Source organism: Phalacrocorax carbo, chromosome 17 (assembly GCF_963921805.1).
Source record: "Phalacrocorax carbo chromosome 17, bPhaCar2.1, whole genome shotgun sequence".
Taxonomy (NCBI): Eukaryota; Metazoa; Chordata; class Aves; order Suliformes; family Phalacrocoracidae; genus Phalacrocorax; species Phalacrocorax carbo.
Window position 1 is genome coordinate 13,393,524 of NC_087529.1, and position 117,117 is coordinate 13,510,640.

At 56.7% G+C, this 117,117-nt stretch overlaps 5 protein-coding genes across 15 annotated transcripts; 3 read left to right on the top strand and 2 right to left on the bottom strand.

Annotated features, from left to right (window-relative positions):
• Window positions 1-7,870: 7,870 nt before the first annotated feature.
• Window positions 7,871-62,097, top strand: HIP1 (huntingtin interacting protein 1). 8 transcript variants are annotated; one of them, XM_064468329.1, is made up of 31 exons: window positions 7,871-8,069; window positions 42,443-42,506; window positions 43,154-43,296; window positions 43,775-43,831; window positions 44,324-44,404; window positions 46,636-46,712; window positions 46,980-47,041; window positions 48,150-48,290; window positions 48,815-48,872; window positions 52,232-52,307; window positions 52,705-52,836; window positions 53,471-53,568; window positions 53,772-53,844; window positions 54,264-54,447; window positions 54,543-54,631; window positions 54,722-54,838; window positions 54,926-55,027; window positions 55,785-55,979; window positions 56,128-56,278; window positions 56,397-56,519; window positions 56,639-56,746; window positions 56,897-57,033; window positions 57,134-57,244; window positions 57,357-57,415; window positions 57,549-57,642; window positions 58,026-58,126; window positions 58,238-58,343; window positions 58,554-58,677; window positions 58,896-58,957; window positions 59,551-59,662; window positions 60,002-62,097. In XM_064468329.1, the coding sequence occupies exons 1-31, from the start codon at window positions 7,953-7,955 to the stop codon at window positions 60,010-60,012; spliced, it is 3,165 nt and encodes a 1,054-aa protein (XP_064324399.1). In that variant the 5' UTR covers window positions 7,871-7,952; the 3' UTR covers window positions 60,013-62,097. The 8 variants fall into 8 exon arrangements, with proteins under 8 accessions (XP_064324399.1, XP_064324402.1, XP_064324403.1 ...); XM_064468332.1 differs by having other exon boundaries at window positions 7,874-8,069; window positions 56,131-56,278; window positions 56,433-56,519; XM_064468333.1 differs by lacking the exon at window positions 7,871-8,069 and adding an exon at window positions 34,099-34,273.
• A 1,429-nt stretch (window positions 62,098-63,526) lies between these two features.
• On the top strand, window positions 63,527-76,978 carry LOC104047101 (putative nuclear envelope pore membrane protein POM 121B). 2 transcript variants are annotated; one of them, XM_064468029.1, is made up of 13 exons: window positions 63,527-63,870; window positions 63,973-64,188; window positions 64,556-64,720; window positions 66,613-66,693; window positions 66,993-67,164; window positions 68,217-68,308; window positions 69,169-69,239; window positions 69,979-70,103; window positions 70,504-70,606; window positions 70,917-71,093; window positions 71,421-73,154; window positions 73,881-74,009; window positions 74,238-76,978. In XM_064468029.1, the coding sequence occupies exons 1-13, from the start codon at window positions 63,593-63,595 to the stop codon at window positions 74,330-74,332; spliced, it is 3,438 nt and encodes a 1,145-aa protein (XP_064324099.1). In that variant the 5' UTR covers window positions 63,527-63,592; the 3' UTR covers window positions 74,333-76,978. The 2 variants fall into 2 exon arrangements, with proteins under 2 accessions (XP_064324099.1, XP_064324101.1); XM_064468031.1 differs by having other exon boundaries at window positions 69,982-70,103.
• Window positions 76,979-77,575: 597 nt separating this feature from the next.
• Window positions 77,576-81,050, bottom strand: NSUN5 (NOP2/Sun RNA methyltransferase 5). Of its 2 annotated transcripts, none has more exons than XM_064468033.1 (10): window positions 80,904-81,050; window positions 80,535-80,645; window positions 80,284-80,458; window positions 80,096-80,204; window positions 79,685-79,823; window positions 79,138-79,253; window positions 78,539-78,717; window positions 78,251-78,455; window positions 78,024-78,176; window positions 77,576-77,803 (listed from the first exon to the last, which is right to left on the bottom strand). In XM_064468033.1, the coding sequence occupies exons 1-10, from the start codon at window positions 80,994-80,996 to the stop codon at window positions 77,698-77,700; spliced, it is 1,386 nt and encodes a 461-aa protein (XP_064324103.1). In that variant the 5' UTR covers window positions 80,997-81,050; the 3' UTR covers window positions 77,576-77,697. The 2 variants fall into 2 exon arrangements, with proteins under 2 accessions (XP_064324103.1, XP_064324102.1); XM_064468032.1 differs by having other exon boundaries at window positions 80,535-80,657; window positions 80,904-81,049.
• Window positions 81,051-81,431: 381 nt separating this feature from the next.
• Window positions 81,432-87,289, bottom strand: TRIM50 (tripartite motif containing 50). Its single transcript, XM_009513187.2, has 7 exons — window positions 87,043-87,289; window positions 85,521-85,947; window positions 84,518-84,613; window positions 83,458-83,688; window positions 83,101-83,123; window positions 82,694-82,818; window positions 81,432-82,384 (listed from the first exon to the last, which is right to left on the bottom strand). Exons 2-7 carry the CDS (start codon window positions 85,923-85,925, stop codon window positions 81,777-81,779), a joined length of 1,488 nt encoding a protein of 495 aa, XP_009511482.2. The 5' UTR covers window positions 85,926-85,947; window positions 87,043-87,289; the 3' UTR covers window positions 81,432-81,776.
• Window positions 87,290-88,173: 884 nt separating this feature from the next.
• Window positions 88,174-108,517, top strand: FKBP6 (FKBP prolyl isomerase family member 6 (inactive)). 2 transcript variants are annotated; one of them, XM_064467899.1, is made up of 8 exons: window positions 88,174-88,420; window positions 89,718-89,807; window positions 90,267-90,469; window positions 91,787-91,906; window positions 92,933-93,127; window positions 93,454-93,563; window positions 96,556-96,646; window positions 108,080-108,517. In XM_064467899.1, exons 1-7 carry the CDS (start codon window positions 88,201-88,203, stop codon window positions 96,632-96,634), a joined length of 1,017 nt encoding a protein of 338 aa, XP_064323969.1. In that variant the 5' UTR covers window positions 88,174-88,200; the 3' UTR covers window positions 96,635-96,646; window positions 108,080-108,517. The 2 variants fall into 2 exon arrangements, with proteins under 2 accessions (XP_064323969.1, XP_064323970.1); XM_064467900.1 differs by lacking the exon at window positions 91,787-91,906.
• The last annotated feature ends 8,600 nt before the right edge of the window (window positions 108,518-117,117 follow it).

A 117,117-nucleotide genomic window follows, 5' to 3' on the forward strand; every position in this document is an offset into this window, starting at 1 on the left:
CACTGCACAGAGTGGGGCTAGGAAGGTGTCAGCCTCTGCTGGTCCATCCCTTGAGTGGTCAGGACCTAATTGTCTTGCCTGAAGTACCTAGATTAACCTAGCAGGGAGCCTAGGGAGAGTGGCTGTCCTGGGGAGCTGCCAGGAAGGGGCCAGGCAGGCAGCAGCACACCTGGCACAAGATGTTAGCACCAGCAGCAGCAGGACCAGCCTGGAAGGAAGGTGTGTGCTGAGCCGTGATCCCAAATCCACAGCACTGTTGCACTCCCTCTGCCTCTCTGTTCCAGCTCTTCCTGCAATGTGTGTCCATCTGAGCTCCCAGGACATCTGCAGCAGAGACATAGCAGCTCCCCTCCATCCCCGTGCCCAGTTCAGCCGTGCTGCATCTGCAGCTTAGCCATAAGCAACTCCCCTCGCCCTGTACCCATGCTTCCCCCACCTCCCGGAGCTCTAGGCACCCTTTTTCCCCAGTTGCTGCTCAGGGATGCTGGGGAAAGTGTAGGTGAAGCTGGGCTCCTGAGCAGGGAGCAGGGTGTATGGGCAGGAGCTGCCTGGACTGGGCAGGCTCCCTTGCATACCCCTGTCCCCATGGGGCTGGCCATGCATGACTGATGGACATGCTGCCTGAGATAAGAGATGTGACAGCCTAATGCACCCAGGACAACAGACCAAGGCTGACACCCCTGCCTGAGGCAACAGGCGGCACATTGAGGCTGGGGGTGCTAGAAACAGGCTTGGAGTGGCAGACTGGGAAACCACATGGAGAGACAAGACTGAGATCAGATTGAGATGAGACGAGATGATCGTGATGCACTGATGACCTACTAACTGAGGTGCTACCAAGGTCTCCCATTCTGGGAGCCCTGCTTCTGCCATTTCCACTGGTGCTTTCACACCGAGCATTTGTACACATTCCCTGTTCTGACCAATCTTAACATTCCTGTTACACATCTCCACACAGGGACTAAATAAAACTGAGAGAAGGAGAACAGGCTGGGGAATGAGCTGGAGACAGCCTCGCTGATGCAGCTTACACCAACACAGCGCAGCTTGGAACTGCTTTTAGCTGAATGTTCTGGATGTTCTTGCAATATTCAAATACGGGTTTGATGGAAATGTCAAGATTCATTCTGAAAAATCAATATTTTCTATCAGGACTAAAAATGTGCCTAGACATTGTCAGTGAATTCACTCCCCTTTCATATATACCGGGCTGTGTTTCCTGCTTCCACTCATACCAAAAGGAATTCTTGGAGGTTTTAACACCTCTGTTATTCCCCCTATTCACTGTTTTCCTCAACTCTATTCCTTCCTTGAAGGAAGATTTCATATTTCAGTCTTGGCTGCTCCTTCCTGCCAAGACAAATAATGCAAATCTCTAAATATTTTGATTTCTAAAACCTCCTCCATATCATACATCCTAAACAGTAGCTATTTATGGAGTCTGTGAAACCTCTGCCTTATGGTGTGTTTCAGCTTTCAATAGAAACCACACGTGGTATCTTTGGATCCATCACCAGAACAGATTTGGGAAGCAGGAGGAAGTCTTTTCTTAGCCCTGAAGGCAGCCTGCTCCACCACACTGACTCTTAGGTTGGAGTCAAGTCTGGGTGATCACATTATCACAGTGCCCCTGGCAGCTGCCAGATCCCTAATGTGGGAAACTCTGGTTTTACCTGGGAGCAAATCAGCTGGAAAGAGAATGACTGGGGGAAGTCAGTGATCACAGGGTGGTGCTGCTCCAAGAAAGACAAGCAAGATCTCAGATGAGAAGAGGCATTTTCCAGAGGGATCAAGACCTTTCAGCATGGGAATTGAAATTTGAAGTCTGCAAAATTATGAGTGGCTGAGAGAGAGGACAAATAGTGATTACTCACTGTCTCTCCCAGAGCAAGAACCATGGACCATCAAATGAAGCTGGCAAGAGCCAGGTTCAAAATGAACAGAACGAAGCAGCTCTTCATATGAGGAGCTCCTTGCCAAGGGACATGGTGATCACAAGGAAATTTCCATGTGTCCAAGTCTGGGCTTGGATTTCAAAGCTCAAGCAGCTTTGTAAAATGGCAATGGTTGCAGGCTGGGAGTGCACCTGAGGGAGGCAGCACAAATATTTGCCTTTCTCTTCAAGGGGTCTGCTGTGGCCACATCTGGAGATATTAAGGCTGGGCTAGATGGAGCCCTATTCCACATCCTCTGGGACTGTTCCTATTTGATTCCCCAGGACAGTTGGTCCTACAGAACTGTAAGGTCTATAGAGTAGCTTGTGAAACTGCTTTGAAATTCCTGGACTGAAATTTATATATCTGGATATGCCTCCAGATGAATATTTTTGGTAAATGTCAGCAGAAAGACACCAACAGTTTCTAAGCACACAGCAAGGCAGAAATATATTGCTGCAGCTTGTGCAATTTTCCAAGACAAATTTAGGGCACCTAGAAAAGCCTCACTTTTGGACCAAGAGCCTGAAGAGCGGGAGGTGGCCGGCTGCCATCTCAGGATGTGGGCCTCACAGAAATTTGATAGTACTCCCAAGGGCAGATGCAGGCTGCCTTTGCCAAATTACCCCCACGCATATATATACCTTTGTTTCCCTGAAGATGCCTTCAGCGCCGAGCACCAGCCTGCCTGGAGCTGAGCAGAGTTTGCCCAGCAGCGTTAGCACTGCATGTCTGTTTTAGCTGGGGCAGCTGAGGTTCAGAGAAACTAAGAGAAAAACATTTGGGTGTTAGCTTTGAGACTCCCAGGACCTGAAATTTCTGAGCTCTTGGCATTATGTGGTACTTTGTACTTGCAAAGTCTGCCTCCTGTTGTCTTCAGCTGGAGGTACACGTAACATCTGCAAGTCAGACCAGAGGATTTCAGGAATCTAGAAAACAAAGACAATGCTCTACAAGAGCACTGGTGAACGTTGGGTTGTGCTGATACCATAAAGGGAAGACAAGGACAGACTGGCTCTCCAGATCTACAGCCCATGCCTTCCTGCAGCCCCTGCCTCATTCGCTACCCACTCTTCTGCAGCAAGCACAGGGGTCCTACACACAGCCCTGCACACCCCAAGGCATACAGAGACAACCTCTGCTCAGTGATCACGTCCTGGCAGCCACAGGCTGTCGCGTAACACAGATGCAAGGCAAGTTTGCCATGTGCTATCTTGGGAGAGACCAGCCTTTCCCACCACCTGCTCCTGGCACAAGCAGCTAGCACGAGCTGGTCACCGCCAGGGTTGTGTGCTGGGCACGGCGCAGTGTTCCAGCTGGAGGTGCTGCCCATGCAGTGGGGAAGCTCTCCAGCAGATGCCAAACACTTCCCACCTCCAGGCCCTGCGCCAGAGCAAGTTTCACACGTAGGCAGCCACCCCTGCAGAACAGCAGCCCAAGGTTGGGTTCGGGTCCTCTCCTGTAGATCCAGCTGCAAACCATGCTCAGCTTTGCTTTTGAATTCTTGGACAAGTGGGGGCGGTTGCTGAGGCTTTAGCGCAGAGAACACAGCTGGTGATGTTTTGGGGTTACGTCCCTCCTTGCAAAAGCTGGACAAGCAGGAGGCTTTGCCCAGGACAGAGGTGAGGGCCCCATGGACCCTCACGCTCCTTAGCTAAGCAGTCCTCTCAAGATGCCCTCCCTGTCCCCTTTAAAGCAGCTGCTCTGCCTTGGCTGCTCTCCTGGGTGGGAGCTGGCCCTCCCGCACCAGGACTGTCCCTTCCCTTCGCCACCCAACGCCCTACATAGCAGCCTAGGGGTTCTTTGACAGCCTAAGCAGACAAGGACTCAGCAGCAGCATCTGGTTTGCCCAAAGCATTCGAAAAATGGGATCAAAAGATGAAAATACACACACACACAGATGCTCCTCCTGGTGCACCGCACTGTCCCAAGTGCTCTTTGCTCTCCCAGGGACGCTGCTGCTGGGTCTGGGCCACAACACTGCAGCCGAGACCCTGCCCTCTCCCTGCATCAGGTGGCCACTTTGGCTCATAAGAGGTTTTTGTCACAGGGGCTGATCAAATAGTCCTGTCACCAGGGCAGGGTTGTATTTGTGGTTACAGGATTGCATTTGTGGAAGGCTTGTCACAGCCACTGCCCTCCCACTCTGTGGATTTCTTTCCAGTTGTGCTCACCGGGGATGCCTCGCCTGCTTGGGTGTACGCAGAAGATTGTGCCGTGGGATGTCTAAAGGGGCGACTGAAGGGTGTCCATCTGGGAGTTCACCTTTGGCAGAGAAAAGAGAGCAGGATCTTCGCACAGAGCCCTGTGCCCAGCTGCTCCAGCACAGCCAGCTGGATAACAGAGGAACAACTGTAGTGCCCCTATTTTCATGCTGAAACAAGGCGGGTCTGTGCTCTCCCTGAGCCTGGGCCAGGCCATGGGAGGGTGAGGAGTGTTGCAGCAGCACCCTGGGACTCTCCCGGCTCTGGCTGGGGAGGGGGGTTTGAAAGGCAGCCTCTAGCTCCCAGCCCCTGGGAAAAGAGCATCCCTCAGCCCAGTCAGGGCCCACGACCCCTGCTGTCCCTTCTAGCCCCTCTCCTGCCACTTCTTCCCCCTTGTTCGCAGGTCATTTGGGTTGACACCGAGCTGAGAAGCAATGTCCTGGCAGAGAGGAAGCAGTCCCCTTTAGGGCTGTTATGGGTGGGAGCCTCAAAGCATGTGAGTAGCAAGGGGAGGCTGCCCTGTGGAGCCCTGCAATGGGGGGAAGGACAAGCTCTGGCCCCCCCGTCCAGCCTGAGCCAGCACTTGATGGGTGTTACAGGCTGGTGAGCACTAGGCTGCCCAAAGGGAAGAAGAGAGGGGACACACCATCTTCTCCGTGTCCCAGCAGGCACCAGACCCATGGTCTCCATCCTACAGAATAACTCAGGTGCAGACAACCCAGGTAGCTACCGAAAGCAAGGAAGGTGACTATGGTCCACAGCCCAAGCCATCTACCAAGGTCTCCTGTCCCAGAAACGTGAAAGCAGCTTCACTGGCGTGGGTGGCACTGGGGAAGCCAGTTTCTGTCCCTGCACAGGCCAGACACCCCCATGACAGGCTGACCCATCACCCTTTGCCTCCAGGCTGCGGTCCAGCCTCTTGGACAGGAGCGAGAGGAGCACAGTGCAACCAAGCAGATGAAACCCAGCCACAGCTTCAGAAAAGGACCTGCTGGCTGAGAGGAGTGGTGCCTAGCCCACCTTTCCTCTGCCTTGCACATGAGCCCTTCTCCATCATCTCCCCACGGAACCTGAGGCAGAGGCACAGACCCTACACAGGAACAGCCCTGTGCCTTCCTGAGCATCTCTCAACCTGCCTAAAAGCAAGGCACCCTCTCCCACCAGAGCGGAGCCTCTCAAATCCCTGCAGAGCAGCCCAGCCTGAGCAAGAGCCCCAAAGCACAATCCAGCAGTGCTACTGGGTGGATTGGGCCAGCCCGGTGCGGTCTGACTGGCTGCCCATGGGCTGGATCCTGACTCCATCCAGTTACAGCCCCTGTCTTGGAGGAGGCAGGAGCAGCTGGTAGAAACAGCCCGTTCTGGCCCGCATCCAGCTGCCTTCCTCTGCTCCTGCCCTGGCAGGAGTCTCCCAGCTGGCCATCCCAGGTCCCAAAGTGGGCACTCAGCCCTGGCCATGGAAGGAGATGTGACTATGTGACTCTGCTCTTCAGTAAGATGGAGCAAATAACACAAGCCTTGTGGTCCCTCACCATGGGGCTGAGGTCCAGCCCTCCCAGATCCAGGCCTGCATGCTGGAGAGGTCATGCAGGAGTAGATGCTTTCAGCCAGGCAGAGGGGTGGGCAAGGTAGGCAGATCACAAGGACCTTGCTATCGTTTGTCAAATGCCCTCCTCTATTCTTTCTTCATCTCTATTCAGCAATTACTTCATTTCTTCAATTATTAATCACCTTGCTGCAATAGTGGCTGAATTAAACCCATTAAACCTCCTCTGGGACCAGCCCCAAGGAAGGAGGCAGGGTTCCAGAAAGTACATTAGAGAGAAGGCAGACAGGGAGTCGAGACAAGCCGGTGTGGGAGGACATGGCCTTGCTGCACAGTGTAGGCAATTTCCCATCAGCTGTGAATCTGATACCCAAAGCAGAGATTGGAGAGATCTATCACACAAGCAGCCTCTTCCCATGTCCCACTAGGCAGCTGCAGGAAGGTGCTTGCGTGGCAATTGTTTCAGCTGAGAAATAAGCCACAAAAGTGAGTTATGCAGGGAGAATTGCTTGCACAAGAGCTCCTGACAACCCACATCCTAAACAGTTGTTCCCAGATTGCCCCATCACCCTTGGCAGCGGCAGACAGGACAGTTTTGTGCAGCTACTCCCCACCTGAAGCAAAGACACTGATTTGTGTGACCTGCTTCTAAGGATTCAGGAACCCAGCTGGCATGACCCCAGCACAGCGCCCTTTGCCATTGTCGGGGATTAACTGGGGAGCTGCCTTAGACAGCTTCAGTCTCTTTGCAAAAAATGCTGATTTGTCGTAGTTTGCAGAAATGTTCCAGTTCTGGCAAAGGTCCCAGTGGGAAATTCACCTCCAGAGTGGGATGGGATTCCTGGTCAAAACCACAGGAGCCAGCCATAGTCCAGCAATCTGCCAGCCTGAGAACGGGCCCTAACACAAGTCTCTGAAGAGGGACCGGAGACATGAGCCCAGATCAGGTTGTGCAGCATGCTATAAACCTGCCAGCTATTCAGGGGAAGTTAAAACCTTCTCCTGCTTCTCTTCCGTTGTTTTTCAGACACCTGTAACCATTTCCCCCGCCTCTGCCAATGGTACCAGAGAAATGACCTGTTCTTGCTCTGCTCTGCCAGTGGCGCCCGCAGCTGCCTCCTGCCCACGCGCACACCCCTCCAGAGCTCCCCACACGCAGCTCGGCTGGCTCAGAGGCGAAGGCCTGCACAACCTCCACTCACCCTCTCCGCACTGGCACCCCGGGAGTGCCTTCCCCCGACCCCCCGGCCCCAAGCGGCGCTGAATCCATCCCGTACGCTGTGCGAAGCCGGGCCAACGCTGCTCGGTGGGATGCGGGGGTTCGGCTGGGCCCAGCCGCCACACAGGGCCCAAGGGCTGACCCAAGCCTGTGGCAGAGAGGAGGGGATGGGGGCCGCATGCCGGGGCTCCCCGTAACCCCCGGTGTAACACGCCGTCGCGCTCCCCCGTGGCCCGCGACGGGCCAAGCTGCGGGGCAGAGCAGGGGCCGCATCCTGCCGTGGGGCCGGGCTCAGGCCGCCGGCCCCGGGCAGGGCCTCGGCGCAGCGGGAGCCGCGCAGGCGGCACACCCGGGATGGCGGGACCCCTCAGGCCGGCTCCGGCCGCAGCTCAGAGCCCTTCGGGACCAGGTCCCCGCGCTCCGGGGAGCCCGCTCAGCCCCGGGGCCGGGCCGGGCACGGCGCAGCCCCTCCGGGAGCCCATCCCGGAGCTCGAACCGCGGCCCCGGCCCACAGCGGCGCCCCCCCTCCCCGCCAGGGGGCGCCAAGCCGCGCACGGGCGAGGCACGGGGAGGAGCAGCGGAGTGTGAGCGGCAGGCGCAGAGGCCAATCATCATAGGGCAATGGCAGGGAGGCGTGACCATAGGGCTGAAGTGGGCGGTGCTAAGAGGGCGGGTCCTAAAGACGGGACAGAGGGCGGAACTCTCTCGGAGGGGCGGGAGCTGGCACTGAGTGGCGTCCGACAGGACCAGTGATCTTGGCGGCCGTTACGTGCGCTGGCCGCCTGAGCCGGCTCGGGGCCGGCCTTCGCGGGGGCTCCTCCCGAGTGGCAGCGGGGGGCGGCGAATTAGAGCGAAGGGGCGGGGCGGCGGGTGGAGACACCGGGGTGGAGAAGGGGACGGAGGGGCGTGCCCATGCGTGAGTGGCGGGTGTGCGGACCAATGGCGCCGAGCCCGGCCAGCGGCGGCGCCGAGCGGAGCGGCGGGGAGCGGAGGGCGCGGCGCGGCGCGGCCGGGGCGGCGGCGGCGGCGGCGGCGGCAGACGCGGCGGGGCCATGGACCGAGTGAGCAGCTCTATGAAGCAGGTGTCCAACCCGCTGCCGAAGGTGCTGAGCCGGCGGGCGGGCGGTGGCGGCCTGGAGGCGGAGCGGGAGAGCTTCGAGCGTGCCCAGGTACGGGGCGGGGCCGCGGGGCGGGGCCGCAGGGCGGGTGATGCCGACAGGGGAGGGGGTGCGGCCCGAGAGGGCGGGGCCGGCCCGGGGAGGGCGGGGCCGCCAGGTAGCTGGCGTTGGTTCGATCGGATGGGGCTGGCCCGCGTGGGCGGGGCTATTACACGTGGGCAGGGCTTACTCGAGTGGGCGGGGTCAGACAGGTGAGCCGCGGGTGAGCGGGGCAGCCCGGGTGGGCGGGGCTAGCTCGAGCTGGCCAGTAGGTTGGTGTTGGCACAACTGGGCGGAGCTTGACTGGGTGTGCGGGAGCTGACTGGGAGGGCGGGGCTGGCCTGAGTGGGCGGGGCCGGCCCAGGTGAGTGGGGTTGGCTGTAGTGGGCGGAGCTGCTGCAGGTAGGTGGAGATTGCTTGAGTGGGCGGGGCTGGCCCGGGTGGGCAGAGCCAGCCAGCCCCACCTAGGGGGGCAGAGGGTTGCCATGGCCGGCAGGGGATGGGGATGGGGCTGGGGTCCCCTTGGCTCCCCCCGGGGCCAGCCAGGCCACCGGGCCGTGGCTGAGCCCTGCCCTCCTGGGCAGCGAGGGAGCAGTGGGGGGCAGGGGCACCTGGGCCCAGTCCTGGCTGCTCCACCTGGGCCCCTCCCGCCAGCCGCTGCCTGAGCTGGGGCTGCTGGCGGGGGCTGGGGATCACCCCCGGCCTTGGCTGTGGGGCCAGGGGCAAACCCGGCTCCGGCAAGGGGGTGCTTACTGCCCGGCTTGGGTTGCTGGTGGGGTCCGGCCTGCCAGCGCAGCTGGAGCCAGGCGTCGGGCCCGGGCCGGCCGCCCTCTCCGCCCCGGGCTCCATCTTGTGTCCCCTCTGCAGAGGCGCCCCCGGGACGCAACAGCCTCTGTCTCCCGGGCGGCCGCGGGGGAGGCGGCGCGGCTGCGTGGTGAGCTGGGTCACTCACCCCGTCGGGTGTTACCCCCCAGAGACCTCCTGAGCCGCTCAGGGACGCCTGGCGCGGGCAGGGCACGCAACAGGGACAGCCCCTGCGGGCGGCTCCTGGGAAGAGGCACCGATGTGTTGAAAAGCGGCCGTGGGCTTTTCAAGCAGCACCCAGAGTGTCTGGATGGGGCCTTTCTGCCCTTCACCTGTGTTTTAAGTGACAGCCTGATGTCCTGTGCAGAAGGTGGTGGCAGAGCTGGGGGGCAGCAGGTGTGCTTTGGGGTAAAAAGCTGGCTATTTGGGGAAAGGGCAGCTTGGAAGCAGCTGGGGAGGTGCCTGGACAAGCCACAGGGAGGGCGAAGAGGGGTGGATGGCGGCAGGAGGAGCTGGGGACAGCTCGCCCCTGCCTTGCATCCAGGGATGGAAAGTAAAGGCAAAGCGGTGCCGTCCTGACCTGCTGTGGGAGAGGAGGGGAAACTGAGGCAGGAGGAGGGGCAGAGGTGGTGGCCGGCGGGATCGGCCGCTCTGGGAGTGATGCAGGCAGGGAGCAGGGCCTGGATGAGACCAGAGAGGGAGCGGCACGTGGTGAGGGCTCAGCAATGAAAATACAACGATCAGCTCTGAGAGGATTTTTTTGCAGAAAGAGAAACCTCAGGATTTAAGGTTGCATGTGAGATTATGCACAGGGAGTCTTCTTACCTTCCTTGCTCAAGTTACCTCAAAAATCCATTATTTATAGCACCAGAGGTGGAACTGGGACTGGCCTGTGTGTGCAATTGCCTGCCTGGTCCTGTGTGTCAGCAAATGACCCCGTGGGATCCCCAAAGCTCCCACGTGCTCCCCAAGAGCCGCTGCTCTCCCGGGACAGGCAGACGCGGAGGGGGCGGTGGGCTCGGCTGGAGGAGCGGCACACGCAGCACCCAGCACCGCGAGCCCTAGCGTCGCCTGCCGCGTCCGCGGTACCTGAATTCAATCTTCCTTGGGTGATTTGCTGGCAAATGACACAGCATGTGTTTTTAGAAGCTCAGTCCCTGCCTGGGTTTTCGTTCTGTGTGTTCAGCTCTGTGCAATTTCCTTTCTTACTCCTTTCCCTCCTCCCTTTTTTTTTTTCACATAATTCTCTCTTTCTCTCCAGTTTAGGGAACTTGCCAAGCACCTCTCAGATCTTCCACGCATTGGTCATCCATGGGTTTTGTTGAACTTCTTCTTTCTGAGTTTTTTAACAGAAACTTTGTGGTTTGAGGGTTTTTGGGTTTGGTTTTTTTTTTGAAAGTGACTTTTCTTAAGAAAAGTTTAATATGTTAAATGGCCTTTTAACACGAAGATTTCACCAGTGTTTCTGCATGCACAGGCTTGTTCCCTCCTTGCCTCCAGACCTGCCTGTCTTATGACAGCAGCACACTCACCAGAAAGACTGTTTTTGGCTAAAAGAGCCTGAACAGGCAAAAAGCGTGTCAAAATGGGCCTTTGGTGAGCCTGAATAACACCTGCTTGGGTTTGGCACCACCCGATTGATGTGGTTTGAGACTGTGCATTGGAAAAACCTTCTGAAGCTCTGGTGGTCATGGCACGCTGTGGTGGTGGTGGGACATTGTGATGATGGGAAGGTCGGGTGGTGGGACACTCCGTTGGTGGTGGTGGGACATTCTGGTAGTGGGACACTCGCACGATGGTGGGAAATGCTGGTGGTGTGATGCTTTTGTGGTGGTCATCACATCGCACAACAGCTCTGCCCTGACAACGTCTGTCTGTTGGCTCGGGGACAAATGGGAATAAATTTCTCAGTGGCTTCTTTTCTTCTCCCATGGTTGGTCAACTGTCTCGGCTTACCTGGTGATGCAAATGTGAGAAACCGGAGGACATGCCAAAACATGGTGTCCCTGCTGTTGTGCTGCTGCGTGTCCTGGCTGCCCGCTGGGCGAGAGCTGCTCAGTGAGAACCACGGAGATTGGGCTGTCTGGTTTGGGCGCATGGCCAAGGGCTTCCCTTTTCTTTTGCCATCAGTGCTGGTATTTTCATGGGAAGTTGAGCAACAGGGACACCAAATCCTGCACTTCTGCTGCCTGCAAATGCACAGCCATACAGGGTGCATCACTGCCATGGAGGGGATGAGTGTTGCAGTGACTGTCTCCCTTTTGCTGGTGTTTCACTTGCTGTGATTCATCACTGCGGATTGCCTCATCCTTGGTAGAACAAATCTTTGGACAGAGCAAAGGTCACCAAGGGAGGAGGAAAACCATCAATTCTGCCACACATTGAGATAAATGTTTGTATTTCACATAATATCTGAGTCTGACATTTGCATGTCCTGCAGGTTCTCCTGTTGTATTGAGGAGCATGTCCTGGTGTCAGAGCTCTGCAGGGAAGGTCTAAAGACCTCCTCATTTAGGTTGGTGCACTGGGATCTTCCCTCCTCGGGTCTCCCTTCCCTTCTCCTGAACGCATTTGTCCGTAGCAGACATACTTGTGCCATGATGGTACCGAAGACCGAATTTCATTCTGTGCTGACTTGCTTGGCTGGTTTGGCAAAGGTCCAATGTTCAGAGGTTGGATGAACCAAGGTCTTGAGGGTGAAAATGGAGTCAGAAGGACACAGGACTTCTGTTGGGCACAGAGGATGCAGACCAGGGTGAAATGCCAGGCTGTGCTGTTTCTTCACTTGTGTTTTGGACTGACGTGGGGAATTTTCCTTCATTCACAGAATCACAGAATGGTGGGGGTTGGAAAGGACCTCCAGAGATCTTGTCCAACCCCCCTGCTTGAGCAGGCACCCCCAGCGCAGGGGGCACAGGAACGTGTCCAGGCAGGTTTTGAATATTTCAAGAGAAGGAGACTCCACAGCCTCTCTGGGCAGCCTGTGCCCCTGCTCTGGCACCTGCACACTAAGTTTTTTCTCACATTTAGCTGGAACTTCCCATGTTCCAACTTGTGCCCGTGGCCCCTTGGCCTGGCGTTGGGCACCGCTGAAAAGAGCCCGGCCCCATCCTCCTGACACCCACCCTTCAGATATTTATAGGTGTTGATGAAATCCCCCCTCAGCCTTCTCTTCTCCAGGCTGAACAAACCCAGGCCTCTCAGCCTTTCCTCACAAGGGAGATGCTCCAGCCCCTGATCCCCTTGGCAGCTCTGCGCTGGCCTTGCTCCAGCAGCTCCCTGCCCTTCTTGAACTGGGGGGCCCAGAACTGGACACAGCCCCCCAGATGTGGCCTCACTGGGGCAGAGCAGAGGGGGAGGAGAACCCCCCTCGCCCTGCTGCCCACGCTCCTTTCCATGCCCCCCAGGGCACCGCTGGCCCCCTTGGCCCCAAGGGCCCGGTGCTGGCTCAGGGTCACCTCGCTGCCCCCCAGCACCCCCAGGGCCTTCTCAGCAGAGCCGCTCCCCAGCAGGTCCCCCCCAGCCTGTGCTGGTGCGGGGGGCTGTTCCTCCCCAGGGGCAGGACCCTGCACTGGCTCCTGTTGAATTCCCTGAGCTGGGCCCAGCTCTCCAGCCTGGCCAGGGCTCGCTGGATGCCAGCACAGCCTCTGGTGCATCAGCCGCCCCTCCCAGTTTGGTGTCATCAGCAAACGTGCTGAGGGGATGCTCTGTCCCATCATCCAGGTCATTGATGAATACGTTGGGCAGGACTGGCCCCAGCACAGACCCCTGGGGGACACCACTAGTGACAGGCCTCCAGCCAGGCTCTGCCCCACTGATCGCGCCCCTGAGTTCTGTTGCTGAGCCAGTTCTGTGTCCTCTCATCCAGCCCACAGTTCCTTAGCTTGCCTGTGAGGGTGCTATGGGAGACAGTGTCAAAAGCCTGGCTGAAATCGAGACAGACAACATCCACTGTGGGGATTCGTTCCCAGCGGGGACATGGCCAGCGAGGGCAGGCGCCACTTGGCATCAGTGCAGGCAGAATTGCAGGCTCACAGAGATGGTGCATGGCATCCCCAGGCACCAGCTGCCCCCTGGAAAGCTGATGGTGTCTCGTTCCTGACCTGGTGTGATTCTGCTCAGCTGTTCCTGCACCAGCCCCTTCCCTCTTTCGGGAAACCAACCACTGGAGAGGAGCAAATGTGCTCAGAAAGCAGACGAGGGAGGTGTCCTTGGAGTCCCAGCAGGACGTGCACCGAGCACCAGGTTTTGTTCCTGCCCCTGTTGCTTCTGGGTGGCAGGAAAGCAGCATATTGTGATTGCATGTCATCTCCTGGCCTGCAAAGATGACAACATCATTCTCCCGTATTTCCCCAGTCCTGAGCGTGGCTCCAATGCCCCACCCGTGCTTCATTGTGAGCCATCATGCCCCGAACCACTGCAGGCTGCCCAGTCTGGAGGCTGTGCTGGGTCCCACTGATGAGGACAGCCATGCAGCACTCGTAGAGACAGGGACTGGGGATGTGGTGGGGGAGAGAAGTTTTGTGCTTGTCCCCCAGAGCTCCCATCTGCTGGGGCTTTGTGCCACGAGACGCGCTGGTGCCTTGTACCAAGGTTACGTGCCCATCAGGGTCCCTGTGCACTTGTCCACTGGGGACAATCCCAAGGATGATCTGTCCTCATAGTGATGAGTGTTATGTGAAGACACTTCTTGTTTAAAATTCCTCCAGAAAATCTAAAAATTTGCACTTTATCTTCTTTGACTGCAGGGTTTTTTTCTGAGAAAATCACAAATAGCAAAGAGAAACATGGACCGCTTGGGTTGCCCATGGCTACCACCTTTGCATGTTTGCATGCTGGGTCCTTAGGGCTGTGTTTTTGCTGCTGGACTAGCAATAAAAGCAATTTATGGCTCAGAAATTACCTCAGAAAGACATATTTGCAGCAGAAGGCGATTGCTGTTCTGTCTGCATTGCTGCTCCTATCATAAGAAGTCCCCGACGTGGTGCAGAGGGGTGTCAAACCCTGCATCTCGGGGCTTCCCAGTGGGGAGATGCAGCTTGCTGAATGCAGTTGATGTCACATCTCCTCAGAAAGGTTTTTAAGGTCCCGAGCATCTGTGAGCCATCTCACCATTTTGCAGGGGCTGGAAAGCTGTTTTCTTTTCTGCTCTGCTGCTGGAAGAGCCCTCTCAAAAACCAGGCATGTAGAGACCGTGCAGAAGGAGAAAATGTATAAGGCACAAAATGATGTCAAATGAAATGGGATTTTTTTTCCCTCCCCTAGTGTGGTTAGTAAATCATTTTGATGTGGGAACCAAAATTTTTCACACCCAAATGCAGGTTGAAGGCAGCTTTGTGCCCATCCTGGTCCCTGCAATGGGCTGTGCCACCTTTGGGCACTGTTGCAGCCTGACCACTGCTATTAATGCAAATAATCCCTTTCCCATCATTTACATAATTGGGACTATGGCACCCTATCTCCCATCCACAGCAGCCCTGTTGGTTTCAGATGAGACCCAGCTCAGTACGACTCACTGTTGTGGAGGAAATACCATTTTACTACTGAAAAAAACAATTTTTGTGGTTCGGATGCTGCAGCCGCTGGCAGCTTTGCCAAGAACTTCAGTTCTTACACAGGAAATGAGGCTCCTTTCAAAGCACCAGAGAGGGGCTATATATATAGCCTCTCTGAAAAGATATTTAAAGAAACATATTGACACTAGCAAGAATAGGAAAAAATAGCTCCTGGCTGCGGGGAGCGAGGGCTGAAGGCAACTGAGCCTATCCTGGGGGAGTAGGTGATACAAGGGATTAATTCATGGCTCTTTCATCTCCAGGAAAAGGAGATCTTGTGCTTTGTGCTGTGTGAACCCCTATGCTTTTGGTCTCCTGTCTTTTAATCGGAATTAGAGGTGCTTGGGATTGAATACAGCTTCAGCAGCGAAGAAATGAGTCATCTTGTCTCTTTTCAGCGAGTCCCTCTTAGGAGCTTGTTTCCATCCTCGGGGAAAGAAAATAGTTTGTCTCTTACCAGATTAGGGGCTGCTTTTTTCTTTAGTGCAATCTGGGATGGAGGGGTTTGGGGTTTTTTAAATAAATGCAGGAATAACTTACTTTTTTAATCTGATGATGGACTCCAGAAGCAGCTGAGCCTTAGGAGGATAAATAGGTTTGGCGCTGAAAGTGAGGGACGTCTGCCACCAAGTCCAGGGGGCTGCTTTAGACAGGGACGTGGTGTTTTTGGACCACCAAGAGACATGGGGGGACTTTTCTGCAAATCATGCTGGAGGCTGAGCGGGAAGGCAGGGTTGCCGAGGGTTGGGGGACATTGCTGCCCTAGGAGCTGTTTGCCCTTGCTCAGCACGTGCTGCCCTGATGGCTACAGGAGGCTCTTTAAAATCCCATCTTTAAAATACAGATCAGCATGAATGATGTGAGCCAGGGTGGTTGTAATTCAGTGGCTCTGCAGTTAGGAGAGGGCTCCCCGCCAAGCGCTTTCTGCATTAATGAGCACAGGGGGTCTTGCCCTCTGAACTTCAGCCTGTTTAACTCCATCCTCCTGCAGAGCTGGGGAGAAGCAGCCAGCCAGGTGGATTATTTTTACCAAATTCCCTGTCAGAGGACTCTGGACTGGGTGAGGTGTCCTCCCCCGGCACTGGCAGTGACCCCTGAGCTCAGGGAGAATGGTGAGGAAGGGCAGGTGGGAAGCAGGTGACTGTCATGTGGAGGGGATGGCTCATCCCCGCTTTGCTCTGCCAGGGGAAAAAACCTCTGGAGGGATCAAAGTGAAGGGGCTGAAGCTGCAGGAGGGACAATTTTGGTTGAAGGATGGGGAGAAGGTGCCTATTGCAGCTCCCAGCGCATCATCCCATGGGACCAGGCTGAGCGTTGCCTGTTCCAGCACAGTCCGTCACGCAGGCACTGAGGCATGAGCCCCAGCACCCAAATGTGCCCGTGCTCATCCCATCGCCCACCTTCGGCTGTGTAACTCATTCCCTTTTCTGGCTGGTGGGCTAAAATGACTGCCCTGACCTTTGCACAGATCCTGAGCTCAACAGATGCCCGGGTCCTCAGACACATGTATTTCTGAGCTGGAAGACTTGACTTATTGGTAACTCAAAACAAGCAAGAACAGGGGCAGTGTTCTTAGAGCCGGAATTTGCCACATTTTTGCAGGCTGGTTCTTGCACAAACCTAATGCTGTAATGTTAAAAAAGTTCTTTTTTATTAAAAAAAGTACTTTTAAATAAGAATATTGGTAATTCTGTTTAAAAAGCATACTCAGCACACAGCAAGCAGTGATGGTGAGGACTGCCCCAGGGTCACCCTGCTGCAGGCAGGAGAGAAGGCTTCGCGGGCAGCCCTGTGGCTCGGCCCTGTGGGCTGAGTGTTGGCATGGGGTGCAGAGAATCGACTTAAAACCCCTCCATCCTAAAGGGATTCGGTCCCTCTCCGCTTTCCCCTGAGGCTGACCCATGCTGTGGCAGTGGGGACGCAAGGCCAGCGTCCCAAGGGGGGTCACACAGCAGCACAAGGGCTGGAGGAAGGGCTGGATCCTGGCCCTAATCTCTGCCACCAGCTTGCCTGATTTATTTTGTACAGCCACAAAATAAGAAAACTTCCTGGGGACAGACTGTTCCCCGGGTGACAGCAGCACAGCCAGTATTTTAGCCCGGATGTGTGAGTCCCAGCCCACGGCTGGACTAATTATACATTGTGTGCTGTTCCGGGCTGATCACGGTGGAAGGTAAATGATCCCTGGTCTACATACAAAAGGTGAGGTTACTTGCTCAAAGGCCTATGCAGACATTTAATATTTTATCATGGGCTCACAGAGTGGTTTGGGTTGGCAGGGACCTTCTAAGGTGATCCAGTCCAACCGCCCCGCCGTGGGCAGGGACATCCTCCACTAGATCATGTTGCCCAAAGCCCCGTCCAACCTGGCCTTGAACACTGCCAGGGATGGGGCATCCACAGCTTCTCTGGGCAGCCTGTGCCAGTGTCTCACCACCCTCAAGATACAACATTTCCTCCCTGTGTCCAGCCTCACCCCACCCCTGTTCAGATTAAAACTGTGTCTTAGCACACGGAGCCTCCTTTTTTAACCGCAGAATTTCGGTCCCTTCTGTAGTGGGATGTTTTGGCAGCTTGACAAGTTTCATGCCGATGGAGAGCATGTGGTGTAGCTTGTTTGTGGTCGTGGTTGGTGGTGCACCACGAGGACGGGCTTAGCCTTGCACCTGCTGTAGGGTATGACCCTGGCCATGGCTTCCAACACCATCTTCAGTCCAGCACAGAGATGCTCCCAGATGATGCCAGTCCCCACCGCAGGCGCTGAGGTGGGTATGTCCATCAGCTGTCCCTTGGAGCCTGTGCCCTCTGCAGGGCTTGGCGCATGCTTGCTGCCTTTAGCTGGCCGTGCTGGTTTGGTGCCGAGACAAGCGGACGGACACCTTTGCATTATCTGTTCCCACCAATGCAAAAACCATCAGCGTGGTGGCTGCAAAAGCTGTGTAACTGAGAAATCAGGTAGCTCCAGAGCTCATTCAGCTTTATGCAGCTCATAGTGAGGTTACCAGGCTTTTTTTATGGCTTTGTCGTGAAACTCAGGTTGTGAGGTTGAGGAGTTGCCCAGATCTGCCATCCTTTGAGTCTTGAGGTGGAAAAGATTGATTGTTTCTTGGCTGTTGAGCAAACTAACAAAACTCTGCTAAGCATGCTTGCAGATCAGACTGCTGACGCTGTGGTTACTTTATTCCAGGACTTTCATAATTTTACATGCTATTTTTACCTAGTCTGACTGGTAGCCAGCTTGATGCAACTGCAATAAATCCCAATTTAACAGCATCAGCCTGTGTCCTTCCTGGGTGGGTTTGTGGTGCTGCTGCCCCAAATGCTCCTAGAGGCATCTAGGTTTCTGTTCCATGGGGGTCTCCTGTGGTCTGGTGTTCACCACCCGGCTTTCCACCGCGTTTGCTGCTTTGCCGAGTGACCCGGTTACTGTGTGGGATGGTGCAGTCCCTCAGCCAGCACCACAGTGCTGCCGGAGCTGGGCTGGCAGCGGAGGCACTGCCACCGAGGAGGGCACGTTAAAATATTTACAATGCAGAAAAGAGGCAAGTTGCAGCAAACAAACAGACCCTTTGGGAGAAGAGGCTTCTCTCGCCAGGGCTGGGCTGGAGACTTGCTATTTATTGTTACCATTTGTCTTTTTTATTCCATGCGAGCGGTTCAGCACTCTCTAGAGAGTGCATGGCATCGCTTTTTATTTGATTTAGCAGATGCTGTCTGGAAAATAGTGTTTTCCAGTCATTGTGTTCACATGAAGTGAACAAGAATATGTAAGTGCAAATGGGGTTGCAAGGTGCTTGTGCCAGGACATAAGGGACACCCAGGAGTTGTCCTTCCTCCCTGAGAGCCCAGAAAAAGGGTGATGGCATGAATGCTGAGACCTCAGCGATAGACCTCACTGACCTAGTGATGAGGCCCAAGGGAACGGCAGGGAGATGTGCCAGGGGAGGGTTAGGCTGGGCATTAGGAGAAGGCTCTTCCCCCAGAGGGTGGTGGAGCCCTGGCACAGGCTCCCCAGGGAGGCATCGCGGCACAAAGCCTGACACTATTCAGGAAGCACTTGGTCAAGGCCCTCAGAGACATGATGTGAATTTGGGGCTGTCCTGTGCAGGGACAGGAGTTGGACTCGATGACCTTGTGGGTCCCTTCCAACTCAGGACATTCTGTGATTCTATGATCTGGGTGCGGGAAGGCTCTGGGTATGGTTGCAAAAGGCAATTTGTATCTTCTGTACAAGCAAGATGTGGCCCTCAGGTCCCCAACCTGCTGCTGGTGAAGGTCACTGTTCATCTAGGTGTGGACTAAATGCAATCTCTGCAATCCACTGAATCAAGCACTGATCGGCACTTCTGCATCTCAGTGGCAGCAGGTCACACTGGTGCCGGCCCTCACCCTTGCTGGTCTGTGGGCATCGTGGTTGTCCATTACCTCCTGAGCCACCAAGTTACACAGCCTCCTGAGTTACTGTGTGCACCAGGTGTGCTGTCTTCAGATGTTCCTTGTGGGCCACCCAGTCCGGCTCTACAGCCCTCAGAACTGCTCACAACGAAAGTCCCGTGCCACCGGTTAGTGGTGTGGGAAGGTTTTCCATGGTCTTAAGGCAATGCTGAAGTGGAGGCAGTGGAAGACTTTTTGACTTCTGTGTTGAAGAAGTCAATGTAGACTAGGAATGGCTGCACCAGAAGAGACGACTTCTGCATTGAATAAGTTCATGAAGTCATTTAAGAAGTGATCTCTTCTGGTGGAGCCATTCCCAGTCTGTGACCTGGAGGAGGCCTTGTGTTTTCCCAGACAGAAAGACTTTGTGCACTTCACAAATGGGAATGAAACGTTCCAACAGAGTCAGCAAGGTTTGACTGCTTCTGTGGAGGTAAATACGTGTCTGCAGAGGGCAAAGGTAGGTATTTCTGAGTTTGCTGAATTTTATGGTCTCATTCTGTTAGCTGGAACTTGCCATGGTCTTTACCATCCTGCTAGGACGTGTGGAGCAGGTGTCAGGCAAAGCTTTTAACCCCTTTAGCAGCCCGCCTGGGGAGCAGGGAGCTGTATTTTGGTGCAGCTTGTTCCTCCCCGTGGTCCCAGGAAAGGCTTTGTGCCCCAGCTCTGCTCGCCGTGGTACCTGCTGCGGGTGTCCAGGGATGCACCTGGGCCTCCCCACAAAGCACAGAGCATCTCCTCACTGCAGTGACCCGGGTTTATGCTGGGGTAACGGGTGGTGGGGATCACATGCAGCACGGCATGAAGCTGGACCTTCGCTGCTACTCCTTGCACAGGAGGGGTGAGAGGCGGTGGGATGACTCGGGACATGACACAACCAACGGTTCGGTGGGTGGGATCCAGCCTGGAGTTTCTGCCGTGTCCCACAGCCCTCCCTTCTGTGGGCACCTCAATAGATGATGTTGGCTGAGGAATTGGGTTGAGCAAGACCATCTCCTGGCTTTGCTCCTCTCCTAGTGAGATGCTCTATGCCTCGATGGGAGGACACACTCCCCTCTTGTTTGCCTTCCTGGCTATTGCAGTCCTGCTCCAGCTCTTTTTATAGCTCAGAAAGAAGTGCCTTGAGTTTCTGAGTTGTCTGGGAGGCCAAACACACAGGGAGGAGTCACAGCTAGAAATAGGGCTGCTCTCTGCTTATGCATTCCAGTTTTATTATTTTTTCAGCTGAGATGTCCAAGTTTGAAGAGTCCCACTGCCACAACTGCCGAGCTGGGAACCATGTCTTGCATTTTTTCCACTCGGACCCGGTCTTCTTTTTCCTTTGCCTTATTCCCAGTGCCCTCACACCAGCCATTAAGCCTCCATGAGATGGCTTTCCCAGGGAATGAGGTCTCTCACCCCTGTCCGTATTTTCCATAATCCCCAGATTTTGTGCCTCGGCGTGGCTGGTTTGGCAGAAGAGCTCGCTGTGTGCCGGCGGTGTTGGACAAAGCTGCAGAATTTAATAATGTCTGGGGGGTGGGTACGCCATCAGGTATTTGCTAAAGCTGCTGGGTGGTGAACAAAGAGTTCAGACAAAACCTTCAGTGATTTCTGCCCACTGGGAGGGAAGCGAAGCTTCATCTGCTGCATGGCTGTGAATAAATGGGAGCAAAAAGGAGAGGATAATTTGTTAAAGAAAACCTGTGGTTTTCAGCTCCTCAAAATTAGCTGAGATTTTGGCTGCGGTGCAAAGCCGGGGCAGGGGCACGCGGGTAGAGGTGCCCTGCTGCCGCCTGGGGGCTGCCACAGTCTCCCTGTACATCCCAGCAGGTCTGATCCTCCCTCCCACAGAAGAGGGGTATAATTAACTATATCACTTCTAGACTTCTCCATTAATCCTGTAATACTTGGATACCATTTTTGGGCATGCCATGGCTGCAGTCTCCCCCTCCGAGTGTTTTTATCACATGGGAACCATCTGGGGTCCCTGCTGCCAGTTGTCTGCTGGCCTCTGCGGTCCCTTGTGTGTGCAGCCATTGTCCCGGCAGCAGGGCTGCATCAGCCGGACAGGCTGACGTGACACCAGTGCCTGCTGGGAATGGGACTTACCTGGGAAAAATTAATCTGAGGTCAACTATGAATCAATTCTTTCTTTCTAATCAGACATTTTGTGGAAATGGCAATTAGCCAGGCTGTGTCCATTATCTCGTTTATCATTTTAACCCTTTTTCCTCCCTTTCTGCCACATTCACTGGCTCCAGGAGCAATTACTCTCTAGTTGTCCAGCTTCTCTTCCCATCAGCAGGAAAAAGGGATCATGCACATTGTGGAAATGCTAAGAACTGCTGATTCCTATCAGAGGGGATGAAGCCTGACAGCTCCTTTCTTCTGATAATAAGCAAATTCTGGGTATCTGATCCCAGCACCTCCAAAGCACTATTCCTTTCCAGTGAAGAGAATCAGCACATTTACTGCTCGGTGAAATAACCAGCGTCCTGTGAACAGTATGTATTGCCATGGCAAGAGCTTATTCTTATCCTAGGTATTTCCATCTTTTCCAGCCCTACACGGTAAGAAGGACCGGTGCTCAGCTCCTTCCGCGTGGCTGCCCCACATAATGACCCACATACTGCACCGCAGCAGTGATGCCCGGGTGGTCCCGGCAGCCTGGGTGCTCCCGTACAGGAACATCTGCTTCTCACCTGCATTTTTTCCTGGTCCTGGTGTTTAGTTGCAACATGCTTTTCTCCCAGGTAGCAGCATGTTGCAAATTCTCACCAGTTCTCACCATGCAGATTTCTGGTTTCTCCATGCCTTGCTGGTGAGCACTTCGGTACAGCACCAGGAACTGGCCATGGCAGCGGGGCGGTGTTCAGGGCACTTTGGGTTGTTTCTGATCATATCAGTCAGTAGATTTCTAGCATAATCTTCTGTATTTATCCAAAAATGTAAAACAAAGTTCTGATTCCCTGAATGCCATAGGAACACAGAGGTTTTTCTCTGCAGAAGCACTGGGTGCAGCTCCTGTGGTCCTCAGGCTGGTGCCTCGCTCAGCCACCCATCTGCCTTCGCCCAGATGACTCTGATCCATGTGGCTTTTCTGTCCAAGAGGCTAGCTGTCACCTGCCAGCTTTCACCTTGTCCCTGCGTCACACAGGCCAGCCCTGTCACCTTCCAGCAGAGCATATCCCTTGCAGGAGGATGCCCTGGGGTCGGTGAGGACAGTCCGCCGTGCTGGGCTGGCCTGGCAGTGTCTGACAATGGCAGAATTGCTGAAAACTAATGAAATTGGGTGTGTTTTGTAGGGTGTTTGATTTTAAGTACTTGGAAATCTTCAGGACTTTGCTGCACCAGCCAGACCCCTTATTACCATCTCTGGGAGAGTGGGATTGAGTTGCTGCATGTGGCACATTTGCTGACCTGAGCGCTGTATAACAAGGCGGGGGTGACTGATGGTGTGGGAAGAGGTTCCTGCTTGTACTTCAGTTCCAGCTCAGCTATTGATACGTAGCCAGGAGCACACATTTGGTCTCTTGGAGCCGATACCTCATAGTTTTGGTGTCCTATGTGCCCCTCTGCCAGCGATGCACAGCCAGCGTAGGGCAGGCAGGACGTGTTGGCAGTGATAGCATCACACGTGCTCCAGATGCTGTGATTTGCTTTCAAGAGCAGAGATTTCCCTCTCAGATTATACCCTCTGATTCCCTGAAACAACATGGAGATGCTGGGGCTGCCCTTCCCTCTGCCCTGTTTAACTCTGGCAGGGGCATCCGTGGGGTGCAGAGCCCTTCAGCTGCCCTGCTTCCCTGTCCTGCACAGGGCTTGGGGCTGTGCTGCTGCCTGTAGCCGCGGTGTGCGGGCAGGGCAGGGCAGCGGTGTGCGGGCAGGGCAGGGCAGTGGTGTGCGGGCAGGGCAGGGCAGCGGTGTGCGGGCAGGGCAGGGCAGCGGTGTGCGGGCAGGGCAGCGGTGTGCGGGCAGGGCAGTGGTGTGCGGGCAGGGCAGGGCAGCGGTGTGCGGGCAGGGCAGCGGTGTGCGGGCAGGGCAGTGGTGTGCGGGCAGGGCAGTGGTGTGCGGGCAGGGCAGGGCAGCGGTGTGCGGGCAGGGCAGCGGTGTGCGGGCAGGGCAGCGGTGTGCGGGCAGGGCAGGGCAGCGGTGTGCGGGCAGGGCAGCGGTGTGCGGGCAGGGCAGGGCAGTGGTGTGCGGGCAGGGCAGCGGTGTGCGGGCAGGGCAGCGGTGTGCGGGCAGGGCAGGGCAGCAGTGTGCGGGCAGGGCAGGGCAGTGGTGTGCGGGCAGGGCAGTGGTGTGCGGGCAGGGCAGTGGTGTGCGGGCAGGGCAGGGCAGCGGTGTGCGGGCAGGGCAGCGGTGTGCGGGCAGGGCAGCGGTGTGCGGGCAGGGCAGGGCAGCAGTGTGCGGGCAGGGCAGCGGTGTGCGGGCAGGGCAGGGCAGCAGTGTGCGGGCAGGGCAGGGCAGTGGTGTGCGGGCAGGGCAGTGGTGTGCGGGCAGGGCAGTGGTGTGCGGGCAGGGCAGGGCAGCGGTGTGCGGGCAGGGCAGCGGTGTGCGGGCAGGGCAGCGGTGTGCGGGCAGGGCAGGGCAGCAGTGTGCGGGCAGGGCAGCGGTGTGCGGGCAGGGCAGCCGTGTGCGGGCAGGGCAGGGCAGCAGTGTGCGGGCAGGGCAGGGCAGTGGTGTGCGGGCAGGGCAGCGGTGTGCGGGCAGGGCAGGGCAGTGGTGTGCGGGCAGGGCAGGGCAGCAGTGTGCGGGCAGGGCAGCGGTGTGCGGGCAGGGCAGCGGTGTGCGGGCAGGGCAGGGCAGCAGTGTGCGGGCAGGGCAGGGCAGTGGTGTGCGGGCAGGGCAGGGCAGCAGTGTGCGGGCAGGGCAGGGCAGCGGTGTGCGGGCAGGGCAGCGGTGTGCGGGCAGGGCAGGGCAGTGGTGTGCGGGCAGGGCAGGGCAGCAGTGTGCGGGCAGGGCAGCGGTGTGCGGGCAGGGCAGCGGTGTGCGGGGAGGGCAGGGCAGCGGTGTGCGGGCAGGGCAGGGCAGTGGTGTGCGGGCAGGGCAGCGGTGTGCGGGCAGGGCAGGGCAGCAGTGTGCGGGCAGGGCAGGGCAGTGGTGTGCGGGCAGGGCAGCGGTGTGCGGGCAGGGCAGCGGTGTGCGGGCAGGGCAGGGCAGCAGTGGTTGGGCAGGGCTGTGCCCAGGGCTCTCCTGCCCCCATAGCCACAGTGACAAACGCTGCATCCCCCCTAACTCCATCCTTCTGTGGAGGATGCCTCATCCCGTCCGCAGGGCCAGAGGAGCAGGGAGTGTGGGGTGGGCACAGGCCCCCGACCCCCTGAGCCCAGCCCATGTCCCTGTGGGATCACACGTGGATGACCCGTGGGGCACCAGTGGCTCCCAGCGCAGGGGCATTGCCCCCTGCTGCCACAGAGACTCCTGACAGAGCCGCCTCTGGCTCTCTGTGCCCAGTCCACATGCCTCTCCTCTGCTTTTCCCATCCTGCCCGGAGGCACAAGCCTGTTTTCACACCCAGAGCTGGGTTTTACACTCGGTTCCTCTCCAGCCGCAGCACTGGGTCTGGCAGGAGCGGGAGAGCGCAACCCTTTCTTCTTGGGCTGGGTAAGCCAAAGGGCGAGCTGGCACACGCTCCAGCCAGTAGTGTTTGTTTTTGAACAAGGAAAATTAGTAAAAACTAATATTTACATCTCGGCAAGGGATTTCACAGCCTTTTGCATGGAATCGTGCCTACCATTCCCCCCTTGGTAAGCGTCAGACAGGCAGCAATAACAGATGAAACACAGTTTCCTTTATACACTGGGGTTTTTTCCACCTCGGGCTCCACCCTGCGTACCCGCAGAGATCCCTGCTCCGGCTCCCTGTGCTCCCCAGGCGCTTTCCACACCCAGCAAGCAGGCAGCGTGCCAGATCCTCCCAGCCCAGCAAAGTCATGGAGCTCCTTGTGGGGAGCATCACCTGCAGCAATGGCGCATCCGCTGGCACAGGAGAGGTGTCAAGCACAGGACGCGTGGCCCGCTGGTACTTTTAAGAGCGTGAGGAAAGCCTGAGCTCGCATACCAGAACAGCACTGGTTTATTTTCCAGTTACACATCCATCAGAGAACATCCCTCGTTCCTCGTCTGTCCCATCCTGCTCCTCTGCACGGGGAGCAGACACCCCATCGCTGGGTGCTGAGCTCCGGTTACAGCCAGCAGCACATGGTGGCCAGGGAGGGCTGCTGGGGGGTCGGGGCTTGGGGGCTGCGCTGGTGGCTTAATCTGTACGCTCACGTCTAAAGTCCTGGGAGCGCCGCCCTCTTCCAGTGCTGACATCCTCTGTTGCCTTTAGGCTTAGGTCCTATTTATTTATTAAATATCTGTAGGCTTACGTCCTACATATTCAGTAATACAGTATTTATTTATTATAAAGGTCAAAGCTTCCCAATTGCAGAGATTTGGACGTCGAGGGCGAGCTCTGTCCTTGCTGGGCGAGAGGGGAGCCGGTACAGCCACAGGCTGTCATCCCGGCACTGGTCTCCCGCTGCGTGCAGGGGCGGTGCTGAGCGGTGAATTAAAAATGTAATTTTTATCTGTCATTTGGACATCAGTTCGTGTGCTCTGCCGTTTTCTACCCGAACTGAAATGGGCACCTTGATCCTGCCCAGTTTGGCAGGAGGGAGGTGAGCCCACTGCCCCTTTGCAAGGCCACAGGCTGCAAACCCGCAGCTCTTTGGAGCCCACGGCACGCCAGCACTTCTGGGAAGATGTGGGGAAGCAGACAAAGGTCTCCTTGGTGGGTTGGGGGGTGAGGGAGCTGGGAAGTGACCTGCAACACCAAAGAAAGTGGAAAAACCTCCAGGAGCACGAGGAGGAGGAGGCGGCATTGCTGCAAGGCAGCGTTGCCCGCTTTGCTCGGACCTCTCCCTACAACTGCACAGCACTTAAAAATGAATATACTCAGAGCTGGAAACTTTACCCGGGCTGTAAATGTGTTGCCTGTTTGCTATAAATACTTCAGCCACAGTCCCTTAGCTAGAGGCAGGCTCAGCATCTGCATCCCTCTGCATCCCTCCAGCCCTGCTTTGCCGACTGCAGGCAGGGTCTGGCAGCATCTGGCCCTGTAGGGTGGGGTCTGGCCGCAGGGAAAACATTTGCTGTGGCATTTCCCACTCTATTGTATCAGGTGGTTTCATTTCGGGGGAGTTTGTTCCTCATTTATTACACGGATGTGCCAAAGCTGTTAACATTTAGGGCTTCTTGTAGGGGCTGAGGTGTGTGTGCACATTGCAAATCTGCCGGGAGCATCGTCTCAGCCATTTCTCCCCCATCTTTTGGGTCTGCGTGGAAATAAAGCTCAGGAGAAGGTATGGGGAGGTCATGGGTAGTGGGTGTGCAAGTCTTGGCTGGGCATTGAGCTGAAGCATTGCACATGTGGCATTGCCACCAGGTCTGCGGGTCTCAATTCAAGGGACAAACTAAAGCAGAAAATTAAAATTATTCCTCTGATGGGGTAATTTGAAGATCACCTAAGGCAGAGGTTTGGCGACTTCTGAAGGGATGGGGCTCCAGTGCTTTGGGAGAAGGAGGAAGGCACCCCAGGCCAGATGCTGAAGGTATTTTGGCATGGCTTTGTCTCCAGCCCCACGGGCACCAGCCGTGCTCTGTGTGAAGCCTCCAGCTCCCCATACATGAAGCCTCCAGGGCAGAACTTAGGGGCTTCACAAGGAAATTGGTGGGAGCCATGTTTTATTGACCATCTTCTGAATCATTGACAGCACTGATCCAGATATGGAAGGGCTGCAAAGTGGAGAATCACGGACAAAGTTGGGGGCCACTGATGGGGGTAAATGGCCCCATCGATGGGGACAGATGCTGCGGCCATTGGACCCCATAGATGCCTGGGGCTTGCAAGGAGTTGGGTGACAGAGGAGCTCTGGGTGCTGGCAGCCCAGGGAGCAATGAGGTCAAAGCGGTGAGCACAGCACTGACGGTTCAGTAGTGCGGTTGTGATCTTTGCTGTTTCCTCTTCTGGGCATTTTGCTTATCTCCGTGGTGTTGGCGTTAGGCTTACAAGAAGGAAGCGACTAATTACAGTCATGCATTGCGCGTGTGTAAAGAGAGACCGAGCCTCGACTGGAGTTGAGAAGGGTTTCTAGATAACCTGCACGTACAGATGAGGCATCAGGGATGCAGAAGTGATCTGCGAGTGATGAGCAAGTAGTTGTGTACATGTTAGCTGAGGTTAAGCATGCAGATTTACATCCCACTGCCATGATTCACTTAGGTGGCTACTGAAGGCTGTCCTCTTGGACTGAGGGCTTCATGTGGTGCCTTCCCCAACTGTCATAGGATCATGGACTCACAGAGTGGTTTGGGTTGAAAGGGACCTTAAAGATCATCTAGTTCCAGCTCCCCTGCTGTGGGCAGGGACATCCTCCACTAGACCACGTTGCCCAAAGCCCCGTCCAACCTGACCTTGAACACTGCCAGGGATGGGGCATCCACAGCTTCTCTGGGCAGCCTGTGCCAGTGTCTCACCACCCTCATGGTACAACATTTCTTCCCTATGTCCAGCCTCACCCCACCCCCGGTCAGACCCCTTGTCCTGTCACTGCAGGCCGTGGTCAAAGGTCTCTCTCCCTCTTTCCTATAAGCCCCCTTAAAGTACTGAGCGGCGGCAGTAAGGGCTCCCCAGAGCCGTCTCTTCTCCAGGCTGCACACCCCCAACTCTCTCAGCCTTTCTCCATCGCAGAGGTGTGCCAGCCCTCGGAGCATTTTGGTGGCCTCGTCTGGACCTGCTCTACCAGGTCCGTGTGTGTCTTGTGCTGGGGACCCCCGAGCTGGACACAGAGGTCTGGGGGTGTCTGAGGAGGGCAGAGCAGAGGGGCAGCATCCCCTCCCTCGACCTGCTGGCCGTGCTGCTGGTGATGCAACTCTTGGAGACAGTTGGCTTTCTGGGCTGCAAGTGCACATTGCTGGCTCGTGTCCCATATGTCACACACCAGTATCCCCCAGTCCTTCTCCACAGGGCTGCTTTCCATCCATCCATCCATCCCTCCATCCCTCCCTCCATCCATCCATCCATCCATCCATCCATCCATCCATCCATCCATCCATCCATCCATCCATCCATCCCCCAGTCTGTGCTGGTGCTGGGGAGCACCCTGACCCAGGTACAGGGCCTTGCACTTCCACTTGCCCTGGTTGAACTTCATGAGGTTCACATGGACCCACTCCTGCAGCCTGTCCAGGTCCCTCTGGATGCCGCCCCTTCCCTCCAGCGTATCAGCCGCACCACTCAGCCTGGTGTCATCCTTTCCACAGCTTCTTAGCCTTCCATGCCAGGTGGGGGACAGGAGTTCGCTCTCGTCCAGGTTTGGATGGGAGAATCTGCCTGGCTCCTTGCAACATCAGCAGGAGGGTGAAGCAGCAAGCAGGGAGGATGCTTCTTATCCTGTGTCTCTCTTTTCCTCTTGCGTTTTTAATCCTGTTGGCTTTGCAGAGCTGCTCATTTTGCTCCTGCTAACCTTGGACCAGCCCCATCCACAGGCACCGTCTGGGTGATGTTACATGAGGCTCGTGCAGTTGCTGTAACACCAATGGCTATAGATTGAACAAGGAGCTAAAAATAACAAACAATCAATAATGGCAGCATGAAAAACAGCCTTTTTTTTTTTTTTTTAATAAAATCTGTATATTGACAACACAACAAAGCAGCTTCCTGTAAAGGCAGGAGGGATAATGGAGCCGGGCTCCCTGCCCGTGCCCCGGCCTGGGCTGGCAGTGGCGCCAGCTTCACCCGTGCCCATCAGCCCGTGGGGATTGCATGGTTCTGCATCCCGGGAGCTCTTCATTTATCTTCTGCTTGGGGCAACATGGAAGGGCAGCTCTCCCCAGCTCCCCATGCTGGTCCAGCTTGCGGTGAGGAGCTGGGGGAGCTCGGTGCCCACTGAAATAACCCGCTTGCCAGCAGCCCCAGGCTGCCCGCTCCTGCCCGTGCTGCCTGCTCCGTGCCGGCACAAGCCTTCGGTGCAGCTGCCAGCCCTGGACCTGTGCCCGCTTCAGACTGATCTGCTTTTTCCTCTCGCTTTCACAAGCCCAGGAAACTGCGGCATTACAAGGATTTGAAAATGGCCTTGAGCTTTTTAAGCACTGCTCTGGAGTGGATATTTTTCCTAAATCAAGATTTGAAAAAGGTATTTGGGCATTAGTCAGCCAGGGGGATTTCCAGAAGTATTGGAGCACCCAAACACCCTTTAAATCTGCCTCCTGTGCGAGGGCAAATTTGGTACCAAAAAGCAGCTGGTTCACCAAGACTGTGACAATTTTAGGGATATTTTTTTACATCACCAGTGTTAATGAGTGTAAGAGTTTTCTGAAGGTTGTTTGTTGCTGGATCCCTTCTGAAAATCATGGTGGTATGGGATCAGCCCAGAAGGGTTTGGCCGTGGGGAGGGTGCCTGGGACAGGCCTCGGCTCTGTTGCAGAAGGGCCTGGAGCAAAGCAGGGGATCAGTCAGGAAGGTTGTTCTGTGCTACGATGCTCTAACCTCCCAGCTCAGTGGAAAAAAAAAAGCCATTGCCACAGACAGCAATGGCAAGGGGAGTTTTTCCTCTAAATCACACTATTACAAATACACCCCGGTGCCCAGCATTCGTCCCCTTCTCCTAAAAACCAAAACTCCTTACACAGCCAGTGATGCTCACCCAGCTCCATGGACCAGCAACTAGACCCAGCCTTATGAGAGCTTGAAGGCACATTCCCCAAGCAAGTGCTCCAGATCTGGAGAGGTGCTAAAAAGAGCTAAAACCTGTGAAATACAAAATAAATAGTTTTCTAAGTGCTCAGTGGTTTTCCCAGTGAACCTGCTATTCTGCTTTATACCTAGAGCTCTGAAAACCCCAGGATCCTCGAGATCCTGTACCAGAATGGTGCTCCAGCAGCATCTTGCATGGGTAACCCTTGGGGCAGGACTAGTTTATCATGAGCTAAGAGAGCTGCTCTGGGGAGGTGAGTTTAAAGTTCTCCTACACTGGAGCTGCTGGGAAAAAAAAAATGGCATTCTCTAAGGAAAATGAATTTAAGAGACTGAGTCCGAGGGGTGGTTTGAGAGCGCGGCTCCCGCTGGTGCCTTCCCTCGGGGAAGACTTGGAAAATACAGAGTGATCAAGAGGGAGCAACAGATACTGTTAGTCATCAAGGAGGGAGGCGGCTGCAGGGGAAGAGGTTTTAAAAGGCTTCAGAGTATTTTTAGATCTGGTAAAATGAACAGTAGAGGGGGAAAAAAAGAGGCAGAGGACCTTTGAGAGAGACATAAATGCTTCATGGAGCAGAGCGGCCCAGGCTTTCTGGTCCATCCAGCCTCAAACATCAGCTCAGGCAGAGATTCACTGAAATAGAAGTAGAGGGATGTAAAACCAATAGAAGAAAATGCCTTCTGGATCATAACCTGATGAACCTCGTCAACCTTTCTGTAATGACAAAAGGCCATATTAGCCGAGATGTTTTAGCCCTAATTCCCTTCATTCTAGTGGGAGTTGGTTGCTGAAATAGAGTTTGAAAGCTACTTGCGGAGCCTCCGGTGGACTTGGGAAAGATGCTGAATGTCTCTCCTCCTTCATCCATTATGGTCTGGACCGCACGTACCGTCCCAGCAGCTCGCAGGAGAGTAACAGAGCTGCAGGAGGATGAAGGGTGTTTCCAGGGTGGTGTAAAGGGTCTTGGAGCGAAGCACCGTATGCAATTAAATACAGCCAGCAGGGAGAGGAGGGGTCTGCCCACCTCTCCAGATCAGCTGGGAGGATGATGAAGGTACTTGGGGAACAGGGTGAAGTGAGAGGCTGCCTCCCCCCTGGTTCTCCAGGGAAGCAGCCTTTGCTTTGCCTTCTCTATTCCCTGCTGGGGATGGTCCCTTCCTACCCCCTGAGCCAGAGGGGCTGGTGGGGGCAGCCCCTTTGATGCCCTGCAGTTTTCCAGCAGCACCTTCAGCACATCCCCAGCATCCCCCTCACTGCCTTCATTTGCGAGGTAATTCCCTCCATCCCAACTGGATGCACATCTACTCTGGAGAGGCTTGCTAGGGCTGGTCCTCCACAAGCTCATCCCAAATTTCTGGGATGAGATGCAGTCCTGGAGAGGGTTGCTGGAGCCTGGGATGAAGCATGTGGGTTTGCACACCCAGCTGGGATGCTCTGTCCTACCCTGCTCCTGCCACAGTGGCATGAAGATTTCAAGCAAGTTCACTTACTGCGCAGCCTTCGGTGGATTCATATGAGTGACTTAAGTATAATACATATATATTTGTATGTACAGCAGTTGAGGGAAACTGGAAGCAGAGCTGATGCTCCTGCAGCTGCAAAGAGCAGCAGGTCAGCTCCTTGGCGTTTTTATGGGAGCCCCAGGAGCACCGGGCAGGGCAGGAGCGGCTCTCGTGTGCCGGCACCAGCATTTCTCCACAGCGATGTGGTGAACCACAGCAGGGAACTCCCCTGGGCTCGGTAAAGAAAGAAGGAAAATCCTTTCACCTCGATGCACCCCTGTAGGGGTGGGATTTGTCCCCGTGGGTCACACCAGCCCCTCCTGAGCCCCAGTGTGGTCTCACATGCTGCTGTCCCTGCTTGGCGCTTTCAGCTTGGGGAGCACAGCTTTCCTTGCCACTGGGGAATTTGGGTTTCCCTTTGCTCCAGGCACCCTCCTGAAATTGCCTTTAAATTAATTTTCAGGTTTTCTTCTAGAGCTGCTTTGTCTCTTATTTTTGCCGTCTAGCTGGAGACACACACACACACACCCCCCTTGCTGTGAAGCCAGGTTGACTTGGAGATGTCTCCCTTTTCCCCAAGTGCTTCCTGGTGGCCTCCGAAATCTGGGCTTTGCCGGCTGGAGTGGCTCAGCCATGAGGAACCACGCAGCAGCCGGACACTTGCATGTCCCATCTCTGCAGCATCCGTGGGAGACCATTGATAACAGCAATAACCATCTTCTCTCTGAACTGGCTTTAGCACCAGCTGAGATGTTTGGTTCAGGGGTGAGCTTGCATGAAAGCTTGATTTTGAAAATAAGGTTGATGATGAGCTGACTTAATTTGTGGGATTAAGGAGGGATGTTGGGAGCACAAAGCCTGTACACGAGAGGTGGGCAGCTGGGCATGGCTGCACACGGTTTCGATGGTATTACAGGGAGAAAATATGGCTAAAGGATGGATCCTGCATGTTATTTTACAAGCTATATATTTCCCATGCAGGTCGTGTCATAGGAAAAGTCACATCCATCCTATGTGTGTGGTGGGGAGGATTGGGTTTTGTTCCAGAGGATGCTCTTTGGTTTTGGCTGTGCCTTGCAGGGTGTGCACTTTCATACCTGCCTTAAGGTCTCTTCATGCAAATGAGGCATTAGAACCTGATGGCCAAGCGCTGATCGCAGGGCCAGGCCTCTGGAGACAGTGCCCTGGAAAGCGTGGACCGCATCTGCAGGACATCCCAGGACAGTAAGGCAGCAGCGGTTGTGGCATTGTTTTCAGTGCAATGCTAAACCCAGCTAAGATGAGTTTTCTAGGATCCCATTAAGCCGGGGGAGCACCAGGCTGGGGGCTGGGCTGCACAGCAAGAACCCAAGCTCTTGCTTTCCATGCCGAGCACACGGCTGGGCTGGGAATGCCTCACTGAGGGGCTTAGCTGTGGGGAGGGCACAAACCCTGTTGCCCCTTCCCAGCCGTGGTGCTCAGTTCTGGGTTTGTCCCCTCTGCTTTTGGGGCCTGGGTGCCCAGTCCCGGGGATGCCGGAGTTGGTGCCTCCTGTGGCCCCTCCCCTGGCCAGCACAGCAGAGACCGTTCTTGCCACGCACACGTGCTGTCATGCCTGGCGTGACAGGGCAGATATCCACAATAGGGGCAGGTACCCATGATGGGGCAGGTACTCGTGTCAGGGCAGGCGTCGGGATGGGGGCAGGTATCCGCACCCGGAGTGCTGCCTCCTGCTCACCCCCAGGCTCTGCTCCCAGAGGAACTCGGCTGCTTGAAACCATCTGGTCCAGGAAACACATTTGGTCCAGCAAAACGCCAACAAGCCGTGTACCTGCAGTGCTGCCGAGCGGTGTGTGCGTCCGTCCGTCCATCTGTCCCAGGAATCGCAGCAGAGGCTTTCACAGCCACCTGAGGAAAACATAACCTGGGTCTTGGTCTTAAAAGCCGCCCCCCCCCCGAGCTGGGATTAATTGGGTGGCGTGGGTGGGTGCAGAGCTGGGTGCTGGCAGGGGGCGGGGATGGCAGCGCTCTGTCCCCGCAGGGATGTGGGATCCCGTTAGCTTATTAAGAGTGGCCAAGTCACCATCCCAGAGTAAGTGGCTGAGCTGCGACTAGACTATAGCAATCCTGGGGGATTAGTGTGTTCAGCCAGGGCCAGCACAGCAGGAACACTTTTTGTTTCTTAGGGCTGTGAAGCTTCTCCTCTGCCTTCAGCCGAGGGGCACCTGTGATGCTTTTCCTCCTCCCTGCCTTGGGGTTGCTTTTAGGGGATTCAGAGAACGGTGGAATTGTTTGGGTTTCTTTTGTGCCTCCCGTCAGAAGATGCTGAAGTGTTTGTTGAGCGCTGGTAGGAGCTGGGAAAAAGCCTGGGTGTTTGCCCGTCCCACAGCAGGGTGGCAGTCCCTGCTCGGAGTGCGCGCAACGCAGGCGGTCAGCACGCCGTGCCTGCCCGGGGACGGCGGACTGAGGTCGGGGGACCCGCTTTCCGTGCCAGTTTAATTGCTTTTGTTGTTGGAACCGAGATCGCCACGGCCGAGTGGGCTCCTGTACAAGGGAAACCCCGTGCAGGTCACCGGCCAGAGCCTCGGGTGTAGCTTCCCCCGCCCCCAGACACAGAGACGGGGCAGAGGGGTGCTGGTGGGGCAGGGGATGGGGCAGAGGAGGGAGCTGGGGGCCCGGCGGCGGGGCAGGGGCCGGCGGTGGGGCGGGAGGCCCGGCGGTGGGGCGGGGACTCAGGCAGGCCGCACGGGGGGGGTGCGGAGCCCACCGGGCACCCCCTCTGCCCCCCCTCGCCGCTGCCCGAGGCCACCCGGCGGGCTGCGGGCGGGCGCCGCGGCGGGGCGCTCCCGGGGGGGCGGGGAGGGGCTCACCCGGGCGGTGGCCGGCCTCCTCGCCCCCCCCCACGCGTGGCCCCCTCCACGCACGCCCCCGCCGCGCTCCTTTGTTATTCCGGCGCCGGGCCGCGGTCGCCCCCCCCTCCCCCTCCCCCTCCCCCTCCCCCTCCCCAGCTCGGCTGTGCCGCCCCTCGCGGGAGCGCGCCGGGCGCGGGTGCGCGCCCCCCACCCGCGCCGCCGCCGCCGCCCGGCAGAACCTTCCAGCGCCGCCGCCCCGGGGCCGCCGCCATGGGCGCCGCCGCGCCGCGCTGAGCCCAGCCCGCACCCCCTCCCGCGCGGGGCCCGGGGCCTCCCCGCCGCCCCCGCCATGGAGCTGGGCAAGGTGGTAAGTGCGGGGACCCCCCTCGGGACCCCCCCCGCGCCACGGTGGGGACAGAGCGCGGCATCCAGGGCTGTTCCTGGCATCAGGGTTTGCACGCAGCGAAACTCCTTCCCGGGGAAGTTTCGGGTGTTTGCGAGCCCCCAGGTGTCGGTGTCTCCGGGTGTAAAATCGGGAGGAAGCAGGGGATGGGTTTGGGGTGGCTGCGGGAGCCGGGCGCCCCCCTCCCTCGGTTATCGGGGGCTCCTCCTAGCCGTTAAAGCCGATCATCCCCCCCCCCCCCCCCCCATGCTGCTGCAGCCTGGGTCGGGCTTTGCTCCCACCCACCCGTGGTAACTCGCTTTCCCCCAGTCTTCGACCCGGCTGGGTTCAGGTGGTGCCACGAGCCGCTGTGTTCCCACGCGCGGTGCTGCTGTCACAGCCCCTTCAGCGCATAGGGGCAGCCCCTCGCCCGGGCGACAGGGATGGAAGCAAGTTTGGGGTGAATAGTGGGTTTCTAGGGTCTGTTCCTGCAGGAAGGCGCGTTCATCCCATGTGCTGCTCACCTGGGAAGAGGGATTTTGCTTTTCACGGTGCTCCGGCGGAGCTGGGTTAGGGACGGTGATGGTCCCTCAGGTGCAGCATGGAGCCTGTACGGTCCCGGCTGCTCTCAGCTCCGTGGCAGGATCCAGACGTCCTGGAGGGATAATGGGTGTCAGCAGGAGGCATTGCATGGGAGGACTTCTACCATAGCTACCTTGGCACCGCCGGGTCGCACATCCCTGGGGCATCCCGGTCCGCAGAACGTGGGAGCATCCCGTGAGAGCGTTTTGCAACCTGGGTGTCCCCACCAGGGTAACGCTTCCCAAGGAAGGTCGGTCCTGAATGGCAGTTGATGACCAAAATGCACATCTGGAGGCAAGCTCCTGGTGTCTGCTCCCCACATCCTCCAGCCCCGCTCCTTTATTTCCTTCCATTCAAAAAAATGACAAATATTTGCATTTGCTGGGAAGAAGAGTCCAGTCAGGACCACTGGGAATGTTTCAGGAGTATTTGAAGGCGGTGGAGGACCTTCCTGAAACACCAACCCTGGAAAACACAGCCATCCTCTCTCCCCAGATAGAAATCGCTGCTACTGGAAGAGATTATCTTCGCATAAAATCCCCACTTAAAATTAAAAGCCTGGCTAACGGGGCAGCTCGCGGGAAGGGCTCCAGCTGAGCCGGCTGGGCAGTGTGGGGCACGAGCGATCGAGTGCCCATATCAGTTAAATAAGCGAGAAGAGTAAGGAGTATTTTTTGCGGGGAGCAGCTGCGGAGGGGTGTGGGGTCCTGGGGAGCCTCCTGGTTTTCCGCCCCTCCTCGGATCCGGCTTGTGCTGGGGTCTGGTGCCAGGGTCTCCGGCTGTGGCAGAGTGGAAGTGCCCAGCAGCAGGAGCTGGGACCTGAGCTGGAGGTGACCAAAGCGAACCCCAAGCTCTGGTGCAGCCTTGGCTGACTTCTCTTGTGCCTGTTACTTCAGCTGGAGACTTCAAAAGGATCTGAGCTTTACAGCATCAGCTCCCCCGATGGTCACTGGTGAGGTTTAGCTTCTTCTGTACCCTCACTTTTTACCAGCTGTTCTCCCCAAAATCAGTTTTCTCATTGTCTTTTTTTATTTCCAAAGGATTATCTGTGTATTGGAAAAGTCCATATTACTTAAACTGGATTTAAAAAACACACATTCAAGTAATTAATCTGCATAAATTGTTTATGGCACTGGCAAAATCCAGCAGCCCAGCTCTTTGGGTGCCGGTCCCCTGATAGCAGGCAGTGCTGTGTTCAGCATAGCAAGTTCTCATCTCTGGTGTTGGTGGGACCAAACCCTTCCAGCTGCTGGTGGCCAGCCCAGCTCTCCCCTCCTAGTATCAGATGCCTCACTCGAGTGCATGGGGTCCACCTTGGGTGGTTGTCTTCATTCTTTCCCTTTGCTTGCCTCGAAGGTGGAGGAATGATCGGACGCACTGTCTCATCCTGCCCCAGCTCTCGTGATGGTGTTGAACTCATTATTTTCACTGGAGGCTGTGGAAGGGCCAGGAGGAGCACTGGGATAAGTCCTTGCACCAGCAGCTGATGGGCACATCGCCCAGTGGATCCCATCGTCTCCTTTGATGCCACCTTGCTGCCCTTGGATGAGGCTGGGACCTAGTGGGGTGGTCTGTTCAGATACACTCAAAATGTGTATCCTTCAACTTATTTTCATTTTTCTACCATGATAATGGTAATACAGCTCCTGAGGCAAAGGTCTTGGTGGCAGTCAGATGGCAGCTGCCATCCTTTTTTGTCTCCTCATGGTGTGGAGACCTCTGAACCTTCCCTGGCCTGGCCCAGGTGTTTTCTCTCCTGGAAGCACCGCATGTGCTGGAAGAGCTCCTCCGTAATGCTCACCTCGGGCTTCACCATGTGCCAGGGAATGCTGACAGTGGGTAGACCAAGGATGATTTCGGTCTGAAGGCATCGTCCTCCCAGCCTCGGGAGAGCAGACCCAGAGGCAACGATGCTGCGTGGCATAGCGGCCAGGGCAGGACTCTGCCAACAAGAGCCTCGGGGTGATGCCATTGGCTTCCAGCCTGGCTTGCAGGGCCTGTGGCCATCTCCCTGGTGACTCCTGTTTGGGGTGTCCCCTGTGCCACAGGGCAGCGTGGGGGCACGGTGTTCCCAAACATCCCCCAGGGCCCCCATGCTGGTGTCTCTTGGGATTCAGGGCTGTCTCTGGTACACCTTGGTCCTCCTTCTGCTGGCATCTGAGCCAGTGGCATCAGCATCTCCTCCTAGAGTGAGCTACCACAACTGGGAGCAAACCCTGGCAGATGCAGCGAGGTTTTGGGGTCTCTGTCACCAGAGACCAGCATTGCTGTGGGGAAAACGTGGTGGTTTTTATGGCCCAAGCAAAGGGATCTCTGAGGCGTCATTTTGGGGATTATTTCTCATCTGGAAAGCAGGAGGTGAGAAGAGTGGCAGCAACTTTAGGGAGGTGCTCACACAGCCCTGCTCAAGGCACTTTGTCCCCGGAGTGGCTCTGGCACATATCCGGGCAGGAGAGGAGCGCTTTCTTTCTAAACTTATGAATCCAGCAGTGGATGCAGCCAAATAGCCCGGATTAAATGATGGGGAGGTATTTTTTTAACATCTTCTCTCACTCCCTGTTCAAAGGGAACATTTAGGACCGAGTGGGAAGACTACAAGTTACTCCATTTGTGCTGAGCATCCTCTTATCCTATATGTGGGAATACATCCGTGTGTGTACGAGGCACGCAGCACCTGGCCTGGCCAGCCAGCGCTGCCTTTCTGCCTTCCTTTCCCTCTGGCTGCCAGCAGGCACAAAGGCGGGTTTGTTCCCTGCTCCTGCTGTCGAAGGCCGTAGGTGCCCAGCAGCCCTGTGGAGGGGGGACCACAGCCACCCCGGCTCTCTGCAGGAGCTCTCACCTGTCCCCAGCAGGGCGTTAAGCACTGCCGGTGTTATCCAGATGGCTTTGCTTGATTTTGCTGGAGAAAAACCTTTCCTGAGCCCCAGTGACGCTATGGTTTGCCTTCAGCTGCTGTTGGTGAGTGATGTTTAGAGACACGTGCCCTCCGGAGACCTTGCCCACACCCCTGTGTCCTGCACGCGCCGGGGCCAGAGCAAAGCTTTGCTAGGCTGGGATTTGCATTTTAATTAAGCTCATGGATTTTTTTTTTTTCCAGGCTTCTTGTAGTCAGGTCTCCTTCCTTGCTCGCTTCCCCTGAGCCCCTGCGTCTGCAGGGCTTGGTTGCAAGCAGTTTTCCGGAGGTATGCTCCATCCCAGCTCTCCATTTATAGAAAGGAATTAAGGAGAAATGAGGGAGCATTACTAAGAGGATTTGCACTGTGACTTAGTCAGTTTCTCCAAATAATTTGCAGTAGCTCTGTATTCTTTAATCAACACCCATTTCCTTTTGGAAATGAAAGGAGAAGCGGGAAGGTGCCATCCAGCTCGGCTCTTTGCCATTAAATGGGAGGTTTGCAATTCAATTTAGGGAGACCTGGAAGGGGGATGAGGGTGTGCATATGTGCATGTGAAAGAGAGAAGTGTTTCTCAGTGCTCAGACAGCCTCTGCCACTCTGTCCCAGGTGCAGTTTTGGGCTCCTCTGTCCCTCTGTGGAGCCTGCGGTTGCACGTCAGGAGAGGTGTTTTAGTTGATGTGAACCACGGCTGGGGATCACCCCAATGTGGAGCCGTTGGTGGCTCTGCTCTGGCATGGCATCTCCTTATGAGAGGAGCTGGGCTGAGTCAGGGGTGGTGGGGGTCCCATGGGATGTGCTCCAGCTCGCCCCAAGGGCTGGCAGTGCTCGTTGCCAGTGGGATTCCTGGAGTTCTGCAGGGAATGCACTGAATTCCCCCAGGGCAGTCTGGCAGCTGGCTGTGGCAACCTATCAAGCCAGGGCAAAAGACCTTGCACGGGTTTATGGAGACCCCCTGGGTACTGCGGAAGGAGGAGAAGCAGCTCAGGCAGACCCCACTGCTCAGGGCAGAGATAAGGTTGGATAGTCTCTGCTCTATTAGCTGACTCTGCTCCTTCCCTAAATGGCCTGAGCCTTTCTGTGCTGGTGGCAGTGGGGTTTCCTTGCCCCGGCTCGAGAGGCACTTGAAACACTACCGGTGCTTGCAGCATTACCGGTGCTTGCAGCACATGCGAGCATGCTGCTTACCCAGCCTTGGCAGAGCAGCTGTGGCCCGGTCCTGCCCTGGGTGCTGCCCTGCTGAGGTCTGCTCCACACCCCAACCCTGTGGCCCTGCCGTGGGGAGGCCGGCGTGGCAGTGTCACCCCCTCGCAGCTCTCATTGTGCAAATGGGGCCCTGCCGGCCTCTGCTCTCGCTTCCCTCCCAGCCCCACTGCCTTGCACAAGAGGAAACACCAGGGTTTCCCTTCCTGGCAGCGGGGAGGGGTGTGGGGCTGGAGGAAGGGGCCCGCCTGCCCCACGGCCGCTGTAGTCCCCTGCCCTGCTCCCAGTGCTGGGGGGTACAGCAGCAGGAGAGGAGCCCATTGGGCTCCTGCGTGGGTATGGGGACCAGGGTCTGACATCCCTCCATCGGCACGAAACTGGAACCAGGCCAGCGGTGCTGCCAAGGACACGCTCCTGTCCTGGCAGGTTAGAAATGGCCCTCGTGGGGTAGAAGCTTGTAACAGTGCCGGATGGTGTTGGGAAGCAGCACCTGTGGGTTGGGGTGAAAGACCCACTCTGTGGCAAAGAGGTCTGAGCTTTCTTTCAAGGCAGCTCCAAACTTCCCTCCTCCTTGATCCAGTTTCGCAGCCAAAACTCGTGGACAGGAGCATACACCGCTGTCACCTCGCCTGACCCCACTCGTCCCTCGGAGGTGACACGTGCAGCCTTGGTCCCTCACTGCTGCCCTGCGCTCCTCTGGTTTGCTTGCACAGGCACTGTCGGAGCCGCTGGCCAGTGCAGCGGTGGTTTGGGCATCTCCGGAGTCCCGGTGCCTGCTCCGAGGGGCTCCCAGGACGGGACCCCTGCCCTGCCCTCCCCGGGGACACATCCACATCTGCAAAGACAGAAAATTGGAACCTGTCTTTTCCTCGGAAAACCTTTCTACTGTCCACATGGATCTCGTGTGTTCTTCAAATGGAGTGGGGGACTCGGGGTGGAGGATCCTGGAGGCCACCGCCCAAAGCTAGGGGCTGCCAGAGCCCTGTTACCTCCCCACTGTGGCTCCTCACTGGAGCATCACTGGGGGCCTCTTCGGTTGGAAAAACGTGTCCTTGCTTTACCAGGAAAAGCTGGCAGGAAAGAGCAGTTAAACTGGGGGCTCCATTTCCAGCCTTCCTGGAGATGCGGCGGCCCTGTCCGGTACTTCAAGGACCACCTATCCTGGCACTCCTCACCGTGCCAGTGGCCCATTGACCTGGAGCCAGATCCGTGGCGTGTGCCACCCATGGCTGTTGGGACGTGGGCATCACACTCCAGGCTTCTTCTGCTGCTGGCAGAGAAGTGCCTTCCTGAGGATTTAACTGGGAATTTTTTAATACTGAATTTTATGTTTTCGTAAATGGCAAGGGGTTGCAGCTGCCGGCCAAGGCAGAGCTGCAGAGGTGGCTCACACCCTTGGTCCTCCTGCACTGGGAACCTGCTCGCCACCATCCAGTCCCTCGGGGAGGGATGCCCATTGGGGTCAGGTTTCTCCACCACTAGTGTTTCTTCCAGCTCTCCATAAAGCCAGGCTAAGATGCTGGTTCTGCTCTGTGTCCAGCCTGCTGCTGGACCAGGATGCAGCTGGTCATCTAGGTCCCCTGCCACCTCAAAATGAGCCTCTTGCATCTTACTGATGACCTCCATGGTCACCTCCATGGTCCTTACTGGTCACCTCCATAATCCCCATGGTCACCAGCAAGCAGGGACCTGGTGGTGAGCGCGGCGAGCAGCTCAGCATGGCTGGAGACCCACCGTGATCCCCAGCAGAGCCAGCACCATAGGGATGGGGCTGCAAACACCATGGGGCTGCATGGACTGGCCTTGCTGAGAGCAGCCGGTGCAGCTGGAGTGAGCAGCAGCGTCTCCACAGCAGCACTGATTCATACTGGGACATCAGGACCCAGAGCTTGTGTTTCAGCTAAAGGGGTGCTCAGCCCTGGGACTGGGGTGCAGTTGGCAGTTGTGGGTGACAGCAGAAGCTGTCTCAGCCCTTCAACAAGTTGTCTCTGTCCAGTGGGCAAATGTTTTGGTGGCAGAGGGACTTTCTGGGGAGGTGGGTCGGGCTCAATGCTGGGGGGTTTAGGCCGTGCCCAGCCAGACAGGGGGGCTATGGCTGGTGCCTGTGGGGCCCCCCAGCCCAATTCAGTGCAGAGTCATCAGAGTTGGTTGTGATGAAGCTGTAGCAGGGCTGCCTTGAAGAGGGTGAGCAAGCAGGAGTACAAGGAGGACTGCAGTGGGGAAGGTTTTGGGATTAATCCCACTGCTTTAATTGGTTTATATCAGTAATTAGCTACTTCTGGCCGTGATGAGCCAGCCAGTTTCTTCCCTCGGCAGCAGCATCCTCACAGAGCAGGTGCCAGGCAAGTGCTCAGTGACGTGGGAGCCTGGGGAGAGGGCAGCCCTGCACAAGCATCGCTGCGCTCCCAGCATCACTGCGCTCCCACGGAGGATCAGCCGCAGCATCCCCCCACTGCCGGCACAGCTTCCCATAGGTCAGAAATGGGGTAGCGTTAAAAATCCTCCCCAGCAGGTGCTTCCAGCAGCTGCCGCTGCCTCCCCGAAGGCTAAATAGAGCACTAGCTCTGCCCAGGCTCCTCAGCGTGGGCTTCCCGAGGTCCCTGGCATCTGAATTGCATTGTCTTCCCTGGCAGAGAGCAAAAGGGCGGCTTGTGGGCAGGGTTGTGCTGGGGAGAGGGTGCCTGCAGTGCTGCCTGCCCCGCAGGAGGCTTGTGTCAGCTCCCAGTGGGATCGGAGCGGCTGGGGAGTGCCGGGCAGCGGGGACGGGTTGTGCTGTCTCTGGATGTGCCGGTGGCTGAGCGCTGGGGAGGTGGCAGCAGGTGCCAGCCAGGGCAGCTGCCTGCGCTGGGGGCAGCAGGTCAGTCTCCTGCCCCTGTAATCCCACAGCCAGGGCCGTGCCCAGCTGTGGGGTGGGTGGGCTGTAGCAGAGCACCAGCAATTGTGGAGCTGCGCTGCTTTGGTGCCGGTTAAGCTGGGACCAGACCTTTGCTGCCAGACAGCGCAGGCAGCCCAGGTCCTGCTCTGCCGTGCAGCGCACGATGGTCTTACTGTCCTGCTGCCAGATTCCTTGTGCCCCCTGAAATGCCCTCTCCACTCAGCCCCCCCAAAAGCAGAGCAGGAGCAGCCGCCTGCTGCCTGTAATCCGAGGGCAGGGGAGGGATTTGCCTTCCCTCTGCCTGTCCCAGTGCCCCGAGGGCAGGAGAGGGTCCTTTGTGGTCACTGCTTTAATTGCATCATTATTATGCTGAGTAAATGAGTCCTGGCAGCAGCAGAACCTGGTGGATGCCAACGACATCCCAGAAAGGCATCCAGCAGTGGGCACCGTCCAGCTGGCACGAGCAGCGGCCGGGGACCTGGATGGGACCCAGCCACCGACAGGTGCTGGCGGAGCTGGGGTGTCTCAGCAGTTGAGGGGAGACAGGGGTGGAGCCCGAGCCCTTCCCATCTCACACCCCCCCCCCCTTCTCTTTTGCAGACTGTCAGCATCAATAAGGCTATTAATGCGCAGGAAGTGGCTGTCAAGGAGAAACACGCCAGAAATATCCTTCCTAAAGTTGGCTGCAGAACAAGCGAGCGTGGGAGTGGGGCCGGGGCTGCCTGGAAAAGGGGCAGCATGGCAGCACGTGGGGAGAGGTGCTGGCCTGGCTGAGATGGCTGCTGGGGTGCTGGGGGTGGCTGGATGGGACCCTGAGGGGCTCTCAGTGATGGTTGGGTTTTTTTCTGGCATGGCACAGGGTTCCTGCTCCTGCTGCTGCAGCCGTTGCTTGTCAGTGGGTGCCCAGCCTCGTGCTCCCAGCGCTGCCATCCCGTGGGAAGGCGGGAGGGGCAGGTGCCTGCAGCACGTTGTCTACTGTGGGTGAGGATTTGTAATCCCCAAAGGCACTTGTGAGAACGCCACCACTAAAAGCGGATCCCCAACATCCTGGCAGGGCGGCCGGGGAGGCTCGGCAGAGGCACAGGCCCAGCCCCAAGCACGCCATGGTGCTTCTGGAACAGTGGTGTGGGGCTGAAGGAGATGGGATGGCGTATGCCACCCTGGGGAACAGCGTGTGCCCAGGCTTGGCAGGTTATCGGCTTCCCACGGTGGCCCAGATCCCCTCAGCTCTGCAGGCACCGGCCAGCTCCAGGGTGGTTGCTGCCCATCACCGCAGAGGGGGAGACGAGTGTTTCCTTGACGGGCCACCACCATGCATCCTGGGCACGCACCATGAGAAGGGGGCGCAGACCTTCTGGTCAGTGGTGAACCGGCTGCCGCTGTCAGGCAACGCCGTGCTCTGCTGGAAGTTCTGCCACGTCTTCCACAAACTCCTCCGGGACGGCCACTCGAACGTGAGTGCTGCGAGCTTGGCTCGGCAGCCAGGGCCAAATCCTTTCTCCTGGGCGCCTGCGTGGGGCGGTGGGAGATGCTGGCAGGTCGGTGCTTTCCTGGGGGTCAGTCCTGGGTGGGGACCGGCGTGGGGACCCCTCCCTGCTCGCTTTGCCGGAGTCTTCCTGGCGCTGCTCCACCCACACCTGCGCTGCAGTCCGCGGTGCCGACTGCAGCGCTGGTGCCAGAGGAGAGCACCCGGTGCGGGGCGCCGGTGTTAATGCGGGAGCCATCAGTAAGGATCCCCCGCCCCATGTGCAGCTGGGGAAGCTGAGGCACCCTGGGTCTGTGGGTAATGAGGCCGCCAGCGGGCTGCAGCGTTGCGAGCACATCCGGGACCTCTCATTCCTTAGCCAAAGCGCTGGCTCCAAGGATGGCATGCCTTGTCCCAGTGCTCTGCCTGCTCCCCGCACTGCCTGCTTATAACCATCATTCCTCCAGGTCCTGAAAGACTCCATGAGATACAAGAATGAGCTGAGTGACATGAGCAGGATGTGGGTAAGTGGCCAACCCCACCAGCCGCCATGGTTGGGGCACCCTGGGGGTCCCTCGGCAGCACCCGGCACCCTGGCCAGGCTGGTGGGTGGTGTTGGCTTGGGCGGTGGTTTCGCCCAGGAGGAGCCAGGCTCCAAGGGCTGAACAGATGCTCAGCCATGGCTGAGCCATGGTGGCTGTGACCTCCCCGGGCTGGGTTTGCCGGTCACATTCAGTATCCTTTTCCACCAGAATCAAATGCCTTCTTCCTAAAACACAGTAAAACTTGGCTCTGGTGGTTAAAAGTAGCATTGAAATCTGCAAAGAAGGTGATGAGAAGGTCCTAACCAAATCGCGTCGGCACGTTTGCTGCAAGCCAGCTTGCAGCTGGGGTGTTGGCAAGGAGGGTTTTGGCTGTGTTTTGGGGGGAGATAAGGGAGGGGTCACTCGTTCTGCAAGGGGAGGAGGCTTTTTCAAAGCCTGCCCCAGGTCTTAACAGCTTTTTGGTATCCTCAGGGCCACCTGAGCGAGGGCTATGGGCAGCTCTGCAGCATCTACCTCAAACTGCTGAGAACCAAGATGGAGTTTCACAGCAAGGTGAGCCTCATCCAGTCCCCGTCCCCATGGCCACAGCAAGGGATGGGTGATGGGGCGCTGGGACAAAGGTGGTGGCAACATTACAGGGCAGGACAGGGGCTGGCAGAGTCGTCCTGGTGCTGTCACCCCTGCGGGTTCTCCCCTCTGTCATGGCTGTTCTGATGCCTCCATGTCCCGGGCTGCCAGGGTCCATCATTAGCCCGGACCAAAAGTGGCCCAAGGACCAGTGTCTCAGAGGTGGATGGCTTCGTGGTGGATCAGGGCTCCTTGGAGGCACCTGGGCTGGTTTGGAAGTTGTGGGGCTAGAGGAAGCAGTAAGAGACCCCCTAGCTTTGGGTTGTACGTGCCCTCCCAGATATCCTAGATGGGTAGAGGTGGAAGCGGCCATCAGGTTCTGGAGTGGGGAGTCCTTGTGAGGGCTGTGGCACGCCATGCTGTGCCGCACTGTAGGAGCAGCTCCTGCCTATCCCCTGTGCTGCCCTGGCAAGATCCGCAAGGGCTAAAGCAAGCCCAGGCAGCAGGGACAGGCAGGAGGCAGCACAGGCAGGGCAGGCGCCAGTGCTGAGGTGTAAATACTTTGGAAAACCCCGCAGCAGAGCCTGGCTTTTCTGCATCACCATGAATGTGGGGAAGGATGCTGGGTGCTTGGGCTGGCAGGGTGTCCCTGTTGATACATGGAGGAGGATGAGCAGCAGCGTCTGCTCTGACTGGCGTGCAAGCATGGAGGGTCGTTTGCCACAGTCAGCAATGATGAACTGAAATAGATGTGTATAGAAACCTGCCTTTGATCGGGATTGAAGTCTGTATGTAAGGCGCTCTAGTGCTTTCTGAAATAAGGTTTTTGTATGGGTAGGAAAAGTGGAGTGGAAGCAACAAGTCATCCCGGAAATTTAGGAATGACAGAGAAATAATGATTAACTTAACCTAAGTACTGCTGAGTGTGCACAGCCCGAGTTCTCAGCAGAACTTTCAACAGAGTCACAGATTTGAGGTTTCTTCATGAACACCCAGTTCCTTGCAGACCATAAATCTCACCTTAGGTTTATCAGGAGATCAGGATGAGGTAGCACAGAACAAACCCCTTGGCCCCCAGCTGCCTCAGTGCTCCCAGGGCTTCTGCCCTCCCTTGCCTGCCTTGCTTGATAAACGTCACTACACATGGGATGCTGCAGGTTTGGTCCCAGCTAGTGTCCCATCCTGTCCCACCCAGTGATGTCCCCGGCTTCGAATAATCAATGCCAATCACCAAAATCCATTTTTTCTCTCCCCCTGGGCTCTTGGGCCATGGGTGCTCATGGGCATGGGAGCATCCTGGGGGAATCCCAGGGGACCATCCCAGGTTGATTTTTTTCCTCCCCCCATCATCTGGAGCTTGTTTCCAGCGCTGTGGTGCAGGTACCTTCTTTGGGCTGGCCTTTGGAGAGGATGCGCTTAGAGTTGGCTGGCTCCAGGTCTGCTCCATGCCGTGCCACCTGCTGGAGTGATGGGGAGCGTGTTGATAGAACGGGAGAAGTGCCCTGTCGCACCTTGGGAAGCTGTGCTAACATTGATGGAGCTTATTATTTAGGCAGATGCTATAGACAATTAGAATAGATTATAATAGAATATAATAGAATATGCTTGTAGCACTAAAGTAACAGTGTGCTGCCAAGAGGAGAATAGGAAGGCAGGGTGGGCTTGGAAGCCCTGCATGGCTTTGAGCACCCTCATCCGTATAGTAACTGGCTACGGCAGGTTTGGTACCTGCGGCGTTCCCTTCCTTTCTGAGCTCTGCTGGAAAGAGGTGTTTTCTGAAGCCAGGCTGTACACATCACCCCAGTTTGGTTTGGAGCTGTGATAGGACCTTCCCCAAAACTTCTGGGTGGCATGAAGAGGATTTGCCCCCCTGAAAAGATATCACCTTGTTCCCCTCCAGCTCTCAGTGATGCCATGCGTGAGCTGGCAGCCCCACCTCCTCCCAGCTTGGCAGGTTTCTAAGCCTGGGGAGAATTGGGTTTTCTTGCTGGGGAGAATATGGGTGCTACTGCCTGGGGATGCTGCCGTCACCTGGGGCTCAGCAGACCCTGTGTTAGCCCCCTTTTCCCCTGCATCACTCCCTCGGTGCATCTGAAGAGCCCACTTGCTCTTGCACTGAGCCCAGTGGCTGGATTGGCAACCCTGGTGCTCCCAGAGCTGTGGTTGGAGCAGGAGATCCTCCAAGACCCTTTCCCGATGGCTCTTTCCCCACACAGAATCCCCGCTTCCCTGGCAATCTCCAGATGTCCGACCGGCAGCTTGAAGAGGCAGGGGAGAACGATGTCAATAACTTGTGAGTGCGGGGCAGGGGTGGAAGGCAAGGGAGGAGGGTGGTGCTGCCTAATCTCACCCACCAGCAGCACGACCAGGCTGGGGACAGGACCTTGCACCTTCCCCCCACCCCTGCCATGGGTGCTGGGAGCAGGCAGAGCCTTTGGGCAAGGCAGGTGGATCCATGCCGGAGCACCTGCCCATCCCTCTGAAGTGGCATCTGGCACAGGTTGGGGCCCGTGGGTGGCTCTGGGGATGCTCCCCAACCATCCTCATCCCTTTTTCCTAGTTTTCAGCTGACAGTGGAGATGTTTGACTACCTGGAGTGTGAGCTGAACCTCTTCCAGACAGGTGAGGCCCTGCGCTGTCCTGCCAGAGGTTGGCATGAGGGGTCCACGGGTTTGAGCTGCACTGGGGGAGGCTCTGGGAAAGCAGCTGTCTGAGGGCATCACACTTATGTCTTTTCTGGGCACTTCACCCACATTGTTATTGGCTGAAGTGCCTGTGTGCTGTGCTGCCTTGTGGCAGCCCTGTGGCACTGCTGTGGGGCTGGCCGCAGTGCCCCAGCCCACTCCCAGCCACACACATCGCTTCTACCACCCAGACTTGGGCTCTCCCGCTCCAGCAGCCTCCCCGGGCTGAATTTCTTCTCATCTTACTCGTGGGCTTTTGACAGGTTTTGGGTTTCGTGGTTAACACAAGCTGCCATGGGTGTTTGCGGCGGTGCTGGAGCTGGGGAAAGCTTGGGGGCACCCTGCCTTCCTCCTGCCCTCCTGTTTGAGCAAGCGGAAGGGTAAAAACAAGCCAGTCCCAACCCTAAGGACTGTTGTGCACCTCTGCACACTTGAGCAGGATCAGGTTTGGGGTAAATTACAGCAATACTGGGGCAAGCCTTTATCTGCTGCATGCACCAGGCTGTGGACACTGGCGGGGCGGCTCCGTTTTGGCGGAACTGGAGCAGCACCCTCGTCTTGTGGCCTCAAGCTGGCAGAGTGGGCCGGTGCCAGTGCCTGGGGGCTCATCCGTGTGGCACAGCCCATCCCCAGAACACTCCCGGGAGCTCTCGCTGTTCTGCCTGTTGGAGGGGAGTCACTGGGTGAAGGGAGATGAAGCCAACTGGCACAGCTGAATGCCAGCGGGATGGCAGCAGCAGGCTGAGCACAGGGGCTGCGTGCCCTTGGGGGGCCAGGAGCTCTGCCCGGGACCCAGCTGCGGCTCGGGACCTGGCACCTCCAGCCCAGGGTGGCAGGCTGAATTGTCCCCATGCCTGTGGGGGAGTCCTGGGTGGGAATTCCCCCTCTTGCTGAGCCAGCAAACGGCTGTGCAGTGGCAGGCTGGGTCCCCAAGGGCCAGTGGATCTCTTGCTCCGGGTGACGTTTGCAGACGCATCTGACACAGCGTGGCACCCTGCAGTGCTGCGGGTGCTGCCAGAGCCTGATCCCGCGCTCCTTCCCTGCAGTGTTCAGCTCCCTGGACATGTCGCGCTCGGTGTCGGTGACAGCCGCGGGGCAGTGCCGCCTGGCCCCGCTCATCCAGGTGATCCTGGACTGCAGCCACCTCTACGACTACACTGTCAAGCTGCTCTTCAAGCTCCACTCCTGTGAGTGTCCCCAGTGGTGCCGCCTCGGGCAGGGGGCTGACATGGAGGGCAAAGCTTCGGGTCACCACCCTGCTCAGGCTGGGCTGTTTGCCCCCCATCTCTTTCCCAGCCTTTTTGAGTGAGTAAAGGGAGTCACCAGGGCAAGGGACAAGGAGGTGCAAGCGATGGGGGATAGAGCTGTGCCAGGAGCCTGCCTGGAACACCCCAAACACCCCTCAGCTGTGGGGATGGTGCCCACCAGGAGACCCCAGCTGCAAAACCACATCCCCCAGGACCTGAAATTGTGGTGGCAGCTGCCTGAACGCTAGCTTGCTGCCTTTCCCTGCCCTGGGGTTGTCGTGGGGAGGATGTGATCCCCTCCTGCAGCAGGATGCTGAGCCTGGAGCATTCAGACTCTGGGAGGAGCGTGGCCATGTCTGGGAAAGACTGATCCCCACATGTCTGTGCCAATGGTTGTCCACTGATCTGTGCTCCTTCCCAGAGTGGAGACACCCAGTGATGTTTCTACGTGCTGCTTCTTCCAGGTCTGCCAGCGGATACCCTGCAGGGCCACCGGGATCGCTTCCTGGAGCAGTTCAGAAAGTAAGTGCCCAGACCTGGAGCGCCGTCTCTCCCCGCTGCCCGCAATGCTCCAGGAGTGCTCCCAGGGCAGAGGGAGTGCAGAGGGATGTTGGAGCCCCTGTGCTGGGGCTCAGCAGCTGAGCAACGGAGAAGGAGGAAGTGCAGGAGTCAGTCTTGCTTGGGGGCTCTGAAATCCAACACGCTTTGACGTCTCAGCTTTCCCTGGAGCTTCCTCCAGGACAGCCGCTCCACTCGGCTAATCCACAGCTATTGAATTACCAGATAAGGGCGTTATTAATTCTAATGAGGCATTCAGCTGCTGACGGCACGTCTGACAATTTAAAACCCTCAAACCCCTTAATTGCAGTTTTAAATGCAATTTGCAGTTAACGTGCTGAGATGGAAGTCTGGGCACAGGCTGAGAAGCCAAGCGTGGGGTGCTTGCCGCTGGGGACTCCCCAGGGATGCTCTGGGTTGGGTGTTGGGTGAGCAGGGTGCTCAGCACCCTTAGCACTCTTTTCTGCTTGCAGTGGGTCCGTCAGCTCTGTCAGGAGAGGGATGCATTGGGAGGAGCAATGGGGTAGGAGAATGCAAGCAGCACGTGGAGGCAGTTTCAGATGCTGCTGCAGGAGGGAGGGTCTGCACAAGCCCTGGGGGGGGACTCATGGTCATGGTACTGGGGGTGTGGGACAGGGAAAAGAGATTTTTCACTCCACTTCTGTTGAATTAAAAAAAAAAAAATGCCAGTTGTACAAACCCAAGGGAGCTTGTTAAAGAGCAGCCAAAGGATGAAACCTTTGGATGCTGCAAAGCTGAGGAGGGGTCCATGAAGAGCCTTGCAGAGAGCCTGGGTGCCAGGGATGCTGCACCCAGATGTTGCAGAGGAGCAGAGGTGGTTTTTGGGTGGGAAAAGCAATCCCTGTGGGGACACAGAAAAGGAAAGGGTAAAGTTTGTGGCACCTGTGTCTTTCCGAAACTAAGATATCAATAAGAGATTTTAAAAGCAGCAGGTAGAAGGTGGAGGAGGAGAGAGCCAGAACCAAGTCATGGCTACCCAGTTACCCAAGACCTTTGACGTGAGGGTGGCTGTGATGCTGCTGGAGTATTGCCAGTGCCGAGGGGCTGAGAAGCGTTATGGTGCTGATTGATAAAAAGGGCTCCAGGGGGAGGGGAGGGAGGCAGCAGAGGGGCTGATAATGGTGCTTGGCACAGCAGGGAAACGAGGCGTGGGAGAGGGTCTTTGTGAAAAAGACAGCATGGGATGGGGTGGGTGCTGCTGCGTGCGGGAGGCAGGCATTGGGTTCACGAGAGGCCATGAGCTGCTGGAGGGTGATGTGCAGTGGGAACAAACAGATTTATTTCCAAGAGTTCTCGGGAAAAATGGAACTACCCTGAGAAATGTGAATGATACCAAGCTAAGTGGTGCAGCTGATACGCTGGAGGGAAGGGGCAGCATCCAGAGGGACCTGGACAGGCTGCAGGAGTGGGTCCATGTGAACCTCATGAAGTTCAACCAGGGCAAGTGGAAGTGCAAGGCCCTGTACCTGGGTCAGGGTGCTCCCCAGCACCAGCACAGACTGGGGGATGGATGGATGGATGGATGGATGGATGGATGGATGGATGGATGGATGGATGGGTGGGTGGATGGATGGATGGATGGATGGATGGATGGATGGATGGATGGATGGATGGATGGATGGATGGATGGATGGATGGATGGATGGATGGATGGATGGATGGATGGATGGATGGATGGATGGGTGGATGGGTGGATGGATGGATGGATGGATGGAGGGATGGATGGAAAGCAGCCCTGTGGAGAAGGACTTGGGGATACTGATGTGTGACAAATGGGACATGAGCCAGCAGTGTGCCCTTGCAGCCCAGAAAGCCAAGCATCTCCTGGGCTGCATCACCAGCAGCACGGCCAGCAGGTCGAGGGAGGGGATGCTGCCCCTCTGCTCTGCCCTCCTCAGACACCCCCGGAGCTCTGCATCCAGCTCGGGGGTCCCCAGCACAAGACAGTGGTTCTAAACTGAACAGGGGTGGGGTGAGGCTGGACACAGGGAAGAAATGTTGTACCATGAGGGTGGTGAGACACTGGCACAGGCTGCCCAGAGAAGCTGTGGATGCCCCATCCCTGGCAGTGTTCAAGGTCAGGTTGGACGGGGCTTTGAGCAACATGATCTAGTGGAGGATGTCCCTGCCCACAGCAGGGGAGCTGAAACTAGATGATCTTTAAGGTCCCTTCCAACCCAAACCACTCTGTGAGTCCATGATCCGATGAGATCTGAGGGCAGGTCTCCCCTGGGTTAGTAACTGCACAAAGGAGAGGAGACAAATAGTAGGGATTTGTACCATCGCGTGTCTAGGGGTGATCCCCACTGACGATGCTGGAACCAGTCCTCTTGCTGTATTTAAATGACATTGAAAAAGAGCGGGAAGTGAAGTTTCACGGCCACTGGTATAATTTAGGTTAGCCAAAGCAAAAACTGGCTGCTGAGAGCAGTGGGAGGATGTCACAGTGCTGAGAGACAGCTAGATTCAAGGTTACAAACTGCAAACCAGTGCCTGTGGGAAAAACACGAGGCACAGGCATCAGCAGATAGTGGGGCTGTCTGTGGGCTTTGACCACCCAGGGCAGAGACCTCGGGGCAGGTATCAACAGCACCAAGATACCGACTGGGATGCTGGCCAGGGCGGCTGTAAGGAAGGGGAGCCACAAGTGATGCGGCTGGGCTCTGTTGCTTCTCCACTAAATGGGAAATGCTGAAGGGAGGTAGCCCTGCCTCTGGGGGAGATGCTCCTGCGGAGAGCTGAAAGTGATGATGCAGACATGGCCTCCAGGCAGGATGCCCCCAACCTGCTGATGGCTGGGGCTGTAGTGGGAGCAATGCTGATGTTTCTCCGCTGTCCCTTCAAGCTTTGGCTTGAGGACAGCACAGAGAGGTGGCTGTACCTTGGTGCAACCCACTGCAGCCATTCTCCTGTGGTTTGTGGTTTCATAGGCTCACAGAGTGGTTTGGGTTTGAAGGGACCTTTGAAGATCATCTAGTCCAACACCTCTGCCATGGGCAGGGGCATCTTCTGCTAGATCAGGTTGCTCAAGTTTCAGGTCCTTCTCTGTGCTCATCAGGACCTGGGTTTATGGGAGAAAGCCTCCAGCAGTCAGTTTTTGCCAGAGGTGGGAGGCTGGCGGTGGGGTCTTCCCAGGACCCACTGTGGGTTTGGTGGCAGCACACACCACCGTCCCCGCCAGCGCAGCATGGTGGCCCAGTGACACCCTCCTGGAGCCAGGCGAGGGGTTGGAGATACCCACTTTTGGGGTGGGGTGTCTGGTTTGGGAAGAGCCATCCCTAACCATGCCCTGCCCCTTGCAGACTGAAGGACCTCTTCTACCGCTCCAGCAACCTGCAGTACTTCAAGCGGCTGATTCAGATCCCACAGCTGCCAGAGGTGAGACCCTGTGATCCCCGGTGCCCTCACTCGCTGTCCCCATGGCCCGGAGCAGCAGTGGGGCCGGTGGCACTGGGAGAGTGCCCAGATCACCTGCTGCCTTACCTGGCTTCCCGGGGCCGCTGGCAATGTGGGGCTCGTGGGCCCTGAGGCTCATCCTTCCATCCCTCCCTGGGTGGGATCCTGCGGGATGGAGCTGCCTCTCTGGCCGGGACTGGGATCACCCCTCACGTTGACTCTCAGCCCTTGCCAGGATCCATCCCTGTGGGTCCTGGCTCCATCCCTATGGGTCTGGGCACGGCCAGCTCAGTGCTGGGACAAGATTATGACCCACCATGCCCACAGCCCTGCGGCAGTGCCGGTCCTCCCACCCAGCCAAGCTCCCCTCCCTCCCCAGAACCCTCCCAACTTCCTTCGTGCCTCGGCGCTGTCGGAGCACATCAGCCCCGTGGTGGTCATCCCTGCCGAGGCATCCTCACCCGACAGTGAGCCCATCACAGACCTGGTGGAGATGGACACGGCCTCACAGGTGAGCTGCTGCAGCACTGCCTGTGCCCCTTGGGCTGCAGAGAAGATGGCGGGTTCCCTTCGCTCTGAGAATGGGGTTATTTCTCCAAAACCTTGCCATGGTGGGGGCAGAGACAGTGGGGATGGCCTCGGGTGCTGGGGAGCATCGCTGCAGGGGGCCGTGTGGGTGCTGGGTGTTGAATGTGGGTGCTGCTAGGTGTAAGCCAGGCTGAATTCATCTCACAGTGCTTCTCTTGGTGGTTTGGTGCCCTCCAGTGATGGCTGGCTGGAGATGTTTGGCTTTCCAGCATTGCCTTTCAGCTCTGTGTGCTTGTGTTAAGTCTTCAGGGCCCCTCTCCACCAAGGGTTGTCCCCAGTCACTGAGCGTTTCGGGAAGGGGCGTGCAGTGACATGGCTTTGGGGATCTTCCCCCGCCCCTGGCATTAGGTGGGGACGGACCAGAGATGCTCCATGTTCAACACGTTCAAGACATTCAATGCCCTGGGAGCAGCGGGGGGGTCCAGCCCCAGTGCCCAGGCAGCACAAGCAGGCAGCAGCCCTGCCAGCACACAGGCTGACTTGGCGGTGCTGCTGGGGACATGGAGGGGATGAGGTGGTGGTGGGTTCACTCCAGGTCCATGCTGCTCTCCCCACAGAGCCTGTTTGACAATAAGTTTGATGACATCTTCGGCAGCTCTTTCAGCAGCGACCCCTTCAACTTCAACAGCCAGAACGGGATGAACAAGGATGACAAGTGAGCAGACCTGGTGATGCTGCGGAGGTGGATGGGATCAGAGCAGGAGCTCCCTCCCCAGCACGGCGCCGCAGCCACCTGCCAGGCAGCTGTGGCACGGCAGCCACAGTGTCACAGGGGACACCTTCCCTCCCAGGATGCGTCCCCACGGCACTGGCGTGGCTGGTGGCACTGAGGATGTACCCAGTGTCTCTCCTTCCCAGGGACCGGTTAATCGAGCGCCTTTATGGGGAGATTGCAGCCCTGAAGGAGGAGCTGGAGAACTTCAAGGCTGAGGTGGGTGACAGCCATCTGGTGGTGTCATGCATTGAGCACCCACATGGCAGTCTGGGGGCAGGAGGACACCCAGTGGCTCACACCGGGAATGGGGCTGGTGGGGCGACGGCTGTGTCCCCGGTGGGCAAGGCGGTGACCCTGTCTGTCCTGCCCTGTCCCCAGTGGCTTCCGCATCCCTGGCGCAGCCATCCCTGCCATATCAGGGTGTCCCCAGGTGTGTCAGGGGGTAGGCTGCATCCCTGCCAGGGGGGCCAGGCAGGGCCCCCCACCATACACCATCCTCAGTGCTTCACCCTCCCGCATCTGGGGCCCTGTGGGTTGCTAGCCTTGGGGTGGCTGCCGGACGGTATCGGTGGGCATCAGACAGCACCAGCAGCCACTGAATGGTGCTGGGAGCTGCCCGCCTGCCGTCCCCACAGAGTGCACGGGGCATGGTGCAGCTGCGCGGTCGCACCAGTGAGCTGGAGGCCGAGCTGGCCGAGCAGCGGCACCTGAAGCAGCAGGCACAGGACGAGAGCGAGTTCCTGCGTGCAGAGCTGGAGGAGCTGAAGAAGCAGCGGGAGGACACTGAGAAGGCACAGAGGAGCCTGACAGAGATCGAAAGTGAGTGGGGAGAGCTGGCACCCGGCTTGGGGTGGGGGTGAGCCCTGCGGTGAGGGTCCTGGGCACACATCTCAGTGTCCCTGTGCGTGTGGCAGGGCGGGCACAGGCCAACGAGCAGCGCTACAGCAAGCTGAAGGAGAAGTACAGCGAGCTGGTGCAGAACCATGCCGACCTGCTGCGGAAGGTGGGCTCCCCAAAACCTCACCAGCATCCCCTTTCCCAGCCGTGCCCCCTGACACCGGCGGTCACTGAGCTCCCTCTCTGCCGTCACCAGAATGCGGAGGTGACCAAGCAGGTGACGGCGGCCAGGCAGGCCCAGGGGGATGTGGAGCGGGAGAAGAAGGAGCTGGAGGACTCCTTCCAGCGGGTGAGCGAGCAGGCTCAGAGGAAGGTGAGTAGGGACGGGAGACATGCCAGGGGTGGGCAGGGGGCTCCCCCGTGGGACACTGGTGCCAGGAACCTCTCTTCTTTCCTGCAGTCTCAGGAGCAGGCAGAGGTGTTGGACACGCTGAAGCGGGAGCTGGCAGCCAGCAGACAGGAGATGCAGGTCCTCCAGGGCACCCTGGAGTCCAGCACACAGGTGAGAGCCCATGGGTGGCCCCTGCCAACCCCACCACCCCCTGGGACAGGCAGCCCAGGTGAAAGAGAGGTCTGTCTGCTGTCGCAGTGCTTGGGCGAGGTGTTGCATGGATGCATCCAGGAGGCATTACCCACCGTTGGCTGGATAAACAACTCCCTGTCTTCTTCCTCTCCACATCTAGGTGGATTTAAGGAACCTACTGGGGGTTTTAACACTGCTGGGTGCAAGAGTGGGGTCAGGCAGGGTGGCTCTGCATGCTGTAAAATGCAGGCAGTGAGCGTGCCATTGCATCACAAGCCTTTGCCCGCGCTTACTGCCATGCCAAAGGGTATTTCATGCCTGCAAAGCTGTGGAGGACAGCAGGGGTTTCCAGGCTCATTGCAGAAGGCAGAAGCTGGCAGGAAGATGGAGCTGCCCATCCCTGGGGTGGGCGACATGCTGCAGCAGGATGGGGACGGGGCAGAGCTGGCTCTGGGGCTGGCAACCAGTGCCCTTCATCTGCTCCTCCATCATGACGCTGACAGTCATAACAAAAGTGAATGTTCAATTATAAAAGCAGAAGGTCTCCCCTAGAGCCCAGGCGAGGCCGCCTGTGCTGCAGGGGTGCTGCCAGGCACGGGGTGATGCGGAGCTGCAACCTGCATGGGCTGTGATGCACTGAGCAGGGACAGTGGCCCAAGCCTGGACCACCGTACAAGTCCCCAGATGGGAGGTTCGTCCTCGGCACAGCCCTGACTGCTGTTTTGTGCCCACCCAGGTGGGAGCAGAGCAGAGCACCCGGATCGCTGGCCTGGAGCAGGAGAGGGACAGCCTGAGCCAGGCAGCAGAGCAGCACAGGGAGGAGATGGCTGCCCTGCGGGCCGAGCTGCAGCAGCTGCAGGACACGCTCAGCCATGAGCAAGAGAGCAGCAAGATGGAGCTGGAGACGTTGCAGACCCAGCTGAAAGACAAGGTACCCAGGCGGCACCGCCGGCATGGGGTGTCCGGGCATCCCCCTCCCCACCTAGCTGCAGCGGTCCAGCAGAGCTGGAGGCAGCCGTGGGGTGCAGGGGTGATTCCCAGCTGGCACGGCGGAGGCCATAGCACCCACGCTGCCTCAGCAGGAGAGCAGGGAGCGGGCGCTGCAGCAGCGCCTGGACGAGGAGCAGTTTGCCCTCTTACAGGGCACCGCGCGGGAGGCGGAGCGGATGGTGCAGGATGCCCTCAGTCGCCTGGAGGATCCCGCTCACATCAGCTGTACCGGCTCAGCAGGTGAGTTCCCTGATGCTCCCTAAACCTGGTGTTACCCCAACCCATAGCTGCACAAAGTCCCCCTCCCTGCTGTCCTCTGGGCTGTGCCAGCGGCGGAGAGCAGCTGTGCCGCACACAGGGACGCATTTGAGTCCTGCCTGCTGTCTGCCGGCAGATTGCCTCCTGTCCAGGACACTGGCAGCCTCTGAGTGCGTGGAGCGGCTGCAGGACGCACACAGCAAATACCTTTCCAATCACGGAGGTGAGGGACGGCAGCCCTGGGCAGGGGCTGGGCTGGGGGAAAGGGGCAGCTCCGGCACTTGTGGGCCAGGTGGGCAGCACCCACTGGGGCTGAGGCATGTGCCCGCTCTCCCACCGCAGCCGTGGGCTCCCTGCTGCCCTGCCTGGCCCTCTTCGCCCACCTCGTCAGTGACACCCTGCTGCAGGGCAGTGCTACCTCCCACGTGGCCCCCATGGAGCCTGCTGACCGTGAGTGCTGCCCACTGGGGCGGGCAGGGGGCTGGGGCGGGCAGGCTGGGGCAAGTAGGGGTTGGACTGGGCAGAATTCTGGGGCAGGCGGGGGGCCAGGTGTCTGTCCCCACTGTGCAGCACCCTCAGCCTGTCATGCTGCCCACACAGGTCTGCTGGAGATGTGCAAGCAGTGCGGCAGCGAGGCCGTGAGCTACCTCAGCACCCTGCAAGACCCGGGGACGGTGGAAGGCGCTGACTGCAGCCTGGTGATGACCTGCCTGGGCCAGATCAGCGCTATTGGGGAGGTGGGTGTCCCAGGAGGGCTGGTGGGTCAGGTTGTGGTGGGCATTGCTGGAGGGGTTGTGCCACCCCTGGTTGGTCCCTTTTATCCCACCCCATGCCCAGGAGCTGCGGCCCAGAGGGCTGGACATCAAGCAGGAGGAGCTGGGTGACCTGGTGGACAAGGAGATGGCAGCAACGGCGGCGGCCATTGAAACGGCGGCCGCCCGCATCGAGGTGAGGGTTGCTGCATGCAGTGAGGCGCCCATGGGTGCCGTGCCTGCTGGGACCACTGGCATGAAGCCAGGATGACATGGCGGGCTCAGCGCACCCTCTCCCCCTCTACCAGGAGATGCTGAGCAAGGCGCGGGCTGGTGACACCGGGGTCAAACTGGAAGTGAACGAGAGGTGAGCGGTGGCCAGGGTGCTGGAGTAAGCTGGGCAGGCAGGATGGGGCCCAGTGCTGCAGGCAGAGCAGTTGCCCCATGGCTCTGGGGTCTCCCTGCCCCACAAATGGGGCTCAGTGGGGTTTGTCTCGCAGGATCCTGGGCTCCTGCACAGGCCTCATGCAGGCCATCCACATCCTGGTCCTGGCCTCCAAGGACCTCCAGAGAGAGATCGTGGAGAGCGGACGGGTGAGCTTGGGCCAGGGATGCAGGCAGGGGTGCAGGCAGGGCACGAGGCAGCAGTTGCTTGGCCAGCCAGGGGTCACCGCACACTTGCTGGGGATGCGCTCTGAGCCTTGGCTCGTTGGGGCATCAACACCAGCTGCCAGGAGCTCCTGCCCCAGTCCTGGGGTCTCACCCTGGCTGCAGTCTCCAGGGTTTCACGGAGGTCCCTGATCTCCCTTCCCACGTAGGGGGACCGTGACCCCCTGGGTTCAGTGTCTCCCTAGCTCCCACGCACATCCTAAATAAAACCCTGACTTACTTAGTTCCCCCGAGAGTGGGAGTTTGGGGGTCCCAGGCCCTGCCACCCCCCTGTCCCCGATGTGTGACCGTACCTTTCCTGACGGCAGGGCGCAGCATCCCCCAAGGAGTTTTATGCCAAGAATTCCCGCTGGACCGAGGGTCTCATCTCTGCCTCCAAGGCCGTGGGCTGGGGTGCCACGGTGCTGGTGTAAGTGCCACTGTCAGCAGAGGTGGAAGAGGATGGCAGGGTCCTACTGTCCCCACAGGGAGGGGACAGGGATGGCAGGACGGTGCTTCAGCTCCTCTCTGCCTCCCACAGTGACGCTGCTGACCTGGTGGTGCAAGGCAAGGGGACGTTCGAGGAGCTAATGGTCTGTTCCCGGGAGATCGCAGCCAGCACTGCCCAGCTGGTGGCAGCCTCCAAGGTAGGAGCCCTGCGCTCGGGTAGGCTCCCCTGCTGCTGCCTGCATCGCCCAGCAGCTCACTGCCATCGCTGCCTGCACTTGGCTCTGGGAGATGCTCCATCCCCAAGCAGGCAGCAGCGAGGCTGCTCCCCCAGCTGTGGTTTGGGGTGACCCTGGAGCACCGGGGTGGGGGGCAGGGTATAAGCGCACCCCTCCTTGCTGCCCCGGCAGGTGAAGGCAGACAAAGACAGCGCCAACCTTTGCAAGCTCCAACAAGCCTCCCGGGGTGTCAACCAGGCCACAGCCAGCGTGGTGGCCTCCACCAAAGCTGGGAAGTCACAGGTGGAGGAGAAAGGTAAGCGTGGGGCTGCTGGACCATAGACCTGCCCCGAAATCTTTGCTTTTCACACTTGCTGTCTTTGGTTGGCCGTGCCCCAGGGTTCTCTGCCTGTGGCTGCTCCTTGCTGCCTGTGTGTCCCATGTGGCAGACTTTGCCAGTGGCATGGCAGCTAGCAGGGGAGTCCGAGCTGGGGAGCAGAGCTTGAGGGGGGCTGGTGATGTCTTTATCCACAGACAGCATGGACTTCTCCAGCATGACACTCACCCAGATAAAGCGTCAGGAGATGGACTCACAGGTAGGAGGTTCTCCCACACTCTGGGAAGCACACCTGCTGGTGCCTTGTTTGGGCAAATGAGAGGCTGCCCAAGCTGGAGGAGAGGTGGGTGGGGACACCAAATATGGTGGGTGCAGGCGCTCTGCCTGGTCCTGGGCATCTCTAGCTCACAGGGAAGGCCCAAGGCATGAAGACGGCAGCCTGCTTTGCCCAGGAGCTGCATGCAGTTGGCCCTTGAGCCTTCCCTGACAGTGTCCCCATCATGGCATAACAGCCCAAGGGCTCTCCCTGCTCCTGCATGCCCGCTGGGCTGCCCCACAGTAACCCACCTCCACCTGGCATGGGGCGTCTCCTGGGAATGCCCTTCCCTGCCATGCCCACGCAGGTCACTCTGCCTTCACCTGCCTGCACAGGCAGTGCCCACCTGAGCTCGGTCCCGTCCCCAGGACCATTTGCTGTCAGAGCACTCGTGGGATGTACCTTGGTGGTCTTTGGGCTTGATATCAGGGAGATATGGGTGTGAAAAGGGGGTGCCCAGCTCTGCATGGCCCCGTGCCACCACCTGGGGGCTGTGTGCGGCACAGAGTGGCCATGGTGTGCTTGATGCCCTTCAGGTGCGGGTGCTGGAGCTTGAAAACCAGCTGCAGAAGGAGCGGCAGAAGCTGGGGGAGCTGCGCAAGAAGCACTATGAGCTGGCAGGAGTGGCGGAGGGCTGGGAGGAGGACGGTGAGTGGATCCCAGTCCTGCTCTGGATGGGAAGCGTCTCTGGGAAGGAGCAGGGTAGGATGGGGAAGCCCTGCCTACAGTCCGGGCAGTGAGTGGGTGTGGGTTTCACTCTGGCTGGCACAGCAGAGCCTAGGGATAGTAGGCACATGTGGGCAAAATCACAGGGACCCTGACCGCTGCAAGAGCCTGTGGGACCCACGTTACCCCTGGGCAGGGTGCTTGGGTGCTGCTGAGGCTCTGGCACCCTGCGAAGACTTGGAGTCCCAAAGGGATGAGGCAGAGGGATGCTGGGGGGCACTGCGTTGCTCCACACTCCCTTACCCTCTCTCCCTGTTCCAGCTGCGGATTAGCACCCGTGACAGAAGCAGCCCACAGGGGACACCCCCACAGCGGGCTGGGACCCAGCTCAGTGCAGCCTTACGGGAAGATCCTCAACAAACCGGTGCAAAAGCCACGCCTAAGCACATGTCCTCTGCGTCCCCCCCTGCCGAGAGCTGCCTCCAGCGCCAGAGCACCGAGAGCCGCCTGGCAAGACCCCGGGGCCAGGAGCAAGGGCTCGCCGGCCTGACGCCAGCTGCAAACCGCACGTGTATTTATTAGAGCTGCTTGGGGTTGGGGGGTCTCTGGGGGTGGGGGGCGGTCTTTAACCCTTTAGTTTTGTTTTTGCACAGATACTCAGAACTCTTTGAGCCAGCTCTGGCTGAGCAAGAGCGGTTGGGTTCTTTTGCCTCTCGCTGCTTCTCCAGCCTTAACCCCGTCTCTGGCTCGGTGCGAACATCCCCCACGAAGGAGCCTGCTGTGATGCCAAGGGCCCCGGGGGTGCCGCCAGGTCACGAGCCAGCTTTTAGGGTGCTGCTGGGCTTGGTGCTAGGTGTGCTCCCCCCTCCAGCGGGGGCACTGAGTGCCTTTGGCTGCTGCAGGGTGTGGGGGAGCATTCCCGTGGGACAACCCGGCCAGTGAGACCAGGGTGCTGGCAGCAGCCAGCAGTGAGGAGGGAGTGGGACGGGTAGTGGGAACGATGCTGCCGTGAGTGCTTGCCCCCCCATCCTGGGTCCCCAAAATGCCACACACAGCCTCCCCGGAGCTGGGCTGCCCTGCCCCAACAGATCACTGTGTTTATGCCAGCAATAAATGCTCTGCAAGGTGCTGGGCATGGGTTTGGGCAACTGTGGTGCCACTGCACAAGCCACCAGCTCTTGGGGATGGGGGGTGGCTCCAGGGCAGCAGCACAGAGGGTTTGGGGGCCAGCCGGGGTGCCCCAAAACCAGAGTGACGGCAATCCTGCCCGCTCACTCTGGGCTAGTGCCACCCCTGTGTCCTTGCCACCCGCTTCAGCGCACAGGGTATTGGTGCCAGCATTGCAATGGGGCGGCTGTGGGGCTGGCACCAGCCAGGGAACCTTTGTGCCTTGGAGCAGTGGGGCTCAGAGGGCAGCGGGGTGTCTGCCAGCTCTGGGCCCCCAGCTCGTCTCACTGGGGTGGGGACGGTGGCATCAGACTGCGCAGCGCTGTCCCTGTCCCCTATGTCCACCCCCATGGTCCTGCCGGTGTCCCTTGCTGGGCCAGGGTGTCCTTCCCCGCCTAGCAGCATCGCTGCCTGCACCCTGCCTTCAGGCAGCTGCCCCTTCCTGGGGGGGAGACAGCCAGACCAGCCCATCAGCGTGCTGGGGTTGCGGGGTTTGGCCTTTCTCCCTTTAGGAAGCAGTGGCATCGCCTGGTGTGGCTGGGCTGTCACCGTGTGCTTTCCCACTGACATCCATCAGTGCTTGGCTGGCACGTGGAGCAGTGGGACCTGCCTACACCCTCCTGCCTGGCCAGGCCGTTGCCATGGCCTCAGGGCTGCCACCCTCTACACGCAGAAGAGCGCAACTGTCCACCATGCAGGGACCCGGGGTCTCCGCGTCCCCAAGCCAGCCCTGCTGCCAACACACCTGCGCTGTGCCCGCAGCCTACTGGGGAGCCCCTCGAGGACCTCTGGGCTCCCCCCCCCGCGGCTCCCACTGCCGCCCCATGGCCCACCGTGGCCATACCCTGACCCGCGCCAGCTCCCCTCCGGATGCAATACCAACCATCCTGTTCCTGCAGGACACAGGGAGCCCCAAAACCCTCCCCACTCTTTTGGGGGGGGGTCTCGCCTGCATGGGGTACCCCCAACTACCTCAGGCCTCCGGGTTGGGTCGGGGCTGGGGGGTGGCGAGGGGGTCACGGTGGCAGTGGCACCGCACTCAGCTGAAACCACTTCCTTTTGTATGTCGGCTGGGTGCTGGCAGTGGGGGAGTGACCCCCCTGTGGTCCGTGGCGCTGGCGGCTGGTGATAGGGATGGTGGGGGTGCCCCTCCACTGCAGGTGGGGTCGACTTTTTTTTCATTGTATAATAATAATAATAATTACTATGTTGTGTTTTTTCGATTTTTCAATAAAGCCTTCAGCCCAGCCCTCCCAGCTATGTGGTGCGTGGCAGGGGACCAGGGGCTCTGCCCTGATGGGTGTGCTCAGCGTTGCCAAAACAATTTGGGGAGATGCTGTTGAGGTGATCAGGGTGCTGTCCTGGTGATGGTGTGCCTCTCCTGGCTCTGTCCCCAGGGCCACCCTGCACGTCACCTCTTGTTCCTTGGGAGAGGACCAGGACCTGGTCCCTGCTCAGCCCAGAGGAGCCAGGTTGGCTTTGGCCTCCCCACCACCCCAGTCCCTTCCTGCGGTGGTGACGCTGCAGTGGTGGGGGCTGTGCAGACCATCCTGCCCTCCCTTCCTGTGCTGCAGGGTCGCCTTGGGAGGGCCATGGCACAGGGTCCTGCTGATGGGTGGCCCATGGGGGCCATGCATGGGGCAATGCTCGAGAAACTGTCCCCTCCCAGGGGTGATGCTGCCGCAGGACGTCACACTGGCAGGGTGTCTCCCCACCCTGGGCAGCACCCAGCCTCCCCCAGCCCTGTCCAGGGCCACCCAGCCTCTAGGGGCTGCAGAAAGCCCTGTGACATCCTGTCATTGCAGCCATGGTCTGCCGCCACAGCTCTGTTCTGTGTGGTCCCTGCCGTGGTGCCCTGCTCTGTAGGACACAGCAAGGCTGCAGAAGCTGCAGGCAGCTGACAGGCGACAGGGCAGGCAGCGCTCCGCTGGACACGTGTGCCCCAGGGACCCAGTGGCACCGCCAGCCAGAGTGGCCTTAGCACCACGTGGGGCGGCTCGTCCCTAGAGCTGCCCCTCGGAGCAGGCCGGTGGCGGTGGCACCCCTCAGCCGGGGCGGGGGACGGGCTGGCCGCGCAGGGAGCTGCCCCTGCACGCGGTGGTGACCGGGGCGGTGGGAGCAGGCCTTGGGTCACACATGGTCCAGGATGGGGTGACGGTAGGGGCTTGTGGGGACACGTGGGTGACAGCAGGGGCTGGGACGGGGGACACGGAGGCTGTAATGGTGCAGAGGGCTTTAGGGAATAGGATGGGGACACAGGGTTTGGGAGGGGGGGGCACGGGGATTGGGATGGCAACGAGGACACAGGTTTTGGAGTGGGGATGAGGAAACGGGAATCTGGGTGGGGGAGACACGGTGGTCAGGGTGGGGATGGGGCCTGGGGTAGGGGGACACGGCAGTCGGGATGGGGGAGACTGGAGGGTCAGGGTGGGGACAGGGAGATGTGGGCTGGGACGGGGGGGGTGTGGGTGGAGGCAGGGGACGCCGGTCGGGCCGGGGGGGACGGGAGGGCACGGGGGTCGAGGTGGGGTCACTGAGGGGGCAGGGCCGGCTCACAGGGGCTGGGCTGGGGCAGGGGAGCGGGGGGACGCACGGCGGCTCCGGGAGGGGGGCTTGCCCCGCCCACTCGGGCAAGCCCCGCCCGAGCACGGGGCAGGCCCCGCCCCACGCCGCGCAGTGCATGCCGGGCGCCCGCGGCTGGCGGGCGGCTCGGCCAGGCTCGGCTCAGCTAGGCTCGGCCCGGTGATGGCGGGGGGCGGGCCGGGCGCGGGGCGCTGGGGGCGGCGAGGCGCGGCGGCGCAGGCCCTGGCGCTGGGGCTGGCCGTGGCGCTGGCGCTGGCCCTCGCCTGCCTGCTGCTGCTGCGGGGCGCGCTGGTGGGGGCGGCGTCGCTGGGCGCGGCGGGGGCCTGGTGCGCGATGCGGCTCGGCCCGCACGCGCCGCGCCCGCCCGCTAAGGCCGCCGCCAACGGTGGCCCGGCCGCCGCCTCGGGACGGCCCGGGAGGGCTCCGCCGCGCCGCCTCGGGTAAGCGGGGGCCGGGAGGGTGGGCGGGGGGGGGGTCCCGGCGCGGGGAGCCCTCTGTCCCCGCTGAGCCCTCTGTCCCCGCTGAGCCCTCTGTCCCCGCAGGGCTCCGCCGGCCGCCCCGCGCTGCCCTCCGCAGGCCCCGCGCCGCCGCTACCCGCTGCCGCAGGCCCGGAGCGCCGTGTCGGTGGGCCTGCCCGCCGCCTGCTGGGAGGGCTGCTCGCCCCGGAGCGCGCCCTGGGCCCGCCGGGCCGCCCCGCTCCGCAGCCCCGTCACCGTGAGGATCGCCCGGCCGGCCGCCGGCCTGGCCCGCTCCCCTGCGTGAGTACCGAGAGGCGGGGGGGGGGGACACACCGCGCTCCGGCCGTGGGCAGCGCCGGAGGAGCTTCGCCTCGATGGGACCGAACGGGGTGGGGGGAACCGGTACCCGGCCCTCAGCCGGTTGTAGTGCCTGGAGCGGGTCCCCGGGGAGACCCCACCGCACCTGGCCCAGCGGTGACTGCTCCATCCGCACCCCAGACGTTGCTGCGTCGCGGGGAGGATTGTGTGATCCAAACCTCCTGGAGAGGCTTTTTGGGAGAGCTGTCTCCCCGCTTCCGTGGGGAGGACATGAGGCACTGGGGGTGTGGTGTATCTTGCTCTGGAGATCCGAACTTGACTTAATGCCTTGCTTTGCTTTGCCTTGCAGACTGGAGCAGCTGGTCTCGCCCATGGCCTCCCCGGCCAACAGGAGCCTGGACCCATGTGCAAAAGAGACTGTGCTGAATGCCATCAAGGAGAGCAGGAAGAGGGCTGTGGAGGAGGAGGAGGAGGAGGAGCAGGATTTTGGGAATGATCAGGAGAGCAAGAGAAGGTAACAAGCCAGCAGTCCAGGTCGCTGCCAGTGTGTTGGGAAGGTCGTAAACTGGGCTGGAATTTCAGTGGTGATAAATGGAGTGTGTCCTGGAGCGTGCCAGGCCCTGTGTGACCAGGAGTCTGAGCTGGAAAAGTGCTGGGGGAAGTGAACTGTGTAGAGGAAGCACGCCCCATCACCTGGTCCTCTGGGTTGTGTTGTAAAGTCCTCCAAGACTCTGTATTGCCCTTGAGATCAAAGGGATGCGTTTTAAGTTTTTGTCTGGGCAAGCTCATGGGCCAAGTGTGTTCTCCTGCGTTGCTAGGGTTGGGAGAGGCTGGGATGTGGTTTGGGAAACCCTGGCAGGGAAGTGGCTTCTGTTATCCTAGGGGCTTGCAGACTGGGGAAACGTGGGGGGAAACGCTGGTATCTGCTGTAGGCTCATCGTCTCTGTCCTTCAGTCAACCGCAGGTTTCCAGGAGAGACGGGATCCCCAAGTCGTACATCCCCAGGTGGAAGCATTGCGCTTTAAAAGATCTGCGCGCTTCCTTCATGCGCTGTAGCTAGCAAAAGGAGGTAAAAACACATGAGTAACCAGGAGATACTATCTTCTGCTTTTGTTAGTCAAGGTCAGCCATTACCAGCTCTGAGCTCAAAGAAATGGAAGGGTACGGTGTTTTTGCCAGTGCGCTGGGAAGGCCAAGGCATAATTCCCAGGTGCCAAGGTCTGCCAGAGCCTTTCTAACTGCCCAGGCATAGCGTTGCCTTCCCATTCTTACCTCCTGTTTGTCATCCTTCCCACTTGTGTACGTGGAGGCCGTTTGCCTCGTGCCCCTCTGCCCCTCATGTGCTGGGGCTGCCTGCCTGGGCTTGAGCAGGGGAGCTAGGGAACCACAGAAGAGCAGTCTGGGCAGTGCCCAGGTGCTTTGCCCCGTGTGTTGCGCTGGGGCTGCTGCCAAAGGTGGCCCTGAGAATGCAGCAGGATGAGTGGCGGTTTGCAGGGAGCCACCGGCTGCCTTCCTGCTGCAGCAGGCCATGCCATCCTCTCCTCCATCGCTGGATTTCCCTCTACCTTTGAACCTTTACCTTGGCTTGGTGAATCTGAGTCCCGCAAGAGCTGAGCAGGACAACAGCAGGATGGGTACACAGACAGGGTCAGCTTGGTTTTTTTTCTTTATTCTTTTTTTAACTTGCCAATACCCAGCTACGCCACGAAAGCCAACTTTGAAGGCATTAAAGCCTGGCAAGCATGAAGGATGCTTGTAGGCAGAAAATCCTGTGACCTTTGAGGGCAGAAAAGAGCCTGCGTCAGCTGGGAAAGAGCGTTGGATCGCTTGTGCAATGGGGTCAGTATGCTTGAGCTCAGGGGGAGCGCTTGGGCTAAGTGACCGTGCTGATCGTAAGCTTCCAGCTCTGCCTCGCAGCAGGGCTTGTTTTGACTTTCAGACTTCACTGAATCGTGGGAAGAGGGATTCGGTTTCTGACTCAAACAGGCCAGGGCACTGGCTAGGAGGAGCTAGGAGATCTGAGTTTCGAAGCTCAGGTCCATTCCAGAAATGAGATGCTGAGACTCTCTGAAGTGTTTTGGCTTAGAATACTGGATTTGAGCAAAGACTCTGTTCCATCAGAACTGCTCTGCCCAGCAGGCAGCTGGTGTTGCTGCTAGTGCTTGGGAGGAGGCAGTGGCTCAGGGCGAGAGTCAGAGAGGAAAGGACCAGGTGGAGACAAAATCCAGCGCAGAATGTGGATGGGGAAAACCTCTGTCCTTGGGTGTCGGGTCACAAGAGAAAAGCAAGGTTTGTGCTTTCTCAGTGCCAAGCCCACCTGGAATGGGTCTCCTCCCAAGGCTGGGAGCGCAGGCCCTGTCTCTGCTGCCTCCGCACTACCATAGGCTTCTGCTTTCTCTCCCGCAGGCGCCACGATAGCAGTGGAAGTGGGCAGTCGGCGTTTGAGCCGCTGGTAGCCAATGGTGCCCCTGCCTCTCTCATACCCAAGTAAGTGCCCATCGGGCCAGAAGCAACTGCTGTGAGCTGGGTGGGTGGTCTAAAAGCCTGTGGGCTCTGGAAAAGCTGATTGGCTTTTGCTTGCAGAGCCCAGCTTTGTGGCTGTGCCTTCGGTCTTGTCACCCTGAGCGCAGGCTGGTGGCTGTAAGGGCTCTGCCACTGCTGAGGCCCCTTTCCAAGCCCTGTGCTGTGAGAAGGAGCAGGGTTGCTTTCCTCCACCCACACTGCATTTAAAGGACCCGTAGGCAGAGTGGTGGGGAGCTCATAAAATCTTCTTCAACCTCTTCTAGGCCTGGCTCTCTGAAGAGGAGCCTTGTCTTGCACTGCCTGGATGACTGCTCAAACAAGAGGTCACGCACCTCTTCCATGAGCTCCCTCAACAATACATACGCTGGTGGGATCCCCAGCTCCATCCGCAATGCCATCGCCAGTTCCTACAGCTCCAGCCGGGGCCTCTCACAGGTAGAAAACACCCTGCCAAAGGCAGCGCCGCAGCCCAGCACAGAGTGGCTTGGCCTTCCTCTGGGATCACCCCATGTAATTCAAACCCTGGGCTCAGAAGTTGGGAGTGGTGTTGCTGGGTGCCTGGCAGTGAGCACTGCAGGGAGGCTCCAGTGCAGCTCAGCCAGGCAGTTTCATCTCCTTGTGGGTTAGGCAGGCTGCTGGGCAGGCAGCAGCAGGCATCAATCTTATTTGTCCTTTGGTGCATGCTGCTGGGGGAGCCCTCAGGCTGAGCTGTCCTGCTGCAGTGCTTGTTTTACACTAAAACAAGGGGAGGCTTTTTTCCCCTCCTTACTCAGCCTTGGCCAGTCTGCTAGGGTGGATAGATCCAGGTGAAAGGAAAAAAAAAAAAAAAAAAGACTTTGCTGTGCTGCCACTTTTTCAGCTGGAGCCAGCGGGTATTGGGGCCATGCACTCCCACCTGGACCCAGGTCCCCTCAGCAGCTGCTGAGCTATTAATAAAACACTGCTTACATCCTGGGTCAGGCTTGCAGGTGTGAGAGTGGGAAGCAGCCATGGCTAAGGGAGGTTGTGGTCTGCATGGGGAAAGGTTTGCTCCAGGATATATTGGTCCGGAAAGGTTTCCTCTAGCTGGGGCAAGTCTCAAATCCTTGAGGTGCGATCCATCTGCTCTGAACTCCTGGTGAGGAGATGGCTTGCTCCTACCACATTAGCCCGGCTCACGTGAGGGCTTCTGAGGCAGCCGGGCAGCCTCTGCCTGTGCAGCACGAACACAAGAGCCGGCATCTGACCAGGCATGTCCTCCCTGCCCATCCTCTCGGCCAGGCTGTAACGAGCCTGGAGGCTGTTCGCTCCCAGAGCGGATTCAGTTTGGGGTGGCACTCCAAGGAATGTGAGGGGAGTTAAGCGGTGTTGAAGCAAGAGAAGTTCTGGGCTCGTTAGCTACAGCCCTGGGAGATGGGATTTAATCCACAGGCAAGCAGGAGGATGGGAGGCTGTGCTCCCTGCTGGCCCCTGTACTGAGTTACTGCTGGTCTCTCTCTGCATTCTAGCTGTGGAAGAGAAGTGGTGTGAACGTGTCCCCACTGTCCAGCCCAGCGTCCTCCCGCTCCCAGACACCAGAGTGGCCTCTCAAGAAAGCCAGGTAATGAGCCGCTTACACGGCGAGTGCCCGCTCGTCGATGCCGGCCAGGAAGAGAGCAGACACCTTCCCAGCCACCTTGGTGCCTGAGTCCTGCTCTCCACTGGAGCTGGGACAGTACAGGCCCCTTTCTGAGACGTGGCTGCTGGGTCACCCACCAGTGTGGAAACCCCCATATTGTGTCGATTGGCATCCCTGCTACCTTGTCACACTGTGGTCCCAGTGGCAACACTGAGCTACACCATCCCGGCCCTGCTCCCAGGCCAGTTCAGAGATTTAAGGGCTCAGATTGCTGCAGAGGCGACATTGCCTTGTAGTGTTGGCACGGCCTGGGTTGCTCGTTGCCAAAACATTGGGAATAGACAGGTGCCAGTTTTTTGCCATCTCAAAATCAATTCATGGGACCTACAGTAGGGTTGTATTTTAGCACCTGCCTCGGTGTGCAGGCCCCTGTTCTCCCCTCTCCTGCCTCAGAGAAGAACCTTATGTCAGAACTAAAACCAACACAACCCCCTGCCCTGGCAATGGGTGGGTCTAAGCCAGGGATGGGTGAAGGGAAGCAGCTCCCATTTGGGACCCCCAGCTACCGCCCTGAGGCTGACTTGTCCTGAGGAAGGTGCATGGGCTCAGCAGCCTGACTGAGCTGGGGTCCCAGGGAAGGGAGCAGCTGCTCTGCCTGGAGCCACTTTCAGTCTGGTGTGGTGAGGGCAGGGCTGTTGTCCTGAGGTCTGTTGTTTGGCAGAGGCAAAGAAGCACAGCAGGGATGCTGGTGGGAGTCCTTAGTGTGTTTGGTCTCATCCTGCTCCCTGGGGACAGGGCCAAGCCTGGAGTTGACCCTAACTTGCTCTCTCCTACTTGTGCAGGGAAGAGGAGTTGTATCGCTCCAATGCTTCCACTCCGGTGAAATTGGACAAGGAGCTGCAGACAGAGAAAGGTGAGCATAGGTGGGCCCCAGCTCTGTGCCCAGGTTGGATGGGCCGCCAGTGTGAGCAAGCAGCAGGATAGAAGGTAGCTGAGGTCTGCAGGTGGGATTGGCTTGAGATGTCACCTGGAAACTAGTAACGTGCTGGTCGCAAGGCAGCGGCCCTTCTGCTGGCCTCAGCAACTGCCCTAAAGTGATTTCCAGGTGATAAGCCAGGGGTGCTGACATTGTCAGTGTGCCAGCAGATGCCGGGAGCTGGCTTGCAAGGGGGAACACGAGCCCCTAAGCCAGCATGGCTCCAGGTGTCAGCCCTGGGGCAAGACCTGCTGTACAAGTAGCACCCTGATCAAATTCCAGGCTGAGCTTATTCCAGTGCTTCCTCAGCTGAAGTGGAGAGGAAATCCTTTGTGCCCATCGCAGATAGGGTCCCGTGGCACAGCACTAGATGTGGCTCATGCAGTCTGCGTGGCTTGTGGTTCGGGTAGGCAGTGTGTAAGGAGCGTCTGTGTGGGTAGGAAGGAGCTTCTGCCCTGCGGAGCGCCAGCAGGCTCTTGTAACGCACTGCTCTGGGATATGTTGTGGCCAGCTGCTCTTCTGTGGCATCGCAGCCTTGTCCTTGGCTTAAAGCCGTGCCCCTGGCTCTTCCCTCTGAGATGGGTCATCCAGAGAGGAGTCAGAAGGGGCAACCCCCTTGGTACAAGCAAAACGCCTCCTCTGGCTGGAGCTGGTCCTGACTTGTCTCCTTGTGTAGCAGTGGAGACGCCGGTGTGCAAGAAGCAGAATTCCCTGAGCCCACCGTCCATGTTGGGGAGCAGTGGGAAGCGCAAGCGGAAGATCCAGTTGCTGTCATCTCGCTGGGGGGACCAGCTGGCGCTGGTACGTCGCTGTCTCGCAGCCCCTTTTGCCCTCCTCTGGCGATAGAATGTGCTCACTGCAATTTCTGCAGGGCTGGGGGGAGACTGACCTGCCTGCCCTCAGGAAGGAGGCCCCGTCCTTGGCCGAGTGGGAAGTGACGCTATCCCCAGCCCCAGTGTCTGGTGGGCTGTGCGTGATTGTGCTGCCTGCTGCCGGACCAGGTAATGGCCTGGGGAAAGCCTGCTGTGCCCTCAGCGCCAAGCCGGGGGCCAAAATGAATGGGGATCGGAGCTCCGCGGTAGCGTGCTGTGGCAGAACCACCTGCTTCACGGGTCTTACAACGGCCAGCCTTCACCACATGTTCAGAGAGGCTCTGCCGGCTTCCCTGAGAAGGAGCTAAGCTGCTGCTCTCTCTTGGCAGCCCCCGCCACCTCAGCTGGGCTACTCCATCACATCAGAGGATCTGGATGCGGAGAAGAAGGCGGTGTTGCAGTGGTTCAACAAAGTCTTGGAGGATAAGGCTGGTAAGGGCAGACTGGGAACACAGAGGGGATAGGAGGGAGTAGAAATCCAGGGCTGGCACGGCATTGGGGTGTCTGTAGCACAGGCTTGGGAAGCTCCTGGGCCAGTCCTGCCTGGTCCTTGGGTCCGGGGATGATTAGTGCCTTCAGACTTAGGACAGCTCGTGCCCCAGCATCCCCAGGGTGATGGGTGAGGTACCCCAGAGCCAGAGCTGTTGGATGTTCAGGCAGTTTCCCTACCCACTGGGGAGGCTCTGTTAAGGGGTGGTCCCCTACAGCGAATTGCAGATCATAATTTCTTGCTCCTTCCCAGCAGATGCGGTCCCCAGCACCACTGCAGAGACTACGCCTGTGTCCAGGCCGCTGGCATTCGCCATGACCTCCCCAGCACCTGCGCCTGCCTCCACAGCTCCTGCCCTGGCCAGCACCAACTCACTCCTGGACAGCCTGAAGAAGATGCAGAGCAGCCAGGCTGTGTCCATGCCAGCAGGTGAGGAGGAGGAGGGTCAGCAGAGTGGGCCTTTGGCAGAGCAGGGCAGTGGGGGCTCTGTGTTGCCTCTGTGGAAGGCAGGAGGTAAAACTGTTCAAATGCTCTGCTGGCCGCGGAGCTGGCAGGCAGGTCTCGTGGGGGATAAGTTTGAGGACACTGAGACCCCTGGCCCTGTTGGGAGCGGCTGTAAGTGTGGAGGATTGCATCTGTCTGTTTTGGTGGGTGCTGCTGTGGGAGCCTTTGCAGCAGCAGGGTGGGTGCCTGGCAGAAGGGCTGTCTGTCTTTAGGTGACCCCTGTCCCTAAATAAGCTCTCTCCCCCTTTCCAGACTCCACTGGAGCTGCAGTAGTGCCCCAGCCGCCTTCATCAGCTGCACAGCTACCTGCTCCTGCTGTATCGCTGGAGTCAAGTTCTCTGCCTGCCACCTCTGCTGACACCAAGCCTGTGCTCATGTTGAGCGCGCCTGCCCCCACTGCCCCCTCTGCCTTGGGGGTGCAGGCCACCAGCAGCCTGGCACCTCCTGCATTCACGGAGCTGGGCCAGACCCCCAGCAAGCCTCCCTCCTTCCCAAAGCCAAGCATCCTTTTTGGGATGGCAAACACCCCTCCTGTCAGCCAGCCGGCAATGACTGTGGCCGCTGCTGTGCCCACCACCGCTGCTGTGCCCACCACCGCTGCTGTGCCCACCACCGCTGCTGTGCCCACCACCACCCCTGTCTTCAAACCCATCTTTGGCACTTTGCCGAAAAGCGAGAGCACAGCACCCTGTACAGCTGTCGTCTCTGCCACAGTCATCGTGTCTGCAAGCTCAGGCCCTTCCTCAACATCCTCCACCACCACCATGTTCAAGCCTATCTTCGGCAGTGTCACTACAGCATCATCTCCAGCAAAGGCCTCTCCTTTTGCCTTCAAACCAACATCACAGCCGGCCGCAGCTGCAGACCTGTCAGCAGCCTCTACGACTACCCCGCCAGGATTCACAAGTCTCCCCAGCGTCATCTTCACCACCGCAGCTACGACTGCCACCATGCAGAGTTCCTCCACAGATGCCACCATCAAGCCCGTCTTCAGCTTTGGACTCAACCCGCCCACCTCCACTGGCCCCACTGCCAGCCTGACTGTCACCACTGCCACATCCACTAGCACGTCGCAGCCCTTCCTATTTGGGGTCCCAGCCAGCTCAGCTCCCAGCACAGAAACCAGCTTTGCCACCCCAGGGCCTGTGTTCCATTTTGGAAAGCCACCTCCAGCCACAGTCACCGCCACCACCAGTGTCCCAGGATGCCCTGCCTTTGGCCAAGCACCTTCAAACTCAACAGCTCCAACTACCACTGTGGGCTTCAGCATATTTGGGGGCACCACACTGACCTCTTCTACCCCAACCACCTCAAGTCAAGCGACACTGACGTTTGGCTCCTCCGTTTCAGCTTTTGGCAGTTCCTTCAGCACAAGCGCGAAGCCGCCACCGCCATATCCCAGTGCAGCGAGTCAGCCCGCCTTCAGCACCAGTGCTGCGGAGAGCCAGCTGCCCGCCAGCAAGCCTGCTGGCCCCGTCAGCTTTGGCCCCCCGTTCAGTTTTGGAGCCCCCACGGCCCAGTCCGCTGCTCAGCCAACATTCGGCAGCAGTGCTCAGCCAGCCTTTGGCACGGCCAACGCCCAGGGCTCCTTCGGCACCAGCAGCACCCAGGCAGTGTTTGGGACCACCACGTCAGTCTTCTCTTTCGGGACAGCCACCTCCACCACAGCCAGCTTCGGTTCCACCACCCAGACCACAAGCAGCAGCACTGGCACCACTGTCTTTGGCACCACCCCCTCTCCTTTCACCTTTGGGGCAACCGCCCAGCCAGGCCCCTCCGCCAGCACCTTCGGGATCGGCACGCCGGCCCTGAGCAGTGGCTCTCCCGCAGTAGCGTTCAGCTTTGGGGCTGGGCAGAGTGGGGCAGCCCCAGCAGCAACACCGTTCGGCTCGTCCCTGACGCAGGGCACGCTGGGCGCGCAGAATCAGAGCATGCCCTTCGCCTTCACCGTGCCCAGTACGCCCAACAGCAAGCCTGTGTTCGGAGGTGAGTTGAGGCGGACGGGCCTTCTCGGAGAGTGAAGGGCAGGGCAACGTTTAGGCAACAGCTTTCCTGCGGGACCTTGCTGAGCTCCCCAGGCTCAGCAGCCCTAGAGGGGATGGCACTCGTGCTGTGTGGACCCTTGCCATGCGAAGAGAAGGCACTTCTGTCAGTCTCTGTTTGGGTCCCCAGCCCTCAGTGGTGGAGGGGAATCCTTAAATTCTGCTCCTTGGCCCCTCTGACTGCACCGGCTCCCTGGCTCCATGCAAGTGCTGAGCACAGCCAGGTGCCCTGCAGAAGCCAAGGTCTTGCCAGTACTTAAAAGCAATCTGGGGCTTCTTGGGAAGCAGAAACACTGCCAGGCAGTGGCTGCGATCGCTTCTTGCTTGCTCTCAGGTTTTTCCTACCACTTTGCACCCTGGCTGGGCTGCCTCACCTCCCACACAGCTGAAACCCACATGTTGAGCAGCTACTTGATCTAGAAAGAGAGAGGCTGTTGTTCCTCCCTGGCCTGTAAATCCTCCTGTGCTGCCCCACTGGTGGGAGAGCCCAGGGATTACCATGAGAGCGCAATGTCTTGCATTAAAAGGGTTTCTTGGGTGAAGAGGCTGGTCCCAGGGGACTGTGATGCTTCAGCCTCGGGAGAGAGATGTGTGCCTCCTACGGGTGCTGCTGTCTCCAGGCTCTTTCTGCTTTGCTGACCCTGGCTCACAGTGGCACGTTGCGTTCCAGGAACTCCTGTGCCCACCTTTGGGCAAAGCACGCCTGTCCCGGGAGCGGTGGGGAGCGGAAGCAGCAGCCTTTCCTTCGGGACACCCAGCGCTCCTGCCTCGGGCTTCGGAGGAGTCGGTGCTTCCTTCGGTAAGGAAGGAGATGGTGTTCCAGCCTTGGGGAGCTGATGGGTCGTGTGGTCCCCTTGGGCTGGGGATGGCAGAAGGGCCAGGCTGGGCTTGGGGAGCTGGCTCGCGTGGTACCTGCTGGGCTTTGGAGGATGCAAACCTTCTGTTCCCCTGGGGACGGGGGTTATGCTGTCCCCCGTGCCAGCTCTGAGTGATGCTGCAGAGACCTGAGCAACCTTTCTGCTTCCAGGTTCGTCCACCCCTGCCTTTTCCATCGGGGCAGGATCCAAGACGGGTACTCGCCAGCGGCTGCAGGCACGGAGACAGCACACCCGCAAAAAGTAACCTCTGGTGCTGCTGGCCCCCTGCCGCTGGCCTGCGAAAGGAGCCCCTGCACCCGTGTTGGGGGCTCCAGTCTGGAGCAGTCCCCGTGGCGGGACCCGTGGCGATGGGGCCAGGCCCCTGTCTCTGGTGCCAGCTGGAGACCGTGCTGGGTGGCAGCGACTGGGGTGGGACGGGACAAACCAAACTCTTCTTACTTGAACAGTTCCACAGCGAAGGCTGGATGAACCTCTGTACATATCTGCAGTGTTTCCTCCCTCACTTTATTTTGCCATGTCTCACAATGTGTAAATTTTTCCCCATTTGCTTCCATTAGCTGTTCCTGTACCCTCCTCCCCAGCCCCCTGATAGTCAGCCCCCTGCCCCGCGGCACAGCAGCTGGCAGAGCCACACATGCCTGGCTGGAGCCGTGCCGTGTTCCTCCCGGCTGCGGTTCCAGGCTTTCCCCACTGTTACATCCTGCGGCCTGGTGAACCGCTCCCTCTGGAGCTCCGTTGCCATCCCTGCAGAACACGAGATGGGGTTAGTGCCAGCCTGGTGCGGGTGCCTCGGTGCCATGAATGACCAGCCTGGCTTCTGCAGCTGGGTGACGACCACCTCGCTGTGACTTAATCTCCCATCAGACCTCTGGCCGAGGACATGCTGTGGCCTGGGGCCTTGGCTGGCGGCATTGGGTGGGACAGGGGGTCCTTCCACCTCTCTTCTGGCTGCTGAGCAGCTCCCCCGACCCTCGCTGCTCCATGCTGGGCTGCGGGCTCCCCCTGCCCTGCTCGTGTAAGGCCCCCCCCCCCCCCCCCCCGTTTTGCTTTATTCGTGCTCCTATTTCAATGCGCTCATTGAATCGAGTTTGGAGGAAGAACTGAACCGTGTGCGTGGCGGCATGTTGGTTATGCCGGATTTGCTGTTTAGAGTTTCTTTTTCTAGGGGGTGCCCGTCCCTTTGCGGGGGGACGCGCCCTGGCTAATTGGGTGTTGACAGTAGCATCACTGCGTGGCTGCTCGTGGCGGGGGAGTTGTCCCTTTGTTGTTGTGACTGAAGGCAGGCAGCCGGGGTGGGGGGGATGGGGCCTGGCCCCCCCCCGGGGCGGGGGCTCCAGCCATGGCAGTCTCTCCCCTCCCCTTCCCCTCTCTCCTGGTGTCCCTTCCCCACCTTGGGGTGCTTTGGAGCCGCTAACGGAAGGAGTCCAGAGCGATGGGTTCCCTTCCCCCTCCCCAAATCCAATTTGTTTTTCATTTTTAACTTGTCCCTGTCCTTTTGGGTTTTACCAGCTCCTAGGAGCTACGGTGCTCCCTCCCCTGTTCCCAGCCAGCCAGGAGCGGGCCGGGGAGCTCCTACGGGAGGAGACTGCCAGAGCCAGGGGTCACCCGAGAGCTGCCCCCCACCCTGCCTCAGGCGAGACACAGGCATCTGTGCCTGTGGGCTCCCCACCACTTCCAGGAGTGCTTTGCTGCCAGGTTTTTTACTCTCTGAGCCGTGTGAGTGTGTGTGTCTGCCGAAGTCTAAATTAAAAAAAAAAAAAAGAAAAAAAGAAAAAAAATCACAAACAAATATTTAAACATTTTTTAACAATAAAAAATTTATTTTTATATTTAAGCTAAATTGCCTTTGAATTCCTTCAAGCTTGGTTCAGTGAGTTTGCCAGCCCCTGCCGTGCTGTTTGTAGTGTTTAGCTGTGCTGTCGCAGCCTGGTGAGGAGCCGACCTGTGCCCCGGCTCTGCCCGCTGGAACGCGCTGTGCTGGGGAAAGGCAGCTATGTCCTACGGGCAGAGCCGCTGCACGCGTCTCCTGGCCTGGAACATCTCCTTAGTTTTAAAATGTGATGTATGTGGATGTGACTAAACCATTTTTTTCTTTTTTCCCCCTCTGAGGATGAGGAGCAGGAGCTCTTGCACGTTACAGTGATGAGCGGTTTTCTTGTCTGCCAGCAACAAGGTGTCTCTCCTAGCAGGCAAAAGGAGGGTGGGCAAGGGCGCGCTGTGCACCGCCAAGGGGACGTGGCCCCGTCACGGGTGGGAGCGGAGGCCGTGCAGGGTTTCTAGCCTTCCCCTGCCACAATGGCGAGGGGCTGCTGCAGGCTGCGAGCGCAGGGCAGACTCGTGTGGGAGCTGGCCTGGGCAAACATGTCCGCAGGGTTTGAGAAAGTGGGTGAAAAGGAGTTAGTGCCCACGAGGGCTGACCCTGCCTCGGGCAGGGTGCTGAGCCAGGGGAGCATCTGCTCCCCGGGCCCCGTGGGTGGCCATGGCACAAGGCAGGACAGCACAAGGGAGCTGCAGGCTGGGCTTTGGCCAGGTCAGTTCCATCAAGACCTGTGCGGCAGAGGGAGATGGGGATGAGCTGGGTCCGAGGCACGGGCACACTGGGGAGCACTGGCTGTTGGTGCTGCCCCAGGTAGGTCCCAAGTGCCCGCCCCTGCAAGGAGCCAGGCTGTGTCCCTTCCCCGCTGCACAGCCCTTGCCGGGAGAGACCTGTGTGCCTGTGCTGCCGTACATGGCTGGGGGAAGCTAGGTTTTTAACTCAGACTGAAGACTTGGATCATTCCTGGTGTGGCTGATGAGGATTTCCGTGTGAATGTGCAATTTTTCTTTGTTTGGTTTTTTTTTTTTCCCTTGCTTATGTCCCTCGTTTAAAATAAAAAAAGACTGTGTTCAACTCTGCCTTGCCTGTGTTTGATTCCTGGGCCTGAGCAGGGCCAGGCATTGCTGGTACATGGCACTGCTTTACAGCACCCTCTGGCTTATGGGTCCTTGCTCCCCCGTTGGAAGGCAGGGGCCTGGACAGGGTCAATAGTTATTATTTCACTCTTCCCCCTCCCACCCACCCCCCCCCCACTTTGCCACTGCTATGAGCAATGGCAATTTCAGGGCAAGGCTGCACAAACATGCTGGAAGAGCCAGTGATGAGAGAGGAAATGTCAGCTCTCCCTCATCACTACAGTCAAAGGCTTTTCTGAAACCACGCATCAGGCTGGGGTAAGGGGGTTTTTATGGGGCGGCACATGCTAAAGTCACACCGTTAATGCGGCTGGAGCACTCCAGCCCTGCAGGGTGCAGAAGCGAGGGTTGTGGTGTTAGCAGACTTCCCAAGGCTGCCCCAGCCCAGGGCTGCCTTTGGGGACAAACCTCCTGCTGGGGGCAGGCTGCAAGAGTCCGCCATAGGCAGGCAGCTCCCCCTCCCTGGCAGTAGGTGGCCCTGGGGGTTGGCACTCGCGTCGGGGGGAGCAGGGTGATAACAGAATTCCACCACAGCTGCAGCTGGCACAAAGCTTTACTTGTGTTCAGCAGCCCCGCTGCTCTTCAGGCAGCAGTGGCCAGGAAGGCGCATTCCCTGCCAGTCCAGTTGGGCACCATGCAGTCCCAAAAAATGTTATTTCACTCCTTAATGCGCTGCTTTTTCCTCTTCCTGCTCTTGGGGGCTGCTCCTGGCTCCAATCTTTCTCTGTGCTGCAGGTTGTCCTCAGCTGCCACAGGTAGGGAGCTGTGGGCGAGAGCCAACAGCCTGAGCCATGCACACGTGGCCCTGCTCACCACAGCTCCTGCCCTCTCCTACAGCCAGAGCCCTCCACCTTCCCTCCTCCTCACATCAGGAGGGGAACACCTTCGTGCAGGTGCACCAGCAGCCCTGAGCCTGGCCATGGCCCCCCCCCCGAGCTGCTGGAAGCCTGCAGACCCCCCCCCCGCCCAGGCCCTCCTCTCACCTGGGGGCTGCAGGCGCTTCCTCGTGCCGCTCCAGGACAGCCACGAAGAAGCCATGGGTGAGCGTGTCTGCAGGAGAGGCTCGGAGGCAGCTCTCTGCCCCAGGGAAGGCAGCGAGTCCTCGGCAGGGCCAGGAGGGGAAGGCATTCACCAGCCTGCAGCAGCAGACAGGAGTCAGGGCTGAGCCCCGCAGCACCCCACACTGTGTCCCGCCCCACGCCTGGCGCACCTGAAGGATGAGCCCTGCTCCTGCAGCACAGCATGCACTACATCCTCATTTTCCTCCCGGTGTAGCGAACAGGTGGAATAGACCAGGCGCTGGAGAGCTGGGAAGCTCAGGGCATGGCTCAGGATCTTGCGCTGGAAGCCGGCCAGCGCCTGCAGCCGCTCGGCGCTCGGGGCAGCCTCCTCCCTCGGAACCCGGCTCACCATCCCTGTGGTTAGAGCTGCTGTCGCCTGGGGGCCCGCGCGGCCCAAGCCCAGCCCAGGTGGGGGCGGCAGCAGCCCCGTGCGTTACCTGAGCCGCTGCAGGATGGGTCGAGGAGCATGTAGGTCACTTTGCTGTACTTGGGGTCTTTGGGATTCACGGTCAGGAAGTCCTGCTGGGCCAGCTGGAAGCTGGTGACTCCAGCCCGCATCAGCATGGTGTTCATGGTGGCCAGGCGCTTGGTGTCCACATCAAAGGCGAAGATCTGGCTGAAGGCAGAACCCAGCACCCAAGAGAGGTATGAACATCCCACCCAGCCCCAGGAACGGTGCTGGCAGCAGCAGGCTGCCCCAGTAGCCCCAAACACCCACTATTTGCCAGGTGGGCAGAGCTTGGGGGCTGCTCCCCTGGGGCAAGGGTACTGAGCAAGGATGGTGTCAGGCAGAAAGAGCAGGGTCGGTGCTGGGAAGTGAACCCGTACGTGGCTTCATGGCCTCTCAGGCACTTCCAATGGCTCAGCACCATCAGATCCACCAGCCCACCTAGGGAGAAGCGGGCATCAGCCTGAGCTAGCAGGGCAGGGTGACTGCAGCTCTTCCTGCTACCTTCTCTTTGTGCTCTCTGTGGGCTCAAGTGCACCAGGGTCACCTGCACCCCTTCCCTCCCTCAGCACACACACCTGCACTCACCCCTTGTTCTGCAAGATGGCAGCCAGGTGGCTGGTCTTGTTCCCAGGGGCAGCGCAGGCATCGATGACATGGGAGCCAGCAGCAGGGCTGAGGAGGAAGGCAGGGAGGCAGCTGGCCTGCAGGAGGGCAAACCCCATGAAAGGCACAGGCAGCACGCACCCCCTGGCCCTCCTCGGGGCACAGCTGATGCTGTGTGCTGCAGGCAGCCACAGCAACACAAGCAAAACAAGCCCACCACCGCCATCCACCAGCCGAAGCCCCTGCACAGCTCGCAGCCCCGCGCTCCTCCCATCCGCTGCTCCCCAGATCCTACAGGGCATTTTTACAGCTCAGTTCAGAGCAATTCATCCCGTACCCACAGGCTATGGAAGCAAAGCCACAGGGGAACCCCACAGCTGCAGGCTGCATTCACAGTTTCCACTTAGACTTCAAGCGCTGCAGCAAAGCTGGTCCAAGCCCAGCCCCTGGCATGGTGGAAAGGGCCGACCCTCAACCCATGTCAGGGGTTTTCTCGCCCCTGCAGCCTCCTGCTCCCCAGCTCCCCCACCTTGTCCTGCAGGATTATGTGTCCTGAAGTATACAGCAGGTTGTCATGGAAGTCCATCTGCGGAGGGAAAGCCAGCAGCTCCGGGAGATGAAGATCCGACAAGAACTTCTTCCCAGAGAGGGCCCTCAGTTCCTCCACACTGTCCATGAGGAGGATGAACACACAGTCCTGCTTCACTGTGCCCATGCTTGAGCCCAGGGCGAGGCCCCCCTTCGCTCCCCGCCTCCTCCCCACCTCGGCACCAGGCAGCACCCAGAGAGGCAGGAATTAAGAGGGGAAAGTGACAAAGACCCCAGCCTGGACACCACAAACACCAGGACCAACGACCCTTCAGCCCACAGGGCCTTGTCCTAAGCCATTGCTGCTCACTGATGTCCCAGATAAAGTGGGATGGCAGGAAGAAACACTCACCTGGCTGCCTTGCCCAGGTAGGAATATCCCTGGCGCTTGAAAAAGTCAATCACATCATCTACACAAGTCTTCAGGGTGTTGACTCGGATGTAGCGCGGTACCTGGGAGGCTGGGGGAGCCAACAGGGTCAGATGCAGCGCACCACTGCCACCAGCACAGGGAGACAGCCCGGCCCCGAGCCCACTCACCGCCGGGGCTTGCTGCCTGCGTCGGGGCCAGGAGGTCCTCGTTGCGGCTCACCTTCTGCTGCACCTTCAGGCGGGCCAGCTCTGCCTCCAGCCGAGGCCGGTGCCGCCGCGCCAGCGCCTTCCAGCGGCCCCCGCACTTCAGGCCCTTGCCAAAGAGCAGGTCGTACACCAGCACCTGCGGGAACGCAGGTGAGCCCGGCCTCACCGCCCCGAGCCCCGCCGCCATGGGGCCGCCTCAGCCCCCCCCTCACCTTCGCCAGCTGCGGCGGCAGCTTCTTCTCGGCCTGCAGCAGCGCGGCGCCGGCCAGCAGCTTCTCCAGCACCGGGGAGTAGCGGAGGGTCTCGGCCACGAGGGCGTACAGCTGCCGGACATGCTGCGGGGCGGTCAGGGGCTGCCCGGGGACAGGGCCCGAGCCCGCCACCCTGCCTCCGGCCTGCGCTGACTAGGGCCTAACACCCCTCGGGCTTAAACCGCCCCCCCCCGGGCCTGTCCTGCCTGGGGCCTAAGCCCTCCCCTCAGGCCCAACTCCCCACCTCGGGCCTAACCGACCCCCTCCGGCCTGCGCTGCCTGTGCCCTCACCGCGCCCCCCCCCCCGGGCCGGCCCCGCGCCCCCCGCACCGGGAAGCGGCTGTTGTACACCAGAGTCTTGATGCCGCCATCGCCGCGCTCCAGCCCTTCCAGGACGGCGGCAGCCGCGCTGTAGAGCGCCATGTCCGCCCCCGTCGGCCACGTGCGGCGCCGCCGCCGTCACTTCCGGCGGTGGGACATCCGGGCCGGCGCGCGGCGCGGCGGGGCGGGGCGGGGCGGGGCCTGGCGGGAGGCGGGTGACCGGGGCGCCTTACGCGCAGCCGGGAGCACTGAGTCTCTGCGCCCCGCGCGCCCGCAGCTGGGGCGGGCCGGCCGTGAGGGCTGGGGTCGGTCCCGGGCTGTCACCGCCAGGGCCGTCGGCGCCCCCCGGCCGGGGGCGGAGCCCCGCCGCGCACGGCTCCCGCTCCCGGCCCCGGCGGCGCCCTCCCGCGGCGGTCGGGCCTCGGCTGCCCGGCGCACGCTGCGTTTTGGGTGCCGGAGCCCCGCGGCCGCCCGCCCTGCTCTGGCTGCGGTTGGGTTCCCCGGGGCCGGGAGCGGCGGGGGCCAGCAGCCAGCCTGCCTAACGCAAACTCTTTATTCAGAAGAAAGACGTGCCACAAAGACCCCCAGACAGACGCTCACGGCTCGTGCGGTTCAGGCAGGCGCTCCTTTCCATAGGGAGGCCTTCGCAGGCAGGCCTTTGGGTCAGGCTCCGAGATCAGGGATGGGGATTCAGAGGCCAAGGCTCACGTTTTATGCTCCTAGAGGAGAGGGGAAGGAGCGTCCTGTGCTGCTAAAGGTTACTGTGCAGTACCACCGCTTCCACGGGAGGACAACCCTGTGTGCAGCCCCGTTGGCCTCCACTGCAGGCCCTCGGGACTCAGCCACAGCCCTCCCAGCCACGGCCTCACCCCGCTGGCCGGGCTACGGCTTGGTGGCCTCCTCCGGGGCAGGGTGGTTGTACGGCGCCGTCGGGTGCCGGCTCGCGGCAGGCGTGGGCAGGATGATGGGGGGGGAGTAGGGCCCTCGCTCCGGCCAGCACAGGTCCACGATGGGGTAGAGCTGGCCCTGGAACTCCGCCTGGAAGGTGTAGATGGGGCTGAGCTCGTCGGGGTTGTCAGCGTTGTAGAAGGTCAGCTCGCCCTTCTCGTAGTGTAGGTAAATGCCAATGCGCTGGGGCCGGGTGGTCAGCGGCAGCACGGCCCGCGGGGTGCTGAAGGCCTCGTAGACCTTCCCTTCCTTCAGGCCAATGAGCCACACGCCGTTCTCGGGAGACTTGCTGAGCTTCCCTTTGCGGCTGACTGTGCCCTTGATGATGCCCACGCGCCAGTGGTTCCTGGTGCCCACAATCACCTCCCAGTAGTGCTGGCCACAGGAGAAGCCCTTGCAGGTGAGGATGCAGTTGCTGGAGTTGAAACGCTTGGGGTTGCTGTCCCGGCGCTGGTAGAGCCCGCACTGCACCACTGTGTCGCCCTTGAAGAGCTCCAGCAGGGGATGTGCCGTCACTGGGTCCAGCTTCAGCGTCTCTGGAGCTAGAAGGAAAGCACACAGGCTCCAGGCACGCTAGCAGGCAGGGGCCCAGCTCCAGGTGACCCGGGGGGCTGGCACAGCCAGGCAAGCTGGCACTGCTGAACTTTAAGCAGCTGGAGTGTTACGCCAGAGCAGGCTGCTACTAGCACAAGTTACGGCCAGCTGCTGCTCCGGGAGCTCTCCTGGGGGCAAGTAGTGCATGAGCAGAGAGCAAGGCAGAGGCCGGGGCAGCGCGATGCTGGCAGGGCAGCCTGTCCCACGTGCCAGTGAGCCAGGGCAGCCGGTGCGCTGCCAGCAGGGCCGGTCAGTACCTGGCAGGACACGGCGGTGCAGGCGCTTCCACACAGTCATCTTGATGTCGTCTTGGTGGAAACATGGCTTGAAGGACACGGGGCTAAAGATGCCATCGCTAGGGTGCAGGCTGGGGAGCTCTGACCTGGAAAGACACAGGCAGCCATACACAGGTGACAGGGACAATGTGTGACCTCTTCTCACCTGGCTGCCATGTATGATGGAGCCGCTGGTGTCTTGCCAGCTGCCTTTGCCCTCTTCTGTGGCTGAGTGCATGGCTCTGGCCGTGGCTGTCCATCACAGCAGCCACGTCTCTGCTAGGCTGCCCCAGCAATGCTGAGGTACCCGCTGGCCTGGGACCTGAGCCCTGGTGCAGAGCCACTGCCATCCCCATGGATGCTGTTTGCTGCTGGTGCCCAGCGCTCACCTGAACTGGGAGGAGCCGTATTTCTGGAAAACACAAGAAAAGGAGAGAGTTGGTGGTGGGAGCTTGACAGAACAGCAGCTCCTTTGCATTGTCACGGCTGTGCACATCTGTGCCCTGGGCTGGAGAGGACAGGGCTCTCCTTTTCTGGGAGAGCTAAAGGCATCACCTCTTGTGGCAGGCAGGTCTCTCCTCCCATTGGGGGAAGCCCTGGCTGGGCAGAGGGCAACTCCACCTCACTTGTCATGGTATCCCAGCTATGCGTGGTGAGGTCAGGGCAGGACTCTGGGCCATGAGCAGCAGGCTGAGAGCTGGAGAGCCTGGCTGACTGTCACTGCCTTTGCTAGCAAGCACACTCACCCGGATGAAATCAAGCTGGCTTTCGTTGCTGAGTGCCTCCAGAGAGCTCTGCATCTCCTTAAGCCTCTGCAGGGCGTCTGATGTCTGCTTGACCTGGGACTCAATGGAGGTGATGAGCTGGGCTGCCTTCCCCTCGATGCTCTCCAGGAAGGTGGCCTTCTCCTCATCGATGTACCTGTGCAGCTCCTGGAACTCCTTCCGGATCACCCACTTGAAGACATCTGCCTCATTCTGCCGGGAGACAGCAAGTGGCTGTTTTGTTCCAGAGGTGCCACCAGCAATGCCAGTGTGTCCCACCAAGCTGCCCTCCGCTGGCTTTCCAAATAAAGAGCAGCTCTGTACAGCAGGCTAGATACTGTTTCATCCTGCTGTCCTCAGCAGCTCACCACCATGGCACCCCTGTCTTACACCTCTCTTCCCCCAGATTTTGATTTCCTGATGTCCTGAACAGCTCCATCAGAGCCTTGAAAGAGCTGTTGGATCCCTCTGCTCCCAGGGAACAACCTGTGTCCTGGGCTAAGGGGGAGAAAGTGCAGCTCCAGTTGCATTTGGGTTGAACCCTTTTGAGGAGCTGTCCTGGGAAGCTTTAGCCTCAAAAGGGATGCCAGGAGGTCCCTTGGAGATGTCTGCTGCATGGGAAACAGACACGCAGCTAAACCGGGCATAAACTCAGTGTGAAACCAATGGCATTTCTCTGACTGGGAAGCCTGCTCCGAGTGGGGTCCTTTCCACTTGTTATCTCCCCACCTCCAAGGACATTTGGTCAAACCAGCTCTGACTGCTGCTCCTGCCAGGATGCTCGGTGGGGGTTACTTCACCCTTTCTGAAAACAGGGCTGTACCACCAGAGAGGGCTGTGTCACCCTTTCCAAAAACAGATCTATGTTTAATCCTTGAGTTTCATGAAGAACATATGCTCTGTCTGCTATCCCAGAGAAGTGGGAAGAGAAGGAGGGGGAGAGAAGGTGAGCTGGGGAGACCCAGGAGCAGAGGTTGCTCCTGGGGCTGTGTGGGACACAGAGGGCTCTGGGACATAGGCTCCCCTGGCAAATGACACTCACTGCGATGCGGCTTTTGTTGTTGATGAGCTTGCTGAAGTGTTCATCCAGGTTCCTCTTGTACTGGTGGACATCAGTCAGCAGCACAGACAGCTCCTCCTGAAAAGACAGCACCTCTGTAGGAGGGACCTCTGTGGCAGCCTCCTTAATCGCAGGCAGTGCTTGCCAGCCCGTCAAGGAGCACGTCGCCCTGAGAAGCCACATCCTCCTAAGCTTCCTCTAAGCTTTCTAGGCCCCTGCATGTCCTGCTGATCTTTACTCTCTTGATCTAGAGGATTTGGGGTTGCCAGAGGCAGGAGAGCACTCAGAGCACGGCTCCGATCTGGACACTGCTGACCAAGTACTCTTGCCAGGAGTGCCATGCCTTTGTTCCCATTCCCAGCCCTCCGTATCTCACACCCTGTGGTGGCTCCGCACTGGGCAAGCGGGTGGCAAGCAGCCACAAGCCAGCAGCAGGCTGGCAGCACCCTCCCAGTGCTGGGAGCCTGGCCAGTGCAGGAGTGTTTCTGGTGCCTCCTGCTCTTATCTCCCCGGTGCCAGGAGCCAAGGGGATGGGTGGCCCTGTGCTTTTCCATTCCTGGGGCTTTCATGTGATGCTGGGCAGGGGACGCCAGTTGTTTACTCTGCCTGGCTGGGGCTCCTGTTTCCCTGCCTCCCTGCTCTCCTATGGCATCTTGCCTCAGCCCTTATCTAGAGAATCTTTTTTATGGTATTTGGAAACAGTTTTGAAAGGCCCTGCCGACACTCCCTGACCCCCGCCTCTCTCCACTGTGGTTCAGCCACCAAAACCCTGAGCCCTCTCAGCCAGGGATGTGCTCAGCCTGAGAAACAGCTACCCCTCAGCCCAGGAATCCTGCCCTACACCTGACCGTGCCGTGGGACCATGATCCCCACGCTGGAATCATTTCCACCCTGTCCCTCAAAGGAGGGGGAACATTTGGCCAGCAAGCACTGCAGGTGCCTCAACCCCCACCCCAGGAGTCCCAGCCAGCTCTGTCTGCCAAACCTTCATCCGGCAGTACGCAGTAGAGATGGGGGTGATCTTGTGCTGGCGGTGGTTGCCGATGGTGCCACACAGCCCACAGATCACCTCTTGGTCGGCCTCACAGAAGAGGCTGAGGGGGTTGTGGTGCATTGGGCAGGACTCTGGGGTGGGGTCTGCCTCGCCCCGGCTCTGCAGCGCCTCGATGACACGGGCCAGCGTGACGTTGGGCGGCGAGGCACTGCAGTCCACGGTTTGGCGGCACACAGGGCACAGGAACTGCCCGTCCAGCTCTCCGGAGAGTGACACCACGCAGGACTTGCAGTACGAATGCCCACACTGCAGCATCAGGGGCTCCTTGAAGACCTCCAAGCAGATGGGACAGAGGAGCTGGTCCTCCAGCTCGTCGATGCTCATCCTCCGAGCCATCTTGCCACCTTCCCGTGCAGACCTGGCCACGGAAACCTACAGGCAGGTCAGTCCTGTTCCAAGAGCAAGATAAGCAGAGATGAGTGAAGATGGAGCTCAGCACCTGGGGAAGGTGAAAGAGAGAGACACCTCCACCCCCCTGGCAGCAGCGCAGACATTTGCAAGTTCATCATTAGGCTCCATACAAAGCCTGAGATGCTTGTTTCAACCCGCAATGGGTTTGGGCTCTGGAGATGTGAGACCATGCCTGGCTGTGCCTGCTGGGTCTGCCTGAGGTGTCAGAAGTCATCACCAAGCTGTTCCCACCTGGGGCCTTTGCCTGACAGGTGTGTCAGGCTGCAGCCCACCTCAGGGCAGACCTGCCTGCGTGTCTGGGCTGGAGACAGAGCCCAGAGGGATTTTCTGCTTAAAAAATTCCATTATTGACCCCGGCCCCAGGTGTCTTTGAGCTCACTGACTTGGTCATGGACATCCTCAGAAGGGCTGGTGTTAGCTGAAATGATGCATCTAAGCAAAAGCAAAATGAAATCACAAAAAGCACGTTTATTTAGGGGACAGGGAAAAACACCATGGATAAACATCCCTGAGGCTGGATTTGACAGATATCTGGGGAGCTGCAGGGCTGTGACTGCAGCTCACCCCCTTGAAACACACTGTGGTCTCTGGTCCTCACAGTGTTCCACACTCTGGGCCATCACCCCCAAGAGACATGAACTCAAGTCCCTGCCTCTCCTGCCAGCCCTGGGGCTGCATGTGGCCAGCCCATTGACCTATAAGTTTTGTGCAGCATCGCCTCCCCTGCTGTTCCCAGAACGGTGGGATATAACTGCCAAGATCCTGATCAAGTCAAAGACATGACCTGAAGTTGAAGAAAATAAACCTGAAGTCAGAGGCTCAATAATTTCCCTGGGGACGGGAGGCTGTGACCTGAGCTCGACTTTTATCATACATTGCTATAGGAGCTTGGTGAATCAAGGAAAGGTTGAACGTCTGCCTGTGACCCATCAGACACTGTAGGACTCTGTACAGGGGAACCAGCTTCAGTTGCTCCCTCTGCTCACATAGAAACACCTCCTGGAGACCCGAAAACCAGCCTCCCGCTCGCCACACCACTCACGTGCCCTGCGCTGCTTCCTCCCTGGCTGGGCTTGGGCTCCTCTTGTCCCAGTGCACCAAGTCTGATGGATGTTGCTCGGCTTCTCCTGATTGAGCTGAAGATGCCCACCCTGTCAGAGGGGTGGACAAGGCAGGTGGCAGGACCGGTGGCCCCTCAGCGGGACGGGGAGCCAAACCGCTCCCCTCCTGCAGCCTCAGCCCCGAGAGGGATGTCCCTGCTCCCTGGGGAGAGGCCAGGCAGCCTCTTGTCCCCCTATCCTGCTCTGAGGAGGGTGACACACCCCCACGAAGGGCTGCCCACCGTCCTACTGCCCAGGTATGGGCACACACATCATATGACTGCGTGGGCAGGAGACTTGATAAGAGTCTGTTTGCCTCCCTGAGCGGCCAGTCTCGCCAGGTCCCACTGGGGTTTCACTCATCCCCACTGCTTGGGCCAGCAGAAACTTTCTCACCAAAACGTGTTCTTATCAGCTAAAGCTCTTTTTTGGTGGAAATAGTATTTCCTTGTTGTTTGGTGAAAACCTTTTTCTTTTGGAAAAAATATCAGAAGGAAACCCAAAGAACTGCTCCTCCAGAATGGGGCAAGGCACGCGCATGGTTTTGTCTGACTGTGCAAAAAATGGTTTCTCGTGGAATTACTCTCGGCCTTTGGGCCGCAGCACTCTCCGAGGGTGCAGCACCCCTTCCTCTGGGGGCTGGCAGGGGAGGACGGGCTGCGGGGATCCCACTCCCTCCCTCGCGGGGGCCTGGCCTACAGCCAGGGGAGCACCCGGGTCTCCCCGTCTGAGGGCTCAGCTCACGGGCGTGGGCCCAGGGCCCGGGCCCGCGGGGACGGTGCTGGTGCCCCGGGAACAGGACACGGCCCCAGCCTGGCAGCGGAGCCGCGCCCCGACAGGCCCGACGGGGCGGCGCAGACTACATCCCCCAGCGTGCACCGCGCCGCCCCGTGACGCCGCCATCGCCTACTGGCCGATCGCTGCGCAGGGGCGTGTCCTCCTGGAGCGGCGCCGGCGCGTGGTCCTCTAGCAGCGTGCTGGGACGCGGTCGCTCCTCGGAGCATGATTGGCTGAAGGCGCCTCGGGTGGCGGGCGGTGGTTGGTGGAGCGGGTGACGGGCGGGGCGCGGCGCGGCGCGGCGAGGCGCGGCGCGGCGGGCGATGGCGGGGCGCGGCGGAGCCAGGGCCCGGCCCCGGCCCGGGACCGGGCGGGGGTGGCGGCTGGCAGGGGAGGCACCGGCCGCGTCCCCGTCCCCGTCCCCCTTCCAGTGCCTGGAGCGCGCCCGGGGCCTGCGGGACCTGAGTGGAGACGGGGGGGTGCGCAAGGAGGAGCTGCGCCCCGGGCGCGGGCCGGCCGTGCCGCCGGCCGCCTCCGTGGCAGGTACCGCCGGGGCTCCGGGGCGCCCCGCGCCTCCTTGGGAGCGTGCGAGGCCGTGAGGCGGCGGCCGGCGGCCCCCGCCGCAGGGCCCGGCCCGCTGTCACACGTCCCGGGGCCGCCGCGCCGCCAGCCGGGCCCCTGCAGCGAGCGGTGCCCCCCGCGCTCCCGGCGCCGTTCCCGGGGCGGCTCCCGGGGCTGTCGGCGCGCCCCGCGGTGACACTGTGCCCTGCGCCCTGGGTGTGAGCCGGCAGGCGCCGCTGGCCGTCTCCTGAGCCGCTCCCGTTACGAACGGCAATGGTGACATTCAGCATGTGGTTAGCAGAGCAAAGGAAAACCTAAAATCCTCGGAAGCGTAGGCCGAAGTTGGCCTCTCGCGCTCCTCTGTGACATTTACGTCTCAGCCCTTGCTTTGGGCGGCGCGGCTGGGCCCGCAGCACGCACTGGGGCAGCGGAGGGGGCAGGCCCTGTTGTGAAGGATCCCCGGAGCCCCTCATGCTGAGGTGGCCGTGGCGGGCAGGTCTGAGCGCTTCGGCCTTCAGCGTGAGCTCAGAACAAGAACTTAAAAGTGCTTACATTATCAGTAGTATGTCTTTCTGTTTCAGAGGCTGCTCTCCCTTATCAGTATTTTAGCACTTGGGATACTCTGTTTAACTTCTTGTGGCTGACAGATTAAATGAAAGGGCATCCTGACCTTGAGAAAAGCAGGATTTCCAGGTCCCACCTGTGCTCACGGTTCAGAGAAGTCTGAAGCTGAAAGTGAAGTGCAAGGGCCTGGTGCCGTGTCAAGGGAAGACACTTGCAGTGTGTTTTTTCTAACTGAGTGAGAACTGGAGTTACCCATACAGCTCCCCGGGGAGCAGCTGAGCTCGGAGGCGTACATTTTCCCCTTTGTTTCCTCTTACTAGGGCTCCAGCTTTGGTTGGGAAAGACTTTATTATGTATTTCTATAGATAATTGGGGCATTTTAATTTCTACAGCTGTTGTTTCCATTCCAATTCTTAGAAACACAACTCTTGATTAGAAAAGGTATCAAGACTGTGAAGCAGCTGTTTTATTTGGTGTTGATGTTAAAACACAGTCAACACCACTTGGCTACTTGGATGTGACCAAGTTTTTGGTATAAAGACAAGGTAGTTTGTGCTGCCTCTGCTGTCCTACGGCAGGAGGAAGGACAAAAAGCAGGATAAAAGGGTGATGTTGCAAAACCAACTCTTGGTGTGCTTCCAACATTACTGTTAGTGGATACGAAATCAAACTCTTGCTTTTCTCTTCTCCCCGCTCCTTGTGTTGGGCTGCACAGTGAAGTACTCCGGGTACCTGGAACACTGGAATGAGCCCTTCTGCACAAACTGCTACAGCAAGTCTCCTGGGCTGATGAAACTTGGAAAAGGTAGTTTGTCCTGGGACTCCAGACTGTAAAGACCAGCCCATTAAGACATGTTAATTTAAATGCTGTTTAGTATATTTAGGTTATTTCAAACCTTTAAAACTTGCTAATGGAGACCAAAAGCCTCCTGCTTCGCACAGGTGACGGTCAGTCTGGAGCTGCCCCTCTCGGCTGTGAGAGTGAGCAGCAGTGTCTGTCCCGTTCCTGGCAGCGAGGGTGCTTGCCCTGCCCTGGAGCAGCTGCTTGTCTTGGTGTTTTTAAATTGCCTGAGAGATGTTGCTGTTTACTGTGTGCTAGGTCCCACACCAGACTGCCTTAACAGGGGGCAGTTGACTGTTGTGCTGGTTGAGATATGAGCTACCAAGGACTTATTTTCTTCCAGGCTTTAGGAGAAATTGTGAGGAGTGTGGGGGGGTTTCCAGGTTTGCGATTCTCATGACCTTCCATTTTCTGTTGCAACAGACATTACACTGGGGGGCCTGGAAATTGGCCTGCTGACGATGAAGAAGGGAGAGGCGGCAAGATTTGTCTTCACGCCAGATTACGCCTATGGGCGGCAGGGCTGTCCTCCTCTCATTCCCCCAAATGCCACCGTCATGTTCGAAGTGGAGTTGCTGGACTTTCTAGACTCGGATGAATCTGACACGTTCTTTGAGCTGACTGCTGTGAGTTGCCTTAATAAGGTTTGAGATCTAAATCTGGGGGCTAAACCTTTGTTCTCTTTCTGTGCAGTTGCTGTTGCTCATGTATTACCTACGCTTAGGTTAATTGCAGGTGCAGTTATCCAGACCTTGGGCTGCTAGCTCCGCTTTGATACAACTGCATGCTTGCTAGTGCTGCCCCTACACGCCTTGCTCTGTTTGGACTCCTGTGTTGGAGGGAGAAGCTGGGTGCTGCTTTTGTTTGCTCCCATGTGCTGGAGTCAGTGGAATGACTTCCAGTTATTTTTAGCTTTTTGAGAAACGTCATGGTTTCACTAGAGGGCACCAGCTTCTAGGAATGTCTCTGAAGGAACAGTAATGAGCTGTTTGTAAAATTCCTGTTCAGTCTGTAGCGTTCATTCACACACACCCCCAGCCCCCACCCTTTGTCTCTGCTTCTTGGCTGCCCTCCCAAGTGCTACTTCACTGTTCGCTTTTCTCCCTGGTGAGTTATGGCGTTATTGTTAATTCCCCCTTTTCATGTAAAGGGCTTTGGGCTGTGGTTGTGGGTCAGTGAGCGGGGCACAGGCAGCAGCACTGGTGAGGAAGGCCCTCCTTGTTCCCTCCTGCTGCTGCACAGGCTACTTTGTCCTCACATAGCCCTGTGAGCGAACCACACTTGTTTCACAAGAACTTACTCCCCTTCTTGCCAGTTGCCCACCCTTTCTGGCTAACTGACCTCTCTCTGTGAGCTGGTTCAAACTTGGAAACCCAGGAGAAAACCTGTCCCTTGATTTATATCTTTATTATTGTTAGGGGTTATTTTTTGTTTTGCCGGGATTGCCCCTGCATGCCTTGTGCAGGTCTTGATGTCTTGTGTGGGTGTCAGGCTGCTCCTGGGGCTGGTGTGAGGTGGCCACCCTGGGTGGTGCCGGGCCATTAGAGAAACGGGAGCCTTTCAGTCAGCTTCACCTTTTGGGCCAGCAGTACCACATGTGTTAACTGTCTGCTCTGTGCTAAGCATGTAGGAGAGTTGGGTGGGATCTGAGAACAAATTCCTGCTTTTTTCCCTCTGCCCTGGAGTACCCTTGGTCCTGGTGAGCTTCCTGACCTGGTTGGTAGTACCCTTCACCGGGAGTTATCGGCACAAGAACAGTGGCGTGTTTCAGCCTGGTGAAGGGAAGTGCCACGTGGTGATGGCCTGGCTGGACGCTGTGGAGGCCTTGGCAACGGCCTGGCTCCTGCTCTGGGAATAGAAAGGGACTGTGCAGGGCTCTCCTGTCTGAGCTCTCTGCTTGTTTTCTTTTGCTTGAGCTGAAATTGGGGTATTTCTTTATACAGGAGCAGCAGGATACATTTCCACTACAAAAGGTGTTGAAAGTGGCAGACACGGAGAGAGAGTTTGGCAACTACCTCTACCGTAAGCAGCACTTTGAGGGTGCCAAAGACAGATACAAAAGGGTATGACACCAGAAAAAAAATGTGTTTTCCATTGTGAAAAGCTGTGAAAGCAGTGATTAAGTGCTAGCTCACCGTAACAAGTACAATTTGAGATCAAATAACTTCATTATACTTTCCAGGCATAGTTTGTTATTTAAGAACAGATCTTAGGCACCTGCTTTTCTGTGAGCAGCAGTGGTAAACGAAGGAGGAGAAGGGTTGGCAGAAGCAGGCAGAACCCTTTTCCTTCAGGCTTGCTTCCATTGGGCTGTAGCCGAGATGGGAAAGTACATCTCAGTGGCTGTGGGAGCCCTGAGCGGTTTGTGTGGCTGAACTGGAGCCTTTCAGGCCAGCTTCTGCTGGGAGATGTTGTAATACAGCATGACCTGGTATCGCAGCAGCATGCTGATTAATGCTTTGAGAAAGTAGCCTAGAATCCCTGCAGTTTGGAAACATAGATATCACTGGCATCCTGGGCACTCTTCTTTTAGCCTTCCAGTTGGGAATCACACAGTACTTGAGGTAGGAACCTCTGGAGGTTGCCTAGTCCAGCCCCCTGCTGAAGGTCAGCCTCAGCAGGAGGCTTCTCAGGGCTGTGTCCATTTGGGTTTTGAACATCACCAAGGATAGAGACCCCACAACCTCTCTGGGCAGGAAAATACTCAGTTGTTCCCAGAGTCGAATGCATTTGCCTTTGTTTCAGAGGTAGTGAGGTTTTAGAAGATTCCGCCCCCCCATTTAAAGTTGCTTTTTCATGGTATTTCTTTATAACAATCCTTTCTCCCTGTAAGATTTCTCTCCTGTCTTTGGCCTTAAAATCTGTGTGTAATATTTTTATTCTGCTGCTTTCAGGTTCCTTGGTAGATTTTACGGCTGAGCTGACTAGTCGTGCTGATAATGCTATGCAGTATATTTAGAGTTTTGATTATTATTATTTTTAACTGACCTAGGCAAACAGAAACGTGGGTGTAGCTGGCTGATGAGATGCATTTCTCACTTTCCATAACAGATTTGTTGTGCACTAGTTCTTCTTTCCTGTCTGCTCAGGCGTTCTCCATCCTCGGTCGCAACCCTTCCACTGAGGTAGAGCAGTGTCAGATCAATGCTGCCAAGTTGCTGGTGCTCCTGAATCTCTCACTTACTTACCTAAAACTGGAACGTCCTGCCCAAGCTTTGGCATATGGGGAGAAGGCCTTGGAGATTGACCAAAGAAACGCCAAAGCCCTGTTCAGGTGTGGCCAGGTAGGTAAAAATAGATTTCACTGGTAGCCACATCAAGGAATGCCCTGGTCTGACTGGCTGTGGAGAGAGCCTCGAGTGAACTGAGGAGAACCACTAAATTCTGGGCCAGGCCTCCAAAGCTGCTGCAGCAGTTGGGGTGGTTTGTCTGCATCTGACCTTTTGGAAAATCTCTCTCTCTGTAAATCTGTCACAGATCTTTTCATGGGGGATTCCTGAGCTACCTGGATCTCTCTCAGAAATATTTGTGGCTGCACATGTTTCAGTCCTGAAGAATGGCAGTGAGTCTGTATTTATCTTGCGATGCATCTGTCTTCTTTCAATGGCAGGCTTGTCTCTGCATGACAGAATACGAAAAAGCACGGGATTTCCTGGTCAGAGCTCAGCGTATACAGCCATTTAACCACGATATTAACAATGAGCTGAAAAAGTTGGCAAGGTGAGAGAACTCCTTTCCATCCCTGTGGAAGAGTGAGTGCTTAGACAGGCTGGAACGCCCATTCAAAAATATTTAAAATGTTTTTTAAAAAAAACAAAAACCACACAAAATTGTTGAGTTAGTAAGTGACTTGGGAAAATCCAGAAGGTTTCTCTTAGTGTAGGGACAGCTGATTCAAACATGTTGCAGATGCAGTGGTTACAGGTCATAGGTGAGAAGCTGAGAGCACCTGCTCTTTCCCTACCGTTTCTTTGGGGGATGTGTGTTGCACTCCTTGTGAGTAGGTAGGTCAGGGTGATGACAGGGAGAAGGACTGCTGAAATGCCTCAAAATCCATGAAATGCATGAGGCTAGTGCTGAAGCTGATAGTGATCTGGAGTAATAAGCGTGATTTTCAATCCCTTTTAAGATGTGTTGATTAATTACAGCAGCTCTTCTGCACTGCAAGTGCTTCAGTGTACAGTGCTACAAGTAGTAGTGTTTGTTAAAATTTAATTTCTTGCTGCCTTGGAGGTAATAAGTGAGCAATCCTGAAGCAAACTTCCCCTTCGCCTGCAGGCTGAGTACAGCACAATCCTGCCAGCTTTAGTCATGCCCTATCCCCACCAAAACATGACTAACACTAGTCTCTGCCTTCGACCTGAAACTGGCAAAAGCAGCAGCTGGTTCCCAAAAGCATGTGCTGTGCTTCTGGCACGGTTCACAGACGCAGAAGGTGATGTAGTCCCCAGCCTGGGAGATCACAAAGCAGCCCTTGAATATGAACCCTCTTCTTTTGTGTGTCGCTGCCAGGAATTTGCAGAAAGGTTTGTAGGCAGTACTGTCATCTCTAATAAGAGTAGCTGGTGCAGTTGCAAAAGCCAGTCTCGTTGGCTGAGTGCCTTCACCAGGTAATGTTTTGGTAGAGGGCTGTCCTTGCACATCGGTGTCCTGTATATCCACGTTGTCTTTTAGCAGTCTGTGATAACACCAACATGTTCTGTTACTTCTGAAGTACAAAGAGCTTGAAGGCAGTATTAGCTGCTGGTCTGGAAATGTGAAATAAGCTACTTCTAGTTATCCTGATCCACCTCTGGGTACGTAGCTACCAAATTGCTAGTAGGTGGGCTCAAGTAGTAATAAAATAGATCTGGAAGGAAGGCTAGCTACTCTTCGAGGCTTGATGCATGGGTATTGTCAAAGACCCATGGTACAGAGCTAGAAGTCCTGATTCGAGAAGCCTCACGTGATCCCTTAGACTTGGGCGAAATATGTTGGCAGGTAAAAGAGAAATCTTGCTAATAATGTTGAGATTGTGCTGCCAGGAAGCCACGAGGCATTCTGCCTTCAGGGAAGCAGTGGGCAGGCTCTGACTCTGGAGATAGCAGCATGTACAGCTAACGTGTGTCAGTAAGCTGAGTACACGTTAAACCGCTGTTGTCTCAGAGTTTCTGCTTCAGTGCAGGTTAAAATTGGTGTATTTTTTGCTTTTACTATGACAAAGAGTGGAATTAGTATAAAATAGGTGAAGACTACGTTATCAGGTGGTGTTAATTATGCCATACCTCAGTCTAGATCCTGTAATGTTGCCAAACTGCCTTGCCTGAGAAAACTTGTAATGTAATCTGCCAAATGCTTCAGAAATTGAATATGAATCAAAATCTTGTTCTTAGGCTTTTTCGCTTCCTTACTGAGTACATTTATACTTTGCAAAAAGAAATTTTATGTGTTAATCAACAGCTACCTTTTGCTGTCTAAAACAAACTTTGAAAAGCATCTGTTTAACAGCTGAACCAGGTTGCTGGCAACATTCATTTCACTGGAGAAAAACAGGCAGAATCCAGGGTGAGGGTTCTGTGAACGCATGTCTGGTACTAGCTGTAGTGGTCCTACTGGTGCAAATTCTGCTGCTGGATTTGTCAATTCTATTGGAAGGCTTGTGTTGCATCAAATCCAGGACAAAATGGCATCGTTCCGACATCTGGTGTAAATCTGCGCCTCCAAATGAGGGGCTCTTGGGTTTCCTGCTGTGGAAGGCGTATGAGCATGCCATCCACAGGCTAGGCGGGCATCCCTGATCTGCTCAGTGTGGACAATTGTGGCAACATCTGTTGATGAGATTCAACAGGAGAGACTTTCTGTGCTGGGATTTCACTGAAACAAACACTTTGCGGGTGGTAGGGGGCTGAGAGAGCGTTAGCCAGCATCACGCTTGTGCTGCTTCTGGTGTGTTGCAACAAGAACCTTTGCTTTTGACCTTACATGGTAACAGATGCAGGAAAGCTGACCACGTGGGCAGCCATTGATCCCTGGGACGATGCCCAAACTGAGTCACCCTCTGGCTCAGGGATTCCTCATCAGTGAGACCTCAGTGCTGGTGAGGTGAGAGCACAGGGCGCAGAGGACCCTCTGTTTGGAGAGGCAGAGATTAAAATGGAGCAGTCTGAGCAGCTTTTGCCATGCCAATGTGATGCTGGCAGGGAAATGAGAATGGAGGAGGAAGCACCTGCCCTGTGATCCATGTAGTCCGGACACAAATCCCAGCTGTCTCCTACCCATCCTCAGCCCAGATTTGGTGTCAATGGTAGATATCCTGGACCAGGGCACTTGGACTCCTGCTAGGTGCTGAAGGAGCTTGCACAAGGAGTGACGCAAATAAGGAGACACGAAACTAGACCACAGGATACAGGTGGGGGTTCCTCTGTATCATCACGTGCTTGCAGAACTGGTGTAGAAAGTGTCTGACCACCGAAAGTCAAATGATCTACTTAACTAATAGTTACCAGTGAAGCAGAGACCCGAGGTCTGGGGATGGGGCACAGTGTTTCTAGCTCTCCTTCCTTGACATGGCAGGAAGAAGGGCTTGGAGGAGCTGTGTCTGTGCTACCAGCACACTCTTACATTAGGCTAATTCATTTATATAGAAGAAATAATACATATTTTCTGGTTGTGGCACTGACGGTTGGGTGGGCAGTCCGCAGCCTGTGGTGCCATGCTGTGCTCTGCTTTGCAGCTGCTACAAGGACTACATGGAAAAGGAGAAAGAAATGTGCTGCCGAATGTTTGCCCCTCTCAACTCTTCTTGTGGCTGACCAGAAATAAAGGTAATCAAGTTGTGAAAAAGGCTGAGGTCTCCCAAAACCTCTGTCATGTCTGAACTGTTTGCAGGTGGGGAAGCTCCTTCTCTTCTCTGGGAGCATTTTGGAGGCAAAACGTAAGGTAATGGGAGCGCGTGGAGGGGAAGGGACAGGATGGTGGGGTGAAATGCTGCTGCACTGCCAGCTTGGGGAATCTTTCCTGCGAGGCAAGGAGGTGTGGGACAGGAACCCAAAAGTGGCAGCACTTGGGTAAGTTTGGTTCTGTTGTTTGGTGTGCTGCTCATCCCAGCTATTCCTTGTCAGAGCCAGGGGGAGAAATAGCTCTGTAGTCTTGTTTCTCTGCCAATTAAAAGAAACAAAAAAAATTGTTCCTGTCAAACTTAAGAATTGGATTTCCTCCTCCCCTCCGGCACTCCTGTCTGGAGCTGTTGGAATGCCTCACTTCAGAAAAATCTAAATATTTTATTTCTGGGTTTTTTGAAATATTAAAAAAACCTGTTTGTATAGAAAATTTCAAATAGATGTTTTGGACTCTTTAAAGCCTTAAATCTTCTAGCAAAATTGACGGGTTTATAAATGCACAAAGGATCTTTGATCTTTTTTTTTTTTTTTGACAAAAAAAACTTTGAGGGGGGAGCGGAAATCCTTGCTGGTCTCTTGCCTCAGGGTAAACCCTAGGGAAAGAGTTGTGGAAAATGACAGCAGCCTTCTGTCAGAAAGCACCACCAGCTCAGGGCTGTCAGCGTTTGCTGTTCTCTCATGCAACGCAGGCAGCACCTCATCTACTTGCAGAAAATGAGTATTGGCAGCCTTTCCATCAGTAGCAGTGCAAGTGCAGGTCTGGTATTTTAAGGCTGGCTCTTTTGTCTGTGCTTGTGAGGAAGCTAAGGTAGTATTTGAGGAAAAGGTTTGACTGAACGGCTGCTCCCTAAAGCAACACAACCTCCTGGCTAGATGTGCCTCCCTGCTCTGGTCTTCAGCTTTCCCGCTGCCCCGTGCCCTTGTCTGAGCTGGGCATGTGGCTGAACTGCCTTGGAGTACAGATTCTTCTGCCCCGGGTTCAGGGTGAGACTGGTCATGTCTGTGAGCAGGTACCTACTCCCAAGCAAGTGGCTGTGAAAGGGGATTTAAGACTGACGAGTGGTCTTGCCGGCATGTGCAGGAAGTCGGTGCTCTGGGCTTGACTCTGATTCTCCACTTGCCAAATTTCAGAGACTTGCAGTTTGGAAGCCTGTAGGTCTTGTGTCTGATGGTAGCATGTAGCGGTGCCTGACCTGAGAAGCTGCTTGTGTCTGTCTGTGCATCAGCTGGCCCTGCTTTGTGGTGGGAACTCAACGAATGTGGTGATCTGCTGGGTCGCCAGACAGGTCCTCCACTGCTAAGGTTGTGTGGCCTCTTGTTTCACCAAAAGTGACTTGCAAAGATGCCGATTTCCACACAGCTGGTGTAATGGCACATAGCTATTGTGAGTAAAACAGTATGTTCAGTTAGTGGAGATTGAGACAGGCAAAGGGGAAGGGAAAAAGAGAAATCTCTGCTGGAGGCAGGCTTAACGACTGGGCTTTGAACTGTTCATCAGCCAGAGTTTCTCCACTGACTCCTACTGATGCACATGTACTGAGCTTTCCCAGAGTTCTCCTGCCTTACACAGCTGATGAAGAGTCAAAAAGTCAGTCAAAAAGATTTCTAACCTTCTTTGAAATTTATTTTAGTTACAGCATTAAAAATAAACTAAGTCTTCCAGACAAATATAAATCAGAGACCTACACAAAAATCTACTGTTAATTCATTGCAAGAAAAATCCCTTGCTGGAGGAGGTTCTTGCAGGGCAGGGCCTTGTGCTAGCTGGAGGTTGGTTTGCTGCTGCATCTTGCTTAAAAGCTTCATTACATATTCAAAGAGGAGCAAAGCAGTTCCAGCTGGAGCTCCTGCACTCTATCAAAGGCACCGCTAATTAGTCAGACTTGAGGCAGAACATTCTTTGGTGTTTTCTGACAACTTTGTGTAAGTTCAGTTTAGAGCACAAGCTGTATTTGGTCAGCCTGGCAGGCCTGCTTCATCCTTTCTGCCGTAGGAGCTGAGTGAGTAGATGGCCCATGAATGCTGCCTGTAGCTCATGTTTAATGATCCAGTGGAATCACAACAGTTATGGAAAACTTTCCTGTATACCATCTGGCAGGTACTTGTTACGCACTGACCTGACCCCTTGTCCAGCTTACCAGCTAAATGACTGAGAGCTGTAGTTGTGGCATTTTCTCCCTCCTGAAACATCGCTACATCCACCCCCCTGCTTCCGAACCCCTTCCCAAGTGGGGTTGGTATTCCTTCTGGTGGGTCCTGCGGCACTTGCTCTGTTACAGGAACAAATGCTTCATTCCTCTGACCTGAACAATCCAGGGCTGTGTTGTTTGTTTTGCATAATGACACTCAAACCCAGACACGCTCGAGTATCTTCATTCTGCCTGTTATTTCTGTGTCCCTGTCACTGGAGAGTCCAGTTCCTCTAATTGCCACAAACAACATCTTGCTCAGAAGACACTTTCTTCCTTTTTAATGAAGTTTCAGGTCAGAATAGATCTCTGGTGAAATACAAGGCAACTTGTTATCCTTCTGGAGGGATTCAGAAATAATCAGAGGGAGAAATAGAAGCATGAACACTTTCTTAAATCCATCCTGCTGCAGGTCCTTGCAAAAGCAGTGGCTTGGGTGTCATGCTTGCCCCTCTTTGAGTTTGGGTTATTTGCCTGCCTCTGTACGCTTTGTGTGGTGCAGACGTGTTGAGCCACGTTACCTGGGATGTGCATAGCTGGAAGTCCTCAGTGCCCCCAAAACTGCCGGGTGGATGGGCCAAGGACTGCTGGCTTATTGTGGCTTTTTGTTCTTTCTGGTTTGAAAGACCCAGCAGGGAGGAAAAAAAAAAAAAGGATTTTCATGTTGTTGTATTGCTGTGGTCCTTCATGATAAGAGAACTTAATCATGAGGAGCGGGGACAAAATCCCTAGAAATGTATGGATTCTAGCAGAGGGACCTTGGTGATAGTTTCATCCCAGAAAGGTGAGTCCCTGAGCTTTTTTTTTTTTAATTATAGGTGGGCAAGTTGAAAGCTTTCCTCTAATGTGTATCTCGGCTCAATACACGGGAGAAGTGGTCTCGGTAGTTGAGAGCACACAGGGAAGTGTTCCAGTGAAAACAAACAATGCTGAAATTATGGCAGGAAACTATGACTCTGAGGTCAAACTGGAGATTACTACAAAAAGCGGGGTCTAGCAATTCTGAAGCCATTAATTGGTGAGAATTGGCTGCAGAACTGGGGCTGTGTCACCAGGTAGAAGTGACTATAATTGGGCTTAAAATCAGCAGCAGTTGCCAGTTAAACTGACCTAATAAGCTGAAAGAGACTTGCAAATAAACTGGGAAGTATGTGCGTAACAGAGTCAAAACTCCTGCCATGGGAAGGCTCCAGACTTTGAGTAACAGCAGCTCCCTCCTTCCCCTCCTGCTCTCCCTATTACTGAGCAGATCTAAAGTGTGCCTCCTGCTGATACTGTTCCTACCCACTGTGTAAAGCTGAACAACAGAGAACCGGCAATTTCACTTCTCCTTTAGAACATGCAAATTATTGTACCACCGAGATGTCCTGTGCTGCAAAGGAAATTGTTAAGTATCTGTTTTATGCTGAGCGTAGCTGGAGCGAGTGGGAAGGCTTGAAGGATGACTTAATTAAGCATTCTCCTTGCTAAGCAGAGGAAGGAGAAAAGCTTTAATAGGGTTATTGGGTTGGGGGTGGTTTTTTTGTTTTCCCTCCAGCTCTCTCCTCTTGTAGCATCTTTCTGTTTTTCAGAGGAGTTCCACAGTTCACACCTGTGGTAGTACCTGTAATACCTCTCTGGAAGATTGGTGGGCTCTGGTCTCTTCTAGAAACTGTCAGCGGAGAAGTGGCTGTACCACCTCTGCTTATGGATGCCATGACACGCATGCTTCCCGGTCAGGTGTACTGGACATGGGTCCCTGGTTTGAATGCACTAGGGATAGCTTTGCCCACACCAGGAGGTCCAGCCTGGACTTAGAAGTGAAAAGATGATGTGAAATGGAAAGGAGGGAGGCCCATGAAATACCTCAGTGCCCTACTGTGCCTGTCTTTCAAGGTGTCGGTGAAGTGATGGTTCTCCAGCCTCATCAGAGGACTGCCTTGGGGCCAGCCCAGGACTGTCCTCTCTAAGACTTAGCAGGTGTCTAAAGCGTAGGGCTCCCCTTTGTGTGCTCAAGCATGAACCTCCCAGGTGAGGTAGGAGCAGGTTGCTGGCTGCATTTCTCCTCAAGCTCCTGCCTGCCTGAGGCCTCCCAGCACACTTGCCCTGAAAGGACGGGCTGAGCCCCCAGTGAATACCCCTGTGTGGGCTTTTTATTTCTCAGAGCTTTTGCCAGCAGCTGGAAGATAAAACGTGCTGCTGTTACACACAGACCATTCTCTCTAAACTCTACCTGCTTGGTAAATCAAATATTTTCATGGGAATGGAAACTGCCCAGCACCTTTTTCACTCTCTGCTGATTTGCAGGATGTGAATTTCTTTATGAAGAAAGTCTTAGTTTTGCAGAGCATTCAGAGTTACCGTCCTTCACTTCCAGCAGCAAGGAGATGCGTGGCTATTTTAAGGTTTTATCTGAAGTATCATTTTATAGTCTGCTTTCTCCACCCTTCTTGTTTCAGTTGTGATAACCTATATGAAGTGTAAGTAAAAATGTTCTGTTACCTTGATGGCTAAAAAGGCAAACGGGATAAACCTACACCCAGGTTAGGTAGTGACCAAACCGATTTTGGATGGGAGCCTGCTGCAGGTGCCTGTGACTCATGCTGGGATCAGGTGACAGCTTAGTTGTGCTGGTAGCTGAGGCACAGAAGTACCGCTTTTGGTCCTCAGGGCGTTATATACGGTGGTAAGGAGCTCTCCTGCCAACCCAGGCAGAACTGGCATGCCTGGCCACCAGTCCTGCTGATCTGGGGTGTTCCACACTCTCTCTCTCTGAACTAGCAGAAGAAATATCTTTATCCTATCTATTTTTCTTAGCCTTAAATCTGGGGGTTTTAAAAGATCATGCCTTGCACAGCAAAACAAGGGGCCCTTTTCTGTACTTTACTGTTGTGTCCTTGTTCTTCTAGTCTGGTTTCTGGAAGGAGTGTTGAGTGTGGAGAACTGTAACCGTGTCTGTATGAGGAATCAGGTATCCTCTTGGGCTTGGAGGACACTGCCACCTCCTAAGAGCGAAGAATGTTTTTCACTGCCTGATTTCAGAGATATCTCATCCTGAGCAGATATGTTCAATGATCTAAATCACTATGGACGGCGGTGGGCCAGCTGTGGCCTGGCTGGTGTACCCACATATCCTACCCGCACTGTGACCCCAGTGTCACAGAATGTGGGTGTCCCTGTGTCTTGCTGCTTCAGCATGGCGCTGCACTGAGGGCTCTGCTACCGCGACCAGGTGTCAGAGCCAAGAGTTCAGAGCAGGGGGGAGCTGGTGCATAGCAGAAGGCAACTTCAACACACAGTTGGGACAAGAAAGAATTTCAGGTGATGGTGGTGTGAACTGTGCCCTCATGGCTGATTTTTTTTTTTTTCTGGACCTTCCACGGGTGGTTTTTTGCTTATTCCACAGTCTCTACTTTGTTCAAGTGAAACTGCAAACGTTTAATGACCTGATACCCTAGGCCTTCCTGACGACAAGAGGGTGGTGATGCTGGTCAGGGTCTTTTGAGACCTGCCAGCTTTCTGCTCCAGCAGAGTGAGTGGTGAAACACTGACAAGCTTTGAAGAGTTTAAAATGCTCCAACTGGGCGTTGGCAGTAGCTGTGATGATACGGAGTCAGCTGAGATTAACAAAAAGAGTGCTAAGTGCCCTCAAAATTTTTCATTGTGGTTTTGGGAAATGCTCATCTGCTCTGCTTGTGAGCTACCGAGCATTGTTGACCAAGTGCAGCCCTGTAATGGGGTGTCCTTTCCATCAGCAGTGACACAGAGCAGCTGATAGGGGGTCGGGGGCGACATCGCTGCTTGAGCAGCACCAGGGCATTGATTGCCCTGCCTGACGTCCTGGCAATGGCACTTCGCAAAAAGGCAACGTTTGTGGTTGTCAGCACCAAGAGGCAGGAGGTGCTAACGAGGGCTGTTTGGGGAACGTTGCTTTCAGAAAGGCTTTTTGCTTAAGATGCAGGGAGTATCTTGGCACTGCTGTGAGTTAGTTTGCAGAACTGTGGAGTTATTTCCAGTATGGGTAGATATGACCTTCATGTGCCTCTCCCACTAGCCACCCTGCTTTATCAGAGACCTGTTGATTTGACAGAATGCTGGGCATTATTGACATGAAAGTTATCTGAGCTCTTGAAGGACTGGGAGCTGCTGTAAGGATCAGTTTCAGCCCAGACTTGCTAGATGAAGTCCTTTCTGAGTCAGAAGTGTGTGTTGAAGAGTCCATCCCTTCTTTCACCCTCCCATAATTGTCCCTCTTGTGAGGCCTTTTGCTCTCTGAACAAGTTGTTTTGTTGCTTTTCTGGGTGCTGTTTTAAGGGACTTTTTTTAGAAATGCTTGGGTAAGAGCTCTGCTTTCTGTTTTTGCTTTATATATCCTTGTCCTGTTACAGATCTAAGCAGACATGACAGATCCTTCTTCCATCACCTCAGGTTCAGGATGGTAGCGGATGTCATCAGCATTCAGGGTCTTTGGAGTTGAGACTTGTTAAAGATCTCCGGATAATTCATCCTGCCATAGAGCTGTCTGTCTAGTGTACAGGCAGTGCTTGAAACTCACTGCGGATCCTTTGCAGAGCTGAGGATCGTGACAAATTGACTTGCAAAAAGAAAAAAAAAAACCATCCTGAGGGAAAAGCATGTGAATGCAGATCTTCAGATGGCAATGGGAGTTCATACAGCTTGGTTATATAAATGAAGAGTAGTGCATCTGCTCCTTGCACCTTCATCTGTGAATCTGGACATCTGGTGCACCTGTGATGGGGTAGTCAGAGCCTGCTCAAGCCTTCAGACGTGGGGAGTCTCTGAGCGGCTGCATGCTCGTGTGCTTCCACACTCTGAAGATAGGCTTTGCAACCATCTTGGCCATAAAAGTGAGTCTACTTGAAGCACTAACAGCTGGACATCCCCATACAACACGTTGGAGAGAGAAATGAGGGTATGGCTGACTGCAGAATCACTTCTGTAGACAGCAGATAAGTGGTACCCTAATTAGGTAATTTTCTGTGACACGGTCAGAGACAGGCTCCCTGGGATGGTGATATGTTGTGTTCCCTCTAATAATTGTCCAGATAAAATCGTAGTAGCCTGGCATTGTAAATAGCTGGGTTTTTTCCCCCTTGCATCAAGGTGGGTTGCCCGGCACATCTTGTTATCAGCTAGCTGATAGCACCCCAGCTACCGCTGGGCTTCCTTCTTGCCATTCAGGAGAGCTGCAGCCCGTCAGTAACCTCCTGTGGGGGCCACATGGTGCGTTTCCGAAGGAGCTTGTTTACCTCCCAGTAGTAGGGATTTTTCATTCCAGAGTGGCAGTTCCTTTTGGACTTGTCGGGGTTTGAGTGAGGAGCACTTCTTGGGCAATTGCTGTTCAAGAAGGCTTTAGCTCCTTTGCTGATCTATGCTCCAAAGGTGTGCAGGTAACATCTGCTTTTCCAGCATGCTCACGTGGAGCTTCTGGCTACCAAGGCAAAACGTGCCTTCCCTCCTTCTCCACGGTCAGTGAGAATCCTATTTAGGTTTGAACAGAAGTGTTGAAAAGCAGGCATTCTGTCTCCCATAAGACATGGGGGCTACATTGAATGTCCTTCAAAGGCACTTCTCTGGGATGTAAAAGCCAGGCCAGCCTTCCAGGCTGCCCTCCACAAAGCTGACTCTTACTTCTCTTGAGGAGTGCTCTCACTGAGGGTTATCTCAGTGCAATTCTGTTGGGAGCTGCTGGTTCAAAGCATGGGTGTAACGAGGGCTGAACTGGCAGGAGCTACGCTGAAGTGCATGCTTCTCACTTTCCAGTGTCCTTGTGCTTCGACACAAATTTTAGCTGCTGTATTGGTGGGTGCCTACATGACACTTCCCCGCAGCTCTGCTAGAGTTGGAGGCAGGAAGGGGGGAGCTGGGGAAGAGGCAGCAACAGTTCTTTATGCAAGAAAGCAGCTTAAATTTTAAAGCCTTAGTTAAACATTAACTGTTAATTATGGCTTTAATGCAGAGTAAAGGTGACTGTGATTATAAATGACCTGTGACCTGGCATGTTGCTTGCTGTAAATTGATGATTGACTGCCTTGTCTTTCTGAAGCATGAATTAAAATAGCTGGTACCAACAGACTTCTGTCTGAACTTCAAAGCGAGTGTGTGCCTTGCTGGTTTGCGTGGCTGAGTTGCTGCCAACCTGCTGTTAAGAGAAGGAGACAAATATTGGAGCAGAGTCCTGGTTGGAGTGTGCTGTTCTCCTACGTGCAGGAGCAGCAAACGCTTTGAACGCGATCCAAATCTCTGCGTCTTCAGGGCCGTGTATTTCCCCTCCACTTCTCTTTTGATTGTGTAGCCATTAGGTGGAAATGAAAGAGATGAACTGATCAAACACTCCTTGAAATGGCTTTAGGGTTTCAGTTTGAATATTTTTTTAATTAGCTCCATGTAAAGACTTTATTACTTCAAATAGCAGCCATGAAGCCAGAAGACTCACAGTTTGATCCTTTGTTTTTATGGTGCACAAGAAGTCTCAGTAGCTGTAGGTTTCATACCCAGCTAGACACCCCAAACCACAACTAACAGCCAGTGGAAACATCAAGTGATTATCTTTTAAGTATGCCTATCAGGGATACATAAAAGGAAGAGCTGTGTGGGGATAATAGACTGACAAGTAGCAGAGAAGTCAGTTGCTTTCTAACAGGAGCAAAGATGCTTTTTTAACATGCAGAATACTGCACATCAAGTATAATGATTTTTTTTCCCCCTGTAGAAACCTTTCTTTCCTTGTCCTAGTTACTAGAACTTTATACTGTGAACTAGAGAAATTATTTAAGCATTTCTACCTCTGATTCGTTTTTCAAAGAGAAGATACTGGCTGAAGTGTCCTCCAGTAGTTTTCCTTCTTTAGAAACTTCCTCTTCCCCCTTCTCCTGGTCAGGGTAGATACCAGAAAGCGCTGTCAGCCTGAAGCTGACTGAATGTCTTGTGTTACAATGAAGGTTGTTAACCTCCAATTTTGGAAGGTTTGGCAATAAAAGGTGCCCTGTTAAATGAGGCTGTAACGTGGGATATCTGGGTGAACCAGGACAGTGACTCTGTACTGACTTGTTACCATGAATCCTAGTTTGTGCTTGGCTAAAGGTCTTTACTCGTGTGTTTCTGGCAATCTCGAAAGTTGCTTGACTGTTTTCTGCTTTTATGATCCCGAACTTTAAACTGGGGGCAGCCCTTGAGAGAAGCACATTGTCCTGATTGAGACTCACAGGTTTCTGTCAGAGTGGCATTTGAGTCATGGGTTTTATGTGGTGTACAAGCATACAGACCAACTAAAACCCGGCTTCTTCAGGGTCACCGGAGGAAGATGAGTAATCTGACCTCATAGCTAACCCTGCTCTGAGCAGGAGCTTGGACTGGAGACCTACTGATGTTCCTTGCAGCCCTAATTATCCTGTGATCCTGTGGTGCCTTTCAAGGATATATAATGAATGAGATGTGGATTTTGAGCATCATGTGATGCTCCGTCTTCTCATCCTTTGGTCTGTAAAGCGTCTGTTTTCCTCACAATTACTGCTTTTTTTGCCTTCTGGTTAGCAGTCTGTAAGTCGATACCCTCTAAGGAGCAGGCTTCCCCATCTTGCTACTAGTAATTTGATTTATATTTGCAGAGTTCGCCACTGCAGCTGAGCAAGCTGTAGTGGCTATGGCTGCTGAAGGAATATAAAAAATTGGTTTGGGCTCCTGGTATTCTTGAGCTGAGAGAAAATAGGGCATCTTTTGAACATACCTCCTTCGATACTTAGAACTTCTGTAGGAGACAGATAATGGGTTATCTTCTGGAAAGGTTTCCAAGGATTGTTCTGGCTTTCCTTCCCTCCCCCCCCCCTTCTGCTGTTCATCCTGTGGATGATGGAGGGATGAGGCTGGCTTTTCAGCAGTGTTTTGGTACTATCTGCACTCTGACAAATCAGGGAAATACCCTCTGTATTGGTATTCCTCGGAGTATCTCAGAGGTGCCAGTTGCAGCAACATCGTGAGCAGCAGGATGTTGAAATATGTCAGCAGGCACATCAGAAAGCAGCGTGAATGTGTGTGCTGAGTGTGTTTTATCCCAGGGGCTTAATGGCTTTGGAGACAAGAGGGAATTCCACATTATGCTTGTGTGTGCCACAGCTCCGCTGCAGATCTTGCAGTGTTAGACCAGCACTTGAAAACCAACTCAAACAGCTTGCGAGGGCCAGGGGGGAGACGGTGCTGGTTCTGTCTGTGGGTGCAGAGGTAGGCAGGGTTGGGAGAGGCACCGAAGGAGCAGGTGAGTTTTGGCAGCAGGGTCAGTGTAGCCATGTAGAAGGTGAGGCAGGTGATCCAAGTCCTGATCAGTGACCCAAGAGTTTCTCCTTTGAAATACGGGGGGGAGGGGGAAAAAAAAAAATCACAGCTTAGAAACTGTTCTGGTTTATATCTGGAGAAAATTGACCCTACACCTAGATATTGGTTTCCTTCTAGGGAAGCTCTCATGACCCTAAAGAAGGGGAGGGGTGGGCTGGGGCTACAGATGAGAGAAAGACTCTTCACTGGGGACAGAATCTCTCCTTCTCAGTGTCTGCCAGGACTCCAAGACTGGTAAGGACTCAGCTGCAGTGAGAGTGATGGGTCGGGGGGAGCTAACAAAGAACAAGATGCTGAGAGTACCTTGTGGTGCGTTGCCGGCGTCACAGTGGTGTGGCCAGGTCTCTCGGTGGTCGTGCCCTACCAACAGGAGGGGCGTGTGGGCAAGGGGGAAGACAGGAGCAAGTAAATATGGTGAGAAGCGAGAGAAATCTCAGGTGAGGGAAATGGTGAATCTTCTAGGAGATACAGGCCTATCTCCCAAAGGCAAAGAGTAAGTATCCAGGGACTGGGTTTCCCAGAACAGGGCTGGAAAAGCACAAGTGATGGATGGCCCTGTACAGGAAGGGGGGGTGTTCTCAGGGTTTCTCTGAGGTGGACGTGCTAGTTTTGAGTACTTGTCACTTGATAACCACTTTTCTTTGAGTCCTGTGTGAGGAAATGAATTTTATGGGGATTTTACCGTGCCTGTTCCACTTGCGCTAATCCACAAAACTCTGGGTGTTTCTTTCAGGGCCACTGTAGACGTGTGCTGGTAGTGATTGAGCATTTAATGCTAAAATGGAATAAAATGTACAGGTGATGCCTGTGGGACGCTGACTGTGCTGTTTTGTTATCCTAGAACCTCACCAGCTGATGAGAAGAGTGGTTCTTGGACAGGAGGGAGACCTACCTCTGGGCACGTGGAGATTTCAGCATCGCATCTATGTTTGGGAAAAGGGGCAAGAGCGCTGTCTTGTTTTGAGAGTGTGGAGGGTTTGTGTTTATACACAGCCTGATTTTCCTGAAGTTGATTTTGTTTGCCATATTCCAAGGCTGCTTCCAGAAGAACCAAGTCCTGTTGTAGGAGAGAGGAAGGCATTCCCTCTCTTCTCCCTTGCACACTCTTTGAAGAAAACTTCCCTGACATCCTACCTTTTGCAGGTTCTGGCTGCTTTTAGGGAACCTGTAAATGGGAGTAGGATGCCGTGAAGTTCTGTATTGTTTATACAGGTTGTTCTTAAAAAAATTAGGTTTGATATTTTTGTTCTGAGAAAATAAACCAACCTGGGAACTAACACTGGCAGGACTTGTGCTGATTTATTGTGCAAGAGTGATTAATGTCCCTCAGGGTAAGGAGCTGGAATTTGGAAATAGGGTCTGGTTTGTTGCTGTATAGCTAGCTCCCGTCTTGGGCAACAGCATGTTACGCTTTTTGTTTTGGCTGGATGTTCCTGTGAATGTTGATACTACATTTCAGATTACTTAAGAGTACCAGCTTTATCCCCTACAAATGCTGCTGATTCCTCTAGCTTCGATCAAGTTGGTTTCCTTTTGGAGCAAAATTGCTGTGTGCTCCCTGAGTCTCTCTGAACATACGCCTTCGTGGTGTGGCTGAGATTTAATAAATGCAAAATCAAATGCTGCTTAGTGAGGCGGTGGCAGGTAAATGCAGAACTAGCAAGAAGCCATGGAGCAGGAGGAACCTGGTAACACGAAACAATGTTTTCATGGTATTTGTCCTGCCTGTGCTTGACTAGGATGGATAATGTCTTCTAAACATGATTCAGTGCCTTGTTGACTTGCTGGGCAGGGAGGGTTGCCTGTGGTCACTGTGTGATTCAAGGCAGCCCCTTGCCAGGAGAGAAACGTCTGAAGTGTTCTTGTTCTGCCAGTGTCTTTATGGCTTTTGGTTCTTTACCACCACACTCTGATGGTGTCTTAAAATAAAATGGCCTCTGGGTAGGATGTCCCAAAGAGGAGGGGAGGGAAAAAAACCCTAGGATAAGGAAAGCTTTGTGTTGGCAGCACCTTACAAGTGCACTTTTGGCCCTGCTGCGGGTGGCTTGGTCTCTGAGAGGAGGTCAAATCCTGCTGTGCTGTTTAGTCTGAGGAAGAGAGACCTAATGGCAGTGCAGGGTTTGGGTTTTGTCATCTTTCCCCTGAGAACAAAACAGCGATGAGGTTTTGGGATTGGTTTTGGTTTTTTTCCCCCCAGATCTGCCTTTTTTCTAGAAGACTCTTAAGAGCCTTCCTGATGATCAGAAGGGAAAAAATGGAGTTACACGATACTAATTCTCCTGATCATATTCTGCAATGCTTTGTCCTGATGAGTAGCATGCGGTGACAATAGGCACCTGAAAAGCAAGTGTTGCGCGGAAGGTGGTCAGAGAGGCGTTTAACTGAGCTGGGCCGGCAACTCAGATCACTCGCGCTGGAAAGCTCACAAGCCCGGGCTCTGGCTTGTCCAGCAGCTGGCTGCTTGGGCTTGGACTTGCCCAGCCGTTATGCCTAGGGCTTCCAGGCGGTCCTCCTGTCACAGGCAGCCTTGTCCTGTCCGCTTGGCGTTGCTGTTTCCCCGGAGGGTATTAAAGCCGGCCCCGATCCGTCCCCGCTGGGCTGGTAAGAGGTGGGTCTCGCCGAGTCCTGTTTCCTGGGTCGACACTAGATGGCAATGCCTCCCTCGTAATGCGTTGCCAAAGGCGAGTGGTCCGGGGGCCCGCTTCTGACGGGCTTTAAAGCTGGATATCGGTCTTTTTCTGGGCAAATTGTTACGATTACTTCCTTTGATTGGAAGTTGATGCCTCTTCCCTACAAGAAGCGGAGAACTTTGTGCTTCCTGACTCTTAGGATAATATGGGTCTGAAGACGTAAACGTGGCTGAGTTTTCCAGCAGGAGACAGCTGTGCCTTTCATGGAGCATCCTCTGCTCGGACCCGGGGCGTGCTGGCATTTCCCCGACAGCCTTCGGGCGCGTGTTGAGCGAGCATGGGCGGCTGGATCTGCCAGTGGAAACTTGGCACATCGGTGTCCATCAATGACCTTGCAAGGGCGGGACCTTGGGCTCCGCAAACTGTAGGGACAGAACTCATTGTGGAACGCGTCGCGCCTGCTAAAGCCGAGATGTAGACATATATGTCGGTGGGGTGGCTGGCTGGGGCAGGGTAAGGAGCTTTGCAAGGCTCTGGGAGGTCTGCTGCTGCCGCTAGTTCCTTGCTGCCAGCAGCGCGCTGCGGGAGCAGCAGCTGCCCTTCCCTGAGCTGTTACTGCCCAGGCGGGTAACTTGGATTTGACCTAGAGTCTCTCTCCAGGTCGGTGGCCAGTTTACTGCTGTATGAGAGACTTCCCATGGTTAACTAGACTTTTGCTGAAGTGCATTTTTCTATTTTTCTTTACCAAATAATGGCTAAAAAGTGATTTCCTGATTAATTTATTTTTTTTTTTAATTAAAGGATGAAATACAAACTTTCAGCCTCTGGGCAAAATTAAAGATGTATTTGTATCTTGACTTGGCCTTAAAACAGAAATACAAGTCCTTGAGCAAAACAGACAAAAATCTCTGCAGAGAACCACACTTTCTGGTTGTTAATGAAAAAACACAGACCTTTGAGAAGTTTGCTACTGGAATTTTTATTTTTGGCCAAAATGCCTCTTCCCATCCCCCACCCCCCCCATTAAATACTTTGACAAACATCTTCAGCATGTTCCCTGGAGAAACAGTTCCAAAGGTTGGTTACACCTCAAAAGTGGTCTTGTATTTCCAGTTTGGGTTTATCAAATGTCAACTTGCAGCTTTGCTGTTGCTCAATTAAAATATTATCTGATATCATATGATGTTTTCCTGGTGTGGGTGTTTAACCAAAACTTGGGGTGTTGTGTATCCTCAACCCATTGATTCAGCTCCTTAGGCTGCAAGACAAAGATAAAGCCCATGTGAAGTGTGAATCACGACCCTTCCTGCATGCTGGCAAGCCCCCGGCGGACACGGCCAGGGCAATAAGACCCCACTTGCTGCCCCCCCCCTCCTTTGGCAGCTGATGGGGAAACCCTGGAGAGCGTTAATGAATGTTGGTATCCCCACCATGTTCTGCGTTTGAGCCTGTTGCACTCTGCCAGGGTTGAGGGTGGTCTGAGATTGCCAGCAGGTAACCAAAACATGCGGGACAGCAGACCTAAAGGTAGGGTGAGGCATCCAGGGCACACGGGAACCTGTCCGCGGGGATGGGAATGCTTGAAAGTGCTCCAGGTTTTGGCAGCTCCTGTTACGGCCTGAGCTCGGCCCTGTGGGCTGGTCACAGGTCTCCTCCCCCAGCACAGGGGGTTGGGGTGAGGAGGGATGCGGCTTCTACCCCTCTAAACCTTCATGCAGTGCGTGGGGCAGCCAAGCCTGGGCTCGTCACATCAGCTTAGCCCTGGGGGTTGGCTCAGCACCCTCCACCACAGCCAGGAGCAATCCTGCTGGTCCTTGGGCCGGGCGCTGGGGGCTCCTCTGCAACATCCCCTCCACTCTGGCAGCAGGGAGAGGCAGAACTGGTTGCCACAGGCAGGGACCGAGGTCCCTCATGGTGCTGGAGTCCTTCGCCTCTGCTGAGCACCCTGTGCCCCCGCGCAGGGACGTTCCAGGACAGGGACAGGGGACTTGCACCTTTTTATTTTGGCTCTGAAAGTCAGTGGGACGGAAACCCCTTGGTGCTGCCAGCCACAGCTGAGCCCAGTTGGGCGCTGAACGTGCCGGCTCCGGTGTGCTCTGCTCCCCTGCCCCCTCGTTTGTGTTGGCACGAGCCGGTGAACAAACCCAGTTTAATTGGCAGTTGTGTTTGTGGCCAGGGTGTTATGAAAAGGTTTTCTGTCTCCCTCTGTAAGTTACCCTGAATATGTTTTCACTCTTAATATAATATTCACTTCATTATTAGCTGAAAGAAGCTTTTTTCAGAGAGGAGGATTTTTTTTTTTCCCCTTTTTCCAAAAATATATTAAACAGCCCCTTCATGCAGCGCTGCTCTGAGGGCTGGGATTGTCTGCCGGAGGGGAAGTGAGAAACCCGACGGTAAATGGGATTTACACAGAAAGTCCTTTCTTCCCCAGCGCCCCAGTGTGCTGGCGGCACTGGCTGTGGCGGCCCAGCAGTGCCCGGTGCAAGTGGCTGCAGGTGACGGAGGAGGTGTCCATTGCTTGTGGGGTATGCTCGCCTTCCCCTCCCTTGCAGTGTGGTCACTAAGGGGGGGTCCCCATCCAGCAGAGCAGAAGCTCCCCAGGGGCTCTTGGCACCCCAGGCTGGTGTTTCCAGACAGAAGCCCATCCAGCAGAGCTGGGGCCCGGCTGCAGGGAACCCCGCGTGTGCTGCGGCAGCGGCTTGGCTCGCACCGGTGTTGGGTGGCGAAGGCATTTCCAGCGTCTGCAAGGTTTTGGGAGCTTGTTTTCTGGTGGGTGGGTTTGGGGCCATGGGGTGCAGCTGGATGCCCATGTTGTCATCTTGCTGTGCCGCTGCTCTTCTGGGTTTTGCTAAATCCATAAGAGTTTGTCTCCAGCTTTGGGAAAAACCCTGTGAGCTGCAGGAGCAGAGCGCTGCGCCTGGGGATGGTATCATACACAGAGCATCCAGCCTGGCTCAGCCTTTGTGTTCCTGGGGAAACTGTCCTGCTCCCCTCCTGCGTAAGCCCTCAAAGGGCATCCGCAGCCCAGGCAATTTTTTTTGTTGTTGTTGAATTTGACACGTTTGGGTGGTTTTGCATGGCCACAGCCCCCAGTTCACGTAGGGGAGTGGGGTGGCAGCGAGCAGCTGTGAAGACCAGCGTGCCCTTGCTCGGGTGTCCTCAGCCCAGCATGGCTGGGGAGATCCCGTGTCTGGGTTGGGTTGGTGCTGCCCTTGGGCTTGTGCCCTCACTGCAGCCCTGGCTTGGGGAGCTGCTGGCTTTTGGGGCTGCCCAAAGGCAGCCAGTCACAGCAGGTGGGACATAACTGGCTGGGCTGGGGCAGACTGGACCCCTGGGCTGGCACTTGCACTGCTGCTGAGGGATGCTGGGATCCCTTGGGACACCTGGTTCCCCGCTTCATCTGTCAAGCAGTTGCTGTGAAAGCCCAGAAAGGCTCAGAGCATGTTCTCCCTTTTCCTGCAAGCAGTGTAAACATGAACACACCCCTCAGCAGGGCAGGCACCGGCAGTGGGGGTCCCTTCCCCCTTCTCTGCCACCACTCCTCGCCATCCTGCGAAACACATTAGGGCTTGTGCCATGCGCTGATGATTATTCAAGACCTGGCCCTAATTGGGAACAATTAGCAGTTGTTTCAGCTAACATATGTCTGTTTGTTGTGGCAGTCTGATGGCTGACACAAGAATCCCCATCCGGAGCAGGGACTGCAGCCACGGGAGCGCCCTATGGATGATGCAGCTCTCCGTTGAAGATGCTCTTGGGAGGTATCCGGCTTGTGCAAGACCCAGCATCCCCAACCCTTGTCCTTCTCCACTGCAGATGTGAGTAGGTCAAGCTGTGGAGAGAGGCCACAGAAATGCTGCTGGAGATGGACCCAGCTGATGCCACACGGGACCCTTGGCACCTCTCCCTCCTCCCAAGTTCCAGTTCCAGTCCTGCCATGTGGGAGTTTAAGCCACACAAGATGCTGCTCTGAGTCAACTGGATGCTGAGGACCAGTCCCTTAGCTGGGGGGACAACAGTGGGAGAGAGTGCTTTGGGTGGTGGGGAGCTTGTACCCTAGTCATTGTCCTGTGCCATGGTCTGTGGGGCAGCCCCCCAGCCCAGCACCCTGAATCCTGCGGGTCTCTTGGCTTACCCCAGGGCGGGGCTGTCCTCGCTCTGCCTGGCACCAGCAGGGAAGTGGGAGCTCCCTGATGTTCCTGGACTTCCTTTTTCAAACGTTTGGGAAAAGGTAAATCAGTCTTGAGCTATTTTTCCAGGGTCTTGCTGGGCTGTTCTCCCCCACTTCCCATGCACACCTTGTGTCCAGTGTACCCCATCATCTCCCTTGCCTCTCCCCAAGTAAGGAGCATCCTCTTGCATAAAGCCAGACAGGAACCATGCCTGGCAGACTGAGGGGGGGTGTCCAGGGTAGGTAGTAGAGAAGGTTGTAGAGGGATGTGGGCAGATGGAGACTCCAAATTTGCTTTAAAATAGGGCTTAAAGCTGAGGGTGGGATCCTGACCCAGCTGAGGAAGGAGAAGTGCTTGGTGTGCTGCCCACCATGGTGGGGAAAGGGCAATTCCCAGCTCTGCTCCCTGCCACGAGGCCAGAGGGGAGAGATGCTGGCGCTTCCCTGGCCTTGTGTGCACCCGGGATACTGCATACTGGCGGTGCCAGTCCTGACCATGGAGGTCACAAAGGCTGGAGCCAATGTCCCTACGTAGGACCCAGGCTTGGAGTAACACAGGGAAGGGAAACCACAGGGGCTTCGCTGGCAGTGCCAATCCTTCATTCCTGAGCGCTCGTGCCCTTGGATCTCTGGCTGCTGCACAAAACCCTTAGTGAGCCCCAAAACCATCTCTCCGCAGCTTGAGGGACTCAGTGTCCTGCCAGGGGGTGGTGAGCTGCAGCATGGGGGGGAGTGGGCTGGGGTGGGATGCTGGAAGCTGGGCAACCTGTGGTCTGCGAGGCGAAGGGGCTGGGGAGGAGGAAGGTGGCCCAGCTTGGTTTTCCATGGCCTCACATTTTCCTGTGCTGGAGAATTTGCAGCAAGGGTGGAAAGTGCAGCAGCCAGGAGGGGAGGCAAGCAGGGCAGGCGGGGAAGGGTTTGCTTTGCCAAGGTGCTTGGGACATTACATGCCTGTCAGGGCAGAGTCTGTGCACTGCTGGACAGTGCTGGGTGGGGGCATGGACATGGTCCACACCAAACCCCCATGGCTTTGAGACTGTCCCCTCCCAGGGTGGATCAGGGACAGGGGTTTGGTGGGAGGCGGGGCAGCTCCACAGGCAGAGCACTGCCTTGCCTTCTTGGCTCCCATGGGGTGGGCTGGCAGCCCCACAGGGCTCACGGGCTGGGGATGCTCGGAGGGTGACGGAGGACCTGCCAGGCCAGCGAGCACGGGGATGGGCTGAGGTTTGCTGCTGTGCTGCAGCTCCCTGACATGCAGCTCAGCAAGGACAAGTTGGGACAGCAGCCCTTTTGCCACCAGAGGCCATGGGTCTTGTCATGCAGGCATCCAAAAATCCTGCTTGGGCACCTCATTGCTGCTCCTCGGGGGTTTGCAGCAAACCTGCCTTTACTAGGAGCCATGACCTGAGCGCAGAGTGGCTTGAACAAACCCGAGAGGGCAGCTGGCTTCTGCCCTCGACACAGCCAGCGTGACTTACAGGCAGCCAGGGCGGTGCGATGGGATGTGGCATTCCCTCAGGCTAGTCTCTGCTGCATACCTGGAGGCATGTTTGTTTTCTGTTCCTAGTTTTTGGAAGTATTGAGGGCTGATGGGGCCTGCCAGCTCTGCCTGCCATCACCAGCTCCCTGCCCTTGGTTCTTTGCCCATTGGATAGGGCAAAAGAATTAGGGATGGGGAGAGAGAAAAAGATCATTCAGGGGTACCCCAGGACAGGGCAGAGGGCAGGAACATGCAGGTTGAATGTCGGAGGAAGAGACTCAGCCAGTTTTCATCCTCTGCAAATATTAGACGGATTCATCCTGTTATAATCTTTTAACAGCACAAGTCTTTAACACTTTCATTCTTTCCTCCTCTCTCCTGTCCCACCTCCACAGCCGTCCCCACGTCTTCCCTCCCGTGGAGCTGTGGTCCTGGCTGGGCAGCAGCTCTCCTGCCTTCACCGTGTCTGGCAGAAGTGAGCATTTGACGCTGGCTTGGGGAAATCCACCAGCACCCAGGGAGCTGGGACCTGTGGTCTGGCACTGCTCTGGGACAAGGTGTCATCTCCAGATGTTGACATCCCCAATAACGGTGAGCGAGCCTTCGCCCTTCCCCATCTCCTCCAGCGACCTGGCACGTGCCTGGATCGTGGGTGTAATTTGCAGGGGCAGGAGAGGGTCAGGCTGGGGCTGGGGACAGGGACAGGGACAGAGCAGAGCCATCCTGCAGTCCAGCCCCAGCACTGCTGGAGGAGCCCAGAGGGTGGGTGACCCACCTCACAGACTTGGTGACACATAAAAAAGCACCTTTTCTTAGCTCAGGACTCATGCCCAAATGGCAGCGGTTGCCAGCTGGGGCGAGAGCCTTTGCTGTGGTTGCCTGACCTTTAAAGAAAGGTGGTTGGAGAGCTGGAAGGAGCAGAAATCCCTGAAAGATTATTTGTTTCTCATGAACTATATTTAGGTGCCATTGGCAAAATCCAAAAGTGCTGAGTTCTGCTAAATAAATACGGGAGCTTTGTGTTTTTTTCCCCCAGAAGAGAACAGGATTAGTAAGTGAATGGTAAACAGTATTTTTGTTTGACATACCTGAGGGTTTCCATTCCAAGTTGCTGTCTTGAGCTCTTGATGCTGTGATGACGATAATGGACCTAAAGCGGCACTGCCCCATCTTGTGAAGATATTTTTTGGAAAAGAAAAGGAGGCAGCCAGCTTACCCACCGTGGTGCTGCTTTTTTTTTTGTTAAACTTTATGTTCTTGAGTATTTTCATAAATGATTGTGTATTAGGATATTTTTAAGCTAAAAATAGGTCATGCTGGTGCCACTCCAGTAGAAAACTACTTCCCTGGTGGGATGCAGACCCCCGGGGCTCCCTGCCTGCACCCGCTATTGCTGCCCCGGAGGGACAGAGTACCCAGGCAGCCTTGGGGATCGAGGTTGTCCTTGGTGGGTCCAAGCAGGGCTGCAGGGGATGGCGAGGAGGTCATCTCGCTTGTCTAGAACACACTTTGGTCATCTTGGGTTTGTCTTTGATGTTTTGGATTTCCTGTGCCTGAACCCTGGGAGATCTCCCCCAGGGGTCCCACTGGGATTG

What these genes read in the sequence shown, in the direction of transcription:
- HIP1 (XM_064468326.1), top strand. Translation starts at nt 42,220, where the DNA reads ATGAGTCCTGGCAGCAGCAGAACCTGGTGGATGCCAACGACATCCCAG. An exon ending in TCCGGGACGGCCACTCGAAC is followed by an intron (nt 43,297 to 43,774) that starts GTGAGTGCTGCG and finishes TCATTCCTCCAG; the next exon opens with GTCCTGAAAGACTCCATGAG. An exon ending in GTCAGGAGATGGACTCACAG is followed by an intron (nt 58,958 to 59,550) that starts GTAGGAGGTTCT and finishes GATGCCCTTCAG; the next exon opens with GTGCGGGTGCTGGAGCTTGA.
- LOC104047101 (XM_064468029.1), top strand. Translation starts at nt 63,593, where the DNA reads ATGGCGGGGGGCGGGCCGGGCGCGGGGCGCTGGGGGCGGCGAGGCGCG. An exon ending in CCTGCCTCTCTCATACCCAA is followed by an intron (nt 66,694 to 66,992) that starts GTAAGTGCCCAT and finishes AACCTCTTCTAG; the next exon opens with GCCTGGCTCTCTGAAGAGGA. An exon ending in AGTCTTGGAGGATAAGGCTG is followed by an intron (nt 70,607 to 70,916) that starts GTAAGGGCAGAC and finishes GCTCCTTCCCAG; the next exon opens with CAGATGCGGTCCCCAGCACC.
- NSUN5 (XM_064468032.1), bottom strand. Translation starts at nt 80,996, where the DNA reads ATGGCGCTCTACAGCGCGGCTGCCGCCGTCCTGGAAGGGCTGGAGCGC. An exon ending in ACATAATCCTGCAGGACAAG is followed by an intron (nt 79,254 to 79,684) that starts GTGGGGGAGCTG and finishes GCCCTCCTGCAG; the next exon opens with GCCAGCTGCCTCCCTGCCTT. An exon ending in GAGCAGGGCTCATCCTTCAG is followed by an intron (nt 78,177 to 78,250) that starts GTGCGCCAGGCG and finishes CTGCTGCTGCAG; the next exon opens with GCTGGTGAATGCCTTCCCCT.
- TRIM50 (XM_009513187.2), bottom strand. Translation starts at nt 85,925, where the DNA reads ATGGCTCGGAGGATGAGCATCGACGAGCTGGAGGACCAGCTCCTCTGT. An exon ending in TACGGCTCCTCCCAGTTCAG is followed by an intron (nt 82,819 to 83,100) that starts GTGAGCGCTGGG and finishes GTGTCTTTCCAG; the next exon opens with GTCAGAGCTCCCCAGCCTGC. An exon ending in GCACCGCCGTGTCCTGCCAG is followed by an intron (nt 82,385 to 82,693) that starts GTACTGACCGGC and finishes CTTTCCTTCTAG; the next exon opens with CTCCAGAGACGCTGAAGCTG.
- FKBP6 (XM_064467899.1), top strand. Translation starts at nt 88,201, where the DNA reads ATGGCGGGGCGCGGCGGAGCCAGGGCCCGGCCCCGGCCCGGGACCGGG. An exon ending in GCCGGCCGCCTCCGTGGCAG is followed by an intron (nt 88,421 to 89,717) that starts GTACCGCCGGGG and finishes TGGGCTGCACAG; the next exon opens with TGAAGTACTCCGGGTACCTG. An exon ending in CCCTGTTCAGGTGTGGCCAG is followed by an intron (nt 93,128 to 93,453) that starts GTAGGTAAAAAT and finishes TTTCAATGGCAG; the next exon opens with GCTTGTCTCTGCATGACAGA.